Genomic DNA, 144,179 nt, shown 5'->3' with positions numbered 1-144,179 from the left:
TCAGCTGCCTTAAGCATAAAGAGAGGGTCTTTAGTAATTTGGATCCTCCAACTTGGGAAACAAGCCTTCACATTTTGCAGGACTAAAGGAGAGGATATATATACTACCTTCATAAAGTTTCAGCTCAAACGGAGAATTGGAAACGTTAGTCGAGCGACTTGGAAAATGATAACAGTCTCCAAGGCTCTTAATGAGGTCCTTTCTCTATTGCTAGTCTATGTATATTATGTCTTGTTTGGGTTTGTTTGCTGTATTACTGCAGGTGTTTGGAGTGATATAGCAGCACTCTTCAACAACAAATACATAGAGAAGAGCACAAATACATCCTCCAAACCCCCTGCAGCCTCTAAGCCTCAGCAGGGCAGCAGGTGCAGGGTGAGGGGTATCATGTGGGCCTGTCCAAAGGCTCCCAAAATTTGCAGGATTGTTGCTTATGTTTTTTTGACAAGGCCCAAGAAATTTCAGCCGAAACGGACAATTAGAAACGTTAGGCGAGCGAGCTTGAAACAATCAGCTGTCTTAAAGTTAAAAAGGAAGAATTTTGCTAAATTGAAGCTCCATCTTGGGAAACAAGCCTTCAAACTTTGCATGGATAAAGGAGAGAATATATATGCAAACTTCAGAAAGTTCCAGCTCAAACGGATAAGAGGAGACGTTAGTCGAGCGACATGGAAAATGCTAACAGGCTCCAAAACTCTCTTTGAGATCCTTTCTCTTCTATTAACCTGTACAGGTCCTTGCTTGTCTTTGGTTATTTGCTGTGTAATTGCAGGTTGTTGGAGATATACACCAGCATGCTCTAACAACAAATACATGGAGGACAACACTGCTACAGGACTCTCCATGACTGAAATAAAAGGAGTGTGCAGAAATGGAGCCCCTTATTGTTTTTGGTACTTGTTTGGTTGTATGTATTCCTTTGTTTGTTTTTGTTTAGGTGCAATAACTAATGGGGAGCCACACACAAGCAACTTGAACCAGATCACAAGAGAGGATCCTCTGTTCTGTGAAGCATGCTCCAACACAAAATTGGAGCTGCACACAAACCTTCAGCAGTTTCTCCACTCCATCCATGAACTCTCTAAAAGCTCAACACTTGCAGCAGCCCATTGTGCAACCCCTATCCTGCTGGCTCCTGGTTGTTGTGTAGCTGCAGGTACATCAACAACTGGAGAGCTATTCCATCAGAAATTGGAGAGCTATTCCAAGAAGTCTAACCACCTCAAAACAAAGACCAACAAGCAGCCTAGGGAACCTGCAGCCATCACTAAGAGTCCTACACAAGGACTGTGCAGAGCAGCAACTTCCTTCTGGATTTTGTGGTTGTTTGGTTGTTTGTATTTGGCTGTTAGTTTTTGCTTAGGGACATCAAAAACTGGGGAGCTATTCCATCAGAAATTGGAGTTGATCACCAGGAATTCACAGACACAATCCCATAACATCCAATCCAGTATTTGGCCTTGTTCTTCTCCATCTTTTTGGACATGGCCTTTGTCCACTTATGCAGGCCCTCTTTGGAACTTCTATGAGGGATGCAATGTCCTGGGGCTTCTATGGAGCAACACACTCAGCTGGTCAACCACACTCTCTATTATCAACACACCCCAGCAACAACTCCACCAACCTGCAGCAGACAAGGAACAAATACAACCTAATAGTACTACTATTGGTTACAGCAGCATGCAGATTTCTTGGGTTGTGTGGTTTGTTGGTTTTGATTGTCTGTGCAGGTACTCCAAGAATTTGAACCTGATCACAACAAAGGACATCCATTCTTGTGTAACTGACACCAACAAGCAACCTAATCACAAAGGAAGCAACAAGAAGATGCACACTTGTTTGAGATCTTTTCTATTAACCTCAGCTCCTTTCTTGCTGGTTCTTGTTTGTTGTGTAGATGCAGATGTCAGGATGGACTCATCAACATGTCTTCCCAACACCTACATAGAACACATCACAGCTACAACCACCAAAACAAATACCAAAACAACTACTAAGAGGCCTCCACAAGGACTATGCAGAAATGCAACTTCCTTCTGGTTTTTGTGTTTGTTTGGCTGTTTGTCTTTGGCTGATTGTTTTTTCTTAGGGACATCCACACTCTCTAACATCAACACACCACAGCAAATACTCTACCAACTGGCAACACACAAGGAACATGGGTACAGCAGCCTGCAGATCCCCTTGGTTGTGAGGTGCAGTCGTTTTGATTTATGCAGGTACCCCAGCTGCAGCTTCCTCCTTGAAGCTGCATTGAGCCCCAAGAGCAGTCACCCCAGCAACAACTCCATCCACCTGCAGCAGACAAGAAACATATACAAGTTTGTTTGTTTTTTTTTTCTGTACAGGTACTCCAAGAAGTCTAACCACCTCATAACAAAGACCAACAAGCAGCCTAGGGAGACTGCAGCCATCAGAACCTGCAGATTGGCAGCCTTGGGTTTGTTGTTTTTGTTGTTGTTTGTCTGTGCAGGTGCAGATCCTCATAATTGTAAACAACTGGATACTAAAGCATGGATCACCTCTCTATACATATCAGATGCATTCCATCAACAGCTGCAACAGCTACACCAACTTGAAGCAGACAAGGAACAAATACAAGCTAATGGTTGTTGGAGATACAGGCAACAGTGGAACCCAGAAGGAACTCCAACACCCTCAGAGACAACATCCAAGAACCAACAACAATATCATGAGTAGCTGTAGAATGATACACCTCCATCAACTCCATATACATACTGTGGAAACACAACACCAAACAACTACTCAGCCACACACCAAACAACAACTCAACCACAGAGCTGAAGCTGAAAGTGCAGAATTGAAAGATGAAGTTCAACAGCATCAGCAACAACAGAGGCCAAAACCAACACACCCACGTACAGCAACCTCCAGACTTGGTTGCTTGTGCATGTTTCTGGTTTTGTCTGTCTGTGCAGGTGCACAGCTACACTTTCTTCCACAACAAATCAAAGGCTGTTGGCTACTATAGTTCCATATATTTCCTATCCTTTCAGCCTCCTTAGCTGGTAATCATGATACTGATACAAAGGCATATTTCACCTGGATTTTCTTGGTACGACAAGACTAAAAAGAGCAAAGATGAAAAGAATTTCCCATCCCATGCGAGATAGAAGTTTCGTATACTTGTTCTTCTTCAATGTAGCTATGTCTGGTACGTAGCATAGTTGGAATAGGACTAGTGTAGGTTACTTTTCTTTTTTCTCATGGAAGGGGAGAGTCTCCCTCATTTATGCTTTCATAGTTGAATTGTACCGGGAGGAGTCCTCTCACAGGTTTACTGCTTTCTAGTTATAGTTAGTCTCTTTTTGTATCGGGGATGAGTTAGCCGACCTTAATAGGTTAGCCGACTTATGAACCACCATAAGATCGGAGGTAAGGTTTATGTCCCCCTCCTTGTATTTTTATTTTGATTATTTATGTTAAGGCTTGGGGGTGTTGCTTAACCCCTGACTGTGCACGAGAGGTGGGAGCCTCGTGTAGGGTCTGTTCCCATAAAAAAAAAAAAAAAAAAAAAAAAAGAAATGAAAGATCGTCTTACTACCACTCCTATTTTGACCTTACCGAAAAGGTACGATGTTTTTTTTGTGTGTATTGTGATGCCTCAAGGGTTAGTATTTGTTGTGTCTTGATGCAATATGGTAAGGTGATAGCCTATGCTTCTAGGCAACTTAAGGTGCATAAAAGGAATTGTCTGACTCATGATTTGAAACTAGAGGAGGTTGTGTTTGATTTTAATATTTGGAGACACTATCTTTATTGTGTCCATATGGATATGTTACCGACCATAATAGTCTACAATATGTGTTCATGAAAAAGGACTTAAACCTTCGATAAAGTATGTGGCTTCAATTGTTGAAAGACTATGACATTAGTGTATTATACCATCTGGTAAGGTTAATATGGTTGCCGATGCACTTAGTATATTAATTGTGATTAGTTCTTCCCATGTTAAAGAGGGTAAGAAGCAGTTGGTTAAAGATGTGCATAGTTGTGCTTGATTTTGTGTCTAGTTAGTTGATTCCAAGGATAGTGTTACACCCCACCCTTTTTAAACTCGGAATGTCTCATAAGTTCCTTGGACATTATCATGTGAGCCGGATATGCTACGACACTATCAAATGACTCTAAGGAAGGGAGAGTGTGATACCCCATTGTAGAGAAGGTTGGAGACGAAGTCATAACAATCCGGAAGGAATTGGAGGCCAAGTAATGGGTCGTAGGACTTGATTCACCTACATAAGCTACTAAGTCAAAAGTCTTATACACTTGAGCTACTTAAGGATATATCAAGCTTATTTAGTATGGATTACATCGACTCTTAAAACAAGATGAGATTACGAACCCACAGGGGAGAGGAGAAGGCGACACGTGGCAGCAAAAGGAGGTACCACGTGGCAGCCTAGGGAAGTACCACGTGGCAGTAGGTGACCCACCTTCTTGGGGTTAAGTAGGTGACCCACCTGCTTGGGGGAGGTGGACCCCACTGCCACGTGGAAGCACCCCATTGGCCGTATGGTTGAGGTGGCCCAATAAGAGCCTGACATGTGTCACCCTTATGGGCTGACATGTGTCACCTCATATATATATGTATTATGTGACTACTCTTTTGTTCATTATCCAAAAATCAGTCTAAAAGAATAGAGAGAAAACGTGAGAAGAAGGGGCAGCCATGGTTGAAGAAGTTTAAGGTATGTTTTCCAACTTTCTTCCGTGAATTAATTATCTACGGTGTTCCTCAATTACGTGAAGGTGTATATATGTATATTAAGATGCCTACGGAACCATATTTTCAGTTCTTCACTTGGAAAACTAAGAGAAACTTAAAGAGAAAACGCTAGGGCATAAACCCATTTTTGGAGGGGACAGTTGTTAGTAATATTGGTATAACTTCTTGTATATAGCTTAGTTTCGGGTGATCCAATATGTTTTGTAAAGGTATTTCATAGGTATGTAACATTTATTTAGAATTTCAAATCCATTTTTTCTTTTAGCTTCACGAAAAAGGGTGATGAAGTGTAGAGGAGGTACTGCCCAGATTTGGTTTTGGAAATCCTACCCGGATAGCTGTGAGTATTTTGGTCATATATTTTCATACAAAATTGTTATAGGGGTAATTCAAAATTTTTACGACCTTGATACACATGTATATAAATTTCATTGAGGCCACAAATCTTGTTTCCTTCAATTACCCCTTCGAAACTAAGCGACAATACAAGACAGTAGGCTGTCCAGAATTCACGTTTTGATAGGTTTGGCGAGTTTTGGCCAATTTCGGGAAAGGTAAGGTTTTTCCTTTCAATTTGAAGTTTATGGTGTTCTTATATGGTGTATTACACCCCTTGTATGCTGATGAAAGTTTTAAAATATCATAGAAATGCTCGACGTTCGAAATAAACTAAATTGGAATTGCTATAGTTAAATTGTCATCAAAGGATAGTGTTGTTCGTGTGAGGTGCTGCTGCAGGGGTGTGATGTGTTGTTGCAGGGACTAAATATGTTCTAATGTAGGTTAGGGTGATTTTGGCTGAATCCACACGACCCCTCGTTGCGTATAATGAGAGGCATTACAAAATAAAGGCTAGACGCCCTATTGTGCTACCGTATTTTTGAATAAGTCACTTGGAGTTTATGTTGTATATTGTTGGTGTGAATTGCTGCAGGTTATTGTTGTTGGTTGGCTGTAGGTCTTAGGGACATAATTTTTAAATTTGGATAGGGCACATTATAGGGGAGGTGCTGCCCAATTTTCATCGACGCCTTAGCGAATAACAGAACCAGTCGGGAAAACGACTAAGGAAATAGATTCCATTAATACTAAGATGTAACCTAGGGTGCTGGAAAGTAAAAGGGGTTGATATTCATACTACTTTCATGTTGAATAGGTTCAAAGGACGGCGAGGCAAGCAGGATAAGGAGTAATTCAGACAACGTATGTAAAGCTTTCTCGTGGCATGTTTTGGTATAAGCACGTACAGTTATCTTTCTTTACTTTTGGCAAGTCTTAGACTTAAGTGAATTGTATGTGGAATGTGGGAATAATTCCATTCCCAGAACTCCAAGTACGCCCCATAATCCCTAAATACAGTTAAGTGTTGACACCCCTACAAGGATTGAGTATTGCCTGTTAAGGCTTCTACGTGCTAAAGAGTAGTGTATGGGAAACTATCTTTCCCTTCTCTGGATATGTATTTGGTATGAAAGTGAAATTTGAATGCCATAATGGTTCACCGAGCCCCATAATGGGCCGAATATGAAATATGTGTATGAAGGTCATCTGAAAGAAAGTACAGACTACATAGAGCTTATTCTCTTTCTTCTCTTGGGCATGTCTCTGTTTAGCTGTAAGTTATGTATAATCTAAACTCCGGGGTAACTCCATTCTTAAATATTTCTTATTTACTTTTGAACATCAAACTTTGATAGTGGTTGAATTATTTCCCGGGAAACTTGTATATATTAAAGAGGGACCAAATGTACAGGCTCCAAGTCTTAAAGACTATAAGAGATTAAGTGGTTTTGATCCCATAAATAATTTGGCCCTAGGTTAATACATGTCTAGGGTCCCCGAGATCATTTTTGAGACAGCCCATAATGGTATTTAGAGGACACTCAAAATGACTACACCGTTACTCGGGTCCTCAAACAAAAGCGTAACTTTCTTATTTGGTCGAGTTTCTGATAATGATTTAAATTACATATAGTTACTCATGACTCTACTCGTGTATACTATAACACTTCTTTCACCGAGTCCCGGGCCAGGTACGTTGTCGTGCATAATTCACTACATTGGTCACCGAGCCCCTCACTAGAGGGCCGAGTACGTATGTATATATATGATGATGTGTTGTAATATGGTGGTGATGGCACCGGGCCTATGATGGTCCTACAGATGTGATACACCGGACCCCTAAAAGGGCCGGCTATATTGTATAAATTGAGCATGCATGCTTTTGTGATTCATAGAGTATAGGTACATGACTTGGATTTAATAATTTGTTCCCCTGCTTTTCTATTTCAAATATACCTCCAGTGTATTATGTTACATTTTACATACTCAGTACATATTTCGTACTGACCCCCTTTCTCGGGGGGCTGCGTTCATGCCCGCAGGTACAGATACAGAGTTTGGGAGTCTGTCAGCTTAGGATTCCATGCAGCTCAGCTGGAAGAGGCTCCATTGTATCGGGGCCTAGTTTTTAATACTGTCCACGAATGTATAAAAATTATTTTATCCATTCAGGGGTACGGCGGGGGCCTTGTCCCGACATATGTTGTTATTTATATATTTAGAGGTCTGCAGACGAGTATATGTGGGTTGTATATGTCAGTTTGATTCAGCTGGGTCTAAAATATATATGATATATGTTATTATGTTATGGCAGCCTTATCAGCTTGCGTGCCCTGTCATGTTGTAATACAAATAAAAAGGGCTACAGGTTTATGAAAATGTTATCGCCCAGTAGGGCTCTGTTACATGATATTATCTTATTTACGATTCAATATGACCGCAGCTAATAGATATATATACGGGGGGTTAAGGTCGGACCCCAATCGCGGCCTACGGGGTTGGGTCATGACAGATAGAGGTATTCTTGTTCAAAATAGCTTGGAATCATCTCCTATGGTGGATGTCAAGGCTAAGAAGGATAGTGATCCGGTGTTGGTTGACTAGAAGAAGTCAGTCGCTGAAAAAGCCTTCAAGGCTTTCTCCCAAGGGAGAGATAGGGTACTTCATTAACGAGGTCTGTCGTGTGTGCCTAATGTTAATGGTTTGAGAGAATTTATATTATATGAGGCCCATTGTTTTTTGTATTTTATATATCCGGGATCCACTATGATGTATCTCAATTTGAGGGACGTGTATTGGTCGAATGGCATAAAAAGGGAAATAGAGGAATATGTGGCAAGGTGTCCTAATTGCTAACAAATTAAAGTTTAGCATCAAAACTCAGGAGGTTTAGCTTAGGACATTGATATTCCAACATGGATGTTGGAGAATGTGAGCATGGACTTTGTGATAGATTTTCCCCATAATAAGAAACAATATGATTCAATTTGGGTTGTTGTCAACTGAATGACTAGTTCGACATATATTTAACTAGTTAAGACTTCTTCTTTTGCCAAGACTATGCTGAATTGTATGTCAAGACTGCATGGTGTTCCCTTGTCAATTATATCCGATTAAAGTGCTGAATTCTCTATGTTTTTTAGAATTTGTTTCAAAATGGTCTTGGTACAAAAGTAAAGTTAAGTACCATTTTCAATCCTCAAACCGATAGTCATGCCGAAAGAACGATTCAAACTTTAGAAGATATGTTGAGAGAAGGTTTGATTGATTTCAAAGTAAGTTGGGATGTGCATTTCCCATTGATTGAGTTTGCCTACTACAATACTTATCACTCTAGCATCCAAATAGCTCCTTTTGAAGTATTATAAGGGTAAAGATGTATGTCTCTGGTGGGCTGGTTTGAAGTAGGTGAAATGGGCTTGATTGGTCCTGATTTGGCGATAGAGACTATGGAAAAGGTGAGACTCATAAGGGAGTAATGGAAGAAGTCTCAAGTTCGTCAAAAGTCCTATTCAAATATAAAGAAAAAAGGAACTTGAATTTGAGGTGGATGATTGAGTCTATTTGAGGATCTCACCAATGAAGGGTTTAATGCATTTTGTTATGAAAAGGGAAATTAATTCCTGGATATGTTAGAACTTAGAAGATATTGAAGCATATTAGAAAGGTGGCTTATGAGTTAGATTTTACATTTGAGTTGGCTATGGTTCACTGAGTGATTCATGTATCTATGTTGAGAAAGTTTGTGGGTGATCCAAATTAATTTGACTTATGGGGTGGTTCTGGTTGAAATATTAGACCAGCAAGTGAAGAATCTAGGAAACATAGAGTTTGTGTTCATTAACGTTTTGTGGAGACATCAACAAGTAGAGAATTTTACATGGGAAGAAGAAGTGGACAAGATATAGCATTATTTGAATCCCTATACCTCTATTAAAGCTTAAGGTAGTAAGTTGTTCTTATTCAAATTAATTGAACTACTACCTATTCAATCCCTCCTATGTAATTCATATATAAGCATGTTCGTGAAGATTGATTCAAGGTCATGTTATATGTTATATTTGAAAATCACATGTTCTATGCATTTTAAAGTGTTATTGTATTCATGTTGGGTTGCTAGTCCTCTTTTTGTGCCTTTTCTATGCAAGCTAAAGTTTATTTGAGGACGAATGTTCCTAAGGGAAGATATTGTAAGATCCCAAAAGTCAAAAAGTTGGATCAAAAAGGAAAACTTATGAAAGTGTAGGCTGACCTCAAGTGTACGAGTCCTTCTACGACTCATACCTATTCCTACTACTCATCACACGAGTGGTAAAGTGAACTCTTGAGCTTGCTCAAGAATATTCTCAAAAGAATTCCTAGTAAGAAAACTTCAAAGACTCCTAAATTGCAGATTTTCAAAACCTGTAAGACAAGTTAGGCCTATTACCCATAACCATATGAAAAGTCATAATCACGACTCGTAGAAAAATCTTCACAGACGCAAGTCTACGGGTCTTCTCAGACCTGCAGCCCAACTCAAGTCTATAATTCATTGACTTGAGGATGAGTCGTAAAAGTCAATCCATAAGTCCAAAGTTCAGTTTTAATGAAGGAAATTCATGTCTTTTCTCAAGTTCGGTTCAATGAATCTAGAAAGTATTATGTCCAAGTTCCAGCCTATAACTATCCAACCCTTCCAAATTCCCCCTATTCTAATTCATTCTAATAAATATATCTAAGGTAAGATCAATCAAATTCCCTCAAGGTTCTATAAAGCTCTCCTACAAATTTTAAGCTAGGGTTCAAGATCATCAAGGTTCTTCCTCAATTTTTAGTTTTTTTCATCAAGTTATGTGGAGATTGATCCATGGGTTCCTTCAACCCATGGAGTCACAATTTTTACTTTAAATATCTCCTTAAATTTCATTGGTTTCTAATGCTAGTTTTGATGAATTGCATTGGGTTGTTTCAATTTCATTTGAATTGTTATTAGTGATCATTCTAGGCATAGTTTTACATGAATTATATGATTTCAAGTTGAATTATGAATTCTCATTCATTAAGATACTTCAATCATGATTATGAAGTTCGAAGCTAAGTTACATGAATTTTGATTATGAATGTCTATAATTTTCAAAGAAAAGCTTTTATGAATTAAATTAATATTTATGAGTGACTGATGATAGTTATGATGATAATCAATGTTGATCCAAAGAAATTATTATGGTGTGATAAGTAGGAATCTCACACAATTATATTTAGATGGGGAGAAGGACAAGTCTCACCAAAGTTGTGGATTCCCATTAATCACAAAAGTTAATGATCTACTCATATAATTATTTTCATGATGAAGTTAATGATGATGTTTTGATGTTTTTAGTAAATTCTAGTAGGATACTGACAAAGCACTGCTTCTTGATGGGAATCAGTCTGGTATTGTAGTTAGGTACCCAAGGAAATTCTAGTAGAAACCTAAAATCCAAAAATACGTTACCCCTGTAGGTTGCCTTTATGGACTAGCTAGTGGAACCACATATGGCTCAAAAAGTTAAAGTTCTTCTCACAAAGTCTACCTTGGCAAGTAACCTCTCTCTTCTCAATGTTCGAATGAATAATATTCCATATTATAGCTCGGATAGTCTTATGATGTCAGTTAAAGGTCTTATCCCATATTCCAGTTATATGCAATGATGAAAAGTTTACTATGAAGTCTTATGACGCTTTGACCATAGATTACATGATATTTCAAATGCTTTTAAGTCTATTTCATGCTCATTATGTTGGTCATGCATCTTATATTATATTGCTCACATTCCATTACTTGTTCATCCATAATTCACATACTTAGTACCTTGTATGTACTAACACATATTTTACCTAAGTTGTCTCATTATGTAGGGGCAGACGACATTCATCCTATTCATGGCTAGAGTTGACATAGCATTCACAAGTTGTCATTGGTGAGTCCGTATTTACCGAGGACAGGACTTCTTTTATATTGATAACTTTGACTTTTGTTTTATAAGTCAGGTGATCTAGGAGCTTGTCCTAATGTCCGTATTTACTATAGACTTAGAGGTATGTTTAGACATTTCAAGCGATGTAGTTCATTTTGGACATTGATTTGAGTATTACTCCTTCCTTAAAATTTAGTTGTTGAGTTGATTCTTGCGGTCCATTTTATTATGTCTTTTACCTTATGTATGCGATGTATGCTAGGATGGCTTGGTTGTAATCCTTCAGGTTCTCAATCAGTGTGTCATATCTAGGACCTAGGCTTGGATACTGACATAGGTAAATCCCATAACGAGGGTTGTAGAAATCATGATGGAATAATTAAGTAGGCAAACAAATAGGTGATTTTCGATTAATGTTTAACCATGCATTGTTGCTATCTTCATCTTATTCTCATTTTAATAAGTAAATGCATTAAGACTCATTGTATTTATTAGTTAGTTACGAGAGGGGTAGTGATTAGGAAAATATAACTACAACAGAGATTCAAAGATACAAAGAATTGCCTAAGAACTTGAGCCCAAGAGGAAATGGTTTTTTGAGGTCAAACGTAAGGGTTATTTAGACATATATTCTGGATAGGAAGGTAAAAGGTAAAGTTCATCTAACAAATTCAGAAGGGGTTCAGTTGTCTTTAACTTTCTAGATTTTTAATGTGATGCATTGAAACAAATCACTAATATGAGACATCTACTAAGTTATGGGTCATGGGAAACCCAATCATTGCTAACATGTCATATTGTTCAACACTTAAAGTCTATTTTACATTGTTACTGCAAACATTATTGTTCATTAATAAATCAAACAAACAAACCCCAATTTACTTTATCCAGTTTTTACTTTAGAGAAATAGTGACTATAACCGAATGAAACTACTAGAAGACTTATTTCCTCTGCATTCCCTGTGGGTTTGACCCTAACCTCATTGATTTCTATATTTGAAAGTGTCCTCTTTATTTTTCTTAGTGTTAGTTTAGGACTATCAAAGTTTTGCGACGTTGGCAGGGAATATGGCTTATAAATACTACATTAGTATTTATTTTGATTTGTAGTGTTATTTTCTAATTTTACTTTAAATTCTTATTGTTTGTTTGTGTAGTGTACTAGTTTGTACATACCCAATACCTGAAGAAAGGTTGAACCATTGATCTCTTATGATCGTGAGCTATAAAAGTCAATTCAAAAGATGAATGCACAAAGAATGAAGTGCAAATGGTGAATGAACTTGTTGAGGCCCAAGATAGAGCCAATGATGGTAAATATGATAATTTGGGGGATGATCAGGATGAACTGGAAGATGGGTTGGAACCTTAGCATCATCAGTAAGTGCCAAGTCGTAGGGGGAAATAACTGCCCATTTTGTTTTCTTTAGATCATGCTAATCCATACATGGATGGAGTCAGAGTCACTAGGCCTCTAGTTTTTCGACCACTACTACCAATCATGAAGCTAACCATAACTAGCACTAAGATTGTTGTTTTGAACCTGGAAAGGCTGTTTAAAGGAGCAACTAAAGATGATGCAAACAATATTTAATGAACTTTATTGCCATATAAAGGTCTTCTAAGATCACTGGAGTTAACCAAACAGTAATTCGATTGAGATTATTTCTATTTTCTCAGTCTGGAGAGACAATCAAGTGGGTAAATAAGCTTTTGAATAATTCAAACAACAATTGTGGAGAACTGAGATAAGAATTTTTAGAGAAATTATTCCAACCTTCGAAGAAGTTTCATATCAAACATAAGATAAATGGTCACAAATAGATTCCTCATGAAGCACTACATAGCTCTTCGTTGAGGTTTAGATAGAAGTTGAACCAATGTTCGTATCATAATCTCACAGATAATCAGTTGATAAAGCTATTCTAGAGATCTTGCAATTTCTGCCCAAGCCGCTTGTGGATTATATTTGGGGTGAATATTTTATGTCGAAGACCTTAGCAAAAGTATTGGATATCTTAGACAAGGTTTCAAGGAGAATTATGTCCTGGCACATGAGAGATTCTAAGATAAGAGGTCTGGGTTACAAATTTTAGATGTCGTAGAGAAGATAAGGAGATAATAACAACGATACTAGGACATGGCCCACACCAAAACCTAAATAAATTTACTTACCAAGCCTTACTATCTGGGGTGATGAGAAGGTAAATGCAATTAGGGGTGCAAATCGGTATGATGAACCAAAACATGACTATCATAAGAAAGCAAAGTAAATGAATAAATGGGGGGTTTCAAAATTTACAAATTTAGAAATCAAGGTTGGAACTTTCAGAAAGATGGATACTATGACTGAAAAAGCAAAAAAACGATCAAACAAGTTGGAAAAATAAGGAAAACTTTAAAAATGATCGAAGAGGCATGTATGTGACTCCTGGTAATAAAGATCGAGTTGCGAATGGGCCCGGTAGCTCAGCAATGGAAGATATTTTGTCTAAGGTACTGCAGATTGTGGAGTTTACTGAGGATGGGATTAAAGATTGTAAAGGTGATATGTTCAATATGAGTTATTTGGTTGATTCATACTTCATTTCTATAAAAAATTTGGAGCATCAGATGGGGCTATAATCACCGGCATGAAATTGGAGAAAGAATTGCACACTTTTGAGAAATATTGTACAAAACTCGAGGAAAGATAGAAAATGTATGGAGATGACTATAAGGATTGGTAAGATGTTTTCGAGACTAGGACCTATAAGTATTGAGCAGGAAAATAATCTTAAATACAACACTGATAAGTATGCTAAGACTGGTGTCAATGATATTGTTCTTGTTGAATATGATGAGATTGAGGAGCTAGTAGTAGAACCAAAGCTAACTGGAAAAGTTAAAGGAAAAGACAAATATTATGTAGAGGTAGTATAAGTATTGCCACAAATTTGCTAACAGCCTTCTCTGTTACACCCCGTACTTTGGTACCTTGGGACGCTTCTTACGTTTCTTGGAAGGCTCTTAAGTTTCTTAGAAGTCGTCATATGAGTCGGATAGTCGATAACGCTATCAAAAAACTCTAAGGAGGGTAGAATGAGATACCCCAATAATAGGGAATATTGGAAATAGAGTTAATAAAATTCAAAAGGAGTTGGAGGCCGAGAAATGAGTCCTAGGGCTCGATTGACTCGCGTAATCTACCAACTGGGAGGTCTTACGTACTTAAGCTACTCGAGTGCATGTTGAGATTAAGTAGCAAGAAATACAAGGGCTCTTAAAATATGATGAGATTACAAACCCACGGAAGAGAAATAAGGAAATGACGCACCTACTTGAAGAAAGTAGGTGACTCACCTACTTGACACATGGCAGCAAGTGATAGGTACATGTGGCAGCACATGAAAGTGACACGTGGCAGCATATGATTGGCTACATGGCATGAGGTGGTGCCCTAGGGGGCTGCCTTATGTCACCCCTAGGGGATGCCATGTGTCACCTTTAAAGGGACTATATATATATATGTATATTGATGACTAGCCTTTCATTTTTCAGCATCATACACTTAGAAATTAAAAGATAAGTTGAGAGAAAAACCTAGAAGAAGAGAGAAGAGAGCTACGGGTTCCCTCCAAAGCAAGGTGAGGTTTCGATTTCGCTCTGTGAATAAACTTTTTAAGTTATCGTACGGTGATATGAAGGTGTTTAAAAACAAAAAAATTATCGTTAGGACAAAGAGGAGGTTTTTGTTCTTGTTAACAGACCCATTTTTGAATTATACTGCTATTAGTAATACGAGTATAACTCCTTGTGTAATGCTTCATTTCAAGTGATTCAAGATGTTTTGGAAAGATATTTCATAGGGATATAACTTTCCTTTATACTCTAAAACCCAGTTATGCTTTTATCTACTCAAAAAAGGGTGATAAAGTATGGGGGAGGTGCTGCCCAGATGTTTTCTTGAAAGTCCTACACGGACTGCTGTTGGTATTTTGGGCTTATCATTTTGCACAAAATTGCTGTAGGAGTGATTCGAAATTGTATGCGACCCTAAGACACTGTATATAACTTTCATTAAGGACACAAATCCTGTTTCCCTCAATTACCCCTTCGAAACTAAGAGACAATACAAGACAGTAGGCTGTCCAGAATTTGTAGGTTATAGTGTTGGTATGAAGTGTAATATATATTGTTTAAGTGGTTGAAAATGTGAAAATATTATAGAAATGCTTGACGTTGGAAACAATCAAAAATGGAAGTCGTTATAGTTAAATTGTAGTCGAAATGAGGCGTTGTGCATGTGGGGTGATGATGCAGGTGTGTGGTGGTGTGTTGTAGGGACTAAAAGTATTCTAAAAGACGTTTTGGAGCTGATTGTTGCAGCCACACGACCCTCCGCTTCGTACGGTTAAAGGTTTTACAAAATAGAGACTAGAAACCCTATTTTGGATATTGTAACTTTGAGCGAGTCGTTTGAAGTTTGTATTGTGTAATGTTGATATGAATTGTTTGTATATATGCTGCAGGGTGTTATTGATGGTTGGCTGTAGTGATTAGGGATGTAATTGTAAATTCGAATAGGGCATGTTATAGAGGAGATGCTGCCCAAATTCCGTTAACTTCTTAACTAACTAATAGACTAGTCGAGGAAGGCGAATAAGTAATTGGTTTCTATGGATAGTTGGTGACAGAATTAAAATAGGTTTCTCTTGGTTACAAAGATTATATATACTAGTATTACCTTCGTGTTAAATAGGTTAAGAGGACGACGAGATAAGCCGGGTTGAAAACAATCGATAAGGGTATGTAAAGCTTTCTCTTGGCATGTTTCTGGCATAAGTATGTAAAGTTATTCTTCTTTCTTTCTGGAATGTCTTAGATATAAGTTACAAATGTTTTGTATATGAGACATGGGGATAATTCCATTCGTAAATCTCCATGTACAGATCATAATTTTTATCCATTTCGTGATGGTAGAACTCTTGTAATAGTTGAGCTATTACCTTTTAACGTTGTTATATGATAAAATATAATATAGGTAAAGGGTCTCTTTCCTTTATTTTGGCATGTCGTAGTTTTAGGTGTGATGTGTATATAAAATGTGAGGATACACCTACTCATAAAGCTTTGAATATGACTCACGTCTCCTACCTACCAATTGAGGTGAGAGCTCCTATGGTAATTAAGTTGCCTCCCACTATCTCCTAGATGATGAAACATAGAGGGTATATAAAGTTATCTCCTTCTTCTTGGCATATCCTTAATAGAAGTGCAATATGTATATATTGGTGTTCAAGTTGGGGATGATCCAATGCATAAATCCCTGAGCATACTTCCTTACTCTTATCAACCTCCGTATACTAAAACTCCCACAATAGTTGAGTTATTTTCTCTCAAACTCCTATAGGGTGGAAAGTGATAAATATGTCAAGCCTATCCCTTCTTCCTTTCGACCTGGCTCAAGGATAGATGATATATGAAAGAGCTCTTGAGTAATTCTATTCTTTAGCTCTGAATGTGATTTATGTCTCTTACTCACTTCTGGGTGACAAACTCTTAAAGTAGTTGAGCTACCTTCCCTGAACCCTCTATATGTCGATTAGTAGTGGGATGTAAAGTGTTACACCCCACAATCTTAAGCTTGAAATGTCTCATAATCTTCTTAAAAGGTACTATGTGAGCTGGATAGCCTACAACGCTATTAAACAACTCCAAGGAAGGGAGAATGTGATACCCCATAGTAGGGAAGGTTGGAAATAGGGTTATGAGAAGTCGGAAGGAGTTAGAGGCCAAGTAAGGAGTCTTAGGACTCGACTTACCTACATAAGCTACTAACTTAGAAGTCCTACACACTTAAGCTACTTGAGTACACATCGAGCTTAGGTAGCAAGGAGTGCATAGGCTTGTGAAGTAAGACCAGATTACGAGCTCACAAAAGATAAATAAGGAAACGACGCGCCTACTTGAAGCAAGTAGGTGATGGACCTGCTTGAAAAAGTAGGTGATGCACCTACTTAGGGTCAAGTAGGTGATGCAGCAGCTTGTGGTGGACGCCACTGCCACATGGCAGCATGTGATTGGCCGAATAAGTTGAGGTGGCACCCTTAGTCATATTTCTTATCCGAATCTTCATCCAAAAGAAAGGAAAAAAACGTGAAGAACAAAAGGAGAGAAAACGTTGGAAGAAAAAGAAGGGCAGCCATGGTTTTGAGAAATTAAAGGTATGTACTTCAATTTTTCTCCATGAATTAATTGTCTACGGTGTTCCTCAACCACATGTAGATTTATATATGTATCTTACGATGTCTACGGAACTATTTCTTCAGATTTACACCTAGAAAATTAAGAAAGAAGAAGAGAAAAAACGTTAGAGGGCAAGGGGAGGAGCTATGGGTTTGGGGGCTTCCAAGGTAACCCTTCGAGTTTCGTTCCATGAATTAATTATTTTAAGTGTTATAAGTTTATATAATAGTTCTTGATAACCAAAAATTTCAATTTGGGGCAGCGGATAAGGGACATAAACAACCCGATTAATTTCAACACGTTTGGAGAAGTTCTGAGTTGCAATTTGGCAGTTTTGGCCAATTTCGGGTAAGGTAAGGTTTCTCTTAATTTGGAGTTTATGGTATTTTTAAGAAGTGTATTATGTGTTGTTTAAGTGGATGTAAGTGTGAAAACATCATAGATATGCTTGACGTTCAAAATAAACTAAGTTGGAGTAGTTATTGTTGAATTGTCGTCGAAGTAAAGGGTTGTGCTTGTGGCGTACTACTAAAGGTGTGTGGAGTATGTTGCATGGCCTAAATTTATTCTAAAAGGGGTGTGGGTGATTCTGGTTTCAGCCACCTGGCCCCTAGGTTCGTATAATTAAAGGTGTTACAAATTAATGGCTAAACACCCTATTTTGATATAGTAATTCTGAGCAAGTCGATTGGAGTTTATGTTGTATATTGTTAGTGTGAATTGCTTAAACGTATGATGCAGGTTGTTGTTGTTGGTTGGCTGTAGTGTTTAGGGATCTAATTGGAAATTTGGATAGGGCACGTTATAGGGGAGGTGGTGCCCAATTTTTGTTAACACCTTAACTAATTAAAGAACTAGTTGAGGAAACGAACAAGGAAATACATTCCATGAATACTAAGGTGCAACTGAGGGTGATGGAAAGTCAAGAGTGGTTGATATTCGTATTACTTCCATGTTGTATAGGTTCAAAGGACAATGAGGCGAACATGACAAAGAGTGACTCGTACGAGGTATGTGAAGCTTTCTCTTGGCATGTTTTTGGCATAGTGCATGAAGCTATCTTTCGTTCCTATTGGCATGTCTTACACATAGGTGGATTGTGGATGAAATTTGGGGATAATTCCATCCCCAAAACTCCAAGTATGCCTCATAATCCCTGTCCACTGCTTAGTATTGGAACCCGTGCAAGAATTGAGTATTGCCTATTAAGGCTTCTACATGTTAGAATTTAGTGTGTGGAAAACTATCTCTTCCTTCTCATGATATGTACTTGGCATGAAAATGAGGTAAATCCATTCTTCGCATCTCTTATTTACTTTTGAATATCGAACTCCTATAATAGTTGAACTATTTCCCTAGAAACTTCTATATGTTAAAAAGGTACCAAATGTACTGGCTCCAAGTCTTAAAGACTGTATGATACTAAGTCTTTTGAGTCCATAAATGATTTCTCCCTATGTTAATACATGTCTAGGGTCCCCGAGATTACAATAGAGATAGCCCATAATAACGTTTAGAGGACACTAGAGATGAGAACACCACTACTCGGGTCCTCAAGGAAAATCTTAACTTTCTTATTCTATTGAGTCTCCAATAATGATTTAAACTGCATATAGTTGCTCACTACTCTACTCATGTATACTGTAGCACTTCTTTCATCGAGTCCCGAGTCAGGAATAGTAATCGTGCAGAATTCATTGCATTGTCCACTGATCCCCTCACTAGAGGGCTGTGATACATATGTATATATATGATGATGTGTTTAATAAGGTGGTGATGGCACTGGGTTGTGATGATCTTACAGGTGTATCCACCGGACCCCTGATAGGGCCAGCTATATGATATAATTTGAACATGCATGTTTTTATAATTTCTATGAATATTTTGTGAGAATTGGAGGTGTGAGTTGTTTGGAAAAATTGAGGGAATGATTTGGCAATCAGAAATTCTTAGAGGAACTGAGAATACTTTAGGAGTATTTTAGAAATGACCCAATTCTATCAAATTTTGGTAAAAACCCACTTATATTTTTTAAATTTGGAGTTGGCTCAAACTGGGTCGGTTTAAGTTAATGGTTGACTGATTGGGGTTTCACGGTCTGTGAATATGATTGTGAAGACCAATAATTTGAACATGCATGTTTTTATAATTGCTATGAATATTTTGTGAGAATTGGAGGTGTGAGATGTTTGGAAAAATTGAGGGAATGATTTGGCAATCAGAAATTCTTAGAGGAACTGAGAATACTTTAGGAGTATTTTAGAAATGACCCAATTCTATCAAATTTTGGTAAAAACCCACTTATATTTTTTAAATTTGGAGTTGGCTCAAACTGGGTCGGTTTAAGTTAATGGTTGACTGATTGGGGTTTCACAGTCTCTGAACATGATTGTGAAGACCAGTACTTACCTAGGATTCATGGGAGGCTGATGGCCAATAAAAAGAAAAAATACCTAGGATTCATGGGAGGCTGATGGCCAGTAAAAATCTTCACAGTTTGTAAACCCTTTAGTGAGCCTGAAGATTGAAATTCCTACTGCCTTTATGTCATGACCCAACCCCGTAGGCCACGACAAGGGTCCGACTTGAACCCCTTTGTGCATATCTATGAGCTACACTTAAGTTGAACCGTGTGTGATGTGATACTATACACAAACTCTAATAGGTCAAAAAGTTTTTTCATAAACCTATAGCCTCATTCACCTGTATCATAACAAGAAAGGGCACGCGTGCCAATGAGGCTGCCATACCACGAAAACATTTGCAATACTTCATATGAGAATAGCTAAAACAAACTTACAAATAACTCATATACACATGTATACAGATCTCTAAGAGTAATAACTGCATCATATGGCGGGATAGGGCCCCCGCCGTACCCCTGAATAAATAAATATGTACATCAAATGACCAGTATCTAAAATTAGGCTCCAGAAAAGTGGAGCACTTCCAACATAGCTGAGAGGAAATCCTAATCTGATGGATCTCCAAAATAAACATATGTACCTATGGGCATGAAATGTAGCCCTCTAAGAAAGGAGGGTCAGTACGATATATGTAATGAGTATATAAAGCATAACATATCATAATTGAGACCATAAATGAAATAAGGATACAGGGGAAAAGTATAATAATTAACAAATTACTGTACCTACACCTTAGGACACGTAATTATACACATCATCATATACTATGCCCAGCCTTCTAGTGAACTCGGTGTCACAATCATTTCATCATATTCACATGTCATCGTATCATAATGTATTTTACTTAGTCATATCATCGTATACAGCATCATATCATCATATACAATATAATCTTATCGTGTATGTCATCATATTACATACGGTTCATTACGGGGCTCGGGGTCACAAATGTATCACTATAATCTCATATGCATGCTTACATAAAGTATCCGTCCCTTTAGTAAGGGACTCGGTAAATGGAGTAGTGTACGTCTATAGCGTACCATCATAATATACATACCGTACCCAACCATCTAGGGAGGTACTCGGTGTTCCTTCCTTATTTCGCCATAAATACTATCATATTACAGTTGGCCCGGGACTCGGTGAATAATCGTATCATCATAATGTATATCACACCTCACATACAGAATCATCTCCTCGTGCGTGGAACTGTACACCTCCGGCCCAGGACGTGGTGAAAGAAGTAGTAAAGCTGCGCCTGACATAATATCTGGCCTATTGTGGGATGTGAAGAAAGAAGGATTACAACATGCACGAGTAGAGTAGTGAGAAACTATATGCAACTAAGTCACCCTCTGAGACTCAATAAAACAGTCAAGTGAACTGTCACCTGAAGACCAGAAAGGTAATTATCCGAAGTGCCCTTTAGATGTCATTAGGGATTACATCAATTGGGGCCTCAGGAATCTAGACATGCATCAAGACAATACCACGTAGTTCATGCAAACAAAGACCCAACTTATGCAATTAGAAGCAATTATCACCGTAGAGCCGTTAGGAAGACGAGCTAGCATCTCCACTTACCATTCACTATATAGAAGGCTCGAGAATAGTAGTTTGACTACTTTCAGACTCTTAATGTTCAAAAGTGACTATAAGTCATGAGTTATACTCAGAGCTCATAATTGGAATTACCTCTAAGCCCATTTTATATATCATTTCACTTAAAATTAATCCATTCCAAAGGAAAGAAGAGATAGGATTTACATGTACTACTTTTCATCACATAGAAGACTTAAAGGCAACAACTCAGCTATTGCAGGAGTTCTAACATCAAGAAGTGGACAAGACTTATGAATCATACTTGGAGTTTTATGAGTGGAATTATCCCCACATTTCATATACAAATCATTCATAACTTATACCTAAGACATGCCAAACGAAAAGAAGGATAGCTCTACATACCTGTTATGGGTTAGTCGCATCCACACTCACTTCGGTACTTCTTTAACCTATTTAACATGAAAGTAATACTAAAGTTAGTGAATTTTGACTTTCCCATTTATAAATCCACAACTAAGCACCCATAGGAATCAATTCCTTAGTCGCCGTCTTTGAGTAGTCTCGACTATTCTTTTAGTTAGTTATGAAATTAATGAAAATCGGGCAGCACCTCCCTATAACGTACCCTATCTGAATTTCTAATTAGATACCTAATTACTACAACCAACCAAAAAAAACCTGTATCTCATATACAAATAAAACATGGCAACATTACACCACGTAAGCTCAACACAACTTGCTTAACATTACGATACCAAAATAGAGTTTTAGTCGCTATTTCGTAAAACCTTTAACAATACGAAATGAGGGATCTTGTGGATGAAACCAACAGCTCCCACACCTCTTTTAGAATTCCTTTAGACCCTGCAACACACCACTACACACCTGCACCAGCCCCCACATGCACAACGCCTCATTTCGACTACAATTTAACTATAGTGATTCCAATTTAGTTCATTTCGAACGTCGAACATTTGTACGACATCATTATACTTACAGAAGCATAAAAGGTGTGTAATAAACCCTATAAAAACACCATCAACTTCAAATTGAAAGGAATGACCTTACCTTTCCCCAAATTGGCCAAAACTCGCCAAAACCAGCCTCGGAAAACCTCTTGATGTGCTGAAACAGAGTAGACTATTTGTTATCCATTTGGTACTGCTACAAACCTTAAATTTACATTATTAACACCCTCATAACATTTACAAACCCTTAAAAAAACATGGGAGAATAGAATCAATCCATAGCTTATCAAATGGCTTCCCAAACTTGTTGAAAATTAACTTTGAAACCTCCTTGACGCGGCTGAAATGTTGTGGCTGCTTGTTACTCATTTTTGCTGCCCCAAATAGGTAATTTACATTATTAAACACCTCCAATTTATAGAAGAATACCTTATATAATAAATTTACAGAGCAAAATTGGGATGTACCTTTTTTTTCTCCCTAAGCCGTCACTCTTTTCCTTTAGCTTTTAGGGTTTCTTTTCCTTTGCTTTTTCTGTAGATATTTGGATAGGAACTGAAGTATAAGTCCCTATATATATATATATAGACACATGTCATCCCCATAGATTGATACGTGTCCAACCCCTATTGGGCCACGGATCCATGCCATCAAGGAAGGGCTGCCACATGTCCTTGGTGGGGCCCACCCCCAAGTAGGTGGGTCACCTACTTGACCCTAAGTAGGTAGGTCACCTGCTTGATTGAGGTGCTGCCACGTGTCACTCCTCCATTGGCTGCCATGTGTCATCTTCTCCTCTTCCTCGTGGGTTTATAATCTCATCCTATTTTAAGAGCCCATGTAATCCTTGCTATGCAAGCTTGGTGTGTACTCAACTAGTTTAAGTATGTAAGACTTCTAAATTAATAGCTTACGTAGGTAAATTAAGTCCTATGACTCATTACTTGTCCTCCAACTTCTTTCGACTTCTCTTGACCCTATTTTCAACTTTTCCTACTATGAGGTATCCCGTTCTCCCTTGCTTAGATTTGTTTGATAGTGTCGTAGCTTATGCGGCTCACATGATAACTTCTAAGAACTTAAGGGACATTCCGATCTAAAAAGTGTAGGGTGTAACATCCTTCCCCCTTTAGAATATTCATCCTCGAATGTTAATTAATCTTATGAGGTCTTACCAGGACTTTGGGAATTCTCTATACTAGTTGTCATCCATAGGCCTCTTACTCGCCGACACCATTTATTTAGGAGTTTAGATTACCCATTGACGTAGGGAACCCATACGGATATTTCTTTTCCATCTTTATCTCATTACCTGCTTTGAGGGGATCCACGTCCTTAGTTTGCAACCTTCTAATTGCCGACCCATGATGGAGATAGGTTTCTCCTCATAGGATCACTCCCTGTTACGTGGACCTCCTCCATGGGAAATATTCTAGGAGGGTCATTTATATACTTACGGAGTATTGACCCATGAAAAATTGGATATATTACTTCCAAATCTATCGGTAGGTCCAACTCATAGGTAGTTCTGGTTATCTTACAACTAATTTGATAAGGTACAATGTATCTTGGGCTAAGTTTCCCTTTTTGGCCGCATCTCATTACTCCTTTCATTGGTGAGGCTTTTAAGAACTCCCACTCACCTACTTCAAACTCTACGGGTCGACGTCAATTATCTGCGTATGACTTTTGTCAACTCTAGGCTGTTAATAGGTTTTCCTGAATAAGGTTTACTTTATCGATAATTTAGTGGATCACATCTAGGCCTGTCCATTTCCAAGTCGGAATTTCTATCTCCTATAATTAATCATTCAACTTCTGATATCCAATCTTGTTCAAGCTGTTTCATAATTTCTCTTATGCCAACTTGTAATACTCTAGGTATATTCTACTATGCCTTTACTCAGATTTTCTTTCTAATTCTCTTACCCCACATCATATCGCAATCCTTACATGAGTATGTGTAGGTGCTTAGTCAGTTTCGAAGATGCCATAGCACCGCTATACTAGTCTCTTACCTTCTTCAATCGAGGTTAGGGATCCACTATGGCTTTTGTCCTTAATACCGATTATATCTTAATAGTTCTGCCTCGAACCATCTTACACTTTTCTTTAATAGATTCTAATTAAATCACTCACATTGCTATTACCGACTTCTTTTTATCGATTAATCACTTGATCTTAATCTTAGTATGCCAATGTTCATAAGCCGCACAACTATTCTTGTGCAATTAGCATGAAGTGCATTCCATTTTAGTCATAGTCTTTCCTACTCTTGGCTTACTCTGTTCTACATGTGTTATTGTACTAGCACACACTTACAATCTCTTTTGTCATATTTGTTTTGCTTCCTTCACTTACTCTTAAGTCCTCTCGTATTCCAATATAAGAGAGATTTCTTATCCTTTCTCTTTTGCTACTTGTATATCACAATGTCAGTAGCCAGTAACTCTGTTACGAACATTCTAACCTTTAGTCAAGTGTAGCCTTGCTATCCCTTATAATATCTTAAAGTTCTCATAGTGATTCTTTTGTCGTATTCATCCCTTTTGTATGCACTCATCCTTTGATATCATACTATTCAAGGTCCTTACTAATAATTCTCAACACTGTCTCCGGTATCATGGCTTCTATCCATTTATTGTTGGCTTTTAGATCTTGGTAACTCGTGCCAGTATGGGATCTCACCTGAAACCACTTCCCCCCTTTAGGGTGTACCCATGTCACAATCTGTTTGTGTTCTACCTTATGCCCCTATTTCAAATTTTCAAATGTGTATGATTCTTTCCCAACACATTTAGTATACTGCACCATATCTATGACTTCCTTTATATCATCCATACCTTTGGCTGCCCATGTACGATATCTCAACATAATCGTGAGGTGTTGTTCCTGTCTAATTATTGGTATTCGAGTCATGTAGCAATTTATTCAAAGCAACCTCCTATTTGTCCCCACAAGTGACTAGCTAGCGGTCATAATCAATTCGACTTCTCCATTTGAAAGTACTTGTACTCCAGTGACCCATGCTCCTAGCTCTGCTATGACACTATCTTCACTCCAATTGGTACCACTTATTCCTCTCAATAGACTCGCAACGCATCAGCGATTTTGTAGGGCCACCTCCCTCATCCTTGAGGGGTCTTTATATTTTCTATGGCGGAACCACATATCCACAATACTTCTTTACGCTAACAATGCCATAAAAGGCTAATGTATATATATATCCACATCATCTCATATCACAACCACAATGCTTCACAGGCCCAATATATATATAAATATATATTCACAGCATCTCATATCCCATCAGCACAGGGCTTTCCAGGAGGTCACCCATCCTGGTGCTATTCTCGCCCAAGCATGCTTAACTTTGGAGTTCTGATGGGATTTGGTGCGTTAGTGCTGATATGATTGCATCCTGCCCCATAGGGCGCAAAGCTACAAACAGAGATGATGACCCAGCAGTTGATCCTATAGGCTAAGCTGCACCGCCCAAGTTACCCTTATATTCTTATTACACGGACCACATCCCATCTTTAGCCACTTTCTCACTAGGCTTTACTTATTTTCATAACGATCCTCGTGATATTCACATCATATCCTATTCGTATTCTACCTCATCGTATAATATTTCTCAACCTTTTTCACGATTCTTGGTTACTTACCCTTCTTAGTTAGTCTTATCCTTAATGTCTCACTAGCTGTCTTATTAATACTTCATATCCGTCACAATTTTATTTCCCTTGTACCCTTGTCTTAATCATATTGTTACTTTTCTTAATTATAGCTCTTCAGAGTTTATCCCTGTGTATCAATTCCGTCGATGCCTTAATATATCGTTCTATTCAGATCTGTCAGTCTTTTTTAATTCATTTTCTTAGGGTCATAAGTTTTTTCCAAATTCGTTCTACCATACCAGTATTGACCTCCTAGTTTATATTGCCAACAATTCAGCAATTAACTCATTTTTCGGGGTCAGCCACACTCGTAGTTTAATCAAATCTCATTATTGTTGTGGGAACAACCTTTCAAGACATACTACAGCCCTGTATGTCATTCTCTTCTTATTTCTAGGAAAATTTGGACAGAGTTTCCTCTGTATTTCTTACTACCTCAATACTTGCATGCAGAAAATGCCAACATTGCCTCACAGGGCACGTATATATATATTCAGATCATATCGTATAGCACCCACACGGTGCACACACAATTAACAATATGGAAATGGACTTACCTCATATGTCCACTCAAACTGTACCTGTTATAATTTCCTTTATACTTTTCCTTTCACTTTTTATCTTTATATATCGATCGCATTTCAACACCTTACCTAACATATGTCTTTCATGACTTTGCTTACCTACGTACTTTGCAACTTCTGATATCGTCAGTTACTTGCTTCTATCGATATGGTCCTCCTGCTAAAATCACATGTTAGTATGAGGAATTTCACTCCCTATGACTCGGCTCTATTTTACAATCTTAGATCTGAAAGAAAGTAACATCCTAAATGTCCTGTAGTCTCCTGTCTATAGATGTGGTGCACAACACACCAATAGATAAGACTCTTCTAGACATGGTCTGTAGATACTCCAAGGACGAACTCCTCTGATACTACTTCTCTACACTTCTGAGCTCGGAATGTCCCTTAAGTTGTTAGAAGTTATCATGTGATTCGCATAATCTACGAAAATATCAAACAAATCTAAGAAAGGGAGAACGAGATACCCCATAGTAGGAAAGGTTGGAAATAGGGTCAAGAGAAGTCGAAAGGAGTTGGAGGTCAAGTAATGAGTCGTAGGAATCAATTTACCTACGTAAGCTACTAATTTAGAAGTCTTATATACTTAAACTAGTTGAGTACATACCAAGCTTGCGTAGCAAGGATTACATGGGCTCTTAAAATAGGATGAGATTACAAACCCACGAGGAAGAGGAGAAGACGACACATGGAAGCCAATGGAGGAGTGACACATGGCAGCACTTCAATCAAGTAGGTGACCTACCTATTGAGGGGTGGGCCCCACCAAGGACATGTGGCAGCCCTTCCTTGATGGCATGGATTTGTGGCCCAATAGGGGCTGGATACGTGTTACCCTATAGGGATGACACATGTAACTTCCTAAGACCACTTATATATATATATATATATATATATATATATATATAGGGATTTATACTTCAGTTCCTATCCAAAAATCTAGAGCAAAAGCAAAGGAAAAGAAACCCTAAAAGCTAAAGGTGAAGGGTGACGGCTTAGGGAGAAAAAAAAGGTATATCTCGATTTCGCTCCGTAAATTAATTATATAAGGTATTGTTATATCAATTGGAGGTGTTTAGTAACGTAACTTACCTATTTGGGGCATCAAACATGAGTAAAAAGCAGCCACAACATTTCAGCCGCATTAAGGAGGTTTCGAAGTTAATTTTCAGCAAGTTTGGGAAGCTGTTTGATAAGCTATGGCTTGATTATCTTCTCTCACATTTTGTTAAGGGTTCAGAAATGTTATGAGGGTGTTAATAATGTAAATTTATGGTTTGGAATAGTACCAAAAGGACAACAAACAGTCCACTCCATTTCAGCACATCAAGAGGTTTTTCGAGGCGGGTTTTGGCGAGTTTTGGCCAATTTCAGGAAAGGTAAGGTCTTTCCTTTCAATTTAAAGTTTATAGTGTTTTTATAGGTTTATTAACCACCTTGTATGCTTTTGGAATGTAATAATTTCATACAAATGCTTGATGTTCGAAATGAAATAAATTGGAATCACTATAGTTAAATTGTAGTCAAAATAAGGCGTTGTGCATGTGGGGGATGATGCAGGTGTGTGGTGGTGTGTTTCATGGTCTAAAGGAATTCTAAAATAGGTGTGGGAGCTTCTGGTTTCAGCCACACAATCCCCCTCTTTGTATTGTTAAAGGTTTTACGAAATAGCGACTAAAAACCCTATTTTGGTACCGTAATGTTAAGCAAGTTATGTGGAGCTTATGTGGTGTAATGTTGCCATGTTTTATTTTTATATGAGCTGCATGTTGTTGTTGTTTGTTGTATGTAGTAATTAGGGATCTAATTGTAAATTCATATAGGGCACATTATAGGGGAGGTGCTGCCCAATTTTCATTAACTCCGTAACTAACTAAAAGAATAGTCGAGACTAATCGAGGAAGGCGAGTAAGGATTTGATTCCTATGGGTTCTTAGCTGTCGATTTAGAAATGGGAAAGTAGAAATTCGCTAACCTTAGTATTACTTTCATGTTAAATAGGTTAAAGGAGTACCAAAGCGAGTGTGGATGCGACTAACCCATAACAGGTATGCAGAGCTATCCTTCTTTTCTTTTGGCATGTCTTAAGTATAAGTTATGAATGATTTTTATATGAAATATGGAGATAATTCCACTCATAAAAATCCAAGTATGATTCATAAATCCAAGTACCTCGACATTATTATACGATATACGGATGGGGTCGTTATTCCTTGGCATTATTATATGATATGTGGATCGGGCCGTCATTCCTTGGCGTATACTTGCTATATACAAGGATCGGGCTGTACGTTCCACAATGCTAATGGTTCATATATGCATATGATGAAAAAATAATGTAGTTGTTACACCGAGTCCCCGAACGGGCTGGATACAGTATGTGATGATAGTCTATATGCCTTTATTTTATAAGATGCAGGTACGATAGATGGTTAAATGTTATACTTTCCCCCTGTATCCCTATTTAAGTTGTTGTCTCAGTTATGATGTTTTGTACTTTACATACTCAGTACATATATCGTACTAACCACCTTTTCTTCAGGGGGCTGCATTTTATGCCCACATGTATGGACACACATTTCAGGGATCTACCAGCTAAGGATTCTGCTCAACCAGTTTGGAAGAAGCTCTATTGTATCAGAGCTGAGTTTGGAGGTACTGAACCTATGATGTATATGTTTGTTTATTCAGGGGTACGGCGGGGGCCCTGTCCTACCATATGTTGTTGTTACAATTCTTAGAGGTCTGCAGTCCCTTATATGTGGGTTAAGAGTAAGTTGTCTCAATTGTGCCTATACGATATGTTGTGAATGTTTTTATGTTATGACATCCTTATTGGCTTGTGTTCCCTTTCATGATATGGTACGAATGAAAGAGGCTACATAAAAATGAAAAAGTTTTGATCCATTGGGGGTTTTGGGTATAGTATCATATTACGCATAGTTCAATTTGGCTATATTTGACAGTTACGTATATGAGGGTCTAGGTCGGACCCCAATCGCGGCCTACGGGGTAGTTCATCTTTGGAGTGTCTATAGACCGTGTCTACTAGAGTCTTGATTATTGATGTGTTGCGTGCCACATCTATAAACAGGAGGCTATAGGACATTTAGAATGTTACCTTTCTTTCAAATCTGAGATCGTGCTATAGATACGAGTTATAGAAAACCTCCTTATACTAACCTTGGATCTTAACAGAAGGATGACATCAATAGAAGGAAGTGACTGACGATATTGGAATTTACAAAGTATGCAGGTAATCAAAGGCACGAAAGATATTTGTTGGGTAAGGTATTGAAGTAATATTGAAATGTAAAGTCGAAAACTGAAGGGAAAAGTAGACAGGGAAGTGCAACAGATGTAGTTCAAAGTTGTACATACGAGGTAAGTCTATTATTTTTATATTATTATTGGTATTAAAAGCCATGTATGTCTATGATAGAAGATGATATTGACAGCCATGTGTGGCTGTGATATGATATACCATGTGAGGCATTGTTGATATTTTCTGTGTGGAGGTTTTGGGATAGTAAGGAGTATAGAGGAAACTCTCCTAAACTTTTTTGACAAAATAAAAAAAGAATGAGCTACAGGGTTGTAATATGTCTTGAAAGGTCCTGTCCACCGTAACGATAAGATTAGACTAACCTACAAGTATGGCTAACCTTGAGAAATAACTTAATTGCGAAATTGATACACAGGGATAAAATGTAACAAGTTATGGTTAAAAGAAGTAATGGTGTGAGTAAGACAAAAGTACAAGGGGAAGAGAATTGTGATGGATATGAAGTATCAATAAGACAGCTTGTTAGATATTAAGGATAAAATTGACTAAGAAGGGAAAAAGGGTAAGCACGCTTATTTCACAGAGTATAATCAACCCATAGTAAGAATCGTGAAACAAGTTAAGCAATGTTATATGGTGAAGTGGATGTCATGACCCAACTCTGTAGGTTGTGAATGGTTCCCAATTTGGGAACCCAGATGTACCCTTAGCCCCACTGAGTATGTTAGTAGAATAAGCAAATAAGGAAATCAAAATAGATAGCTAAAGAGCGCACGAAAATAGATGTGGCACACGAAGGACGTTAAGTCCGCCACTGAACACAAGCCTAAAACACCTATACAGAACCCACAACACAAGTATACAAACCTTTATAGAATGATAGCATAATCATATGATGGGATAGGGCCCCATCGTACCCTTAAATAATATGTACAAATGTACAACAGAAAATTTAGTACCAAAATAGGGCTCCGAACAAAGGAGAACTGCCAACCAACCGGGTGGATGTCCTTAGAGAGCAGATCAGCAAACCGAGCATCTGTACCTGCGGGCATGTAAAGCAGCCTCCCGAAGAAAAGGGGGCTAGTAAGGAAAATGTACTACATATGTAAAGCACAGACTGTAATAAGTAAAGTCATTACTAGAATAGAATGTGCAAAAATGAGTGAAATATCCAGAATATCATAATGTTTATCTTAAATAAAGATAGTGCATGCAGAAAAACATATGCCATATCCGGCCCTATTACGAGACTCGGTGAATAAAACATGGTCGCCACCCAATCACTGGCACTACAGCACATCATACATCTAGAGTAGGAAATATCTCCATAATAAATCATATCATATCCGGTGGTCATATCAGATCATATATGTACATGGCACATCATAACTCCACAAATCCCATGTACTAGTCATACCTTCCCCCTCACGTCGGGGCACGATGAACAATGCAGAGAGGTATGCATGATAACAAACCTGGCTTGGACTAAGTAAAAGAAGCATTGAGGCATCCACGAGTGGAGTAGTGAGAAAGTATATGCAATTTAAATCATATTTGAGACTCGATGGAATAATAAAAATGAGCTATCAATCAAAATCAAGACAAAAGTCATATCAAGTACCGTTTGAAAGTCACTATGGATTATATAAAAATAGAACTTCTGGAATCATATACTCGTATCCAAGCATAATAAAATATCTTTTGGAAATCAAGAAATTGGCTATCCTAGTGGCTGTAGGAACAGAAACTTCCTTGGAATCATATAAAATTCATATATTTGTTTCATAAAGACCATGCCAAAAGAAAGATTAGCTTTTCATAATTATGTCAAAACATGCCAATAGAAGGAATAAGATTTACATACTTATGCCAAAAACATGCCAAAAGAAGGAAACGTTAGCTTTACATACCTCTTACGGATTACTAGTAACACGTTCGCCTCGTAGTTTCTTGAACCTATTTAACATGAAAGTAATTCTAAGGTTAGTGACCTTCGACTTTTCAGCTAGTAATTCTACTACCAATTACCCATACCAACTGTTAGACCCCACACTTTAAAGCTCGGAATATCCCTTAAGTTCTTAGAAGTTATCAAGTGAGTCGGATAATCTACCACACTATCAAACGACTCCAATGAAGGGAGAATGCGATACCTCATAGTAGGGAAAGTTGGAAATAGGGTCAAGAGAAGTCGGAAGGAGTTGGAGGCCAAGTAAGGAGTCGTAGGACTCAACTTACCTACGTAAGCTATTAATTTAGAAGTCTTACATACCTAAGCTATTTGAGTACGTACCAAGCTTACATAGTATGGATTACTGCCATGTGGCATCCCCTAAGAGGCTGCATAGATGTTGTGGTCCACTCACGGCTGGACACATGTCACCCTAAGAGGATGACACGTGCCACATTTAAGAAAGCCCATATATACATGATAAATGACTATTAACTTCAGTCTTTAGCCAAAAAAAATCAGCAGCAACATGAAATAAGAACCCTAAGTCTAGAGAGAAAAAGAGGATGACTAGGAGAGAAAAATAGGTACGTTCTGATTTTGCTCTAAAAATTAATTATTTAAGGTATCCTACAGAGGTATAGAGTTTTTTAATAATATAAAAACCCATTTTGGGGCAGCAAGAATGAGCTACGAACAGTCCGCAACTTTCAGCATGCTAAAGAGGTTTCCGAAGCGCAATTTTGGCTAGTTTTGGCCAATTTAGGGTAAGGTAAGATTTCTCCTTTCAATTTGGACTTTATGATGTTGTTAGGGAGTTTATTATGTACCTTTTATACTGCTGTAAGTATAAACAAATCCAGGATATTCTCAGCGAAAGAAACTATCTAAATTGAATTCGTCGTCGGTAAATTGTAGTCGGAATGAGGCATTGTATGTGTTGAGGCTTCTGCTGGTTGTGTGGTGTGTGTTGCAGGGTATAAATGTTTCCTAAAAGAGTTGGGGGAGATGCTGGTGTCAGCCACACGACCCCCTCTTCGTATGGTTAAAGGTTTTGCAAAATGGAAATAGAAACCTTATTTTGGCGTCGTAGTTTCAAGAGAGTCGTTTAGAGTTTATATTGTGTAATGTTGCCATGTTATACATATATATGAGCTTATGGTTATGTTTTTAGTTGGCTGTAGGTATTAGGGAAGTAATTGAGAATTTGTATAGGGCACATTATAGAGGAGGTGCTGCCTGATTTTCGTTAACGCCTTAACTAGCTGAAGAACTAGTTGGGTAGACGAGCGAGGGGTTGTGTTCTATGAATACTCATATGTAACCTAAGATTCTAGAAAGCCAAGGGTTATTAATATTATTGTTTCTTTTATATTACTTATGTTCAGAGGAAGACAAGACGAACTAGATAAAGAGTAACCCGTAAGAGGTATGTAAAGCTTTCTCTCGGCATATTCTTGGCATAAGTAGGTAAAGCATGTCTCTCTTTTCTTCTGGGCACGTCTTAGAAATACATTATGAATGTTTTGTATACGAAACATGGGAATAATTCCATTCGTAAAGCTCTGAGTACAGTTCATAATTCTTATCCACTTCGTGATGGTAGAACTCCTATAATAGTTGAGTTATTGCCTTTTTAAGGCTTCTATAGGATAAAAGGTAATATATATAGAGCCTATTGACTCGTGTTCACTTCTAAATGCTAAGGAGCGTAACGTAGCTGAGCTATCACCCCCGAGCCTTCTATACATGAAATAGTAATTGGATGCATGGGAAGCATGAACTATAACTCCTATTCATTTATTAATATCAAAGTTCTTAAAGTAGTTGAACTACTACCCTCGAGTCCCTATATGATGAATACTAATTGAATGTATGAGCTCCTGGTCCTAAGGACTCTATAATGACAAGTGTCTCTAATTGTATAAGTCGTTTGGTATTACCTTAATAAAAGTCTAGGACTCTTGAGACTCCGTTGATATGGCCCCTAATGGAATTTAGAGGATACTTGAGATGATGATCATTTTGATCCTCAAATGATAGTCCATGATGATTGTTATACCGAGTCTCAGATGATGAGCTAATTGCACATGGTTCCTCGTTACTCTACTCGTACAGGCTGTTAATACGTCACTCACCGTGTCCTATGAAGGGTCGAGCAGGATAAACTCACTGCATCCCATGAAGGTCCAGGCAGGATAAACTCACCGCATCCCATAAAGGGCCGGGCATGATAAATTCACCGCGTACCATGAAGGGACGGGCATGATAAATGATAAAATGTTGATTCACCGCATCCCTTAAAGGGCCAGGCATGATATATGATGAAATAATTATTCCCCGCATCCCATGAAGGGCCAGAAATGATATATGATAAAATGATTATTCACCGCATTCCATAAAGGGCCGGGCATGATACACAATGAAATGACAGCTTCACTGAGTCCCTCACTGAAGGGCCAGATATAGTCTGTAGGCATGCATGTGGAAATATAGTGACACACTTGTAGCACCAAGTCCCATAGCAGTCCAGGTATGGTATGTAAGGAAGGTATACATGCCCTCATGTCCCAAAATATAGGTAGAGAAATTCGTTAACTGTTATATTCATTTCCAGCATCCCTACTTTAGTTATTAGCTCAGTTATGTGTTGTTATGCTTTATATACTTAGTACATATATCGTACTGACCCCCCATTCTTCGGGGGGCTGCATTTCACGCCCGCAGGTACAGATGTTCATTTTGGAGATCCGCCAGCTAAGGGCTTTCACTCAGCAATATTAGAAGAGCTCCACTATTACGGAGCCTAACTTTTGATAGTAGTCATGTAATATGTATGTATTTAATTGTCCAGGGGTATGACGGGGGCCCTGTCCCGCCATATGTTACTGTTACTATTCTTAAAGGTCTATAGACATATGTAGATATGGGTTGTTTATAAGTTAGTTTTGACTGTGCCTATACGACATGTTGTAACTCTTTTTATGTTATGGCAGCCTCGTCGGCTCGTATGCCCTTTCATGATATGATACGGATGAAAGAGGCTACATGTACGTCAAAAAGTTTTAAACTATTGAGGTTTTTGTGTATATTGTCACATCACACATGGTTCAACTTAAGTATAGCTGATAGATAAGCATAAGGGGGTCCAGGTCAGACCCTAGTCACGGCCTACGGGGTTGGGTCATGAAACGAACCAATTCCTTATTCACCTTTCTCGACTAGTCTATTAGTTAGTAAGAAGTTAACAGAATTCAGGCAGCATCTCCCCTATAACTTGCCCTATCCAAATTATAAACTTAACAACCATATTAACCACACTAAAGAGAAGCTAATACATGATCAGACCACTGCAACATTACCCAAAGCAAGTCCCAAATAGCCCGCTCAAAACTATGATATCAAAAGAGGGTTTTTAATCTATATTTCATAAAACCTTTAACCATACATAACGGGGGGTCGTGTGTCTGAAACTAGAAGCTCGCACACCCTTTTTTGAACACTTTCCATCACTGCAACACATAATCAAACCACCTGCAAGCGCAGCAAAACAACTATAACACACTATTCGACTTCGATTTAACTATAACGACCTTAGCTTAGTTTATTTCTAACATCAAGCATACTTGTGCAATTTTTATTCTTACAGACACATAAAAGACGTGTAATACAATCCATCACAACACCATAAACTCTAAATTGAAATAAAAACCCTTACCTTACCCGAAATTGGCCAAAGCTTGCCAAAATGCGCCTCAAAAGTTCCTTAATTGCTGCTGAAACTTTGTGGCTGTTTGCTATCCATTTTTTGCTGCTTCAAACCATAAATTTACATTATTAACACCTTTATATCATCATGGTATACCCTAAATAATTAATTCATAGAAATAAAATGGGGCTTACCTTTCACTTTGGCCAAGCCGTCGCCTTTCTCTCTTAGCCTCCTAGGGTTTCCTTTTATTTTCCTTTAAGAGTAAGGCTATTTTGTGAGAATTTCACCCTTAAGACACATGTATGTACATGTCCTTAGGAGGTGACATATGGCATCCCCGTAGGGCACCACCTCATCCATACATCCAATCCAAAGCCACCACGTAGCAGGGTGGGACCCACCTCAAGTAGGTGTGTCACCTACTTGGTCAAAGTAGGTGCATCACCTACTTAGTCCAAGTAGGTACATCAGCTACTTGTTTCAAGTAGGTGCTACATCTCCTTATTTCTCTTCCATGGGTTCGTAATCTCGTCTCACTTTAAGAGCCTATGTATCCCTTGTTACTTAAGCTTGATGTGCACTCAAGTAGCTTAGTTATGTAAGACATCCAAGTCGGTCGCGTACGCGAGTATGTCGAGTCCTACAACCCATTACTTGGCCTCCAACTCCTTCCGTATTCTTATAACCCTATTTCCAATCTTCCCTATTATTAGGGTATCTCATTCTACCCTCCTTAGAGTCGTGTAATAGAGCTATAGATTATCCGACTCACATAATGACTTCTAAGAAACTTAAGAGACCCCCAAAAACATAAGAAGCTTAAGAAGCATTCCATGGTACAAAAGTATGGGGTGTAACAGTGGAATACAAATAGGATATACAAAGGAAGATAATGAGGATCTTTATTAAAATAAGTAAAGTGGAAAAGTAGCCAAAGATATGACGGCAAAGCAAACTATAGGACCCATAAGAGAGACTTATCAAGTTCTAAAGGAAAGTTTTAAGCAAGGTTATACAATAAAGGATATGATGATGAGCACAAGGAAAGAGAGAATGACTGAAAGCATTAAACAAGAAGAAAGCAAGATAATAGTGGAGTAACAAGACATAACATGTGGAGTTGAGGATATGAATTCTAAAAGTGATGGAACTATGGAAGACCAAGCGGTAAAAAGCTGAGCAACAAAGTAGAATAGGTGCTAGGAGAGGACTGGTATAATACAAATAAAGATGGATGAATAGAATACATTGTGGAAATGAGAAAAAGGCTTATGCGAAAATAATATATTCCAAATGATATCGAAGTAGTATTAGATCCCCTATTTATAGAACATAAGATAGACACAGATGGGAGAGATAATAAGGAAATTTTACCAGAAGCACCCAAGATAGACATAACTAATTGAATACGACAGTGGAACGAAAGAAGAACATATGGGTATAAACTTAAAGGCATAGTACGACGACAGGATAGTGAGGTAAAACCATTATTAAGGTAGACTTGGTATGTTGTTGAACAAATTGGAAGCTTGTGTTGGGTACACAATAAGTGTAGATGAGCCAAAGGAAGATACGAATATGGTACAATATACCAAATATGTTGGAAAAGAAGCATATGCATTTGAAAAGTTAAAAATAAACAAGCAATATCATGGATACACCCTAAAGAGGGTAAGTGGATATGAGAAATACAAGCTTGAGATGAAATCAATTGACATTATAGCATGTTAATGTGAATACTTAAACTTTAAGTGAGGCCCATACTAGCACGACCCAATGAGATCTAAAAGCTAGCAATAAATGGATAGAAGATAATATGATATCTGAGAGAGTGCTGGGAAATTACTGGTAAAGACCTCGAACGGTCTAACATCATAAAATGGGTGTATACAAAAGAGATGAATACAACAAAAGAATAAGACTGAATAACTTACAGGTAATTTAAAGAGTAGCAAGGCTATACCTAACTAAAGGTCAAGATTTTGGTAACAGAGTTATTGACTATTGAAATTGCGACATATAAGTAGCACAAGAGGAAGGATACGAAGTCTCTCCTAAGGTAGAATATAAGAGAACTTAAGAGTAAGTAAAGGAAGTGAAACAAATATGACAAAATAGACTGCAACTACGTGTCAGTACAATGAAATATGTGGAGCGGAATAAGTCAAGAGAAGAAAAGGTTATGAATAGAATTGAATGCACTTTGTACAAAAGTGTAAAAAAAGAGTTATGCAACCTACGAATATTAGTATGCTAATGATAAGATCAAGTGACTACTTGATAAAAATAATAAGAAGTCAGTAATGTCAATATGATGTTGGGAAAGAGAACTAGAAATAAAATCTGAGTAAAGGCACAGTAGAATTTGCTTAGAGTATTACAAGTTGGGATAAGAAAACCTGTTAAATAACTTAAACAAGATCGAGCATCAGAAGCCTAGTGGACTATTACGGGAGATGGAAATCCCAACTTGGAAATAGGAAGAAATGAATATGGAGTACACTAGAATCTTACTTTGCACTCTACAGAAGAGTGATTCTATATGGGTTATCGTGAGTAGACTGATCAAATCAGCCTATTTCCTTTCAGCTGGGATGACATACTCAGCTGAGGACTATGCGAGGTTGTATATCAAGGAAATGATAAGACTTCATGGGGTCCCCACATAAATTATATTGGATAGAGGAACTCTCGTATGAGGAACACCCTATAGCCATACTTGATCGCCAAGTCAGAAGGTTGCGCACCAAAGATGTGCCTTACGTCAAGGGTTTATGACAAAATAAAATAGAGAAGAGGTCCCTTTGGAAGCTATGGAGGAGATGAAGAATAAATATACATACTTGGTCCCCTTGTCTGTAGGTAATCTCAGCTCCTAACTTGGGTAATAAAGGCCTGTATATGACAACTATTACAAAAATTTCCTGAAATCCTTTTAGACCTTATGAGAGTTAACATTCGAGGATGAATGTTCTAAAGGGGAAAGATGTTATGCCCCATACTTTTGCACCTTGGGACACTGTCTTAAGTCTCTTGAAAAGTGTCGTGTGATCTAGATTATCCACCACGTATCAAATAAATGTAAGGAAAGGAGAATGAGATACCCCATAATAGGAAAGATTGGAAATAGGGTTATAAGAATCCGAAAGGAGTTGGAGGCCAAGTAATGGGTCTTAGGACTCAACTTGCTTGCATAAGCTACTGATTTGGACGTCTTACATAACTAAGCTACTTGAATACACGTCGAGCTTAAGTAGCAAGGAATATATAAGCCCTTAGAGTGAGATGAGATTACGAACCCATGGAAGAGAAATAAGGAGACAACGTGCCTACTCAAAGGAAGTAGGTGATGCACCTACATAGGGTCAAGTATGTCATGCAGCAGCTTGGGTGGACCCCATGCTGCCACGTGGCAGCCAAGGATTGGAGGCATGATTGAGGTGGCGCACTAGGAGGATTCTATGTGGTGCTTTCTAAGGATGCATATATATAGGTGTTACATGATGTATACACCTTAAACTTCAGCAAACTTGAACAAAAGAAAAAGAAAGAAGAGAAAACCTAGGGAGCAAGAAAGAGGGGGGTCGTCCATGGCTACTTTAAGGTAATCCCTCCGATTTTTCTCCTTGAATTTTTTATCTAAGGTATTCATAAACTAATTGGGGGTGTTTAAAAATGGAAATTAATAGTTGGGGAAGCAAGTTAGGGCTGGAAACAGCCACCAAAGTTCAGCCGTATCAAGGAGTTTCCGAAGTTAATTTTCAGCAAGTTTGGGAAGCCGTTTGTTAAGGTATGGCTTGATTTGCGTCTCCCACGTTTTGATAAAGGTTTAAGAATGTTATGGGTGTGTAAAAATGAGTTGGAGAAGTGAAAATATGGACATTATGGATGAAGGAAGGAGCAGGTCGTTTAGGAACCTTGTTGACGTATTCTAGTGGCTTAAAATATAAATAGTATCGTATTGGAAATTATTTTGTAGTGTTGAAGGGATGGAAAAATTTCTAAATATGGGTATAATTTCTGCTTGTTGCAGCCACATGACACCCCATTTCGTGTGGTGAAGATTTTATAAAATAAAGATTAAAACCGTATTTTGGGGTCATAGTTTTCAACGGGATGTTTGGGACTTGTTTTGTGTAATGTTGAAGTGGTATAATTGTGTATTGGCTGATGATTGTTGTAGTTGGTTTGTTGTAATAATAGAAGATGTAATTAGAAGTTTGGATAGGGTAAGTTATAGAGGAGTTGCTGCTCGAATTCCGTTAACTTCTTAACTAACTAATAGACTAGTCGAACCTAGTAGAGAAAGGCAAATAAGTAATTAATGCCTATGGGTGCTTGGTTGTGGATTTAGAAGTTGGAAAGTTAAAGGTTATTAATATGAGTATTATTTTCATGTTTAATAGGTTCAGAAGACGACGATGTAAATGTGGTTATGAGTATCCCGTAAGAGGTATGTAAAGCCTATCCTTTCTTCAGAAATTCGGGTCGTCTTTGTTACACCCCGCACTCTTGAGATCGGAACGTCTTCTTGAGTTCCTTAGACACTATCATGTGAGTCGGATAAGCTACAACACTATCAAACAACTCTAAGGAAAGAAGATTGTGATACCTCGCGAGAACGGAGGTTGGAGATAGAGTCATAAGAATCCGGAAAGAGTTGGAGGCTAAGAAATGAGTCGTAGGACTCGATTTACCTACGGAAGACACAAAGTTAAGAGTCTTATACACTTAATTTGCTTAAGGATATATCAAGCTTACGTAGTACGGATTACATAGGCTCTTAAAGTGAGACGAAATTACGAACCCGCGAGGAAGGGAAAAAGACGACGCGTGGCAGCCAATGGAGGAGCGACACGTGGCAGCACCTCAAGCAAGCAGGTGATGCACCTACTTAGGGTCAAGTAGGTGATGCAGCTGCTTGGGGGAGGTGGACCCCGCTGCCACGTGGTAGCCCCTAATTGGCAGCATGACATGGTGGCCAATCATGGCTTGACACGTGTCATCCTTAGGGGCTGACATGTGTCACCCCTTGGGACCACCCATATAAGTTATATGTATCTCAAACTTCAGCTTGTTCATCAAAATTTCCAGCAGCAACGTGAACAAAAAACCCTAAAGCTAAGGAGAGAAAATTGCGACGGCTTTGGGAGAAAAATAGGTAAGTCCCATTTTCATTCCGTAAATTAATTAATTAGCGTATACTACGATTATATGGAAGTATTAGTAGTACAAAATTATGATTTGGTGCAGCAAAAATCGGACGGCAAGCTGCCACAACGATTCAGCACGTGAAAACAATTCCGAGGCACGATTTTGGCGAGTTCTAGCCAATTTCGGGAAAGGTAAGTTCTTCCCCTATAATTTGAAGTTTATGATGTTAAATTATGGTGTATTACACACCTTAGGAGCTGATGGAAGTTGGGGAAAAGGTTTGAAAAGTTCAGTGTTCGAAATAAACGAATTTAGAATCGCTATAGTTATGTTGTGGTCGAAATAAGGTGTTATGCGCGTCCGGGCTGCTGCTGGTTGTGTTGTGGCGTGTTGCAGGGTCTAAAATTTCTCTAAACGAAGTGGGGGAGCTTCTGGTTGGATTCATACGACCCTCCTCTTTGAAATTAAAGGATTCGCGAAAGAAAGATTAAAAACTCTAGTTTTGGTATCTTAGTTTCGAGTGAATTGTTGGGGGTTTATATTGTGTAATTTTGGTCATAATATGTACATGTATGGGCTGCTGGTTGCATTTTTGGTTTGCTTCAGGTTCTAAGGACATGGTTGGGAATTCGGATAGGGCATATTATAGGGGAGGTGCTACCCGATTTTTGTTAACGCCTTAACTAGTTAAGGAACTAGTCAAGAAGGCGAGCAAAGGGATGAATGTTATGAATACTCGTGGATAGTCTAAGTATCTGAAAAATCCAAGGTTGTTAATACTTACATTACTTCCATGTTAAATAGGTTTCGAGGACAACTATGTGGACGTGATTAAGAGAAGTCCATACAAGGTATGTGAAGCTTTCCTTTGGCGTGTTTTTGGAATAGATATGTAGAACTATTCTTCTTTTCTTTTGGTATGTCTTAGATATAAGTTATGAATGATATGTATACGATATTTGGGATTCAATCCATTCGTAAAGCCCTGAGTATGAGTCGAGACTCTCGTTTACTTCTCGATAGTAGAACTCCTGCAATAGCTGAGTCGTTGCCTTTAAATATTCTATGTGATGAAAACCATTACATGTAAAGCCTATATCTTCTTTCCTTTGGAATGGCCTAATTTTAAGTAAAATGATATATGATATGGGTTTAGAGGTAATTCCATTTATGAACTCTGAGTGTAACTCATGACTTGTAGTCACTTCTGAACATTGAGAGTCTGAAAGTAATCAAATGACTATTCTCGAGCCTGCTATATAATGAATAGTAAGTGGAAGTACCAGCTCCTCTTTTTAAGGGCTCTGAAATGATAAACGTGTCTGATTGCATAAGTTGAGTCTTTGCCTAGATAAATTGTGTTTCTGGTTGCAAAGACTATGTTTCTGATTGCATAAATTGGGTGGCATTATCTTGATGCATATTCGTGATCCCTGAAGCCCCAACTGATGTAAGCTTTAATGACATCTAAAGGGATACCTCGTATAATTACTCCCCCAGTCTTCAGGTGATGGTTCACTTGACTGTTTCATCGAGTCTTAGATAATGACTTAGTTGCATATGGTTTCTCACTACTCTACTCGTGCATACTGTAACCCATCCTTCCTCGAGTCCCATGATGGGCCGGGATATGTTATCGTGCACAGTGTTACTGCTTCTTTCACCGCATCCCAGGCCGGATGTGTATAGTTCCACGCACGAGGAGATGATGCCATACGTGAGGTGTGATATATGTTATATGTTATGATGATACGATTATTCACCGAGTCCCGGGCCGGCTATAATATGATAGTATATGTGGTGAAATAAGGAAGGAACACCGAGTCCCTCCTTAGAGGGCCGAGTACATATGTATATTATGATGGTACGCTATAGACGTACACCACTCCATTCACCGAGTCCCTCACTAAAGGGCCGGATACTTTATGTAGGCATGCATATGAGATTAAAGCAATACATTGTGACCCTGAGCCCCGTAGTGAACCGCGTATAATACGATGATATACATGATAAGATGATATCGTATACGATGGTATGATACCGTATACGATTATATGATGAAATGAAATGCATTATGACATGATGATATGTGATTATGAAGTAATGATTATGACACCGAGTTCACTAGAGAGCCGGGCACAGTATATGATGATGTATAGGATTACGTGTCCTAAAGTTCAGGTACAGTAATTTGTTAATTGTTATACTTGCCCCCTACATCCCTATTTCAGTTATGATCTGAGTTACTATGTGTTATGCTTTACATACTCAGTACATATATCGTACTGACCCCCCTTTTCTCGGGGGGCTGCATTTCATGCCCGCAGGTACAAATGTTCATTCTGGAGATCCGTCAGCTTAGGAGTTCCTCTCAGCTGTGTCGGAAGTGCTTCACTGTTCTGGAGCCTAATTTTTGATACTGGTCACTAAATGTATATATAGTTGTACAATCAGGGGTACGGCGGGGGCCTTGTCCCGCCATATGTTACTATTACTATTCTTAGAGGTCTGTAGACATATGGATGTGGGTTGTTTATAAGTTTGTTTCGACTGTGCCTATATGTCATGTTGTAAATGTTTTTATATTATAGCAGCCTCGTCGGCGCGTGCCCTTTCATGATATGATATGAATGGAAGAGGCTACAGGAACATGAAAAAGTTTTAACTCATTGGGGTTTTTTTGAGTAGTATCCCCTTGTTCATAGTTCAGTATGACTATAACAGATAGATAGGTATACGGGGGTCCAGGTCGGACCCCAGTCGCGGCCTACGGGGTTGGGTCGTGACAGAAGTGGTATCAGAGCAGTTTATCCTTGGAATGTCTACAGACCGTGTCTAGTAGAGTCTTCTTTATCGGTGTGTTGTGTACCACATCTATAGACAAGAGGCTGCAGGATATTTAGGATGTTACTTTCTTTCATATCTAAGATCGTGCGATAGAGCCGAGCTATAGGAAATGAAATTCCTCATACTAACCTGCGATTTTAGCAGGAAGACAATGCCGATAGAAGAAAGTAACTGATAATATTGGATGTTACGAAGCACGCAGGTAAGCAAAGGCACGAAAGCCCTATGTCAGGTAAGGTATTGAAATGCGATTGACAGATACAATTGAAAAGTGAAAGGAAAGGTAAACAGGAAAGTATAACAGGTGCAGCTCGAGTGGATATAACAGGTAAGTTCATTTCCATACTATTAATTATGGGCGCCTTGTGCGGCTGTGATATGAGATGATATGACTATATATGTGTGCCCTGTGTGGCTGCGATATAATACGATAGGAATATATATGATGTTGGCCCTGTGAGGCATTGTTGGTATTTTCTGCATGTAGGTGTTGAGATAGTAAGAAATACAGAGGAAACTCTGCCCAAATTTTCGTAGAAATAAAAAGAGAATGAGCTGCAGGGCTATAGTATGTCTTGAAACGTGGTTCTCGCAACAATGATAAGATTTGACTAAGCAAGTATGGCTGACCTCGAGAAATGAGTTAATTGCTGAATTAATGGCAATAGAAACTAGGAAATCGATATTGATATAGTAGAAAGAAGTTGGGAAAAATCTATAAGCCAAGGAAGATGACTTATAGAAGACTGATAGATCGGGATAAAACGATATGGCGAGACTTCTCCTTAATTGATACATAGGGATAAACTATGACAAGTTATGGTTGAAGGAAGTAACAGTATGACTAAGACAAGACTATGAGGGATAAAGAATTGTGACGGATATTAAGTGTTAAGAAGACAGCTACGAATTGAGAGTATAGTATGATGAAAAAGTAATAAGATAAGGCCCCTACTACAACGAAGTTAATATGGTTTTAAGGAGGATTAGAGGAGAGCCTGAAGAACATGACAAAGGTAAAAGCTCAGAAGGCATAACGAGGTTAAGATACGTGACTCCACCTTGATGATTAGTGAGATCCTGCAAGGAGAGGGTATGTCGATTTGCAGAACAACTGCTGAATTACGAGATTATTAGAAGAATAAGCGGTGTCCACTGGAGTAAAGTTAGTATAATGATGAAGCTTGAAACATGAGCCATTAAAGTATAAGTACACTAGAGTGGGGAATTTGCACCAATTATGAGCCCTCGCTAAGTACTGATTGGGATGAATGGAATATGGCTTTGAATGTACTGCTACATTACGGATATTACTCGAGTATCAATTGTTAGATGAGATTTTATACGATATATTGTGAGTACTAAAGCACCCTACGGTTATGCTAGGGTTTACTATAAAGGCAACCTAATATATGAAAGATTTAACAGAACATGTAGATATGGTGTAGCACGTTAAATATGTTGGAGTAGAATCATTCGCGTGTGAGTAGCTGAAAATAAACGGAGGATGACATGGGTACACCCTAAAAGGGGGGGAAGTGGACAGGAGAAGTACAAGCGTAAGAGAAAGTCAACTGACTCTATCGTATGTAAGTGGAAACGCTTAAACGTCAAACAAGACCCCATAAGGGATGGACGTAATCATACCCAAACTGATGCACCGGATTCCGTCAAAACTCTGAAGTTAAGCGTGCTCGAATGAGAGTAGCACTGGGATGGGTGACCCCCTGGGAAGTGAGAAAGAGAACAAAACAAGTATGACAAAAAGAGATTATAAAGGCGTGTTGGTACAATGACACATATAGAACAGAGTAAGCCAAGACCAGAAAAGATTATGACTGAAATACAATGCACCTCGTGAAAATGGCACAAGAATAGTTGTGCAAACTATGAATATTGGCATACTAAGAGCGAGGTCAAATGATTACTCGATAAAAGAAAGTCAGTAATAATAATGTGATTGCCATATTTAGAATCTATTCAGGAAAAGTGTAAGATGGTTCGAGGCAAAACTATTCAGATATAATCAGTATTAAGGACAAGAGCCATAGTGGAGCCCTGACCTCGACTAAAGGAGGTAAGCCACTAGTATCGCAATGCTAATGAATTTTCTGGACTGCTCTATGTCCGTACCCACGTTTATGTAAGGATTATAATATGATGTATGGTAAGAAAACTGGAGAAAAGATCTGAGTAAAAGAGAAAGATAGCATACCTAAGGTATTACAAGTTAGATTAAGAGGAGTTGTACAATAGCTTAAGTTAAAACAAGCATCAGCAGTCTGATAGCCTATCTCAGGGAATGGAAACCCCGAATCAGAGGTAGAAAGCAGTTAATATGTATTATAGTACGAGCTGACCTCGCATTCTAAGGAACTGGGAGTTCATACGGGCTATGGTAGATGGGCTGACAGAATCAACCTATTCCCCTCCAGTTAGAAAGGCATATTCAGCTGAGGGTTCTGCAAAATGACATAGTAGGGAAATAATAAGATTTCACGGAGTCCCCACATATATTATCTCAGATAGAAAAGTTCAATTTACAGCTAACTGCTGGAAATCATTTCGAAAGGGATTGAGGAACCCAGATGAATCTTAGTATGAGATTTTGCCCTTCGATTAAGGGACAGGCCCAGATGTGATCCACTAAATTATTGATGAAGTAAAGCTTATTCCGGGACAAGATATCAATTAGCAGCCTAAAGTCAGCAAGAAGGGGATACATTGATCCTTCGCAGGGCATTTTTAGAATAGATAAAGCTGCCTATGACTAAGACCTACCGTCTGATTTGAAACAATACATTCAGTTTTCACAGATCAACGCTCCGTAAGAATGGGAACGACGCTCCCAGAATATTTCCCGTGGAGGAGGTCCACGTAATAGGGAGTTATCCTACTAGGGGCAACCTATCTCCATCCGCAATCAGCAGATTAAACGGGTTGCGAACTAAGGACATAGCTTCCATCAAGGTACTGTGGCGGAATAAGAATCATGAAGACATAAACTGGGAGGTTGAAAAGGATATGAAACACAAGTGTCCGTACCTATTCCCGATGTCTATGGATAGCCCCAGTCTTGGAAATCGTATATTAATTTTTTTGGACGAAAATGTATGCCATTCCAGTAGAAAGGAATCTCCCTATGATCCGTATAAAGTCTTAAGGAAAGTTTTATTCAACATTCGGGGACGAATGTGCTAAAAGGGGGGAAGGATGTTACACCCCGCACTCTTAAGCTCGGAACGTCTTCTTGAGTTCCTTAGACACTATCATGTGAGCCGGATAAGCTACGACACGATCAAACAACTCTAAGGAAAGAAGATTGTGATACCTCGCGAGAACGGAGGTTGGAGATAGAGTCATAAGAATCCGGAAAGAGTTGGAGGCTAAGAAATGAGTCGTAGGACTCGATTTACCTACGGAAGACACTAAGGTAAGAGTCTTACACACTTAATTTGCTTAAGGATATATCAAGCTTACGTAGTACGGATTACATAGGCTCTTAAAGTGAGATGAAATTACGAACCCGCGAGGAAGGGAAAAAGACGACGCGTGGTAGCCAATGGAGGAGCGACATGTGGCAGCACCTCAAGCAAGCAGGTGATGCACCTACTTAGAATCGCTATAGTTAAGTTGTTGTCGAAATAAGGTGTTATGCGCGTGGGGGCTGCTGCTGGTTGTGTTGTGGCGTGTTGCAGGGTCTAAAAGTTCTCTAAACGAAGTGGGGGAGCTTCTGGTTGCATCCACACGACCCTCCTCTTTGCAATTAAAGGATTCGCGAAAGAAAGATTAAAAACTCTAGTTTTGGTATCTTAGTTTCGAGTGAATTGTTGGGGGTTTATATTGTGTAATTTTGGTCGTAATATGTACATGTATGGGCTGCTGGTTGCATTGTTGGTTTGCTTCAGGTTCTAAGGACATGGTTGGGAATTCGGATAGGGCACATTATAGGGGAGGTGCTGCCCGATTTTTGTTAACGCCTTAACTAGTTAAGGAACTAGTCAAGAAGGCGAGCAAAGGGATGAATGTTATGAATACTCGTGGATAGTCTAAGTATCTAAAAAATCCAAGGTTGTTAATACTTGCATTACTTCCATGTTAAATAGGTTTCGAGGACAACGATGTGGACGTGATTAAGAGAAGTCCATACAAGGTATGTGAAGCTTTCCTTTGGCGTATTTTTGGAATAGATATGTAGAACTATTCTTCTTTTCTTTTGGCATGTCTTAGATATAAGTTATGAATGATATGTATACGATATTTGGGATTCAATCCATTCGTAAAGCCCTGAGTATGAGTCGAGACTCTCGTTTACTTCTCGATAGTAGAACTCCTGCAATAGCTGAGTCGTTGCCTTTAAATATTCTATGTGATGAAAACCATTACATGTAAAGCCTATATCTTCTTTCCTTTGGAATGGCTTAATTTTAAGTAAAATGATATATGATATGGGTTTAGAGGTAATTCCATTTATGAACTCTGAGTGTAACTCATGACTTGTAGTCACTTCTGAACATTGAGAGTCTGAAAGTAATCAAATGACTATTCTCGAGCCTGCTATATAATGAATAGTAAGTGGAAGTACCAGCTCCTCTTTTTAAGGGCTCTGAAATGATAAACGTGTCTGATTGCATAAGTTGAGTCTTTGCCTAGATAAATTGTGTTTCTAGTTGCATAGACTATGTTTCTAATTGCATAAATTATGTGCCATTATCTTGATGCATATCTGTGATCCCTGAAGCCCCAACTAATGTAAGCTTTAATGACATCTAAAGGGATACCTCGGATAATTACTCCCCCAGTCTTCAGGTGACGGTTCACTTGACTGTTTCATCGAGTCTTAGATAATGACTTAGTTGCATATGGTTTCTCACTACTCTACTCATTCATACTGTAACCCATCCTTCCTCGAGTCCCATGATGGGCCGGGATATTGTATTGTGCACAGTATTACTGCTTCTTTCACCGCGTTTTGGGCCGGATGTGTATAGTTCCACGCACGAGGAAATGATGCCGTACGTGAGGTGTGATATATGTTATATGTTATGACGATACGATTATTCACCGAGTCCCGGGTCGGCTGTAATATGATAGTATATGTGGTGAAATAAGGAAAGAACACCGAGTCCCTCCTTAGAGGGCCAGGTACATATGTATATTATGATGGTACGCTATAGACGTACACCACTCCATTCACCGAGTCCCTCACTAAAGGGCCGGATACTTTATGTAGGCATGCATATGAGATTAAAGTAATACATTATGACCCTGAGCCCCGTAGTGAACCGGGTATAATACGATGATATACATGATAAGATGATATCGTATACGATGGTATGATACCATATATGATGATATGATGAAATGAATTGTATTATGACACGATGATATGTGATTATGAAGTAATGATTATGACACCGAGTTTACTAGAGGGCCGGGCATAGTATATGATGATGTATAGGATTACGTGTCCTAAAGTGCAGGTACAGTAATTTGTTAATTATTATACTTTCCCCCTGCATCCCTATTTCAGTTATGATCTCAGTTACGATGTGTTATGCTTTACATACTCAGTACATATATCGTACTGACCCCCCTTTTCTCGGGGGGTTGCGTTTCATGCCCGCAGGTACAAATGTTCATTCTGGAGATCCGTCAGCTTAGGACTTCCTCTCAGCTGTGTCGGAAGTGCTTCACTGTTCTGGAGCCTAATTTTTGATACTGGTCACTAAATGTATATATAGTTGTACAATCAGGGGTACGGCGGGGGCCTTATCCCGCCATATGTTACTATTACTATTCCTAGAGGTCTGTAGACATATGGATGTGGGTTGTTTATAAGTTTGTTTCGACTGTGCCTATATGTCATGTTGTAAATGTTTTTATATTAAAGCAGCCTCGTCGGCGGGTGCCCTTTCATGATATGATATGATATGAAAGGAAGAGGCTACAGGAACATGAAAAAGTTTTAACTCATTGAGGTTTTTTTGAGTAGTATCCCCTTGTTCATAGTTCAGTATGACTATAAAAGATAGATAGGTATACGGGGGTCCAGGTCGGACCCCAGTCTACGGGGTTGGGTCGTGACAGTCTTTCCTTGGAATTATTATACGATATAAGGATTGGGCCGTCGTACCTCAGCATTATTATATGATATATGGATCGGGCCATCTTTCCTTGGCAATATTATATGATATGTGGATTGGGCCATCATTCCTCGGTGTGTACTTGCTATATACATGGATCGGGCTATACGTTCTGCAACGCTAATGGTACATATGTGCTTATTATGAAAAAATCATGTATTTTTTACACTGAGTCCCCGAATGGGCCGAATACAATACGTGATGATAGTCTACATGCCTTTATTTTATAAGATACAGGTATGATAGATGGATAAATGTTCTACTTGCCCCGTGCATCACTATTTCAACTATTGTCTCAGTTATGATGTATTGTACTTTACATACTCAGTACATATATCGTACTGACTCCTCTTTCTTTGGGGGCTGCATTTCATGCCCATAGGTACGGATGCACATTTCGAGGATCCACCAGCTTAGGATTCTACTCAGCCAGTTTGGAAAGAAGCTCCATTGTATCGGAGCTGAGTTTGGTGGTACTGAATCTACGATGTATATGTTGGTTTATTCAGTGGTACGACAGGGGTCCTGTCCTGCCATATGTTGCTGTTACTATTCTTAGAGGTCTGTAGTCATGTGTATGTGGGTTAAGTGTAAGTTGTCTCATTTATGCCTATAAAATGTGTTGTGAATATTTTTATGTTATGGAAGCCTTGTTGGCTCGTGTGCCCTTTCATGATATAGTACGAATGAAAGAGGCTACATGTACATGAAAATTTTTTGACCCATTGAGGTTTTTGGGTGTAGTATCATATTACGCATAGGTCAATTTAGCTATATTTGACAATTACGTATACGAGGGTCCAGGTCGAACATCAGTCATGTCCTATGAGATTGGGTCATGACAGTCTCATAATATAGGGGTTGAGATTAAGGATCGTATTCATCCACGTGGCTAATTGAACTTTATTATCAAAGGAATTATGGTTAATACTCTTGTATCGAGGGCTAGTTTTGAGTAATTATTTTCTTACTTCCAAGGACATTTATTTCTTTACTATGTAACATTCCTCAATATGCTCATAAATGCCTTATGACTGCCATGGTAATACGACGCTCGTGTAATGCACTATCCTTATTCATTTTAAAAAATCCAAATCCAAAATGTCAATCAGGGGGTCAAAACCTATTGGATAATGGTCTCGGTGAATTTTTAGGACTCGTGTATCGAAAAATGAGTTTTTGTAAAGAATTGCACAAAACAGTAAGGTGCGCCGCTGCTCTGCGTCTCCCACTTTGTCTTATTAAGTGTAAGTTTTCCTCGGGTCAAAATCTGGCTAAAATCTAATTCACTAAAAAGGCCTATTCGGGAGCCTCTCCATGTCGTGGACTTGGGCAAGAATTTTTGTCCAAATTCAGTTTTTAAGTAAGGGCACTTTAGACATTTTCCAAATTGTTAGTTAATGAACCTGGACATTTTTAAAGCCTAATTATACTCTCTAAACTACCTAAAATCCTTAATTCCATTCATTCTTCTTTAATTCACCTACTCAAATATTTCTCTTTCTACAAGAGCCCTCAAGTACTCCATTGAATACTTCAAAGAAATTCACTCAAAGTTGTCCATCAAAACTCTCAAATTCTTCCAAATTCTTTTGTCTTCCCACTCAATGTTTGTGGGTATTGATTCCTGGATTCTTTCATCTATAAGCCCAATCAATTTCTCAAGTTTTCTATTAAATTCAAGTATGGGATTTTATGGGTTTTATTTCCCATTGCATGAATTATGATTATCTATTTATTTTGATATAAATTAATGGTTAGTGTATTGAATTGTAGATTTTTTCCATTAATTTTTCTATATTGATCTTTAGGGTTATTGTTATGAATTATGAGTATTTTTACTTATACTTTCAATGATATTATGTTTATGAATTATGTATGGGCTGATAGAAAGTATATGATCATGCATGTTTTCAAATCAATTTATCATGCATTCATGTTTTACCCTAATATCCAAGTATGAATTATGATTATGTATTTAAACTATGATCATGAATTGTAAGTATGTTTTAAATCATGATTTTCATGCAAATTATGGAAAAAATAACAAATAGAAAAATACAAGGAGGAGGACATAAACCTTACCTCCGCTCCTAGGTTGGTTCATAAGTCGGCTAACCTACTAAGGTCAGCTGACTCATCCCCAAATACAAAAAAGGACTATCTAGAAACTAGAAAGCAATAAACCTATGGGAGGACTCCTCTCGGTACAAGTCGACTAAGAAAGCATAAATGAGGGAGACTCTCCCCTTACATGAGAAAAAAAGAAAGTAACCTACACTAGTCCTATTCAACTACGCTACGTATCATACATAGCTAAATTGAAGAAGAACAAGTATACGAAACTTCTATGTCGCATGGGGTGAGAAAATTCTTTTCATCTTTGCCCTTTTTAGTCTTGTCGTACTAAGTAATTTCAAATGGAAGGATGTATCAACATCAATATCATGATTATAAGAGCTAAGTAGGATGAAAAAAGGGAAAACAATATAGAGTTGTAGCAGGCCACAGCTAGAGTTGTTGTTGAGGATGATGTAGGGTTGAATTGTTGTAAGTTGCAGCTTGTATGTGATGTAGTTGTGGCTTGAACTGCTGCTTGAAGGTTTAACTGATGGTGCTTTGCACCTTGGAGGGTGTTTATGTTCCTGCACACAAACAAATAAGCAAGTAAATAGCTCCAAGTAGCTTGGATGCAGGAGGGCAGCTTCAGGTGTTGTAGCATGGTAGCTTAAATGGATGAAATATTGGCTGCCCATCCAAGTGCAACCATGCACTTTGTAATCCCTACAGCTGCAATAAAATAAACAAGAACCCTGCACAATGAGGCACAAAGGCTGAAGATCTGGGGCTTATTGGCAGCTGCTTGAGTAGCAATGTTACAAGAGGCTCAGCAGTGTGCATAATCTTGAAAGCTTCCAGGTTGGTGCACTCCAGTGTTGCTGTGATTGAAGTAGCCAGCAGGAAAGTAATGGAGCTCTAGATGGTTTCTTTGATACTTGTTTGCATTATAGGAAGTCTAAAGGAGGCTTCAACTTCAAAAAGATGTTGCCTTTTATTAGTGTGCCTTCATATAACAACTTAACAAGAAACAAATAAACAATAAAGATGATCCAAGAGTGCTTAAAAGTGTTACAGCTATGTAGTATATCATGCTTGTGCAAGCTGTAGTATCCTACAATAGAGAGGCTTGCTAATTTATGCTGCAGTTCTGTAAGCTCTTCAGAAAAAGAAGATAATAAGGGACTGGTGGTTGGTTTTTGTAGGTCTCTGATGTTCCTACACAAGATGCAACAACCAATCGAGGGGAGGGGCTGCAGCTCCTTTATTATACCTGCAGGGCAGAAAACAAAGGGAGGGGAGCTTATTCTAATGTAGATGTAAGATCAGAGTTTATAAGACTAGAGGAGCAAGAACTAAGGGAGACTCTCCCTTTTACAGTATCCCTAACTATGAATTCTTCAAAGACAATATAACTATGAAGTAGATACATTCAGGTTGAAGTATAAGTTAGTGAACTAGGAAGTACTGCAAGGGAGAAGTCAGGGTGGCTTCGTGATCCTCTTGGTTCTTCTACTCTTGAAGTTAGCCATGCCCAGTTGGTCCATTTCCATATGAGCTCTGGCTTCTTTAGGGAGGTCTTGCTTGGTGAAGAAGAGTTCAGGAGAAGTTCATTTGTGTCTACGTTTAGATAAGGAATCAGCTGTATGTTGGCTTCTCTAAAGATGTGGTTGCAGCTGAAATCTTGGAATTGGCTGATGATGTTCTTTAAGCTGTTCAGCTGCTCCTTGATGGGCCAAGGGGGTTTTACTTCTTATCGCAGCCACTTGGTAAGAAGCTGAGAATCCACCTCCAAGTTTACCTGTGAGTAAGCAAGATGAAGGCACCAAGAGAGACCAAAGATGATAGCCTTGATCTCTGCTTGATTGTTAGTTCCTACACCCAGGGGGGTTGCATAGGCAAAAATGAGATCACCATGAGTATTCCTAAGGAGGCCCCCTCTACCAATGTTTCCAGGGTTGCCAAGGGCACTGCCATCAGTGTTAAGCTTTACCTTGGGAGCAACTTGTTTAAGCCAACATGTAGGGGTTACTTTGGTATCATGAAAGTACTGCTCAACCAAAAGGACCAGTTCCTTCCAGTTATTAGGCCAGACCATATAAGGAAAAGCTATGGTGAGAAGGTTGTAGATGTGTTTGAAGATGGAGAACTTGACTCTAGTGAGATTAGACTGCTTCCTACCATATTTGGAAGCACATCTATTCTTCCATAGATTCCAACAAATGAAGATAGGAGTTGCATGGAGAATGAGTTTGTGGGCCTCATTCTTATTCTTTGAAGTCCACTATCTCATTAGCAGGTTTCTAAGGGGAGTGTAATCAGTATTAATGCCCAAAGAGTCAGAAAATAATCTTTATACATTATGAGCAAAGGCTCCTACAACAAAGGTGTGATCAATTGTATCCTGTCAAGGTTTATAACAACAATAGCATTGAGAAGGAGCTCTTCCAAACTGATCAGCTTCTAATTGGTAGGTAATTTCCCTCTAATAGCTCTCCAGACCAAGAAGGAGCATTTGAAAGGAATACACTTATGCCAAGTACATGAGTTCAGCATAGTCTTTGTCCTATTATCTCTGATGATCTCCCATGTAGAGGAGCAACTGAACTCCTAATTGGCACTAGGGATCTAGCAAGGCAGGTCCTGATGGAGGGGGTGGTAGCTGAACTGAGTTGCATAAATATTAGGGACAAATTGAGGAGGGGCTTCTTGGATGATGAGATCTACATTCCATTGGCCATTGGTTAGGAAACCTAAAACTTGGGTGTTGTTAAGCCTACAACAATTAGTAGAAAAGTGTGCTAAGGGGACAACACCTAGCTAATTGTCCCACCAGAAAAGGCAAGAGCCAGACTTGATTTTCCACTAAATGTGAGGCTCAATGTTGTGCTTGTTGTTCATTAGATGCTTCCAAGTTAGGACTGACCAGTATGCCATTTTTTGGAGATGATGTTGGCCCTCTAACAGTATTTAGCCTTAAGAAACTCTCCCCATAAAGTGTTCTTAGTTCTGAGGGTCCACCACTGCTTGTACTGAAAGGATTTAGTAACATCATTGATTTGTCTAACTCCTATACCCCCTTCATCACAAAGATAGCTAAGATTCTTCCTTGAGGAACAGTGGTACTTTCTCTTATCATTTTTCCACCCTAGAAGAAGTTAGCAGTGATGCTTTGTATCTGCTTGATGATGGTATAGGGAAGGGTGCTGGCTGATAACAAGTGTATTGGCATGGATTGAATAACATGCTTGACAAGAATAGCTCTTCCCCAATAGCTCAATATTTTTGCATGCCATCCAGTGATCCTTTTAACAACCTTTGCAATAAGATCAAGGTAATAGATAATTCTTTGCCTGCCAATGTAAATAGGACACCCCAAGTAGGTTATGGGACTACTCTTTTGGCTAAATCCAGTGATGCTCTTGATTCTCAAGACAATAGACTTGAAGGCATTGGATAGAACCATAAAGTGACTCTTTTGTTTGTTGATCAATTGTCCAAATACCTTTTCATAAGCATCTAATGTCTACATGATGAGAGTCAAGGTCTGCTTCTTTATAGAGGCAAAAATAATGATATCATCAGCAAAGCTAAGGTGGTTGATTTGAGGGCCCTTTTGAGCTATGAAGAAACCATGAAACTGAGGGTGGTGATGAAGATTGTTCAAGAGCCTAGAGAAAACTTCAGCTCCAAGGATTAATAAGGCTGGGGATAGAGGATCACCCTGCTTGAGACACCTTGTAGAATGAAAAAAACCATGCCTAGATCCATTAACTATAACAAAGTAGCAATTGTCTGACATGATTCTCCAAGACATGTCAATAAATTTTTCACCAAATCCCATTCTTCTCAGAACTAGGTAGGTGTAAGACCATGATACCCTATCATAAGCTTTGGCCATGTCAAGCTTGATCACAACATAGCCCCCTATGTTAGGCCTTTTGATCTGGTGGATGATTTCCTATGCCAACATGATATTCTCACATATGCTCATATTCTTAACAAAGCCAGATTGGTTAAGAGAGATGAGCTTAGGAAGGATAGGTGCAAGTCTAAGATAAAGTAGTTTGGAAATGATTTTTTTGGTGAAATTACTCAAACTTATGGGCCTGAATTATGAGATTTTGGTGGGGTGGTTTACCTTAGGGAAAAGAACCAAACAGGCATGAGAGAAATACTTAGGCATAGTCTGACCACAGAAGAAGGAAATGACTACACTAAGGAGGTCTTCTTTGATGATGTCCTAGCATACTTAGAAGAATTTTCCATTCATCCCATCAGGATCAGCTGCTGAGTTGGGATTCATGGCAAACACCATAGTTTTCAGCTCTTCCATAGAAGGTGTGGCTTGGAGGGCCTTATTTTGCTGATTAGTAACCATAGGAGTAATGCACTAAAGGTCCTGTTGTTGAATATAATTCTCTTCTCTAGTAAATATTTGTTGAAAATGGTTACAAGCTGCTTCAGCTATCTCAGTATCACTTTGCACCCAAGAGCCTTCATCATTTTGGATCCTATGAATGTACAGCTTCCTTCTCCTTCCTCTAATTAAAGCATGGAAATAGCTAGAATTCATATCACCCTCTTTGAACCAGTGCAGTTGAGATTTCTTCCTTAGAATGGAATCTTTCATCTTCATGTATCTAATATATTCAGCATTGATAGCATGAAGCTTGGACCTGTTATCATTGGAATTCATGTTGATCAGGTTTTCTTCAGCTTGTCTAACAACTTCCTCATACTCTTTGACTTTAGCATAAATATCACCAAACTGATTCCTAGACCAATCACTAAGAGTGATAGCAAGTCTCTTCATCTTTTTATGGACGATCCACATAGGATTACCCTCTATGTGTCTGCTCCAACAGTTTTTAACAGCTCCATAAAAGAAGGATGTATAGGCCAACAATTAAGAAACTTGAAATACTTGATGGGGTTGTGATGTTGATCAACCATTTCCTAATGTGGTGCCTTAAGGAATGATATGAATTATGTATGAACTACTACTATGTAGGTATGTTACGTAATGTGGAAACAAAATACTCACATTGCAGCTACGTTATGAAAATAAGCTACTCTATGATTATGAACATATGATCATGACTATGATATATGTTGATTATGATTTCTATGCTATGTATGTATTCCGTGGGATTTGACTTAGTACTGAGTGGACTTGAGGTGGAGGCCCTACCAAAATCCCTAGTAGTAATCTCATGTCTCTTAAAATGCGTGCCTCCATAGGTTACCTTCATGGCCAAGTTATTGGATGCACATATAGTGTACGTTATTATCTTCCTTGCGGGGTAAAGTCTACCTTGGCAAGTAGATTTCCCTTTTTCTTGTGTAGGGGAAAATATCTAGATTCCATGCTATATCTCAAATGGTCTTATTATCGGTTATGGTTCCTATCCCAATCATCTCTTATGTATTTTCATGATCTCAAGTATGTTTTTCAAATGCTTTGGTCACTATGATTTTCTCATGTTTTACTTATCTCATTTTATCCTGTACTTTACTAGACCATTGCATTCCATTAATTACATTGCATGTCATGCCCTTATACTTAGTAAATTCAAATGTACTAATGCATAATTTTTCCCTACATTATCTAATAATGTAGGGGTTGAGGTTGAGATCATATCCATCCATGTGACTAGCTAAGCTATCTGATACAGAGAAATTATGGTGAATCCTTATTTTTTGGAGACTAGTTCTAGAGTTGGTTACTATTTCCAAATACTTTTGTTATATCTTATTTTGAGGGTGAGCTAGGGGCATGTCTTAGCTCCCTCCCATGTTCATGAGTATAGGCATCTAGTTAGACAAATGTTTTGAGTCAACATTTTTATGTTATATTCTTCATTTAATATACATGGTTTAGACTTTTTTTATAATATTTCCACTTTTACTTTACCTTATGTATGCTTATGACATGGACAAGAGGCTTGGTTTGATCCCTTCTAGGTTTCTATCATCGTGATATTCAATTAGGGTGACCTTGGGACATGTCTTAGCACCCGCCCATATTCATGAGTAGAGGCATCTCAAATGTTTTAAGACTATGTTGTCAATTGAAATTCTTTGTTATGTTCCATATCCTAGACTATCTTATGATCTTCCCGCATTTACTTTACCTTATGAATGATTTTTGATATGATAAAAGGATTGGTTGAATCCGTTCGGGGTTTTGATCGCCGTGTTACGACTTGGCCCTAGGTTGAGTCATAACTAACTTGGTATCAGAGCATAAGTTTTAAGATGTCTTAGGGTATCCAATATGCCATGTCAAGTAAAGTCTTATTCTTTGTTTTAAAGTGCGCCACACGTATGAATAGGAGGCTATGAGACATTTTAGGACTTCTCACTTCTTTAATGGTCTAGGTCGTGCCGTAGAGTATGTTCTAAGAATTCCTTTCCCTAATGATTTTTCTTTGCGATTTTCAGAAATATGCCTCTAAGAATACCATCATTTCCAAGAGAAAACAATGCTAATATAGCCCAAGCTCCCCAGGCTCCTCAAGACATTGGTCCCTTACCCGACCAGGTGACTAATATAAAGTCCTAAACCTCCATTACTATTCTATCCCAAGTGGTAGCCAACTAAAGGGTGGCAACTCCTTCTAATGTTTCTACTCCGGCCTCAGGAGTGAGGGACTTTGCACAAATGAACCCTCATGTGTTTTATGGAGGTTGATGAGGACCCTCAAAAATTTATAAATAAGGTCTACAAGATAGTGAGAATTATGGCGGTGTCGTCCAAAAAAATATGGAGTTAGCGAGTTAGCGTCCTATCAACTTTAGAGTGTTGCACAAGTATGGTATACCCAATGGAAGATAGAGAGGATACATGAAGGTCCTATTGAATGGGAAACCTTCAACTTTTTCCCTCTTGAACTAAGGGAAGCTAAGGTGTTGGAGTTCATAAATCATCTACAAGGCAATATAGGCCCTCAAGTTTACTAAGCTCAACAAGTATTCCCCTTCATTTATTGCCGATCCATGTGCCTGAATGAGTCAATTCATATCAAGGGTTCTGACTTGGTTGCTAAGGAATGTCATACTTCCAAGCTTATGAAAAAGATGGACATATCTCAAGTTATGACTTTCACCGAACAAATTATTGTAGAAAAGCTCAAGGAAATGAGTATAAGGGATTCTAAGAGGGCTCGGTATAAAGGTGGGTTCTCCAATGCTAGGAATGGTGGTGGTATTAGTGGCCTCTCTCAACAAGGCCAAGGTTTGGGAAGAATTTTTCTAAAGATAGGGTGCCATACCCTAAAGCTCAAGAAGGATGAGGTGTGAATACTAGTATCGTTTCTTTTCCTAAGTGTGCAAAGTGTGGAAAGAATCATGGAGGTAGAGACTTTATAGGAATGGGTGCTTGCAATGGATTTGGCAAGATGGTTCATAAGCAGTTCGAGTACCCTCATATTGCGAACAAAGGTGGAAAAGGTCATCCTCAAGGAGGCCAAGTCCAACAAAGCGCCCAAGCTCATCCTAAAGGTGGTTAACATAAAAACCAATTCTATGATTTTTATGCTAGGCAATATGTGGATGAGACTCCCGATGTGGTTATGGGTATGTTTCTGGTCTTTACCTTTTATTTTTATTCATTGCTTGATTAGGGTGCCAACATGTCTTTTTTTATTTATTACCTTTGTATGAGAATTTATGTGTGCCCCGAGCTGTTATTAGAACATTTTTTGGTGTATACTCCCATTGGTGATTCGGTATTAGCAAATAAAGCTTATAAAAATTATCTTGTGTTGGTCTTGCACATAGTTATTCCATGTTATCTTATTGAAATTGACATAACAGATTTTGATGTTAGTCTCGAGACATTATTAGAGCCTTTCTCCTCTTAAACTCCCATAGGTGAGTTGGTTATGGCTAAAAGAGTCTATAGAAGTTGTCCAGTTATGATTTTCCATAAAATTACCTTATGTGATCTAGTTCAGTTTGAGATGACCTATTTTGATATCATTCTTGGGATAGATTGGATATATGCATGTTCTACTTTTATTGATTGTAGAACCCGAGTGGTTAATTTCCAATTCCCAAATGAGACGGTCCTAGAATTGAAGTGTAGCAACTCTTTGTTTAAGGGTCAATTCATTTCGTGCCTTATAGCTTGGGAAATAATTTCCAAGGGTTGTATTTATATTCTTGTGAGGGTTAGGGATGAGAATTCTGAAGCCCCTATCTTAGAGTCGGTCCCTATTGTAAATGAGTTTATAGATGTGTTTTCCAATAATTTACATGCTTTCCTCCCGAAAGAGAGACTAATTTTTGTATAGACCTTCTTTCGGATACTCAACCTATTTTTATTCCTCCTTTCTGGATGGATCTGGTGGAATTAAAGGATTTAAAGGATCAATTGAAGGATTTATTAAACAATGGGTTGATTAGGCCAAGTATTTTTCCATGGGGTACTCGTGTATTATTTGTTAGGAAAAAGGATGGTTCACTACGTATGTGCACTAATTACCGGTAATTGAATAAGGTAACCATCAAGAATAAGTACCTAATTCCGAGAATAGATGAATTATTTGATCAATTGCAAGGGGCAAGCTACTTTTCCAAATTAGATCTTCGTTCAGGTTATCACCAATTGAGGGTGAGGAAGTGTGATATTCCCAAGACGGCTTTTCATACAAGGTATGGACATTATGAGTTTCTAGTCATGTCGTTTGGTTTAACCAATGCTCCCACGACTTTCATGGACTTAATGAATAGGGTGTTCAAGAAATACCTTGATATGTTTCTCATTGTATTCATTGATAAAATTTTGATTTACTCTCGTAATGAGGAGGAGAATGCCAAGCACATGAGAATTGCGTTGCAAAGTCTAAGAGACAAACTATTATTTGCAAAGTTCAACAAATGTATGATTTGGTTACGGAAGATGGCTTTCCTTCATCATATTGTGTTCGATGAAGGAATTATGGTTTATCCTAAGAAAACCAAAGCGGTTAAGAATTAGCCTAGACCATTATCTTCTTCGTATATTAGGAGTTTCTTTGGCCAAGACGGATACGATAGGAGATTTGTGGAAGGATTTTCATCGATCTCATCACCTTTGACCAAGTTGACTCAAAAAAAGGTGAAGTTCCAATGATCGGAAGAATGTGGAAAGAGTTTCCAAGAGTTGAAGGATCATCTCACTATAGATCCTCTCTTGACCTTGCCAAATGGGTCTGATGATTTCACTAGGCAACTTAAGGTGCATGAATAAAACTATCCAACACATGATGTTGAACTAGTAGCGGTTGTATTTTCCTTAAATATTTGTAGACACTAGGTTTTGGTGTCCATATGAACGTGTTCACCAACCACAAGAGTCTACGATAAATGGTTTAGCAAAAAGATTTGAACCTTCGGCAAAGGAGATGGCTTGAGTTGTTGAAGGATTATGACTTGAGTATGTTGTATCATCCCGGAAAGGCTAATATGGTTACCGATGCACTAAATAGATTGTCCATGAGTAGTGTGGCATAAGTTGAACAAGATAAGAAAGAATTGATTAAATATGTTCATAGAGTGGCACGCTTAGATATGCCTTTGGTTGATTCTAATGACAGAGGTGTTCTTGTTCATAACTGTTGGGAATCATCTCTTGGAGCAGATGTTAAGGCCAAGCAAAACCAAGGTCAAATGTTGGTTGAGTTAGAGAAGTAGGTATCCGAAAAAACCATTGAGTCTTTCTCTCAAGTGGGAGATGGTGCACTACGTTACCAAGGTTGTTTGTGTGTACCTAATGTTGATGGTCTAAGAGAATTGATATTGAATGAGGCCCATAGTTCCCAATACTCAATTCATCAAGATTCCACCAAGACGTATTTTAACTTGAGAAAAGTTTATTGGTGGAATGGAATGAACAAGGACATAGAGGATTTGTAGCTATGTATCCAAATTTCCAACAAGTTACAATTGTGCATCAAAGACCGGGAGGTCTAGCCCAAGACATCAAGATTTCTACTTTGAAGTGGGAAGATGTGAATATGGATTTTGTAATAGTTTTGCCTCGTACTAAGAAGAAACATGATTTTTTTGGGTCGTTATAGAGCGGATGACCATGTTGGATCATTTTCTACCGGTCAAGACTTCCTATGGTTTTGAAGATTATGCTAAGTTGTATGTTCGGGAGTTGGTAAGGCTTTATGGTGTGTATTTTTCCATCATAGGGGATCGAGGTACATAATTCACTTTACACTTTTGGAAGTCATTTCAAAAGGATCTTGGTATAAAGGTTAAGTTAAGTACTACCTTTCATCATCAAATCGACGATCAAGCCGAAAGAACGATTCAAACTTTAGAGAATATGTTAAGGGAATGTATTATTGACTTTAAAGGAAGTTGGGATGAAAATTTGCCATTTATTAAGTTTGCCTACCATAATAGTTATCACTCTAGCATCCAAATGGCTCCTTTTAAAGAATTGTATGAGAGGAGATGTAGATCCCCGGTGGGATGGTTTGAAGTGGGTAAGATGGCCTTGATTAGTCCAGATTTCATTATCAATGTTATGTAAAAGGTAAAACTCATAAGCGAGAGGTTGAAGATGGCTCGAAGTCGCCAAAAGTCCTATTCCGATTTGAGGAAAATAGACCTTAAATTTGAGGTGGATGATTGGGTCTATTTGAGAGTTTCACCCATGAAGGGTGTAATGTGTTTCTGCAAGAAAGGGAAGTTGAGTCCTTTATATGTAGGACCTTACAAGATATTGAGACGTGTTGGCAAGGTGGCTTATGAGTTAGATTTGCCACTTGAGTTAGCTATGGTTTACCTGGTATTTCATGTGTCAATGTTGAGGAAGTTCGTGGTTGATCCAAAATCCATTTTTCCATTGAAGAATTTTAGTGTTGAGGAAGATTTGACTTAAGAAGAAGTCTGGTGGAAATTTTAGACCGGCAAGTCAAGAAGTTAATGAATAAGGAGGTTGTTTCCGTCAAAGTGTTATGGAGGAATTAACAAGCAGAAAGTGCTACTTGGGAGGTAGTGGCAGATATGATGAAATGATACTCGTACCTCTTTCCCTCTACTAAAGCCTAGAGTAGTAAGTTATTCTTATTCAAACCAGTTAGACTCTTAAGTATTTAGTTCCTCCTATGTCATTCATAAGAATGCATTTTCATGAAAAAGTTGATTTCAAAGTTATGATTTTATGTTAATTTAAAGTTGTCATGTTCCATGCATTTTAAGATTTCATCATGTTCATGTAGGGTTTCTAGTCCTCTTCCCGTGTCCTTCGAGATTTGAGGATGAATATTTCCAAGGAGGAGATATTGTAAGACCCCGTAGTCTGAAAGTTGGAACCAAGGAGAAAAGTCTCAAAATTTCAAACCAACCCATATGAACGACTACCTCTACAGCTCGTAGATCTTTCCATTACTTGTAAGGTTGGGTCGTAGAGTGACCTTTTGAATAAAATTTGAAGTTTCCTCAGGAGATGTTCTATGACCTTCTAGGATCAGTCGTCCTCAAGAATACTAGTCATAGAAACCCCTTGTCAACTAGAGTTTAGAGGATTTTTTCAAAGTTTCCCTAAGGAAAAGATGACGACTTGATTGGATGGCTCATAGAAGCAATGACGAGTCATAAGAATCACCCATCCTAAAACTTTAGAGACTAGCGTATTTGTAAGTTTTTAGATTGCAACATGAGCCTTAAGAACAGACTGTTCCATAGATGGTGGGTCGTAAACAATGGTCGTTTAGAAAATTTTAGAGACTTTATTTTTAGGCTCTTTTCACGTCCTGCAGGACGGGTCATTTGGACGACTCATATATACGTCAACGACCCATAGAAGGGTGTCCGTAGGGCTAATTTTCTAGATTTAATGAAGTCAAATTGTGCCTTTTCAAAAGTTTGGTTCAATCAACCTAGTCACTTTTATGACCAAGTTCAAAGTCTATAAATACTCTTCTGTTCAAAACTCCTTCCTATTAAATTCATTCTCTCAAAAGTTTCAAGACAAGAACTCACAAGGTCCATCAAGGTTTCTCTCTAAATTCAGGCTAGGGTTTCCAAATTTCTCCAAGATTCTTATTCAATTCATGGTGAATTCAAGCAAGGTATGAGGGAATTGATTCATGGGTTCCTTTCAACCAGGAAGTCCCAAGATTTTTTCAAAGTTTGTTTTAATTTCAATTGATTATGAACCCTAGTTTTGGTGAATTGCATCAGGCTGATTTAATTCAATTTTTAGATGTTATGAATGATCAATATATGTATGATTTCATATGTATTGCATGATTTTAATTTGAATTATGGATGCTCATGCATGGATCTATTTACAAGTTAAAATTATGAAGTTAAAGATCATTTTCATGAATAGATTATGAGTTCAATGATCTTCAAGTAAAGTTTCATGGTTTAAAGTTGAGATTATGATTCTATGATGAAAGTTATAGTGATGATCAAAGTTAAAGATCATTTTATGAGATAACCATGAGTTAAATGATTTATAAAGATAGTTTTCTATGAGTTACAACTAATATTATTATTTTTGAAGTTAGGTTTGAGATAATGATCAGAGTTAAGATCATTAGATTATTAAAGATGGTGATAAGGACAATTCTCACCAAAGTTATAGATTCTTATGAATCACAAAGTTAGATGAGCTAATCCTAAATGTTTTAAAGATGGATTGATGGGCAGTTATTATCTTCCCCTACTATGTTATCAGTATGTTTTATGAGTTTTTATTGGGATATTGACTAAGCACCGAGAAGACTTCTAGGTGGGATTTTGTCGGATAACGCAGTTGGTTATCCAAGGGATTCCTAATAGCAACCTAAAGTCCCAAACTATGTTTCTCACGTAGGTTGACTTCATGGCCTAGCTAATGGATATATGTAACCCAGTTGAGTTGAGCTATCTTTAGAGTATGCCATGGCAAGGTAGCCTCTGCTGATTCGATGCAGGAGTCATCGACCTGTCTCAATGCAAGAGTCATTGGATTACATGTAGTAGCTCATATGGTCTTAGATGTTGGTTTATGGTCTTATCACACACAAGGTCAAGTTAAGCTTTAAGATATCAAGTTCTGAGTTAATGTTGTAGTTTTATGACATGCTTTAACCAAGAATTGCTTATGTTTCAAAATTGCTTTTAAGCTATACTCATGCTCATTATAATTGGTCATGCATTGTATGGCATATTGATTATGTTATCTTACTTGACATGCATACCTCACATTCTTAGTACATTCAAACGTACTAAAGCATATTTTGCCTACATTTTCTTAAAATATAGGGACGAACGACACTCACAACTATCCCACTCATGGCTAGCATTTTCATTAGATCTCCAAGGAGTTGGTGAGTCCTCATTCTACCTATCATAAAAGATTATTTGATGTTTCTATTTCTTAGACATTTATTCTATTACTAGGGTGAGCTAGGAGATTGTCCTAAGCCCCCATCGAAGGTTAAACTAGAGGCATGTTTAGACGATGTATTGGTGTAGTCCGGTTTGGACGTTTATAGAGTTGGCTTTTCCTAAGCCCCATACCCCAATTATGATTACTTATGCTTGTATTTATATTGTTTTTTACCTTATATATGCAATCAATGCTAATATGAATTAGGGTTGGAATCCATTGCATACTAATTTTAATGTTACAACTAGGCCCTAGGTCAAGTTGGGACATATAGATAGTCAATTTAAATAAAAACCATGATAATCCCTTGAAATCTTTGAATTCATAATAATACTTCATAATACCCTCATTGAAAATAGCTTTATGCATCGGCATCAAAAATTCAACTTAAAATCATTAATAATAATTAAAAATGTAATTAAAAAACCCAAAACAATTTATCAAAATTGAAGTCTAAAACTAATGAGATTTCATGAGATTTATGAAGTATACCTTGGACTCTATAGGTTAAAGGGTCCCATGGATCAATCCACACATACCTTGATTGAAATTATTCTTAAATTTGAGAAAAGGGGTTTGATCTTGAAGAAACCCTAACCAAAGCTTGTTGAACTCTTGAGGAACCATAGAAGAGAAATCTAGAATTTTTTTGTGAAATAATGAGGGAATAAAAGAGTTTAGGAGTGTTTAGGACATAATAATTAATCAATCTAGTCCTTAAAAACATCCACATAAATTATTAGAATATAGAAAAAATACCAAATTACCCCTCATTAAATTTCGAATCGAGCAACTCTACTACTACGTTCTACGATTCATAAAAGCAGACACAATTCGTAGGAACGACTCGGACTGTAAGCCCTTGAAAGGCTTGAGAACAAGTCCCAGAATTTACTTCTATGAGTCATGTTGATGAATCATCGTTGGGTTATGAGTTGTCAAAGTGACTCATCTTGCAGGTGTAAAACCTTGCAAGTTTATATAGTCTCTGAAGTTTCCATTCCACTCACTTCTACGAGTCATAATATTTTCAATAACTCATCCTGTTGAATCATAGATGAAATCCTAAGGCTCAATAGTTTTTAGGGTTTAAGGTCTGCACTACGAATCCTTATTATAAGTCATAAACTCTTTCGTGAGCTGTAATACGATTAGTAGCTTTTATTTTTCCTTAGCCAATTTTCCAACCCTCAAGACAAAAGTGTTTTAAAATAGAAAGAGAAAGGATGGAATGAAGTATCTAGCCTAGACAGAGAGGAACAAAGCACTCTTATGTATACAACTCATTTCTATGACCCATACAAGTCCCTACGAGTCGTAGACCAACTCGTAGACTTGGGGTCAGTTGAGTTTTCTTGTGATTTTCCTTTTGTTTGACTTTTAATCTTATGGGGCCTCACAATAGTTGTTGTCGAAGTTGTAATGGCCTATCCTATTGGAGTTGTTGTTATTTCAACCTTGATTTTTTTTACTTTGGCGCCAAGAATCTTTATTGAAAACATATGTGTTAGTTCGTAAACCCTTTGATTACTTATTCACATAGTACGCATCTTATTCATACCTATACTCATAATTAGTTAGCGCCCTTCCCCGTTGATCTATTGCATTAACTTTTTCTAATACCAAGTTGTTGAATCTGAATTTGAATTCAGTCATTAATTACACTATATCTTTCAGAACTTCTTCGTTTACTAATGTTGAGGTCTGGTTAGTGAAAACTTCAAAGGTGCTCCTCAAAGTCTCGATATCCTTTGTGACTCATGTTCTGCTGGTTTTTGCAACACGATCAAGTTTCTTAGAGGATTTATTAAAAGTGTTGGCAATGAATATTCCTCTAGTAATGGTGTCGACCACATCTTTTCCATTGTCATCAAGTACCTAATAAATTTTCTCAATAACGTTTTTATCCTGAATTTTGTGATTTGGCACACTTCTTAGATATTTGATGAATCATTCAAACGCAACACTCATCGACTCTCAAGACAACTATTAGAAGTTGTTGATCCTATCCTTTACCTTTAGTTTCTTTGACAACGGGAAGTATTTCTCAATGAAATCTCCATGTATCTTCTCCCAGGTACTGGTTGAATTATATGGTAGATTAGTAGACTACGTAGTTGTATTATTAGTGAGTGATAGTACAAACACTCGCAGTCTAATGACATCCATGTTCATTTTCGAATTACCAAGACTGCTCTTGGAAATGTACTCCTCACTATTGAGATGGATATATGGATCCTCAGACGGCAGGCCACTAAACAGTCCTTGACTATGAATCATTTGAATCAGGCTACTAGAAATGTTGAACATCGCTCGAGAAGGCAATGGTTATAAAATAGTGGCACCAATAATTCAGACGGAGTCATAGTTAACCCTATAGTTATTCCATATGCCGAATTTATGTCACTTTTTGGGTGAAGAATGTTGTTTCACTATTGGTTGGTTGTTGATCACAACATATGGTGGATGTTGAGGAGGGTTTTGATGTGCATTCCCTAATTGCATTTTAAGCCATTATGTGACTTCATCTTCAATTTTTTAACCACTGTTGTTGGCCATTCGTCTTAGTCTATCTGAATTTTGGGTTAAATAAAATCATGGGAATGCCTTGACTCCAGTATTTGGCATGCACTAAAAATTCAAACTTTTGTCAACACAAACAAAAATAGAAAAAAACAATAAATTGGGAAATAGTGACTACAAGTCAAATAATATGAATTAATTTAATCTAAAGCCTTATTCCCTAGTAACAGCGCCAAAATTTTATATGCTGAAATTATACCTCCCTAAAGAAGTATTAATTGATCCTTGATTAAATATATAACCTAACAAAATTCAGGGTCAATCCCACGAGGAATATGGTTTAAACATAGGTTAATGGCTTATTATTTGTGTTCGTAATCAGATTATTTCTTTATGTGGGTATTTGTATAAAACAATATGTTGATTCGATCGAAAGTATAAAGTAATGAAGTAATAGTTTAATATGATTTACTTAAATAAGTGATCAAATTAGGGTTTATGTGTTCCCTACAAAATCTTAACTATGTAGAACATATTATTAGTAATTCTTTTCTAGTCTGTTACATGGATAATCAGTAAGTTCATTTCACCTAGCTCCTTAATCTGGCGAATATGGTAAGTTCATTTCACCTAGGTCCTTGATCCGGTAAATAAGTAAATATTACCATGCAACTTGTTGCATTTACAGGTGTATGCTTTATAAACCCTTGACCAGTATCATAAATTAGTTCTCCCTTTAACTGTTAAAGATATTAGATTGGGTTGATAGCCTCAAATCTCATTGTAAATCCTTTTTCCATTTGTTGCCTCCTTTATCCATAAAGTATATATAAGGTAATTTATAACACGTGCCCTCATTAAAAATTAATTAAAACTAAAGGAAAAATAATACATGCATGCACACTATTCAAGATTTACGTTTTATTAGTTCTATATCGTTAATTTTTCATGGTTTCTACTACACTAGTTGTGGTTTTATCTACTCATAATCTAGTATTCACAATTCATAACAATATAGTTCAAATAATTCATGTAGTTACAATAAAGAGTAAGAAACTCTATAGTCTTCTATTGAATAGGATAAAAAACGTCAATAACAAAAATCCACAAATTCAAGAATTAAAACCAAAAGTAGTTTATGCTTAATTAATAAACCCAAAAATATGCATAATATGATAAAAAAAACCAAGAAATCTATATATAGACAACTAATCCTAAATAAACTAAATCTAGAAAAAATAAGAAAACTAGGTTTGTTAGCTTCTACGACCCATGACCTACAATTCATAGATACTTGAATGGTTTGTGTGATGAGCTCATCTAAAGTAGTGGATAGAGTCTTCAGGACTTTTTCTATGAATGGGACCTACGGATCATAGGTCCATATACAACTCGTCCTGCCAACTCATCGTCTGACTGTTTACTTTTCACCTTTCTTATTCTCAATGGACGAACATAGTCTACAACTCGTGGACACTTCAATGGCTCATCCTGCCAACTTGTAGCTTTAGACTTGTTACCAAGACCTATTTTCCTTCAGATCAAGAACAAAAAACATCAAATCTACTAACATATGCTTAAAATTCATGCAAGTTTTTAATTTTAAAGCATTACAAGTACCATAAATTCATGGTAGATTAGGATCTAGCAACGTGAGTAATATGCTGTATCATCATTGTTATGCCCCATACTTTTATACTTAGAAAAGGTTTCTTAAACTTCTTAAAGGTTGCCACGTGACCAAGATTATCTATAATGTTATCAAACAACTCTAAGGAAGGGAGGATGTGATGCGCCATAAGTGGGTAGGTTGGAGATAGGATTATAAGGATTTGAAACAAGTTGGGGGCCAAAATAACAAGTCGTGGGACTCGACTTACTTGCGTAAGCTACCAACTTCTATATCTTATGTATTTAATCTACTAAAGTACATGTTGATCTTACGTAGCAAGGATTACATAGGTTCTTAAAGTGAGACGAGATTACAAACCCACGGAAGAGGAAGAAGTAGGCATAACACCTACTTGGAAGAAAGTAGGTGATGCACCTACTTGGACTAAGTAGGTGACTCACCAACTTTAGTGGACCCCACGCTGCCACCTGGCAGCCAAGGATTGGAGGCATGGCGTGAGGTGGCGCCCTAGGGGCTGCCACATGTCATCCCTACGGGGATGCCATATTTCACCTCCTAAGGAGGTGTATATATTTACATTATTCTTAAATATAATTCATTTTAAGCATGTTTATCCTTGGAAAAAGAAGAGAAAAACGTTGAGGAACAAGAGAGGGCAACCATGGATTTGGCCAATTTGAGGTAATCCTCCAACTTTCATTCCATGAATTAATTATTTAGGATATATCATGATGAAATGAAGGTGTTAGTAATGCAAATTTATGGTTTGGAGAAGCACCAAAAGGATACAAACAGTCCGCTAAAGTTTCAGCACATTAAGAAACTTCGGAAGCCAATTTTCAGTAAGTTTGGGAAGTCATTTGTTAAGGTATGTCTTTAATATCTTCTCCCATGTTTTGGTAAAGGTTTAAACATGTTATGGGTATGTAAACATGAGTTTAGACGTGAAAATATGGACGTTACGTCTGAAGGAAGTTGCAGGTCGTGTAGGGACTGTTTTGACGTATTCTAGTGGCTTAAAATATAACTAGTGTCGTTGTTATTTTAGTGTCATATTGGGAATTGTTTTGTAGTGTTGAAGGGATGGAAACATTTCTAAATATGGGTATAATGTCTTCTAGTTACATCCACATGACACCCCATTTCATGTGGTTAAGATTTTACGAAATAAAGATTGAAAACTGTATTTTGGAGTCGTAGTTTTGAGCGGGCTGTTTGGGACTTGTTTGGTGTGATGTTGAGGTGGTAAAATTTTGTATTAGCTGATGGTTTTTTTTGTATTTACTAATTGAAAATGTACCTGGAAGTTTGGATAGGGCAAGTTATAGAGGAGATGCCGCCCGAATTCCGTTAACTTCTTAACTAACTAGAAAGGCGAATAAGGAATTGATTCCTATAGGTGCTTAGTTGTGGATTTAGAAGATGGAAAGTTAAAGGCTATTAATATTGGTATTACCTTCATGTTAAATTGGTCTAGTGGACGACGAGACAAGGTGGGGTAAAAGCAATCGCTAAGAGGTATGTGAAGCTACTCTTTCTTTTCTTTTGGCATGTCTTCAAGTTAAGTAATGAATGATATGATCTTGAGGGTAAATCTACTGATAAATGCCAAGCGTAATTTATGGTCCTCATTTACTTCTTAATGAAAGCACTCTTACAGTAATTGAACTAGGGCTTCTCAAGCCTTGCATACGTTAGGAAGTGATGAGTATGTAAAGCTATCCTTCTTTTTTTCTTGGCGTGTCTTAGTCGAAAGTATGATGTGTATATGAAATATGGGGAGAAATATACTCATAAAGCTCTTAATAAGATTCATAATTCTTATCCAGTGCTTGATATGAAAACTCCTACAATATTTGAGTAGTTGCCTTTCAAGTCTTCTACATGTTGACAAGCAGTATGTAAAGCTTATCTCCTTCTTTTCTCTTGACATGTCTTAGCCATAAGTGGTTTGTATATTAAATATGGTGATAATACCATTCATAAAATATTACACCCACACTCTTGAGCTCGTAATGTCTCTTAAGCTTCTTAGAAGTTGTCATGTGAGCCGGATAATCTACGATACTATCAAACAACTCTAAGGAAGGAAGAATGTGATGCCCCATAGTAGGGAAGGTTGGAAATAGTGTCATGAGACATCGGAAGGAGTTGGAGGCCAAGTAGTGAGTTGTAGGACTCGACTTACCTACGTAAGCTACTAAGTTAGAAGTTTTGCATACTTAAGTTGCTTGAGTACGTACCAAGATTACGTAGCACGGATTACATAGATTTTTAAAATAAGATGATATTACGAACCCAAGTGGAGGAGGAGAAAATGACACATGGAAGCAAGGAAGGAGTGACACGTGGAAGCAGCTAAAGCAAGCAGCTGACTCACCTGCCTGCTTGGGGGGTGGACCTCATTGCCACATGGCAGCCCCTCATAGGGCGCATGGATGCAGTGGTTCAATAAGGTATGAATACGTGTCACCCTTAGGTACTGACACATGTCACCTCCTAAGGGAACCTATATATGTATTATGTGACTAAGAGACTGTTCTTTATCAAAAAATATCATCCAAAGCTAAGGAACAAAAAACCTAAACCTAAAGAGAAAAGGGCGACGGCTTAAGGGAAAAAAGGGTAAGTCCCAATTTTGTTCCATAAATTAATTATATAGAGTATACCACCATGATATGGAGGTATTAATAGTATAAAAAGCATGTCTTGGAGAAGCACCAAATGGATAGCAAACAGCCACGACATTTTAATCACGTTAGAAGAGTTTCTGAGGCGGGTTTGGGGTAATGTAATGTTTCACCTTTCAATTTGGACTTTATGATGTGATTATAGAGTGTATTTCACGCCTTTTATATGGCTGGAAGTATAAAAATTTCATAGAGATTCTTGACGTTCAAAACAAACAAAATTGGAGTGCGGCTGCAGGTGTGTGGTGGTGTGTTGCAGGGTTGGAACATGGTATGAATGGGGTGTATAGTTAATGGTTTTATGAAATAAAGATTAAAAACCCTTTTTTGGTATCATAGTTTTAGGCGAATTGGTTAGAACTTATATTGCGTCGTATTGTGGTATTTCTATGTTGTATAGCTGCTGGTTGTTGTGGTTTTCTTTTACGCTAAGGTTTGGGGGTATAACGGAATTGTTGATATGGCAAATTATAGGGGAGGTGTTTCCCGATTTCCATTAACCCCTTAATTAACTAAGGAACTAGTCGAGAAGGCGAGTGAGGAAACGGGTTCTATTAATACTCGTAGGTAATCTAAGACGCTGAAAAGTCTAAGTTTGTTAATACTTGCATTGCTTTCATGTTACCTAGGTTCAAAGGACGATGAGGAAAATGGGATAAAGAGTAACCCGTTAGTGGTATGTAAAGCCTATCCTTTCTCTTCTTTGGCATATCCTAGATATAGGTAAGAGATGATACGATTGCTGAGGTTATTCCATTCCTAAGTGTATCTTATTCTCTTCTGGAGGTTGAGCTTTTATCATAGTTGAGCTACTTTCCTTGAACCTTCTATACGCTAAGGAATTAATGAATATACAGGCTTCTAATTGTAAGGACTATATTAAAACAAGTGCTCTAGAGTCCTTAAGTGATTACCATTACTTTAGTACGTGTATAGGGACCCTGAGATGCTAATTAATATAGCTCCAAATGGCATTTAGAGGGCAGCCAAGATGACGACACTAGTACTCGGGTCCTCAGACGATAGCTTAATCCTTTTATACTATCAGGTCTCTGATAATGTTTTAAATTGCATATGGTTACTCACTACTCTCCTCGTGTATAGTGTAACCCTTCTATCATCGAGTCCTAAGATAGGTACCTAAACGTGCGCAGTTTACTACATTATCCATCGACTCCCTTACTAAAGGGCCGAGTATACTATACGAGGACATAATAATATAATGACATAAAAAACTCACTAAGCCCCTCACTAGAGGTCCAGGTACGTATGTATATATATAATGATGTGGTGTAATATGGTTGTGATGGCGTCGATCTTATGATGGTCCTATAGGTATGATTCACCGGATCCCTGAAAGGGCCAGTTATATTATTTAATTTAAGCATGCATGTTTTATGATTCATAGGGTACAGGTACAGGTTTCTTATATGATATTTTATCCCCTGCTTCTCTATTTCAGATATGCTACTAGTTATGCCATATTATGTTTTAGATACTCAATACATATGTCGTATTGACCCCCCTTTATTCGGGGGGGCTTTATTCATACCTGCATGTATAGATACACAGTTTGGGGATCCGCTAGCATAGGATTCCCACTCAGCGGTCTAGAGGTGCTCCTTTATGATGGAGACTCGATTTTGGTACGAAACACTGATGTATATATTTTTGTTCACGGGTACGGCAGGGGCCCTATCTCACCTTATGTTACTTTTCTTACTCTTAGAGGTTTATGGATATGTGTGTAGGTGGTATATCAGTTGTATATGTATGTATGTACAATTTTGCTTATCTGACTTTTAGTTTGGGGCATTTCCGGTGTTGTGTCAGCCTTGTCGGCTCACGTGTATGTGTATTATGGAATGACACTATATGTTATGACAGCCTTGTTGGCTTATATATTTTCTTATTTGTTGGTACACTATGAGTCGAACAGGACATAGTTTTACTTATAGTTGGTAGGGGTGCATGCATGTGCCTAGTCTGGGCACCCATCAGGGCCTACGGGGTTGGGTCATGACAAAATTGGTATCAGAGCAGTTTGTCCATGGAATTTCCACAAACCGTGTCTAGTAGAGGCTTGTTTATCAGTGTGTTGTGCACCGCATCTATAAATAAAAGGCTACAGGACATTTAGGATGTTACTTTCTTTCATATCATAGATCATGCGATAGAGCTATGTTTTTAGGATAACCACTCACTAACCTACCTATATGTTTACAGTGATACCTATAAGATAGGCAATCACTGCCCAGAAGGGCAACTCAGCAGTGGGGGAAACCAGTTAGACCCCAAGAGTTACCAGGACCCATGCCTAGTCTACCGATGATTGTACTTAAGTTAGCAAGCTCTACTTCACTGCCACCCCTAGAGGAGGTTAGGGCAGCAATATCTGTAGATCTTGAATCTCCAGTATGGGAGCCTCCATCCCTATAACATAGGGAAGATGATAGAGCTATGAGGGACGCAGTATAGTTGCTGACTGGACTGATGGTAGGACAGGCTTGGAGGCGTGACCCAGATGATGCAAATAGACAAGATAGCTTGAGGGTCCGTTACTTCCTAGCTTGTAATCCCCTAGAATTTCATGGGTCGAGACCTACAGAGGACCCACAGGATTTCACTTGACAGATACAGCATACACTGCGAATCATTAGGGCCTCGGAGACTGAGTAAGTTGAATTGGCCTCTTATCAGCTGCGTGACATGGCTGCTAACTAGTATGAGTCATGGAAATTATCGAGAGAGGAGGGTTCTCCTCTAGCTGAATGGGATGAAGTTATAGAAGCCATTCTTGGCCACTTTCTGTCTCCAAAAATGAGATGAACCAAGGTTTATAAATCCTTATAGTTGATGCAAAATGGTAGGAGTGTTCGAGACTACAACCTTGAGTTTGACTCATTGTCAAGGCATGCCCCCACAGTTGTAGCCAATATGGCAGATAGGGTGCATCGTTACGTGATGGGCTTGGTCCTTTATTTGGTTGATAGTTGCATGGCCATGGCTTTTCAGCCAAGCATGGATATTGCCTGGTACAGGGATACACCCAAGGGGAAGAAGAGCGATATAGAGGGCGTCAGTCCGATAAAAGGTTTGATAGAGGTCAGCCTAAGAGGGATAGGTCGGTTGGTTATCTGGGGGAATTTCAAAGCGGGCGGTTCTAGTAGTCTAGTAGCTATGCCTCCGAGCCAGCTCGGAGTTCACCTCTACAGTTTCCAGGTGGAAGATTTGAGAGCACAAAGTATTCAGGGGTTGGTCAAAGCTCCAAAGTTTCAGGTACATAGGTGAACCAGAGTTCTCGACAGTCAAGACCACTAGCACCCAGTGTCCTCATTATAATAGACTACATTTTGGGGAATGTCGCTGGACTACAGGTGCCTATTTTTCTTGTGGCCGCCAAGTCCATGTTGTGAGAGAATGTCCACTTAAGGGTACTCCAGGTGGTGCGACTCAGCCAACTAGGTCAGTTGCAGGTTCTTCCTCTTCTGTGGCTATGCACCCGATGGGGCAGGGTATGTAGGTTCTAGAAGGCTGTGGTAGAGGCCGTGGTGGAGCTTCCATTTCTAGAGGCCCTTCTAATTGCATATATTCCCTATCCATTAGACAGGACCAAGAGGCATCGCCAAACGTGGTCACAGGTACATTATCAATTTCCTCTCGGGACGTATATGCGTTGATGGATCCAAGCTCTACTTTATTATATATATATCTCCTTTTGTTCCTAGTAAAATTGTAATTAAGCCTGAGTTAATAGAATCATTTGAGGTGGCTACACCAGTAGGGGACTCTATTGTGGTAAAGTAAGTATATAAACATTGCCCGGTAAACGTGTATAGTCATCATACCTTGGCTGATTTGATAGAGTTAGATATGATAGATTTTGATGTTATTATGGGTATGGACTAGTTAGCTGCTTATCATGCCAATGTAGACTGTAGAAACAAAGTGGTTCGGGTCCATTTCCCTTATGAACCAGTTGTTGAATGGTTAGGGAAAACAGTATCGCCAAAGGGTAGATTCATTTCATACCTTACGCCAAGGAAAATGGTCAAGGCGTATATTTTTCATTTAGTCCGCGTACATGATTTGGAAGCCAAGGTGCCCACTCTTCAATCGGTGCCCGTGGTTAAAAAATATCCAGATGTGTTCCCAGATAAACACCCATGTCTTCCTCCTGAAAGGGAGATAGAATTCACAGTAGACGTGCTACCGGATACTCAGTCGATTTCTATCCCCCATATAGAATGTCACCCGCAGTGTTAAAGGAACTAAAGGAGAAGCTGAGAGACTTGCTGGAAAAGGGCCTTATTAGGCCCAGCACATCACCATGGGGAGCACTTGTACTGTTTGTTAAAAAGAAAGATGGATCGCTGCAAATGTGCATTGACTACAGGCAGCTGAACAAGGTGACAATTAAGAACAGATATCCCCTCCCCAAGATTGAGGATTTGTTTGACCAGTTATAGTGTTATACCCCATACTTTCGTACCTTGGGACATTGTATTAAGTCTCGTAGAAAGTGCCATATGATCTAGATTATCTACCATGCTATCAAATAACTCTAAGAAAGGGAGGACATGACGCCCCATAAGAGTGAAGATTGGAAATAGGGTTAAAAGAATCCGGAAGAAGTTGGAGGCTAAGTAATGAGTCGTAGGACTCAATGTACTTACGTAAGCTACCGACTTGGATGTCTCACATAACTAAGCTACTGGAGTACATGTCGAGCTTACATATCAAGGATTACATAGGCTCTTAAAGTGAGATGAGATTACGAACCCACGGAATAGGCAAAAGGAGGCGTAGCACCTACTCGGAAGCAAGTAGGTAATGACTAAGTCATCTTATATTCATTTTACACTTAGAAAAAATAGAGAGAGTTGAGAGAAAAACTAGAGAAGTCAAGGGAGGGAGCTACGGGTTGGACAAAACAAAAAGGTAAAGCCCAATTTCGTTCTCTGAATTAATTATTTAATGTATCCTATGGGGATATATCAGTGTTTAATAATGAAAAATATCAATTTGGGGCAATGAGGAGGTTTTTGTTCTTGTTAACAAACCCGTTTATGAATGATACTGTTGTTAGTAAAATGAGTATAACTCCTTGTATAAGGCTTCGTTTCAAGTGATTCAAGATGTTTTGGAAAGATATTTCATAGGGATATAACTTTTATTTATACTCTAAAACCCAGTTCTACTTTTATCTTCTCGAAAAAGGATGAGTAAGTATAGGTGAGGTGCTACCCAAGGTTCGTTTTAAAAATTCTACAAGGACTGCTGTTGGTATTTGGGGCATATCATTTTGTACAAAATTAATGTAGGGGTGATTCAAAATTTTTTGTGACCCTTATACACATGTCTATAACTTTCATTGAGGACACAAATCCTTTTTGCCTCAATTACCCCTTCGAAACGAAGCGACAATACAAGACACTAGGCTGTTGAGAAACCACGTTTTGATAATGTTGGTGAGTTTGACGAGTTTAGGTTAAAGTAAGGGTTTTCCTTTCAATTTGGGGTTTATGGTGTTGTTATGAAGTGTATTATATGTTGTTTAAGTGGCTGGAAATGTGAAAACATCATATAAATGCTTGACGTTCGAAACAAATTAAATTGAAGTCGCTATAGTTGAATTGTCGTCGAAGTAAAGTGTTGTGCTTGTGGTGTACTGCTGCAGGTGTGTGGGGGATTGTTTTAGGGCCTAAAGGTGTTCTAAAAGGGGTGTAGGTGATGCTGGTATCAGACACACGACCCCTCATTTCATATAAATAATGGCTTGCGAAATAAAGACTAGAAACCCTATTTTGGTGTCGTAATTTTCATCAGGTTGTTTGGAGCTTGTGTTGTGTGATGTCGCCATGTTTTAGGTATATATATGCTGTAGGATATTGTTTTTGGTTGTCTATAGTGATTAGGGATGTAATTGGAAATTCGGATAGGGCACTTTATAGGGGAGGTGTTGCCCAATTTTTGTTAACGCCTTAACAAATTAAAGAACTAGTCGAGGAGACGAATAGGGAAATAGGTTCCATGAATACTAAGGTGCAACTGAGGGCACTGAAAAGTTAAGGTTGTTGATACTCGCATTTCTTCCATGTTAAATAGGTTTCAAGGATGATGACGTGGACATGATTGAGAGAAATCCATACGAGGTATGTAAAGCTTATCTTCTTTTTTTTTGGCATGTCTTAGCCATAAGTGGTTGGTATATGCAATGTGGAGATAGTCCCATTCTTATAACCCCGAGCATGATTCATTAATCTTATTCACTTCTTGATGTTAGAACTCTCGCGATGGTTGAGTTATGGTCTTATAAGCCTTTTACGTGATAAAAAGTAATACACGTGACGCCTATCTCTTCCTTTTCTTGAAATGGCTTAATGTAAGTGAAACGATGTATGATATGAGTTAGAGACAGTTCCATGTATGGTCTTTGGATGTGACTCATGACTTGTACTCACTCTTGAATAATCAGGGTCTTAAAAGTTGAACTACGACCCTCGAGCCTTCTATAGGCTGAATAGTGATGGAATGTGTAAGCTCCTATAACTAGGGGCTCTGGAACATGTTTTATGGGGATACCTGAGGGATGTTTGACATGTTGCCAAGTCTTACAGGCACGTATATGCATTGTTAGGTGATATGTGGATCAGGTCATAGTTCCTTGGCATTATTATATAATATGCATATATACGGATAGGGCCGTCGTTCCTCGGCACTAATATATGAGATATGGATCGGGCCGTCATACCTCGGCAAGATTATGCGATATATGGATCAGGTCGTCATTCCTCGGCATTATTACACAATATATGGATCAGGCCATCGTTCCTCGGCATGTACTTGCTATATATATGGATCAGGTTGTACGTTCCACAATGCTAACAATGTGCATATGCCTATCATGATAGATGATATATTTGTGATACTAAGTCCCCGAGCGGCATGGATACATTATGTGATAATAGTATACAGGACTTTATTTTGTGGGGTGTAGGTACAGTACCCTATTAAATGTTGTACTTGGTTTCCTGCATCCCTGTTTCAGTTGTTATCTCAGTTACGTTATGTTTATATACTTAGTACATGTATCGTACAGACCCTCCTTTCTTCAGGGGGCTGCGTTTCATGCCCGCAGGTACAGATGTTTAGTTCAAAGATCTGTCAGCTCAAGATTTCCGCTAACCTATGATTGGAGATTCTCCACTATTCCAGAACCTAGTTTTTTTATACTAGTCCTATGGTATATATATGTATTTGTTTATTCAGGGGTACGGCGGGGGCCCTGTCTCACCATATGTTACCGTACTATTCTTAGAGGTCTATAGACATGTATGTGTGAGTTGTTCATGAGGTTATTTCCGTTCTGCCTATACGGCACGTTGTGAATGTTTTTGTTATGGAAGCCTTGTTGGATTGCATTGTCTTTCATGATACGATACGAATGAAGGAGGCTACATGAACATGAAAAAGTTTTGACCTATTGGGGTTTTGGTTATATCTGAAAGTTACGTAAATGGGGGTCCAGGTTGGACCCCAGTCATGGCCTATGGGGTAGGGTCATGACATATAGGGTGCTAAGTACTTTTCGAAGATAGACCTATGTTTACGCTATCATCAGGTATGAGTAAGAGAGGAAGATATACCGAATACCACATTCATAACCCAATACGGCCATTATGAGTTCAAAGTGATGTCTTTTGGGCTGACAAATTCTCAGCAGTGTTTATGGATCTGATGAACCGAATGTTAAAACCATTTCTAGATTTCTTCGTGATTGTATTTATTGATGATATTCTGGTTTATTCACGATCAACAAAGGAACACGCGAATCATTTGCGGGTGGTACTAGGAGTACTCCAACACTAGAAATTGTACTCTAAGTTCGCTAAATGTGAATTCTAGTTGACTTCAGTGCCATTTCTAGGGCATGCTATTGGGACTGATGGTATTCGTGTAGATACGTAAAAAGATTGAGGTCGTGAAGGCGTGGCCAAGAACTACAACCCCTTTGGAGGTACGTAGATTTTTGGGGTTAGCAGGATACTACCAAAGGTTCATGCAAAAGTTTGATTCAATTTTGGCGCCTTTAACAAAGCTGACTCAAAAAGTGGCTAAGTTCCAGTGGACTGATGCTTGCGAACGAAGCTTCCAGTTGTTAAACAATACATTGACTACGGCTCCTGTTCTCACTCTTCCTGACGGACCAAGTGGCTACGTTATCTATTGCGATGCTTCCAATATTGGGCTAGCATGTGTTTTGATGCAGCATGGTAGGTTTATAACTTACGCCTCCTAACAGCTCAGGAAGCACGAAAGGAACTATCTAACGTATGATTTGGAATTAGCAGTGGTGATTCATGCCTTAGAAATATGGAGGGATTAATTATATGGCATACATGTTGATATTTATATGGACCACAAAAGCCTCCAGTATATTTTTAAATAGAAAAAGCTAAATCTATGGCAAAGAAGGTGGCTGGAGTTGCTGAAGGACTATGACATCGACATATTATACCACCAAAGGAAGGAAAATATGGTAGCAAATGCACTCAGCCATAAATCGATGAGTTGCTTGGCAGATGTACAACCAGAGTTAAAAGAGATATCCCGTGAGATTTGTCAGCTCGCTAGCCTCATAGTCTACTTAGCTGATTCAGATGATGACGAGGTTTCTGTTCGAGGAATTGCTGAATCCTTGATCATGGAAGAATTAAAATAATGCCAGTACCAGGACCCTGTTTTGACCCAGTATAGGAATGTAGCTCTCAAAAAGGAAAAGACTCTATTTGAGATCACGGCTGATAGAGTACTATGATATCGGAGCAGAGTCTGTGTACCGGAAGTTGCAGGACTATGGCAGCAAGTACTGGGAGAGGCACACCATGCTCGTTATTCTGTTCACCCAAGGTCAACCAAGATATATCATGACCCTAAGGGTTTATATTGGTGGGATGGTATAAAGAAATATATAGCCGAATTCGTAGCCCAACTCCCAAACTACCAATAATTTAAAGTAGAACATCAGAAACCGGGTGGGCTACTATCAGAGATGGAGATTCCAACTTGTAAATGGGAAGCAATTAACATGGACTTCATTATCGTCTTACCTCGCACTCTCTGAAAGCAGGATTCTATATGTGTTATTGTGGATAGGCTGACAAAATCGGCCTACTTCCTCCCAGTAAGGACCATATACTTAGTTAAGGACTATGCGAAAATGTACATCAAAGAGATAGTATGACTTCACGGAGTTCCCACATCTATTATTTCGGACAAGGGAGCTTAGTTTACAGTCCACTTTTGGCGGTCATTTCAAGAAGGCTTGGGAACACAAGTTAACCTTAGCACGACATTTTATCCTCAGACTGATAGACAGGCCGAGCACACTATTCAAATGCTAGAGGATATGTTACGGGCCTGCATAATTAACTTCAAAGGTAGCTGGGATAAGCATATACCAGTTATTGAGTTTGCCTACAATAACAACTATCACTCTAGCATCGAAATGGCGCCATATGAGGCTTTATATGGCAGGAAGTACAGGTCACCTATTGGTTGGTTTGATGTTGGCAAAACACAACTAATAGGCCCAAATATGGTCCAACAGGCGGTGGAAAAGGTAAAGCTTATTCAAGAGAGATTATTAGCTACCCAAAGTCGACAGAAGTCATACGCAGATAATCGACATTGACCTTTAGAATTTCAAGTGGGCGATTGGGTGTTTTTGAAAGTGTCTCCTATGAAAGGAGTAATGAGGTTCGAAAAGAAAGGGAAGATGAGTTTGAGATTTATTGGCCCTTACTTGATCCTCCGCCAAATAGGCAAGGTTGCCTACGAGCTAGACTTACCAGCAGACCTGGAAGCAGTACATCCAGTCTTCTATGTATCAATGATTCGCAAGTGTATGGGTGATCCATCTCGATATACCTTGTAGATGATATCTAGGTCATAAAAGAGTTAGCCTATGAAGAACAACCGATCGCCATCCTAGATCAACAAATTAGAAGATTATGGAGTAAGGACGTAGCTTCTGTGAAGGTGCTATGGCGGAATAGAAATCATGAAGAAATAACCTAGGAAGTTGAAGAGGACATCAAACAAAAATATCCATACCTATTCCCAATGTCTACTGGTAATCCCAACTCATGAAACTCATATATTAATTACTTGGATAAAAATGTGTGTTACCGCAATAGAAATGAATCTCCCTGCAATCTGTATAAAGTCTTAAGGGAAAGTTTTAGTTAATATTTGGGGAAGAATGTTCTAAAGGGTGGGAGGATGTTACTATAATATCATGCGAGACGAATAATCTATGATACTATCAAACAACTCTAAGGAAGGGAGAATGTGATGCTCATTAGTAGGGAAGGTTGGAAATAGGGTCATGAGATGTTGAAAAGAGTTGTAGGCCAAGTAGTGAGTCATAGGACTCGACTTACCTATGTAAGCTACTAACTTAGATGTTTTGCATATTTAAACTACTTGAGTACGTACCAAGCTTACGTAGTACGGATTACATAAATTTTTAAAATAAGACAAGATTATGAGCCCACGCAGAGGAGGAGAAAATTACACGTGGAAGCAAAGACGGAGTAGCACGTGGCAGCAGCTGAAGCAAGCAGTTGACTCACCTGCCTACTTGGGAGGGTGGAACCCACTGCCATGTGGCAGCCAATCAATAGGGGCTGGACAAGTGTCACCCTTAGGGACTGATATGTGTCACCTCCTAAGGGAAACTATATATATGTATTATGTGACTAAGAGTCTGTTATTTATACAAAAATATCAGCCAAATCTAAGGAATAAAAACCTAAAACTAAAGAGGAAAGGGCGACGACTTAGGGGAAAAAAAGGGTAAGTCCCGATTTCATTCCGTAAATTAATTATCTAGAGTATACCACAATGATATGGAGGTATTAATATTATAAAAATCATTTCTTGGAGCAGCACCAAATGGATAGCAAGCATCCACGATGTTTTAATCGCGTTAGAAGAGTTTCCGAGGTGGGTTTTTGCAGGTTTTTGCCAATTTTAGGTAAGGTAAGGTTTCTACTTTCAATTTGGACTTTATGGTGTGGTTATGGAGTGTATTAAACGGCTTGTATGTGGATGGAAGTACAAAAATTTCATATATATGCTTGACGTTCAAAACAAACTAAATTGGAGTCGCTATAGTTAAATTGTAGTCGAAACAAAGTATTGTGCTCATGGTGTATGGTTGCAGGTGTGTGGTGGTGTGTTTCAAGGTTGGAACCTGGTATAAATGGGGTATGGGTTCTTCTAGTTTCATCCACACGACCCTCCCCTTTGTATAGTTAAAGGTTTTACGAAATAAAGATTAAAAACCCTCTTTTGGTATCGTAGTATTAGGCGAATTGGTTGGAACTTATATTGCATTGTATTGTGGTATTTCTATGTTGTATAGATTCTTTTTGTTGTGTTTGTTGTGTCTGCGAAGGTTTTGGGATAAAACAAAATTGTTAATAGGGCAAGTTAAAGGGGAGGTGTTGCTCGATTTTCGTTAACCCCTTAACTAACTAACGAACTAGTCGAGAAGGCGAGTGAGGAAATGATTTCTATGAATACTCATAGGTAATCTAAGACGCTGAAAAGTCTAAGGTTGTTAATACTTGCATTGCTTTCATGTTACCTAGGTTCAAAGGACGATGAGGCGAATGGGATAAAGAATAACTCATAAGAGGTATGTAAAGCCTATCTTTTCTCTTCATTGGCATGTCTTAGATATAAGTAAGAGATGATATGATTGCTGAGGTGATTCCATTCCTAAGTGTATCTTATTCACTTTAGGAGGTTGAGCTTTTATCATAGTTGAGCTACTTTCCTTGAACATTTTATACGCTAAGGAATTAATGAATATACGGGCTCCTAGTTATAAAGAATATATGAAAACAACTGATATGGAGTCCTTAAGTAGTTAGCATTACTTTAGTACGTATCTAGGGACCCTGAGATGCTAATTAATATAGCCTCTAATGCCATTTAGAGGGCAGTCAAATGATGACACTACTACTCGAGTCCTTAGATGATAACTTAATCCTCTTATACTATTGGGTCTCTGATAATGACTTAAATTGTATATGGTAATTCACTACTCTCCTCGTGCATACTGTAACCCTTGTATCACCGAGTCCTGGGCCGGGTACATAAACGTGCGCAATTCACAGCATTATCTACCGAGTCTCTCACTAAAGGGTCGGTACACTATAGGAGGACATGATAATGCAGTGAGATGAAAAAAAGCACCGAGCCCCTCACTAGAGAGAAGGGTACGTATGTATATATATAATGATGTGGTGTAATAAGGTGGTGATGGCACCGGGCCTATGATGGTCCTACAGGTATGATTCACTGGATCCCTGAAAAGGCCAGCTATATTGTATAATTTGAGCATGCATGTTTTATGATTCACATGATACAGGTATAGGTTTCTTATATAATATTTTATCCCCTGCTTCTCTATTTTAGATATGCTACTAGTTATGCTATATTATGCTTAACATAGTTAGTACATATGTCGTACTGACCCCCCCTTTCTTCGGGGGGCTACGTTCATATACATGGGTACAGATACACAGTTTGGTGATTCGCCAGCATAGGAGTTCCACTTAGCAGTCCAGGGGTGCTTCTTTGTGATGGAGCCTAGATTTTGGTACTAAACCCTAATGTATATATTTTTGTTCACGGGTACGGTGGGAGCCCTGTCCCTTCTTATGTTACTGTTCTTACTCTTAGAGGTCTGTGGATATGTACGTGGGTTGTATATGAGTCATATATGTATATATGTACAGTTATGCTTATCTGACTTGTGGTTGGGGGTGTTCTCGGTGTTGTGACAGCCTTGTTGGCTCACGTGTATGTGTATTATAAAACGACTCTATAAGTTATGATAGCCTTGTCGGCTTGTATGTTTTCTTATCCACTGGTACACTATAAGTCGAACAAGACATGAATTTACTTATAGTTGGCAGGGGTACACATGTGTGCCCAGTTCGGGTGCCTATCATGACCTATGAGGTTGGGTTGTGATATAAAACTCCAATAGTGACTCGTAATTCTTACCCACTTCTTGGTATTAGAACTCCTGTAATAGTTGAGTCATTGCCTTTTAAGGTTTCTTTATGATGAAGGGTATTATACCTAAAGCCTATCTCTCCTTTATTTTGGAATGTCTTAAATATAAGTGAATTGATATATGATATGAGTTTGGAGGGAGTTCCATTCATAAGTTTCGGACAAAGGTCATGACCCGTGTTCGTTCCTGAATGCTAGAAGTCCTAAAGTAGTTGAACTACTACCCTCGAGCCTTCTATATGTTGAGTAGTGACTGAGTACGTAATCTCCTATTTCTAAGACTCTGTGATGATAAATCTCTCTGATAGCATAAGCTGTGTAGCATTATCTTGATGCAAGTCTATGATTCGTAAAACTTCGTTTGATACAAGCTCTGATGGCACTTAGAGGATGCTTGAGATGTTGATCATTTTGATCCTCAAGTGATAGTTCATGACGATTGTTATACCTATTCTCAGATGATGAACTAATTGCATATGGTGACTCACTACTCTACTCGTGCATGCTGTTAATATATCTTCCACCGAGTCCCATGAAGGGCCGGGTATGACTGAGTCCCATAAAGGGCCAAGTATGATATATGATGACATGATTATTCATCGAGTCTCCTGAAAGGTCGGGTATGACCGATTCCTATAAAGGGATGGGTCTGATATATCATAATATGAGCATTCACCGAGTCCCATAAAGGGCCGGGTACGAATGAGTCCCATAAAGGGCCGAGTACGATATATGATGTTATGATTATTATTATAGTATAATTGTCGAGTACGACACATATATGCATATGATGATCTAATGAATCATTTGTGAAACCAAGTCCCATGATGGGCCAGATACAGTATACTTGTATGCTATATGTACACTACTCTCTTCACTAAGTCCCTCACTAAAGGGCCGAATACAATATATAGGAATAAATAAGAAAACATGATAATGTATTTGAAACATACAAGATGACGCCGTATACGATGGTATGATGTTGTATATAATGATATGATAACACCGAGTCCCACAGAAGGTTGGGTACGGTATGGGAGGATGACATACATGCCCTCATTTTATAAGATACAGGTTTAGTGATTTGCTAAATGTTATACTTGTATCCTGTACCCCTAATTCTATTCTAATCTCACTTATACTGTGTTATGCTTTATATACTTAGTACATGTATCGTACTGACCCCCTTTCTTAGAGGGGCTGCATTTCATGCCTGCAGGTACAGATGCTCATTTCGTAGATCCGCCAACTTAGAATTTCCACTCAGATATGTTGGAAGTGATCCACTATTTCGGAGCCTAGCTTTGGGTACTGGTCCTTCTATGTATATATTTGTTTACTCAGGGGTATGGCGGGGCCCTGTTACACCCCGTACTTTCGTACCTTGGAATGCTTCTTAAGTTTCTTAAGTTTCTTAGAAATCATCATGTTAGTCGGATAATCTATAACGCTATAAAATAATCCTAAGGAATGGAGAAGGAGATACTCCATAATAGAGAAGATTGGAAATAGGGTTATAAGAATTCGGAAGAAGATGGAGGTCAAGTAATGAGTTGTAGGACTTGACTTACTTGTGAAAGCTATTACTTGGGATATTTTACATACTAAGATACTTGAACATATACCAATCTTGCGAAGCAAGGATTACATAGGCTCTTGAAATGAGATGAGATAACGAACCTACGAAAGTGAGCGAAAACTAGTTTCCAAACTTATGAAAGTCAAGCAAGCAGGTGACAAGCAAGCAGCTGAAAAACAAAGCAGGTGACTCACCTACTTAAGGTGGACCCCCCCCCCCACATGCCACGTGGCAGTACGTGAGTGGCCGCATGGTGGGAGATGGCACCCTAGGGGGCTGCCACGTGTCACCCCTAGGAGATGCCATGTTTCAACCTGTTAAAAAGGGTATATATACATGTAAAGATGACTAATCTCCCATCTTTGCTTCATTTTAGACTTGGAAAAAGTTAGGAGCAAATTTGAAATAAATAGAGAGAGCTACGGCAGCAACCAAATAAGGTAAGCCCTCCATTTTCGATTCGGAAATTAATTATTTAAGATATCCTACGATTAAATAACGGTGTTTGACCATATAAAAAATTTATCATTGGGGCAACGAGGAGGTTTTTATTCTTGTTAAGAAACCCATTTCTGAATAGGACTGTTGTTAGTAATACTAGTATAACTTCTTGTGTAGAGCTTCATTTCGAGTGATATAAGATGTTTTGGAAATCTATTTAATAGGTCTATAACTTTCATTTTGCCTAAAAAATCCATTTTTGAATTTCTCCGCTCGAAAATGGGTGATGAAGTATGGGGGAGGTGCAACCCAGATTTTGTTTTGGAAATCCTACACGGACTACTGTTGGTATTTTGGGCATATCGTTTGGTAAACAATTGTTGTAGGGGTGATTCGAAATTTTATGATACCTTAAGACACATTTCTATAACTTTCCATGAGTCCACCAATCCTTTTTCCCTTCATTACCCCTTCAAAGGTAAGCGACAATACAACACAGTAGGTTGTCCAAAATTCATGTTTTGATAGTGTTTGCGAGTTCGACGTGTTTAACATAAGGTAAGGTCTTCCATTCCAATTTGAAGTTTATGGTTTTGTTATAGGGTGTATTACACACCTTGTATGCTGCTGGAAATGTGAAAATTTCATAGAAATTTTTAACGTTCGAAGCAAGCTAAATTGGAGTCGCTATATTTAAATTGTAGTCGAAGTAAGGTGTTTTACTTGTGGTGTGCTGTTGCAGGTGCGTGTTGGTGTGTTGAAGGGACTAAAAGTATTATAAAAGATGTGGGGGTTGCTGGTTGCAGCCACATGACCCCTTGTTTCATATAATTAAAGGATTTGCGAAATAAAGACTAGAAACTCTTTTTTGGTATTATAATTTTCAGCAATTTGTTTGGAGCTTATGTTGTGTAATGTTGCCATGTTTTAGTTTGTATATGGGATGCAGGTTGTTGTTGTTGGTTGTCTGTAGTGATTAGGGATCTAATTGGAAATTCGAATAGGGCATGTTATAGGGGAGGTGCTGCCCGATTATCGTTAACTCCTTAACTAACTAAGGAACTAGTCGAGAACGCGAGCGAGGAGATGAGTTCTATGAATACTCGTATGTAACTTAATATGCTGGAAAGTTGAGGGTTGTTGATGCTCGTATTGCTTTCATGTTAAATAGGTTCAAGAGACGACGAGGCGAACATGTTAAGAGTAATCCGTAAGAGGTATGTAAAGCTAATGTTTCCTCCTTTTGGCATGTTTTTGGCATAAGTATGAGCTTATTCTTTCTCTTGGAATGTTTTGACATAAGTAGGAAAAGCTAATCTTTCTTTTGGCATGGATTTATAAAATAAATATATGACTTTTGTTTGGTTCCAAGGAAGTTCCTATTCCTAGAGCCACTAGGATGGCCAATTTCTTGGTTTCCAAAGGACATTTTATTGCGCTTTGATACGAGTATATACTTCTAGAAGCTCCATTTTGATGTAATCCATACTGACTTTCAAAAGGTACTTAATAAGATTCTTTTCTTCACTTTGAATGATAGCTTATTTTAATTATTTCATTAAGCCCCATAATATATCTTGAAATATCGAAATAATTTCAGAAAGACTATTTTGACATAGACCATCGTGATATCTGAAAGACATGCACTGTGATTATCACTCAATTTCTCTTATATGACTTAGCATTGGAGTTACGTTATCGAGTCTCTAGAAATGTTTTGTATTTTATATTGTATATAGTTTCTCACTACTCCACTTGTGGATGCCTCAATGCTTCCTTCACTGAGTCTGGGTCAGGTTTTATTATCTGCGTACTTCTTTGCATTGTTCGTTGTTCCCCAACGTGAGGGGGTAGGTACAACCTGTACAAGGGTTTTATGGAGTAATGATATACCAAATACACATATGATATGATATGACCATCTGATATAATATGATCTATTACGGAGATATTCCATACTCTGGAATTATGATGTGCTGTGGCAAATTCTGACATCACCATAGAAAACTTGGTTCTTTTGCTCCTTGCTGGCGGAGCGGCATACCGGAAAAAAGAAAGAAATAGGAACGATGGCGGACGTGTTCTCATCTTTTGAAAGAAAAGATGGTAAGGTGTCGTGTCGGCACAAATATTCATAAAAAAGGTTTTCTTCTCCACCAACAACCAAGACGTATGAGAGCGGTTTCCAGCGCTACTGGGCAGAAAGACATGATGGCATGAAACTCGATTACGTACGTCGTGGCGAAGGTTAGACCTCATAAAGTCAGCAAAGCTAAGGTTTCGTATGTGTTATATCCTTTCGATAACCACGTTTTATATTTGTTCACCGAGTCCCGTAATGGGGCCGGATATGGTATATGTTTTTCTGCATACATTATCTATGGTTATGAAAAGCAGTTTGATATTCTAGATATTTTGCTCACTTTTGCACATTCTGCTTTGGTAATGACTTTACTTATTACAGTCCATTCTTTATATACTCGGTACATTTTCCGTACTGACCCTCCTTTCTTTGGGGGGCTGCATTTGATGCCCGCAGGTACAAATGTTAAGTTTGCTGATCTGCTCTCCTAGGACATCCACCCTTTGGGTTTGAAGTGCTCCTTGTCCAGAGCCCTATTTTGGTACTAGCATTTTGTTGTAAATTTGTACATATTGGTTAAGGGTACGATGGGGCCCTATCCCGCCATATGATATAGTTAATACTCCTAGAGGTATATAGACATGTATATGTGGGTTGTTGTGAGTTTGTTTAGTTGTAAATGTTTTTATGATATGGCAGCCTTATCGGCTTGCATTCCCTTTCATGATATGATATGAATGAAAGAGGCTACATGTAGATGAAAATTTTATTACCCACTGGAGTTCTTGTGTATAGTTCTTATATTTGACAATTATGTATACGGGGGTCCAGGTCGGACCCAGTCGCGGCCTACAGAGTTGGGTCGTGACAGGCCCTGTCCCGCCTTATGTTACCATTACTATTCTTAGAGGTCTTTAGACATATATATGTGGGTTGATTATAAGTTTGTTTCAGTTATGCCTATACATCGCGTTGTGAATGTCCATATGTATGACAACCTTGTTGGGTTACATGCCCTTTCATGATATGATGTAAATGCAAGGGGCTACATGTACATGAAAAGATTTTGACCCACTGGGGTTTTTCTATGTAGCATCACATTATTCAAAGTTCAACTTGACTATAGCTGATAGGTATGTATATGAGGGTCCATGTCGGACCCTAGTCGTGTCCTACAAGGTTGGGTCATGACAGTCATGAGGTTCATATCGATGGTTGATGATTAGAGAAACACCCCAAAAGGGAAAACATTAATTTATTATTGACATGCATTCATTTCGTATATTTTTGTAAATCTTTGAAACATTATTATACTTGTAGGGTTTCTCTCATTAGTACTTAGCTTTATGTTACTTATTTACTCAGCCATTTTACGTACCATACATTTCATGTACAGACATCATTCGATGTTGTATCATTTTATGATGTAGATACATGTGATAGATCCTCAACATGCGCATCATTGAAGATCATATCCTCATCTTTTTATGAGACCTCCTAGCCTTCAAAGGAACTGGTTTCTTGTTCATTGATTCATCATTATTAGTTCTTTTGAGGTAGCCATGGGTCTTTCCTAGTACCTATTTATAGTACTTTAGAGGCTAAATAGATGGAGTAGAGAGTTGATCCAGTATTTTATGAGATTGTGTTTTAAACTTTGCTTTCACATAATAAGAGTATTCTTCAGATTGTTTTTATGAGTTTAAGTTTTAAGAATTTAAAATGATCACTACCCTTATACTTTGTATGAATTCAAGTCTTTCGCTAACTACTAAGCAAAGACAAGATTCTCTTGGGACCAATAATGGTTTTCGAGTGCCGGCCACGCCAAGGTTGTAGATTCGGGGAGTAACACATAGATTCATGTTTTTACTATTAAGATCCTACTCATTCAAATTGCAACTTCTAGCAAACATATATTTATTAAGGGGAGCAGGAGTCATGTCCCAGCTAACTATATTTGTGTTAGAACAGTAATCATAGACAGGCAGTTAGAGTTGTTTTATTCAGTCTATTCTATTCCATATTCTTTTGAGTTTAGAGTTATGTCACGACCCTACCCCGTAGGCCACGATTGGGGTCCAACCTGAACCCCCTTATGCGTATATATCAGCTACACTTAAGTTGAACCATGTGCAATGTGATACTATATGCAAAAACCCCAATGGGTAAAAAACTTTTTCATCTACCTATAGCCTCTTTCACCTGTATCATAATATGAAAGGGCACTCAAGCCGACAAGGCCGCCATAACAAAAAAACATTTACAGTATGCCGTATGAGCACAACTGAAACAAACTTACAATCAACCCACATACACATGTCTGCAGACCTCTAAGAGTAATAACTGTATCATATGGCAGGACAGGGCCGCCGCCGTACCCCCGAATAAATAAATATGCACATCAAAATAACTAGTATCAAAATTTAGGCTCCGGAATAGTGGAGCACTTCCAACATATTTGAGAGGAAATCCTAAGATGACAGATTTCCAAAATGAACATCTATACCTGTGGGCATGAAACGCGGCCCCCCTGGGAACGGGGGGTCAGTACAACATATGTACTGAGAATATAAAGCATAACATATAATAACTGAAACAACAACTGAATGGGGATGCAGGAAACATGCATAACAATTAACAGATTACTGTACTTGCAGCTTAGGACGTGCAGTCATATACTTTATCATACCCTGTACCTGGCCCTCTAGTAAACTTTGTATTATAATTGTTTCATCATAATCGCATATCATCATATCAACATGTATATTATTTCATCATGTCATCGTATACGATATCATATCATCGTATAAGGCATAATCTCGTAAGTCATCATAGTATACCCGGTCTACTCTGAGGCTCGGGGTCACAAATGTATTCCTATATTTTCATATGCATGCCTACATAAAGTATCCATCCCATCATTGGACTCGATTTCAGAAATGTTTTGTAAGGTCATCATATGCATACATGTGTCATACCTATCCCTCTATGAGGGACTCAGTCAATAATCATACTAGCATAATAGCCATACCATCATATGTCATACCTGGCCCTTTATGGGACTCGGTCGTACCCGACCCTTTATGGGACTTAGTGAATGCTCATATCATCATATATCATACCCGAACCTTTATGGGACTCAATCAAACTCGGCCCTTTATGGAACTCGGTAAATATTCATGTCATCATATATAGTACCCGACCCTTTATGGGACTCAATCATATCCAACCCTTCACGGGACTCGGTAGATGATGTATTAACAGTATGCACGAGTAGAGTAGTGAGTCACCATATGCAATTAGCTCATCATCTAAAACTCGGTATAACAATCGTCATGAACTATCATTTGAGGATCAAAATGATCATCATCCTAAGTATCCTCTAAGTGCCATTAGAGGCCATATCAAATGGAGTCTTAGAAATCATAGACTTGTCTTAAGATAAATCGACACAGCTTATGCAATCAGAGACATTTATCATCACTGAGTCTTTAGAAATAGGAGCTTACGTACTCAGTCACTACTCAACATATAGAAGGCTCGAAGGTAGTAGATCAACTAGTTTAGGACTTCTAGCATTCAGGAGCGAGCACGAGTCATGAGTTATGTCAAAAACCTATGAATGGAACTCCCTCCAAACTCATATCATATCTCATTTCATTTACATTTAAAACATCCCAAAATAAAGTAGCAATAGGCTCTACATATATTACTTTTTATCATATAGAATCCTTAAAAAGGCAATAGCTAAACTATTATAGAAGTTTTACCATCACAAAGTGGATACGAATTATGAACTCTACTCGGAGCTTTATGAATGGAATTATCCCCATATTTCAAATACAAACCATTCCTAACTTATATCTAATACATGCCAAAAGAGAGTATAATAGCTTTACATACTTATGCCAAAAACATGCCAAGAGAAAGAAGGTGCATCACCTATTTGTCACCTACTTGCTTCTTTTTTTTAATTCGGAATCTAGTTTTTGCTCCTTTTCATAGGTTCCTAAGCTTGTCTCACTTCAAGAGCCTACGTATTCCTTGCTACTTAAGCTTGATGTGTACTCAAGTGGCTTAGTTATGTAAGACGTCCAAGTTGATAGCCTACGCAAGTATGTCGAGTCCTACAACTCATTACTTGGCCTCCAACTCCTTTCAAATTCCTATAACCCTATTTCCAATCTTATCTATTATGGGATATCACATCCTCCCTTCCTTAGAGTTATTTAGTAACGTTATAGATAATCTGGATCACATAATAGCTTTAGAGAAGCTAGATAGGTGTTCCCATGTACCAAAAATGTGAGGCATAACAAGTTATTGAATAAAAAATGTTCTTCAAAAATATATCGAACCAGTATTTCATAATTATGCTTCTGCACTGTTATTTTAATTCTTTTACATGTACATATTTATATTCAATTGACTTTGCCAGTATCAAAGGTTAGCTTGGAGTCACTTGTGACTCTATGTATTGTGTTATAACTAGGGGATAGTCACCCGTCCCTACATTATGAGACAATGTAGGCAAAAAATATGTTAATACGTTTGAATGTACTAAGTATGTAAGGTATGCAAGAACAATTAGTATGAACATGAACAATATGTCATAAGATACATGACCAATCATAATGAACTAGGATAATGCTTAAAAGCATTTGAAAACATATGTACTCATGGTCAATGCATATCATAAAATTTCATCATTAACTCATAACATGACATTTAACATATGTGGTATAGGACCTTTAACCGACATCTAAGACCATGCGATCTATTACATGGAATCCTATTAAACCCTCATCAAGAAGGGGAATGTTTCCTTGCTAAGGTATACTCTGTCACAGAAGGCATATCACTTGAACTCAATTGTGCTATATGTGGATCCACTAGCTAGGCCATGTCGGACACCTATGCACGCAATGTAGTTTGGTACTTAGGTATCTATTAGGGTTACCTTGGGTAACTAATTGTATTACCAATCCGAACCCCACCTAGAAGCCCTTTCGGTGCTTAGTCAATATCCTAACGGAAACTCATAAAAATATGATCATAACATAATAGGGAAAGATAGTAACTACATATCAATCCATATTTATCAACATATTAGGAATAGCTCATTAACTTTAGTGATTCATAAGAATCCATAACATCGATGAGAATTGTCCATATTCAACATAATTATTTAAGAATTATACTTATCATACCATAATAACATCTTTGATCTTAATTTTTATCATCATCATAAGTTCCGTAATAAAATCATAAATCTCAACTTTAAATCACAAAAACTTTCATTAAAAATTATTGAACTCATGATCAACTCATAAAATCATCTTTAACTTTCATAATCATAACTTGAAAGTAGCTTTATGCATGGACATTCATAATTCATCCCAAAATCATGCAATTCATATGAAAACATCCATATAATAATCCACCTCAACATAGATACATGAAACACTGGGTGAACCATAGCTAAATCAAGTGGCAAATCTAACTCATAAGCTACCTTGACAACATGCCTCAATATCTTGTAAGGTCCAACATACCTAGGACTAAAGTTCCCTTTATTTCAAAAATGCATTACACTTTTCTTGGGTGAAACCTTCAAATAGACCAAATCATCAACCTCAAATTCAAGGTCTCTTTTTCTAACATCGGAATAGGACTTTTGAAAACTTTAAGTTGTGTTCAATCTCTACCTTGTGAGTATTACCTTATCCATAACATTTATCACCAGACCTAGACCAATCAAGTCCATCTCGCGTACTTCAAACCATCCTACTGGGGACCTAATGCTTCAAAAGTAATGATTTGGATAATAGAGTGATAACTATAATTATAGGAAAACTTAATCAATGGAAAGTATTCATCCCAACATCTTTAAAATCAATAACATATTCCCTCAACATATTTTCTAAAGTTGGATCGTTCTTTAGGATTGACCATCGATTTGAGGATGGAAAGAGGTATTTAACTTAACCTTTGTAGTGAGACCCTTTCAAAACAACTTCCAAAAGTGTGAAGTGAATTGTGTACCTCGATCCGATATGATTGAAAAGGGAACACCATGAACTCTTACCAAATCATGAACATACAACTTAAAATAGTCTTGGCATTAAAAGAAGTCTAACTGGTAGAAAATGAGCCAACTTTGTCATCCGATCAACAACAACACAAATGAAATAATGTTGCTTCTTAGTACGAGGCAAACCCGTTATAAAGTCCATATTCAAATCATCCCACTTCCAAGTAGGAATTTCAATTTCTTGGGCAAGATGTTTCAATCTTTGATGCTCAACTTTAACTTGTTCCCAATTTGGACACCTAGCTACAAAGTCCGCTATGTCCTTCTTTATACCATTCCACCAATACACTTCCCTCAAGTCATGATACATATTGGTGGAATACGGATGAATCGAGTATTGGGAACTATGAGCCTTATTCAATATCAACTCTCTTAACCCATCCACATTATTACTAGTAACTCAAAGAAGTGGCATAGTTAGAGAAATTACAGAAGCATAGGAATTTGCATAAGTTTCTTAAGAGACAACTCTATTGAATGATCTAGAATATAAAAGAAGGGAATCATTTCCTAAATGCCATGTAGCCTCTCGAACAAATATATAAACGTCTCTATACCATTCCACAAGACCCTACTAGACACAATTTCGAAGATTCCCTAGGACACTTAAACCTTTTGGAATGATACTATATTTGTCGCATTATCAATCATCCTATTCATTGCTAGAGTTGCCATAGATTCTCAAAGAGTTGATGAGTCCTTATTATATCAAGAAATGAATTTTATTCTCATTGTTACATGACTTTCTTCTATTATTAGGGTGAGCTAGGATCTTGTCCTAAGCCCCCATCATAGACTAGACTAGAGGCATGTTTAGACATCTTATAATATAGTCCAGTGTGGACATCCACTGAGTTGATTTCCCTTAGTTCCATTCCCTTGTAATGATTACTTCCACTTAACTTTATCTTGATTCTTTACCTTATGTATGCGATGTATGCTAAGATAGATTATGTTTGGGGTCTCTCATATCCTTATCATCGTGTCCTATCTAGGCCCTAGTCTGGGTCATGATATAGTGTCAACAAGCCATCTCATTAGAAGAAAAATAGATTTTGTTTGCAGTCTGAGGTATATCCAAGGAAAGACTCACGTTATTGCTTGTGCACAATGTGGAAAAAGTCATTATGTGCTTGTAGGATAGCTTCTAGTGCATGTTTTAATTGTGGAAGCTCTGATAATAAAGTGAAGGATTGTCCTAATTCTAATAATGCTCCTCCCTTGCGCACGAAAGGCTTAGTTCAAAAGCCTTCTAATAATCCTCCTTAAACCAATAGAGGTGCAAGACCTAAAAATAACCAAGTAGTAGGGGTAAGTGGAGCAAATCAATCTAGCAAGTCAAGAGCTACTACACTAGCTTATTTGTGTTTACACTATTTAGTCCTGCTTCTATATATTTCTATATTTTTTCATCACTTGTTCTTCTTGAAAATGTGAAATTTGTGAGACTTAACTATGATTTTTTGGTTAAAATTCCTATTGGGTCACCAAGTTGTTTGTAATTGAATTTACAAAGCTTGTACCTTCATGATTTAAATCCTAGTCTTCCCTGCTGATTTGATTGAAATGTCTTTCCAGTATTTTGATATTATTATCGGGATGGATTGTCTTTATAAATATAATGCAGTAGTGGATTGTAGGTCCAAGGATATGCCTTTTAATGATCCTGCATTTTCACACATATTTGTACAAGGTGAAAGATCATTGACATCTATTATTATTTCTCTAGCCTTGACAAGAATGATGATTCGTCAAGGTTGTAGTGCATATATTGCTTATATAATTAATACATGTGTAGAGAGTCCTACTATTAAAGACATACCTACTATATGTGACTTTCCCGAAGTGTTCCAGGAAAATCATCTTGGGTTGCCACGAGAAAGAGAGTTTAAATTTCTGATCAAGCATATTCATAGATCTACCCTTATTTCTATCACTCCTTTCAGAATGGTTCTAGCAAAATTAAGTGAATTGAAAGCTCAATTGCAAGAAATTCTTTAGAAAGGTTTTGTTTGTCCAAGTGTTTTTCCTTGAGGAGCCCCTGTGTTGTTTGTGAAAAAAAATATGACACTCTTAGACTTTGTATTGACTATAGACAATTGAACAAAATAATAATCAAGAGTAGATATCCACTATAAAGGATTGATGATTTGTTTGACCAACAGAAGGGTGTTAATTTATTCTCAAATATTAATTTAAGGTCTTGGTATCACTAATTGCATGTTACAGAGAAAGATGTTCAGCAAATTGCTCTTAGAACTCATTTAGGTCATTGTGAATTCTTGGTAATGCCATTCGAATTGACTAATGCTCTTGCAATATTTATGGAATTAATTAATCAAGTAATTAAGCCTCAACTTGATCAATTTCTTGTGGTCTTTATGGATGATATTTTAATATATTCTAAGAGAAGTGAAGATCATGATAAACATCTTTGGATTGTTTTGCAAATTTTTGAGGAAGAACTTTATGCTAAACTTTCCAAGTGTGAATTCTGGCTTAATGAAGTCACTTTTCTGGGACATGTTGTATCAACCGAAGGTGTAAAGGTGGATCCTAGTAAAATTGAAGCGATTGTTGAATGGAAACTTCCCAAAAGTCCTACTGAGGTAAGAAGTTTCTTTGGCTTAGAAGGATACTATAGAAGGTTTATGAAAGGGTTCTCCATTATAGCCTCTCCTTTGAATAGACTCTTGAAGCAGGAAGTAAAGTTTACTTGGGATGAAAAATTCCAAGAGTGCTTTGAAACGCTGAAATCCTTATTGACACAAGCTCCTACACTTTCTCTACCAATGGAGAGAAAAGAGCACATGATATAAAGTGACGCTTCTCATAGTGATTTGGGATATGTTTTAATGCAAGAAGTGAAAGTTATTTCTTATTCCACTTTGAAATTAAAACTATATGAATTGAATTATCTTACTCATGATCTAGAACTTGCTGCTATAGTGTTTGCCTTAAAGATAAGGAGGCATTATTTATATACAGAAAATTGTCCTATATTCACTGATCATAATAGCTTAAAAGACTTGGCTACACAGAAAGAGCTGAACTTAAGACAATGCAAATATCTTGAACTCATCAAAGATTATGACTACACAATTGACTATCATCAAGGTAAAGCTAATGTGGTTGCAGACACCTTAAGTTGCAAATCCTTCACAAGCTTATATTTGAATCTTTTGTATTCTCTTCTAGAGGTCCGTTTTACACTTGATTCGTATGGTTCAATTTTTTCTAATTTGCAAGTCAAGCCAATATTACTTGAAAAGGTAAAAGTAGCGCAATGGTTAGATGACAAACTTATAAAATTGACTGAACAAGTTCAAAATGGTGAAAAGCAAGATTTTACATCAATGGAGGATAGTATCTTGTTTTACCAAAATAGGTTACGCGTTCCTAATGATGACAAATTGAGGAGAGAAATATTGAATGAAGAACATACTTCACCATATGCAGTGCAACCTAGAAGTATAAAGATGTATCGCACCATTAAAGAACACTATCAGTGGAATGGTATGAAGAAAGACATTGTGCATTTCTTTTCAGAATGTTTGGTTTTTCAACAAGTAAAGGCAGAACATCAAGTTCGTGTTGGGTTAATACAAACCTTATCAATACCGAAATGGAAATGGGAGAGAATAACTATGGACTTTGGTTCTAGACTTCATCGCACTTAAACAAATGATGAGCAATATGGGTGATAGTGGATAGACTAATAAAGAGTGCTAACTTCTTGCTATAAAAATGGATTACCCACTTGAGCGGTTAGCAAAATTGTACATTAATGGGATTATAACACTATATGGGATTCTATTTCTATTGTATCTGATCGAGATGCGAGGTTTACATCTAGATTTTGGGGTAGCTTGCAGGAAGCCTTGGGTACTAAGTTGAAAATTAGCACTTTTTTCCATCCCCAAATAGACAGACAGTTGGAAAGAGTGATACAAATTTTGGAGGGTATCCTTCTAGCTGACATTATTGAGTTTGAGGGTAGTTGGGACAAATACTTTTCTTTGATATAATGTTCTTATAATAATGGCTACTAAGGAAGTACTAGAATGCCTCCCTATGAAGCCTTATATGAAAGGAAATGTCGGAACCCTCTTTATTGGAATAAAGTTGGTGAAAGAAAATTTATTCATCCTGAAATTGTGCAACAGATAGAAGACAAGGTAAAAGTGATCAATAATTGTCTAAAGATTGCTTTTGATAGACAAAAGTCATATGCTGACCTAAAAAGGGGTGATATTAAGCATCAAGTTTGTGATAATTCTTTTTAAAGGTGTCTCCATGGAAAAAGATTATGAGATTTGGCCAAAAAGGAAAACTTAGTCCTAGATTTATCGGACCTTATGAGATACTTGAAAGAGAGGGACCAGTTACATATAAATTAGTTTTGCTTCCTAAGTTGGACAAGATCCACAATGTCTTCCAAGTTTTGATGCTCAAAAGATATCATTCTGATCCATCTCATATTCTTCTATTTGAATCTATTGAGGTTAATCTAGACTTGTGTATAATGAAGAAGTTGTCCTTATTCAAGCTCGTTAAATAAATAAACTTAGTAACAATAGCATCCCCTTACTAATGGTACTTTTTAGGAATCATTCTGGGAAAGAAGCCACCTGAGAGGGAGAAGAATATATGAGGACCCAATATCCACACTTGTTCCAGGACTAGCAGAAGGTAAATTTCAAGGAGAAATTTCTTAAGGGGGAGAGAGTTGTAACGTCCCTAATTCTTTAAGCTAATATTCGCATTTCAAGTGGATATTTCTTCATGATAGGATCAACTCCTACTTCACGATTCCTTGACTTGATTTTGTTACATGAGAAAAACTTAGTTTAATTAAATCATCAAGATATTATGAAGAATTGTCTTAAGATATTTAACGACCCAAGCCTAGGGCTTAGACATGACATGGCGAATGAAGCACCCGGAGGTACCTCATCCAAGCCTCTTAGTATTCATTAAGCTTTTCATTGGTAATGATAATTAAAAACTAATGGAAATGTAAGGAATAATGGTACTAAGGGATTCAAGATAGAATAAGAGTTAATTCATTTTAACATCATACATTTTTTCTAACCATAGCTTATACTTTAATGATTTGGCGAGGGATAAGTCATGCCCCAGGCTCAACCTGAAGATATAAGTCAAAAGTACCAAAAGTAACTGAATAGTCTATAAATAACACAAGCTCAAAAGATCTGAGTGTTGTTCCCGAAATATAGGAACTCACCAAAATAGTATTAGCCTTTAATGACCGAACACAGCCACGGGGAGGAAAGTGTGGAGCAACGCCGGTGATATTATGTAGGCAAAAGTATGTTTTAGTACTTTGAATGTACAAAGTATGTGAGCATGCTATACAATTACGAGCATTAAGACATCATAACCAATATGTATAAGTGAATTCATGGATGAGAAATCATCACATGAAACCTTAAAATATATATTTTAGGGTATTACGACCTTAACTGACATTTATGAATATGTGACCTATTACATGAAATTCAATATAATCCCCTTTGTTTGAACGGAGAGACTACTTGCCGGGTAGGACTCTGTCACCTTTAATCATTTCATTAACTTTAACTTTAATGGCTAATCGTGGATCTACTAGCTTAAATACCTATAAGGGCTCTTATTTGGAGCACAGTTAATGCAACATGAGACTTTACTTAAGGACCCCTTAGGTCAAGTGTCCATCTACATGCTACTTTTGATGCTAGGTCAATTCCACAGAATAACATTTAGATATCATAATAGCGTAAGCATTTATATAACTTTATACATAAAATCATCCTTTGGTGGAATTGCTCATTAAATTATTTCATTTGATTCAAATAAGTGAGAATTGTTCTTTCATATTGAATCCTTTCTTTGTCTAAGAAGCCATTTCATCATCATTTAATCATTTCATAATACTCCCTTAAACATAAACATTTTCTTCATAAACTAAGTGGGTTCATTTCATTTATCTCTCAAATAAATGTAAAACAATACTTACATGCATGAGAGTGATGGAAATATATCAATTTAAAACATCTCAACAATCAACCATTTACACTTTTAAGCTACTTTCAAGTCTTCACATAAAAACCTTGATAAAATCATTCTTTTCATGAAATTAGAAGTCAATACATATCAAAATAGGAAAGTAAACTTCAAATAAGCCATAATCTAGGCATTTAGAATCATCATGTAAAAGCCCATAAGAATTTATCATTTAGAATTTGAAATACTATGTTTAGACATAATTTGGGCTCCATGGGTGGAAGACCCCATGGATGAAACCAATATACCTTGGGGAAATAGAATCCCTAATGAAAGGTTGAGAAGGAAAAGATATTTATAGATGCCTTGCGATGAAACCCCAGCTTGGCTTGAAACTCTTCGGAGAATTGTAGAAAAGAGAAATTATGTGTATTGAGTCTAAGTGTATATAATGAGGCTTTGGATAGTTTTAGGGTCTTTTAGATGTGTGAATTCTTCCCTCAAAATGGCTCTACTTGGAACTAAATTACAGGAAAAAAACAAAAATATCCCTTTAAAAATATGGTCGGAACTGGTTTTACAAGGACCCTTCATGGTCAGTGGTGCTCACCATGGCCCTTGGTGGGGTCCCATGATGTTTTACTTGGGAAAAATGTTTTTGGGAGTATTTAGGGTAGGTCTCTGAAGTTTCTTCATGGAAGACCTTAATGGTCCGTTTAAAGTATCATGACCCGTGAAATGCGTATGTGGTACAAGTCATGTAGGAGACCTGTAGAGTGAGAACTACGAAAACACACAAAGGCCCCTGGAGTGCTACACAATCTGTGATGGTTGTCATTGGCCCTTGCCTTGGGAAAGTTTCCTCGGTCTTAGGGGAGGAGATACCATAGAAGACTTCAGAGCCCATGGTGTTCCCCACGGTCTATGGTCTTTCATCGTGATTCCTTCCCTGTAAGTATGACTCTCTGAATCTTTATCACGGTTCGTGGTTCTTACCACAACCCGTGATTGCTTCCGTGGTCAACTTGTGGTGCCAGTTCCTGCAACTTCCTAATATCTCCTTATTTGATCCTTAGTTTAGGATATTCCAAATCTTTTGTGTCTTATAATATCCCCCCCCTTAGGAAAATTCATCCTCGAACAAGAATCATTAGTATAGGAAAGAACATGACATGAGGATTAGCAGCCCAACATGATTACAATGATACTTGACATTCATCAACCATGAGATCTCTAAACCTTAGCATAAAACATAACATTAAAACTCAACTTCATGAACATGCACACATATGAAGACTTTACAAAATAGAAACATAAGAGTCTTAAACACTTGAACAATAATAACTTAATACCTTATGCTTGAGTAGAATGAAAGACATAAGGGTATCGTTTCATCATATCCTCTTCCGCTTCCCATATAGTACTTTCGACTTGTTAATTCCTCCAAAGGACTTTAATAGATGCAACTTATTTGTTCTTCGGTCTCTTGACATGCCAGACCAAAATTTCAATTGGAACCTCTTCATCGGATAAGGTTTCTTCAACATTCACTATTTCCAAAGGCATAATGGAACTAGGGCTCAATTTCCCCTTCTTACCAAATCGAACGAAGACCTTCATGGATGAAACATTCAAGTACACCTAATATTCAACATTAAACTCAAGATCCCTTTTCGTACTATCGGAATAGGACCTTTGACGACTTTGGTCTATCTCCAACCTTTATATAATGACTCTCACTTTTTCTAAAACATTAAGCACTAAATCAAGGCCTAACTATATGATAGATGCTACCTTTGGAAATTATTTTCTAAGGTTTATGAAATAATATGAATTGACCCTTAAACATAGAATTGCTACCTTTCCATTCTAGGACTGACTCATTCTGATACTAAAACTTAACCATGCAGGTTCTACAACATATGGAAGCATAACATGCATGAAATCAATCCATAGTGAGCATAACATCAAAATCGGTCATATTAATCTCTACAAGATCAACTAAGGTGATTATATGGAAAACTAAAACTAGAAAATTTCAGTAGACCCTTTTAGCTATAACTGAATCACCAACAAAAGTATAGACCAAAAAATACTCTAGAAAAATCTCAAAACTAACAATGAATCTCATAGAAAGGTAAGGACTAACAAATGATAGAGTAGAAGCCAAAAATAATAATGCATAAATATAAAAGTTAAAGACTTTTGACATACCAGTGACCACATGGGGAGACTCTTCAACCTCTTGCCTAGCTTTAAAGGCATATGACCTATTTTGATGCGGATCACCACCTTTTGGAGTTTGTCCACCTTGAGTAGTTTCACCTTGAGGATGACCTTCCTTCCCCTTTCTAGGGCATTCAGAGATCTTGTTCCCAATCTTTCCACATTCTAAGCATGCACCCGTACTAATCAAACGTTTACCTCTATGATTTCTCCCACACTTGGTGAAACCTAGGAAGAGTAGATCCACTAATACCATTTTGTGCCCTAGGATTGAAGATCCTATCCTTATCAAACCTTTGACTTGATGCTTCTGAAGAACTTGGGCCTTGAAACTTTTGGCCATATTGAAAATGACCATTTTCAGCTCCATATTTTGAATGAGAAAACCCACCTTCATACCAAGCCCTCTTAGTCTTTGTTACCTTCCTCTCTGTAAGCTTCTCCCCTTGAATTTGCTCGGAATAAGTCCTGATCCTAGAAATATCCATCTCCTTGATGAGTATAGTGGTTCGACATTCTTTCATTACCAAGTCTGATATACTCGAAATAAACTTACTCATTTGGGCATGAGAGTTGGCTACTAAAGAAGGATCATATTTAGACAACTTTGTGAACTTGAGGACATACTTCATCATACTAATGTTTCGTTTCTTGAGTTTGATAAATTCTAACAAATTCGTCTCCCTTAAGCCAAGTGGGAAAAAGTTATCAAGAAAGGCAACTTTGAAATATTCCTAACCTGTAGGACCGTTTTCAATTCTTTCGGTTATCCATTGGTTGTACCAAACTTGAGTGACACATTCAAGTTGATTGACCGTCAATTATGCCTTCTCATTCCAAGACACTCCCATTGATATAAACAAATTTATTCAATTCATCAATGAAGTATTAGGAATCTCATCATCCTTGGATCCATTATACTCGAAAGGTTTTATCCTTGTGAAATCTATAACCCCTGAAGCCGGTGTAGTAACATTTGGATGAGCATCTATGCGTCAGTTCACTTGAGTAGTAACGGCTTGGGATAGCATTTGAAAAGTGGCTCGGAATTCTGCATCAGACAGTTGATCATTAAAATGTTCAATTGGAGTAGTTCTACTCTTCAAAAATGTTTCTTCGGACGGGGTCTCTTTGTGGAGACATGATTCTGTAATCGGAAAAAGAAAGAGTTAGAGGACAGAAACCTTAGAGTTCAACTCTATATTACAATGAGATCATGAAAGAAGTGAATTACTTCCTGAGACGCCTTGATAGTATCATATTCATAGATGTGGAACACTTCACACCGATGAATAATTCTATACTTTATGCGGCATGTTAGGCTCCCTAGGACACTTGAACCTTGTGCTCTAATACCAAGTTTGTCACGACCCAAAGTAGGTCTTAAGCATGACATGTAGAATAGAATCCCGAAAGTCCCCAACCATGACTCTTGGCATATCATTGTTAGCATGCATAAGGTAGATAGAGTAATGACAATCTAGACTCGACTCATACTATCTAAAATGCCTCTACTAACTAGATGGCAACATAATACATGTGTCTATCTCCCCATGACAGCATAAGAGAAGTGTGATAGTCAAATAACAGCATGAAAAAGAATAAAAAAAAATTTCCTAGAAATATAAAGACACCAATAGTACAATAATAACAAACTCTAGCCACAAGCACGTGGAGGATGAACGTGAATGGCGGACCCTGCATTATGATACAATGTAGGCAAAAAATATGTATTAGTACATCAAATTCACAAAGTATGTGAGAAAATGCATGAACAATAAACATAGGACATAATCAATATGATTCATGGGATGCAAGACCAAATTTTAAAATATGAGTAAAACCATGAAAAACCTTAAAAGATCTTAATCATTAGTCAATGCATCAAAATATCATCATCATAGGAAACATACATATATGGGAGATAACCTTAACTGACATTAAGACCATGTGAGTTATTACCTGGAATATGATGATACCCACAGCGAGAATGGGAGAGACTACTTACCAAGGTAGGATCCGTCCAATCATTATCATTATCATGTGCTATATATGGATCCACTATCTAGGGGATATTGGTAAACCTTCAGTGGCAACATAGTTTAAGGAACTAGAGGTTGCTACTAGGGCTTAGGTTGAACCCCCAGCTCAATGCCAAGGAATACATATCATATCATAATCATAATCTTACTTGTCATATATCATAAGTTCTTCATAATCATAATTAATAGAAACTTGTTCATAGGAGTAGTCCATTATCATGAAATTCATGTAATATGGGTGTAGGCCTACCAAAAGATATCTTTAGGGTCTTAAGTCACCTTCCTCATTAAGGATCTTAAGTCACACTTTCATGAACTTTGTTATCAATCATTGAATCATCATTTACCCATTTTCATAAGCCATTCATAAACCTTGAAACTCATTCATAAATTTCCATTGAAAGTAACTTGAAAATAATGATCATAGTTCATAAATCATATTTAAAACTAGCATATAGCATGGGTCATTGAATCTCAAATTGAAAACATGAAATATGGTGTGAATTATTCATAATCTAATCAATAAGAATATGATATAACATGAGTACAAAGACCCTATGCAATATGATAGAATTAGGGCTTATAGAAGAAGAAATCATAAGAGAATTGAGAAGAAATATTTGGGATTCCATGGGTGAAAGGTACCTATGGAAGAAGTCCCACTTACCTTGATCCTTAGACTGCCTAAATTGAAGAGAATGGAAGCTTGACCATGACGAAATCCCTAGAACTTGAATGATAAAGGAGAAGACTTGGAGAGCAAACTTATAGACAGAGGATTTTGGTGTAGGAGATTACGGTGAGAACGATAGAGTTAGAAGAGCTTAGGATAGTTAATAAATAGAAATGTAGTCCCAAAAACCGTCCACATTCATGAATAAAATTTAGGGAATGACCAAAATAACCCCAACTTAAGACTGAATTTGAGACCAGGCTGGACCCTTACCATGTCCCATGAATGTCAATACGAACCGTATTAGGGGTCGTAGTGAAAGACTTAACTTTTGAGAAAGGATATTTGAAAAATGATGCCACTATGAGACCCACCATGGTTTTGAAGGGAAATACGATCCATGGTGGTTGGAACGTGATCCCTAACTTAGAATGAATTATGAGGTTCTCAGGGGAGTGGGAGGGAGGGCACAACGTAGTCGCAACAACTCGTGATACTGACCATGACTTGTAGTCCCTATCATGGACCTATCCCTACAAAGTCTGAGACACTGAACTTCAGCCACGGTAGCACACCACAAACTGTGGTGGGGAACACGACCACTGATGTCATTCGTGGTCATCACTTGGTGCCAAAAACTGATTTTATTCTTCAAAACATCTTTTTAACCTTGTTTTATGACTTTTCCACATCCGGGGTCTTATAATTATTTATCATAATCCTAGAATGAGAAGTTTAACTCTATATAGACATGTATTAATTACAAAAATTATTCGAAGAAAATATGTAGAAATAAATACTATGAGAGAAGAAAATGTGAAACAAAAATTCTCTGGCCTCCACGGGGGATCCTAGATTTTTCTAGGTCAAAATTTATGTAAAAAGTAATTTTATGAAATATTATAGGTGTAGGTAAAACTCAAAGAAAATAATTGAGCCCAAAATAAATTGCGAAACCCAAAATTAAAAGAAACTAGGTTTGCATATATTGTAATGGCCTTCCAGGTCATTTTTGAATTAATGCATTAATTTCATTGTTTAGAGAGTTTCTATGGCAACCCGAAGTCATTTATGGCTTGTTGGCGCTACTTGTTTGGTCGACTGGTCGTTCATTTGGGTTTTAAGCCCATTTCCCTATTTTAGAGCTTTCAAAACATAAAAAGTTGATTTTTTTCATAACATCAGGTAAATGACCTCAAAACAAAATTCTAACTATTTTATCAACTCGGAAATTGCTAAATTAAGCAAGTAGCATGGTCGGCATGACTATCAAGGCATTCAGTGTGAATTTGGGGTCATTTGGTATTTTAGTCTTTCAAATTTTGCCTAAGGTTGACTTCAATCAACATTCTTGTAAAAGTATCGTCAATGCGGTTAGTTTCTAAATACCACGTTTGATCTAGAACGATCTTTTTTCACTTCTTGAGGCTTCAATTCTAATCTCGAGTCCCATATGGAAATTGGTAAAAATGACCACATATGGAAATTTCAAATGCACCATTTAGTTTAGAATGTTGAATTTAGTGGGGTAGCATATCTTGTTTGTGGGCACGAGGTTCTATATGAATCCTAAGAACGACGTTAAAATTTTGGACTTGGCAAAAAATTGTTGTTGTAGTCAGTGCTTATGCATGCCATGTTTGGCCTTCGCATTTATGAGCGATCATAGCCCCGTTTGTGAAGCACTAGCTTAGCAAGACTTTATGTTGGCAAACTAGAGGTCGCGATCACAGACCATTGGATCTTTATCTTTGAGATCGCGGGCCCCTTGCTACATTCTCCTTGGGTCCCTCAACTATGCCTTTGCGTTCACGAGCCACTCGAGCATCATTTATGAGGAAAAAATTCCTAGATATTTAATTAGGATGAAGGACGAACTCAGTCATTCTTCAAACTTTCAAAAGTTGATATCTCTCTCAATTCTAGTCAAACTTGGTGATTCAAATTCCCAAGTGTCCGAAATTGTTGTGGATACATGGATTAGTGATTGGAAAATATTGGAGGTTATTTTTTTGGTTCGGGCCTCGAATTTTGTTAACTTTTGGAACACAAGTTCGGGGAGGAGATAAGGACCTCTTTATAGAGTCAATTACAGAATTACCAGAGCGGGTTCCACATTCATATTTTTGACTAAAAAACTGGTCTATTTCTGATTTTGATAATCTGAGTGTTAAAATGACCGCATTAACATTGTGATCCTATTTTTGATAGAGTTGTAGCATTTTGATATCGTACGGAAGGGAAAACCTCTTGGAACGTGATATGGAGCGCATGTGATCGGCCTACAGGTAGACTACAAGTATTCTTTCCTTAGAATTTGTCATGACCCAATCCTAGGGCCTAGACATGACACAATGCTCGGGAACACGAAGGATCCAAATCAAGCCATCTTAGCAAATATCGTATACATGAGGTAAATAGACATAATAAAGATAAGGGGAAGAACAATTCAAAAGTGTAAGTCTAAGGAAGAGCAATACTCAATCAATGTACAAAAAGGACTTACATCAACTTGAAACCTCTAAACATGCATCTGTTCTAGACTCAATGGGGGATTGGAACGAGTTCCTAGCTCACCCAAATCATAAGAGAAAACTCAAGTAAACAACGTTAAAGAAAATTCATGTCATAAATAAATAAGGTCTCACAAACCTTTGAGAACTAAAGCAACTCTAGCCATAAATATGAGGAGCGTGAGTATTTTCCGTCCCTACATTATGAGACAATGTAGGTAAAATATACATTAGTACATAGAAGGTACAAAGTATATGAGATATGTATGAACAAGTAAAGGAATGTGAGCAATATTTCCTAAGATGCATGACCAACATAATGAATATGAATAAACCTTAAAAGCATTTGAAATCATATTAAAACTTATGGTCAATAAATCATAAAACTTCATAGTAAATTTCATATCATAGCATCATATTGTGTGGGATAAGAACTTTAACCGACATCTTACTACCATGCGAGCTATCACATGAAATCCGATTTAACTCCCACATTGAGAAAATACAAGCCACTTACCAAGGTAGACTCTGTGAGAAATAACTTTAACTCAATAGCTATTTTTGGTTCCACTAGCTAAGCCATGAAGAAAACCTAAGTGGGCAACGTAGTTTGGGACTTAAGGTTGCTACTAGAATTCCCTTGGGTAACTAACTATGTTACTGGATTGAACCCCACTTAGAAGTCCTCTCGGTGCTTAGTCAATATCCCAACAGAATTCATTAAAATATGATCATAAACATTATAGAGAAAGATAGTAACTACCATTCAATCCATCTTTACAAAACATAATAAGAGTGGCTATTGATTCTTAGGAATCCATAAACTTTGGTGAAAATTGTCCTTATCACCATCTTAATCACGATTGTGTGAGAATTCTACTTATCACACCATAATAACTATCTTGGATCATAATTGATCATCATCATAACTTTCATCATTAAATCATAATATTAACATCATTCATAAAAACTCTCCTTTAAAAATCATTTAACTCATAATCAACTCATGAAAATCATCTTTAACTTCATAATCATAATTGGAAATAGATTTATACATGGGCATTAATAATTCAACTTAAAATCATGCAATTCATATGAAAGAATTCTTATAATGATCATTGATAACATCTAAAATAAAATTGAAACAACACAATGCAATTCATAAAAATTAGGGATCACAGATAAATAAAAAATAAAGAAAAACTTTGGAGAATCCTTGTAACTCCTTGGTTGAAAGGAACCTATGGATCAATACCATATATCTTGGTGAAATAAACTCAAAATTGAAGAATAACCTTGGTGAAATTTGAAACCCTAGCATGAAATTTGGAGAAGATCTTGGAAGGATTTGTGATCTTTCCTTAGTAGAATTTAGGAGAATGAATTAGAATAGAGGGAATTTTGAAGGGATGTGTAGTTATATGCTTGAACTTAGCCATAATTGTGTCTAGGTTCATTGAATCAAACTTTTGTAAATGACAAGATTGCCCTTATTTAAACTATGATTTTGAACCTACGACTAAGGTTCTATGAGTCGTCCTAAAGTCTATGACTCGTAGACTTAAGTCATCATGCAGGCCAGATGAAATCTTCTAAGAATAGGTCCTCTGATGTGCATTTGTGAGTCATAGTTGCGATTCATAATTAATATTATGAGTTGTCAGCTTGAATCATCCTGCATGTGTAAGAAGACCCTAATTTTGAAGGACTCTGATGTTTTAATATACTTCATCCTTTTGACTCATCAACAGAACAACTAATCATCCTTTTCAATCTTAGGAACTCCTTCAGAGTTTTTTCCTGAACGGACTCCCTCTACAACTCGTAAGAACCACTACAATCCATGACAAGAGTAGTAGACCTGAAATTTATTCAACTTAGTCAAGGGTAATGAGATCGATGAAAATCCATCTACAAATGTACTATAATATTTGACTAGTCCCAAGAAATTTCTAATATCCGAAGGGGATAACGGTCTAGGACAATTATTAACTACCTCAATTTTCTTAGGATCAACCATAATCCCTTCACCAAACACAATGTGGCCAACAAAAGGCACCTCCCTTAACTAAGACTCACATTTATTGAACTTAGGAAATAATTCCTTATCCCTTAGAGTTTGCAATACAATCCTCAAGTGATTAGTATGCTACTGCTCATTCTGAGAGTAAACCAAAATATCATCAATAAATACAATGACAAACATGTCCAAAAATTGTTTGGACACCCTATTCACCAAGTCCATGAATGTTGTGGGGTGCATTAGTTAAACCAAATGACATAACTAAGAACTCTTAATGCCCATACCTTGTTTGAAATGTCATCTTGGAAACATCACACTCCCTTACCCTTAGTTGGTGATATCCAGAACGGAGATTAATCTTAGAGAAGTAACTTTCCCCTTGCAATTGGTCAAACAAATCATCTATCCTCGGAATTGGATATTTATTCTTGATGGTTACTATTATATCCCATACTTCTGTACCTTAAGATGTGTTCATAATCTTCTTGATTATTGCCATATGATCCCTATTATCTATCACGTTACCAAATAACTCTAAGAAAGGGAGGATGTGATGCCCCATGATAGTAAAGGTTAGAAATAGAGTTATAAGTATTTGAAAGGAGGTGGAGGACAACTAACAAATCATGGAACTCGACTTGCTTGCGTAAGATACTAAATTAGAAGTCCTACACACTTAAGCTACTTGAGTGTACGTCTATCTTAAGTAGCAAGGAGTGCATAAACTCTTAAAATATGATGAGATGATGAACCTATGAAAAGGAGCAAAAACTAGTTTTCGAACATACGAAAGTAAAGAAAGTAGGTGACAAGTAAGTAGGTGACAAGCAAGTAGGTGACAAGCAAGTAGGTAACAAGCAAGTTGGTGACAAGCAAGTTGGTGACAAGCAAGATGGTGACAAGCAAGGTGGTGACAAGCAAGTAGGTGACTCACCTACTTTGGATGAACCCCACGCTGCCACATGGCAGCTTTGGATTGGAAGCTTGGACGAGGTATCACCCTAGGAGGCTGCCACATGTCACCTCCTAAGGAGGTGTATATATACATGTTGGCTGACTCTTAATTCATTTTCCATCCAAAAACATTAGCCAAAGAAGAGGAAAAATGTGAAGAACCCAAAAAGAGCAAGGCAGACACGGTTTTGAAGAATTAAAGGTGAGTTCTTCGATTCTTCTCTGTGAACTAATTATCTATGGTGTTCCTCAAGTATGTCAAGGTGTATATATATATTTTATATACCTTCAGCTTTACGCTTGGAACAAATAAGAGGAAGTGTGAAAGAAGAAGAGAAAAACATTGAAGGGCAAGAAAAGGAGCTACGGGTTTGGGGCAGCCAAGGTAAGATTCAGAGTTTCGTTCCGTGAATTAATTATTTAAGGTATCCCTAAGTTATTTAATGGTGTTTTATAACATAAATATTCCAATTTGGGGCAGTGGAAAAGGGGCACAAACAGTCCGCCCCAATTCAGCATACCAAGAAGCTTCTGAGATGCGGTTTTGGCAAGCTTTGTCCAATTTTGGTAAGGTGAGACCTTTCCCTTCAAATTTGGGTTAGTGGTGTCATTATAAAGTGTATTATATGTTGTTTAAGTGTCTGGAAATGTGAAAACATCATAGAAATGCTTGACGTTCGAAACAAACTAGATTGGAATCGCTATAGTAGAATTGTCGTCAAAGTAAAGGGTTGTGCTTGTTATATTCTGCTGCAGGTGTGTGGGGGTTTGTTGCAGGGCCTAAATGTGTTATAAAAGGGGATTTTATTCTTCTGGTATCATCCACACGACCCCTCGTTTTGTATAAATAAAGGCTTTACGAAATAAAGACTAGAAACCCTATTTTGGTGTCGTAATTTTCAGCAACTTATTGGAGCTTGTGTTGCGTGATGTCGCCATGTTTTATATTTATATGCGGCAGGGTGTTGTTTTTGGTTGTCTGTAGTGATTAGGGATATAATTGGAAATTTGGATAGGGCACTTTATAGGGGAGGTGCTGCCCAATTTTCATTAACCCTTAACTAATTAAAGAACTAGTCGAGGAGACGAATAAGGAAATAGGTTTCATGAATGCTAAGGTGAAACTGAGGGCACTGAAATTTTAAGGTTGTTGATACTCGCATTTCTTCCATGTTAAATAGGTTCGGAGGACGACGACGTGGACGTGATTAAGAGAAGCCCATACGAGGTATGTGAAGCTTTCTTTTGGCATAAGTATGTACAGCTATTCTTCTCTTTTTGGCATGTCTTAGACGTAAGTAATGAATGATATGTATATGAGCTTGGGGTAATTCCATTCATAAATTCCAAGCATGAGCCATGAGTTTCATTGACTTCGTGATATTAGAACTCCTGTAGTAATTGAGTTGTTGCCTTTTAGGGCTTCTATATGACGAAAGGTGGTATGTATAAAGAATGTCTCTTCTTCCCTTTGGAATGTCTTAAATGTAAGTTAATTGAGGTATGATATGAGCGTAAAGGCAGTTCTAGTTGTAAGTCCCGAGTATAACTTGTGGCTCGATTTCACTCCTAAATACTAAGGGTCTTGAAATAGATAAACTACGACCCTCGGGCCTTCTATAGGCTGAATAGTGATTGCGTTTGTATATTCCTAAATTTGGGGTTTCTTAGGCATATTTATGAGAATGGTTGGGGGATGTCTGATGTGGTACCAAGTCTTACATGCACGTATACGCATTGTTGTGTGATATATAGATTGGGTCGTTGTTCCTCGGCATTATTATATGATATGCATGTATACGGATCGGGCCTTCATACCTCAGCATTATCATATGATATATGGATCAGGCCATCGTACCTCGGCATTATCATACGATATATGGATCAAGCCGTTATTCCTCAGCATTATTACACGATATGTAGATTGGGTCGTCAACCTCGGCATGTTCTTGCGATATACATGGATAGGGTTGTATGTTCCATAGCGCTAATAGCATATATATGCCTATCATGATAGATGATGTGTTTGTAACACCGAGTCCCCGAGCGGGCCAGATACGGTACATGATAATGATATACAGGACTTTATTTTTTGAGGTGCAGGTACAGTACCCTAGTAAATGCTATACTTGGTTTGTTGCATCCCTGTTTCAATTATTATCTTAGTTATGCTATGCTTATGTACTCAGTATATGTATTGTACTGGCCCTTCTTTCTCCGAGGGGCTGCGTTTAATGTCCGCATATAGAGACGATCATTTTACAGATCTGCCAGCTCAGGATTTCCGCTCACCTATGATTGGAGGTGCTCCACTATTCTGGAGCCTAGTTTTTTCATACTGGTCCTTCAGTGTATATATGTATTTGTTTATTCAGGGGTACGGTGGGGGCCCTATCCTGCCATATGTTACCGTACTATTCTTATAGGTCTGTAGATATGTATGTGTGGGTTGTTCATGAGTTTATTTCGGCTCTGCCTATACGGCACATTGTAAATATTTTTACGTTATGGTATCCTTATCAACTTGCATTCTTTTCCATGATACAATATTAATGAAGGAGGCTACATGAACATGAAAAAGTTTTAACCCATTGGGTTTTTGGGGATTTTATCACATTACCCATAGTTCAATTTGGTTATATTTGAAAGTTCCGTATACAACGGTCCAGGTTAGACACCAGTCACGGCCCATGGGGTTGGGTCATGAAAGTAGTGGTATTAAAGTAGTTCGTCCTTGGGTTGTCTGCAGACCATGTCTAGTAGAGTCTTGCTTATCGGTGTGTTGTACGCCACATCTATAAACAAGAGGCTACAGGAAATTTAGGATATTACTCTTCTTTCATATCTAAATATCGTGTAAAAGAGCCGAGTCATAGGACGTGAAATTCCTTATACTAACCTCTAATTTCAGCAGAAGGACAGCATTGATAGAAGAAAGTGACTGATGATATTAGAATTGACCAAGCACGCAGGTAAGCCAAGGCACGAAAGATATGTGCCAGGTAAGATATTGAAGTATGATTGAAATATAAAGTTGAAAACTGAAAGGAAAGTAGATAGGGATGTATAAAAGATGCAGTTCAAAGTTGGACATACGAGGTAAGTCCATTATTTTTATACTATTATTGATATTGAAAGCGCTGTGTGTCTGCGATATGAGGTGATATTGAAAGCCCTGTATGGCTGTGATGTGAGATGAATATATATGTTGGTCATGTGAGGCATTGTTGGTATTTCCTACGTGCAGGTTTTGGGGATAGTTACAAAATATAGAGGAAACTCTGCCGAAATTCTCCCAGAACAGGAAAAGGAAATAATAAGATTCAGCAAGAAAAGGAAACATAGCCCAAAATACATTAGAACTAATCAAGTTGCTCGTAAGATAGACAAAGTTACTTGTAAATTTAACTTACCACCTGATTTGGAAACCATACGCCCAGTCTATCACATATGGATGCTTCGCAAATGTACTGGTGATCCACCTAGAGTATGTCCCATAAATGAAGTCCATGAAATAGAAGAGTTATTCTACAAGGAGAAACTTATCTCCATCTTGGATTGGCAAATTAAAAGGTTGCGAACTGAGGAAGTGACTTCCATCAAACAAGTGTGGCAAAACAAAAACAAAGGGAGGAGATGACCGAAGAAGTCAAAAAAGAGATCAGGAAAGACACTCGTACTTGTTCCTTATATCCAAGGGTAATTTGAACTCCTAAATAGAGAGGATGGCGACTATTATAGAGAATGCCCAAAATCTCCCTGAAACCCTATAAGATAAGTTAACATTCGAGGAAGAATGTTCTCAAGGGGGGAAGGATGTTATATCCAGTACTTCTGTACCTTGAGACGTGTTCATAAGCTTCTTGAAAATTGCCATGTGATCCCTATTATCTATCACGTTACCAAATAACTCTAAGGAAGGGAAGATATGATGCCCCGTGATAGTGAAGTTTGGAAATAGAGTTATAAGTATTTGAAAGGAGTTGGAGGCCAACTAACAAATCGTGGAACTCGACTCGCTTGCATAAGATACTAACTTAGAAGTCCTACACACTTAAGCTACTTGAGTATATGTCGAGCTTAAGTAGCAAGGAGTGCATAGACTCATAAAATGAGATGAGATGACAAACCTATGAAAGAGAGCAAAAACTAGTTTCCGAACTTACAAAAGTAAAGCAAGTAGGTGACAAGAAAGCAGGTGACAAGAAAGCTGGTGATAAGCAAGCACGTGACTCACCTACTTGGGATGGACCCCACGCTTCCATGTGGCAGCTTTGGATTGGAAGCTTGGACAGGGTGGCACCCTAGGAGGCTGCCACATGTCACCCCTAGGGGGCTGTCACATGTCACCTCCTAAGGAGGTGTATATATACATGTTGGCTGACTCTTAATTTATTTTCCATCCAAAAACATTAGCCAAAGTAGAGGAAAAATGTGAAGAACCCAAAAAGAACAAGGTAGCCACGGTTTTGAAGAATTAAAGGTGAGTTCTTTGATTCTTCTCCGTGAATTAATTATCTATGGTGTTGCTAAAGTACGTCAAGGTGTATATATATATTTTATGATTCCTATGGAACCATACCTTCAGCTTTACGCTTGGAAAAAACAAAAGAAAGTGTGAAAGAAGAAGAGGAGAATGTTGGAGGGTAAGAAGAGGAGTTACAGGTTTAGGGCTGCCAAGGAAAGACTCGGAGTTTCGTTCTGTGAATTAATTATTTAGGGTATTCAACAATTATGTAATAGTGTTTTATAACATAAAATTCAAATTTGGGGCAGTAAAAAAGGGGTACAAATAGTCCGCCCCAATTCAGCATACCAAGAAGTTTCCAAGGGTTTATGGTGTTGTTATGAAGTTTATTATATGTTGTTTAAGTGGCTGGAAACGTGAAAACATCATAGAAATGCTTGACATTCGAAACAAACTCAATTGGAATCGCTATAGTTGAATTGTCGTCGAAGTAAAGTGTTGTGCTTGTGATGTACTGCTGCAAGGGTGTGGGGTTTTTTTGCAGGGCCTAAATGTGTTCTAAAAGGGGATTGGGTTCTTCTTGTATCATCCACACGACCCCTCGTTTTCTATAAATAAAGGCTTTACGAAATAAAGACTAGAAACCCTATTTTGGTGTCGTAATTTTCAGCAACTTGTTGGAGCTTGTGTTGCGTGATGTCGCCATGTTTTATATTTATATGCTGCAGGGTATTGTTTTTGGTTGTTTGTAGTGATTAGGGATATAATTCGAAATTTGGATAGGGCACTTTATAGGGGAGGTGCTGCCCAATTTTCATTAACCCTTAACTAATTAAAGAACTAGTCGAGGAGACGAATAAGGATATAGGTTTCATGAATGCTAAGGTGCAACTGAGGGCACTGAAAAGTTAACGTTGTTGATACTCGCATTTCTTCCATGTTAAATAGGTTCAGAGGATGACGACGTGGACGTGATTAAGAGAAGTCCATACGAGGTATATAAAGCTTTCTTTTGGCATGTTTTTGGCATAAGTATGTAAAGCTATTCTTCTCTTTTTTGGCATGTCTTTGACATAAGTAATGAATGATATGTATATGATCTTGGGGTAATTCCATTCATAAATTCCAAGAATGAGCCATGAGTTTCATTGACTTCGTGATATTAGAACTCCTGTAGTAATTGAGGTGTTTCCTTTTAGGGCTTCTATATGACGAAAGATGGTATGTGTAAAGCCTGTCTCTTCTTTTCTTTGGAATGTCTTAAATGTAAGTGAATTGAGGTATGATATGAGTGTAATGGAAGTTCCAGTTGTAAGTCTCGAGTATAACTTGTGGCTCGAGTTCACTCCTAAATGATAAGGGTCTTGAAGTAGTTAAACTACGACCCTCGAACCTTCTATAGGCTGAATAGTGATTGGGTGTGTAAATTTCTAAATCTGGGGTTTCTTAGGCATATTTATGATAATGGTTGGGGGATGTCTTATGTGTTACCAAGTCTTACATGCACGTATATGCATTATTGTGTAACATGTAGATCGGGTCGTCGTTCCTCGGCATTATTATATGATATGCATGTATATGGATCAGGCCGTCGTTCCTCGGCACTAATATATGAAATACGGATCGGTCCGTCGTACCTTGAAATTATCATACAATATATGGATCGATCAATTGTACCTCGGCATTATCATACAATATATGGATCGAGCCGTCGTTCCTCGGCATTATTACACGATATGTAGATCGGGACGTTATTCCTCAGCATGTGCTTTCTACATACATGGATAGGGATGTACGTTCCACAGCGCTAATAGTATATACATGCCTATAATGATAGATGATGTGAGTATATATATGCCTATCATGATAGATGATGTGTTTGTAACACCGAGTCCCTGAGCGGGCTGGATGCGGTATGTGATAATGGTATACAGGACTTTATTTTGTGAGGTGCAGGTACAGTACCCTAGTAAATGCTATACTTGGTTTCCTGCATCCCTATTTTAGTTGTTATCTCAGTTATGCTATGCTTATTTACTCAATACATGTATCGTACTGACCCCCCTTTCTTCGGGGGGCTGCGTTTCATGCCCGCAAGTACAGATATTCATTTCAGATATCCGCCAACTCAGGATTTCCGCTCACCTATGATTGGAGGTTCTCCACTATTCCGGAGCCTATTGTTTTTGTATTGGTCCTCCGGTGTATATATGTATTTGTTTATTCAGGGGTACGGTGGGGGCCCTGTCCCACTATATGTTACCGTACTATTTCTAGAGGTCTGTAGACATGTATGTATGGGTTGTTCATGAGTTTATTTTTGTTATGCCTATACGGCATGTTGTAAATGTTTTTACGTTATGGAAGCCTTGTCGTCTTGCATTCTCTTCCATGATACGATATGAATGAAAGAGGATACACGAACATGAATTTTTTTAACCTATTAGGGTTTTGGGGGGTTTTATCACATTACCCATAGTTTAATTTTGTTATATTTGAAAGTTACGTATACGGGGGTCCAAGTCGGACCTCAGTCACAGCCCACGAGATTGCCGGTAGTCAATGCACATACGAAGCGAACCATCCTTCTTTCTAACAAACAAATCAGGGGCAACCCATTGGGATATACTTGGTCCAATAAAAGATTTGTCTAACAAGTTTTCCAATTGATCCTTCAACTACTTTAATTCCACTAGAGCCATTTGTTAAGGAGGAATAGAAATTGTTTGAGTACTCGGAAGAAGGTCTATACCAAAGTCAATTTCCCTTTTGGGAGTAACACTGGGTAGATCATTGGGAAAGAGATTTGAAAACTTATTAACAATGGGGACTAACTCTAGGGTAGGGGATTTAGAATTTATATCCCTAATCCTCACAAGATTGTAGATACAACCCTTGGAAATGATTTTTTGAGCTTTAAGGCACGAAATGAATTTACCTTTAAATGCAGAATTACTATCCTTCAATTGTAGGACCGGCTCATTAGGAAATTAGAACTTAACCACTTGGTTTCTACAATCAATACAATCATAACATGTATAAAGCCAATTAATATAAAGAATAATATAAAAATCAGTCATCTCAAGCTCAACTAGATCACATAGAGTAATTTTATAGAAAACTAAAATCAGACAACTTCTATAGACTCTTCTAGCCATAACTGACTCACCTATGAGAGTATAAACAGAAAAAGGCTCTAACAATATTTTGGGGCTAACATCAAATCTCATGGCCATATAAGGAGTAACAGAAGACAAACTTGCACCTGTATCAAGTAAGGCATAAACACCATTGTGAAAGACCCATTACATACCAGTAAAAATATCAGGAGTATCCTCCACCTCTTGCCTACCATGAAGAGCATAAAATCTATTATTGCGTTGACCACACTTTTGTTGCACTTTAGCACCACATTGCACTTGGCCTCCATAAGTAACTTGGCCTTGAGGACGATCATCTTTAACCTTATACTCCTTAGTATGATGACCTGGATTATCGCATCGATATCACACATTCAAGCCCCTAGACACTCTGTTTGGTGGTTCTTGGAAAACTTCTTGCATGAGGGGGTAACATGGCCAATAAGAACACCTCTTTGAGGCTTAAGGTTGGTCACCTCTGATATCAAATTTTTCATGACCCAAGCCTAGGGCCTAGTTGTAACATGACAAATGGGAATTCGAAGGATCCAAATCAAGCCATCTTAGCATATACTGCATACATAAGGAACAGAAGCATAATCAAGATAAGCTCAAGAACAATTCAAAAGTGTAAGTCGAAGAATAGAACTACTCAATCAATGTCCAAAATGCACTTATATCAACTTAAAATGTCTAAAAATTCCTCTATTCTAGATGCAATGGGGACTTAGGACAAAATCTTTGCTCACCCAAACCATAAGAGAAAATTCAAGTAAACAATGTGAAAGAAAAGTCATGTGCTCGAGGAATAAGGACTCACCAACTTTTGAGAATTAAAGCCACTCTAGTCACAAATATGAGGAGTGTGAGTATCATTTGTCCCTACATTATGAAATAATATAGGAAAAATATGTAATAGTACATAGAAGGTCCTAAGTATGTGAAAGATACATGATCAAGTAAAAGAACATGAGCAACATCTCATAAGATGCATGACCAACATAATCAATACATATAAGGCTTAAAAGCATTTAAAAACATATTAAAGCTTATGGTCAATGCATCATAAAACTTCATAGTAAATCTTATATCATAGCATTCAACTTGTGTGGGATAAGACCTTCTAACAGATATCTTAAGACCCTGTGAGATATCACAAGGAATCAGATTTAACTCCCACATCGATAACAGACAGACTACTTGCGAAGGTAGACTCCAAAAGAAATAACTTTAACTCAATAGCTATTTGTGGATGCACTATCTAAACCATGAAGACAATCTAAGTGAGCAACGTAGTTTGGGAATTTAGGTTGCTACTAGGATTCTCTTGGTTAACTAACTATGTTATGGGACTGAACCCCACCTAGAAGTCCTCTCGGTGCTTAGTCAATATAAATACGAAATTCATTAAAATATGATCATAAATATTATAGGGAAAGATAGTAACTACCTATCAATCCATATTTATAAATTACAATAAGTGTAGCTCATTAACATTAGTTATTCTTAGAAATTCATAAACTTTGGTGAGAATTGTCCTTATCACCATCTTAATCATGATTGTGTGAGAATTATCGTTACCCCATAATAACTATGTTGGATCATAATTTATCATCATCAAAACATTCATCATTAAATCATAATCTTAATTTCATTGATAAAAAAATTCCTTTGAAAATCACTAAACTCATAATCAGCTCATGAAAATCATTAAACTCATAATCAACGTATGAAAATCATTATTAACTTCATAATATTAATTAGAAATGGCTTTATTCATGGTAATTCATAATATAAGTTAAAATAATTTAATTCATATGAAAACATGATTATAATGATTATTGATAACATCTAAAACCAAATTGAAATAGCCAGTGAAATTCGTCAAAACTAGGGTTCATAGATATTTGAAAAATTAAGAAAATCTTTGGAAAAATGTTTGGACTCCTTGGGTGAAAAGAACCCATGGATCAATTCCAACATACCGTTTTGAAATCAACTCAAAATTGAAGAACAACCTAGATTAAATTTGAAACCCTAGGTAGAAATTTGATAAGAGGTTGAGAGGATTTTTGAACTTAGCAAATAATTGTATAGAGGAAATTTTGAAGGGATGGGTAGTTATAGTCTTGAACTTAGCCATAATTTTATCTAGATTCATTGAACAAAACTTTGGGAAAAGACAAGATTGCCCTTCATTAAAGTCAAATTTTAAACCTACGACTAAGGTCATTGAACAAAACTTTGATGTTTTTATATGAGTCATCCTTATGACTCGTCAATCGTATGATGAATCATTGTTTTGAGTCGTACGAACTCCTATAGAGACTTGTCTTAAACAATCTCAAGGAATCACTCTATGATATTTCGACGAGTCTTATAAACCACTATGATCCATAACAAGAATCGTACACCTAAAATTTATTCCTTTCTTGAGATTTCCCTTCATTCTAACTTTTTGAATTTTGAGGTCTTACATATTTATGGTGATTTCTGTGAATTTTGGTTTAATTTATGGTTGAGCATGATAAGTTTCTAGATACCATCCTTTAGGCTCTATTTTTAGGTATTTCGGTTTATTGAAGCATGTCTATAGTATTTGTTGATAATGTATACCCTGCGGTGTGTATTTGTGTGGATTTGTTATATCATTAGAAGCCTGTTTCTTCTTAGTCTAGGCTTAGTCTAGTGATTTTGATCTACTTGCATACTTTTGATCTGTTAGGCCTTGAAGCTTTTCCGACATTGCCGCAAACACTTAGCTTCATGTATACTGATAGAACTAACTTGAGTCTGTAGTATGGGTCTTAGCTAGTTAATGACACCTCTTTCGTAAAAAATTATCCATAACTCCCATATTTTTGTTGATTTTTGCAAACTTGAAACCTGATTCAAAAAAATATTCATCGATCTTGGTTGGATATGGTTTGGGTTGGAGTGATATATTGATGGCACATAGTTTGGGGTATTTTCCCTGTGATACTTGATTATCCCCGATCCTAATCCTAACCGATTTGGCTCAATTCGTGGTTCAAGTCACCAATTCACTCCACCGTGTGTGGTTCAAGTTCTTGCTTTTGTATTATAGCCTTGGTTGAAGAACCTAGCTTTCTTTAGTCTTGGTTCCACGCCATTTGAATCCATGTTTCAAGTTCATAACAACCTTCATCTCAGTTCAAGTCCTTAGTAATAATTACATATGATCCAAGTCAACAATGACCGTTATGCTTTGTTGAAGTCCTTGGTTAATCCACATCTCAGTTCAAGTCCTTAATCCTTTCATTTTCATTCGGTTCAAGTCCTTCACTCTTTCTAGTTTTGGGTTAAAGTTTTAGGATCATATAATAGCTTGATTCAAGTCCCCAAAAAGTTGTAGCACAATTGGAACTTCATTGGATTCTCTAATTTAACTTCAATTCATCTTTGCTCTTGCCGTACATATGGGAGTCCAATCGCATTTTACTTTTAACTTGTGCATGAGAATACCCGATGGGTTTATGGTAGACTAGAGGATTTAGTTAGCTACTCTTTTTCTATTTATTTGTGAGTACACTCCTGTACATACCTATTTGATTTTCACATTCTTGTCTCTAGCAGTGTTTTAAATTATTTAATTTCATATTACATTCACTTTTCTAGCTCAGTTGGCTTATGATGGCTCCTGGGTACATGTTGTTTTAGTACCCATACTACACCCTGCATCTAATATTATGATGCAGTTTTGAGAACAAGCTATCAACGTTGATCTCTATCTAGCTACACTCTTGTTTGGAGATGAGGTTGAGCACATAGCATCCTTAACTTTCCCATGTCCTTCAGTATATATATATATAAGCCTATTGACTTGTGTTTTACTTTTTGAGACACTCTTGATTTTGTGTTTTACATTTTGGACTTGTACTAATTTTGTTAGTTGCTTTTTACATGTGAATTACAGCTTCTGGAAGAGATCTTTTATTTGTATTTAGTTTTGGTTTGCTTCCCCTCTTTTATTTGTGATTCCTATTATTTTATTTCTATTTTGAGCTAAATGTTGTTCTTCTGTGTTACATCCCGTTATTTGTGGTTCGGGGATATAGGTTTGGTTACCTACTAGGGGTCATAGTAGGCGCTATCATGACTCGAGGAATAGAATTGTGAGAAGTTTGTATTAGAGCCAGGTTCACCAGTCTCACTTGTATAGAACTAATGTCTAGTAGAGTCCTGTAGATAAGTGTAGAGATGTACATAACTAATCGTTGGGAGATTACAATATATCTTTAGGAACTTTTTCATTTTTGTATCACTACCATGATGTGTGTGTCTTACAAGTTTCATGCAATCTCGGTTGTTGCACTATTTTACAAAATGGCTCACATGCATGGTAGAGTAACTGGTGAGTGATGCAAACAATCACACTAATAAAGCCCTAGCTAGGGCTAGGAGCTGACTCTGATATCATTCCAGGGTTGTTGCCCCGGCTAAGGATCAAGAGCATACTACAGAGCCGGAGGTCAAGCCATAACTATCTCAAAGAAATCATCATTTGGTGGGCCCGAGACCAGCCTGCCATATCCCACACCAGCTGTAGCTCTAGACCTACAGGCTATTTTAAGCCTGTATACTTTCAATGATAGAGGTATGCAGCAGACCCCAACTCCAGCTGATCTAGCACCGCAGTGTCAACTTGCACCAATGGCATAAGTGATTCTACTACCACCAGCATCTACCACCACCCAACTGAATAACTTAGATGGCGTCATGTCATTACATGAGCACACAATGCTTGAGGTATTTCTCATATTATCACGGCTAAGGTTTTCCTTGCGTTACATGAGGATGCCTATGAATTTCTAGTTACTTTTTTTGAGGGGCTTCAAAACATTGGATTGGTGAAGTCTGAGGAGTGACTTCACGGTATATCAACTAGATGGCCCAGCAAGAAAATGGTGGTGTTTATATTTAGAGACTAGTCAGGCTGGGTCTCTACCGGTGTTATGGACATAGTTTCTGAGGCATTCTTTGCGAATTTTATTTCTTAGGAGCATTAGATATCAACTTCAAGATCAATTTTTGTGGTTATAGTACGGCTCTATGACCATGTCAGAGTATGAGGCCAGATTCCACAAGCACTCCAAATATGCCACTATGATATTACCTATCTAGGAGGAGAGAGTTTGGTGTTTCATTCGAGAATGGAGACTCAACCTGGGTATTGACACTCAATCTCTAGTATCGACAGACCACTCCTTTGTAGAAATGGTAGACCATGCCCACACACTTTAGCAAGTCCATCACGAGACCCAAGGAAGTAATGGTAAGAGAGCTAGATAGGTTGATAGCTAAGGTGGGCCCCATTTTTGGTCCAGGGACACATATGATTAGCCCTACCATAGGTTCTAGTATGGTTTGTCCAATCGCCTATTCCAGGCTTTACTACATGCTATAGAAGATGACCTACACCATCAAGTTTCCCTAGTATTAATTTTAGTCAAGGCCGAGGTGGTCCTGAGAGTGTCCTCTTTGTAGGTCAGCCACACCAGCTTCTTAGGAAGCTAGACCCACACTAGCAGCATGTCCATTTAAAGGTTGTGGCTTTGGTCAAGATCATAGGGATGGTCATTAGGATGCATGGGGATGTCCCCAAGGTGCAGGATAGGTGGTCATGTCGATGCATGAGGTATAGTAGCCCAGGGCCACATTTAGGAGTTGTGATCACAAGGTTGAGGAATCAGAAGTTGTGATCACAGGTATGATTCTTTTATGCTATCAGCCCACCTCAGCTTTATTTTATCCCGGCTCCACTTATTTATATCTTTCTATATATTTCCCCCCTCGATTGAGTATAAGTCAAAATCCCTTATTAGAGCCCTTGCGTGTTTCAACCCTGGTAGGTAATTATTTAATATTGAATTAGGTTTTTAGATCTATTGTGATGAATATTAAGGGGCGAGGTTCTAGGGTTGATATTATTTTACTTTATATTTTAGATTTCAACCTTATTCTGGCCATGGACTAGTTATCCCCTCACTGAGAGATTTTGGATTTTTATGCCAATCCTATTACCTTAAATATGCTTAGTATTCCACCGGTGGTGTGGAAGGATACGAAATATGTAGTCGCATGCTGGTTCGATTATTTATTTCATTCGGGCGGAGTATGCAGATGTGTCCTACCGACCTACCCTGCCTTTCTCGAGATCATGATATTGACTTTGCCATTAATTTAGATTTAGGCACTCATCTGTCACGACGCGACCTAGGGCCTAGTCGTAACATAGAGATCAAAACCCCAAAGGACTCCAACCAAACCTCCTATATATATCATAAGCATACACAAGGTAAAGTAAAAATGATAACATAATAAAAGAGTCTAAATGATGAATAGTAAATAAAAAATGTCGCATGATAACATAGACTCGAAACATTTGTCCAACTAGATGCCTTTACTCAAGAATATGGGCGGTATCTAAGACATGTCCTTAGCTCACTATCAAAATGAAATATAACGAAAGTCTTTGAAATAATAACCAACTTGATGACTAGTCCCTAATAAATAAGGACTCAACACAAACACCGCCGGATAGAAAAGCTTAACTAGCCACGTAGATGAGTATAATCTTCAACCTCAACCCCTATATTATGAGACAATGTAGGAAAAAAGTATGCATTAGTACGTTGGAATATACTAAGTATGAGGGCGTGACATGCAACGTAAATCATGGAATACAATGGTCAAGTAAAACACATGATAATATGAGATAAGTAAAGTCATGAGAAAATCATATTGACCAAAGTATTTGAAAAGCATAATTTAAAGTCATAGAATACTTAAGAGATCATACATATGTGGGATAGGAACCATAACCAACGATAAGACCATGGGAGCTATAACATGGAATCCTGTTGTCTCCCCATACAACACAGAAAAGGGGAATCTAGTTGCCAAGGTAGACTCTACCCCGCTAAGCAGGTCATGAATACGCTATATATGGATCCAATATCTAATCCATGAAAGAAACCTATGTTGGCATGTAGTATAAGGGACATGAGGCTTCTACTAAGGTTTTTTTGTAGGACCTCCACCTCACGTCCACTCGGTGCTAAGTAAAATCCCACGAAATACGCGTAGCATAGAAATCATAATTACATATATCAGAATCATGATCATAGGTTTGAAATTATAGAGTAGCTCATTTTCATAACGTACTTGTAATGTGAGAATTGTCCTTTCATCATTACAATCATATTTGCATAATTCATATTATTATGCCTTAAATCACCACACTGGGCCCTAAGTCACCTTTCCATAATTTGCATGAAAATCGTCATTCAAAACATATTTATAGTCCATGATCATAATTGAAATATATAATCATAATTCATACTTGGAAATTTATGATCATAGCTTATACTTGAAATTACGGTAAGACATGAATAAATAATCAATTGATTTGAAAATCATGAAATTAACTTAAAAACATGCATGATCATAAACTTTAAACCAGCCGATACATAATTCATATCGATAATATCATTAAGAAGTATAATTAAAAATACTCATATTTTACATCATGAACCCTAGAAATCAAAATAAGAGAATTAATGGGAAAATTCCTCAATTTAATGCAATAACCATCAATTTATATCAAAATAGACTAGAAATTACTTTAAATCATAATTCATGCAATGGTAATAGAGATCATAAAATCCATAAAATACCATATTTTAATTTTATTGAAATCCTTGAGAAATTAATTGGGCTTCACGGATGAAATGATTCATGAATCAATACCACATACCTTAAGTGAGTACACCAATTAATTTGAAAGAACTTGAAAGTTTTAATGGAAAGCTTGTGTGAATTTACTTGAAGTCTTCAATGGAGTCCTTGAGAGTCTTTTGTAGAGAGAGAAATATTTGAGTAGGTGAATTATAGAAGAATTAATAGAATTAGAGGTTTAGGTTAATTTATAGGTTGAATTATGTCGTAAAAATTTCTAGGTTCATTAGCTAACAATTTTGGAAATAGTCTAAAGTGCCCTTACTAAAAATCCAACTCGGCCAGAAAATCCTTGACAGGACCGCGATGCGGATGCAAGCAAGTCTGCTATGCAGACTTATCGCGGACCTTATTGGTTCACACAGTTCCTTGAGAAATCTATCGTTCGATCTACGGGTCATAAAAATACACCAAGACTATTTTCCTGCAGGTTTTGACCCCTGATCGATATTCCGTACTCACATTTTCCAAAAAATTAAGGACAATGTATTACTTGAGAGGTCTAATCCCAAGGCATTCTTAAGGCAGTTGTGAACATTTTTTTAGAGATGTTACAATATCTCCTCCTTGGGAACATTCGTCCATGAATAATATTCAACTAATATAGGAAAGACATGGAAAAAGGATTTAGAAACCTAACATGGACATGAGGACACTTTGAGAAATGCATAGAACATGAAAACTTCATACTTAACATAAAATGTAGTCTTTAAGAAAAATCATTTACATGAATAATGCATGTATATGAATGACATATGGAACTGGAACGTAGGAGTTTAATAGATTTGATCATTAACAACTTAGTACCTTTAGGCTTGAGTGGACGAAAAGAGATATGGATAACGCTTCATCATGTCCGATTCTGCTTCCCACATAGAACTCTTTACTTTTTGATTCCTCCATAACACTTTGACAGATACAACTCTTTATTCCCTAACCTCTTCACTTTCCAGTCTAAAATCTCAATTGGCACATCCTCATAAGTCAAATTCTCTTCAATACTCACATTCTCTATTGGTACAGTAGAATTTGGATCACCCACAAATTTCCTCAACATTAGCAGATAAAACACCAAATTATCCAAAGTCAACTCAAATGGAAAGTCTAACTCATATGCCATTTTGTCAATACACCTTAGGATCCTGCACCTCTATAGGAAAATTTATCCCACGAGTACTACCTCTTACTACCCATATTCAACAAACCTTGAAACCTAAAAAAAACACTACATCGTATATTCACCCATATGGCATCAACACTACATTCAAGCCTAGTTCTATAACAACTTCTAATACACTCACTTGAAACCCTTAACAAGAAGTCCTCAATAGACTACTATAATCATTCACATATATACCACCACACATTCAAGACTACTATTCTAACCGCTTTATGGTTCCCTTAAAGTCAACAACACTTAATAATTTCCCTGTCTAACCTAGAATCTTTATATCCTCATTGGTATTCATTCCTACTAAAGGTCCCACCAATATACTCTTACCTATCTATTGCCCACAATAGGGTCTTACCTAGCTCGTCCTCCATATCTATCACCTCAAATGGGCCAAGCATACCACAATTATCATAATACGGAACACCCAATCTTCCCCCAATCTTCCCTAACTCATCCATCAAGAGCTATGAACTTTACTCAATATTATTTCTCTTAGGCTATCAATATTGGGACACACAACCGACCTTGGTAATGAAATACTCCATCTCCTCCTTATGAGAGAACCTCTATCTTCTCATCAACCATCAATTTCTCATTCACTACCCATCATAATTCCTAACCATCTTAAATAAGAAATCCTCCATCATTAGCATCACTCAAACCTACCCCTAAATACTGAGTCACATAAGGGTATTAATCAAAAAGGGCTCTAGCAAGATTTCGGGACATACATCAAATCTTATAGAAAGGTAAGGAGTAGCAACAGATAATATGGTACCCGGATCAATTAAAACATAAACATCAAAGTCAAACACCCACAACTTACCTGTAACCATATCGGGAGACTCCTTAATATCTTGCCTAGCCTGAAGTGCATAGAACCTATTGTGGTACGGGCCGCCACCTCGTTCAGCTTTTCCACCTTGAGTAGCTTTCCTTTGAGGACGTCTTTCTCTCCTCTTTTTAGGGTATTTGTAGACCTTGTGCCCCATTTTACCACATCCAAACCAAGCATCCGTTCCCATCAAACACCTACCCTCATGAGTCTTTTACACTTAGTACAGGAAAGGAGAGTAGTACCACTAGCATTCACATCTCCACCTTGGCCCTTAGTGTATGGCACTTTATCCTTATCAAACTTTTGGCCGAAAGTTTGATAGGAACATTGACATTGGAATCTTTGGCCTTGTTGAAAATGTCTATTATCCTCACTGGTCTTAGCATTAGAAAATTTATCTTCAAACGAAGCCCTCTTGGACTCCCTCATACCTCTCTTTTCTAGCTTCTCTCCTACTATTTCTTCAGCATAGGTCATGAACTAATATATGTCAATTCTTTCACAAGCATAGTGGCTCGGTATTCTCTAGAAACTAGGTCGACCACCCCAAAACTGAACTTACTCATTCGGGCATAAGGGTTGGACACCAAAGTCAGAGCGTACTTGGAAAACTTCATGAAGTTGAGGGCATACTCCCTCACATTCATAATCCCTTGCTTTAAGTTGATAAATTCCATCACCTTCGCCTCCCCTAACTCTAAGGGAAAGAAATAATCAATAAATACATCTTTGAAATCCTCCCAACCTATAGGGCCTCATTCAATACTTTTGGCCTTTCATTGGTCAAACTACACTCGAGTGACACCCCTATGTTTTTAGGCCGCCATCTCTGCCTTCTTTTCTGAAGACATCCTCATAATATCCGTAATCTTATATGCCTCATAAGTAAAGTCTAGGGAATCCTCATCGCCTTTTGAAGCATGGAACTCGAGAGGGTTCATCCTTACGAAGTCTCTAACTCTTGAAGCCAGTTTGATCAAATTTGACGGAGCCATTACTCCTTGGTTGGCCACTATGCGAGCTAGCATAGTCATAGTGATCCAAAACTCCTTATTCGTTACTTGATCAAGAAAAGGACCATTAGCTTGATGGATTTGTCTTCTCAGAGGCATGTTCTGAAAAATCGTAAAGAGCAACCGTGAGGAGGGAAGGGCTGAGAGTACCACTCTATCACATAAAATAGATCATGAAAGAAGTGAGAATTTCTGAAGATTCCTTATAGACTCCTACTCATAAGTGTGGTCGCACTTCACACCCATGAATAAAATTCTACTTGACATGGCATGGCAGACACCCTAAGACACTTGAAAAACCTTGTGCTCTGATACCAAGTTTGTCATGACCCAACGTAGGTCCTAGTCATAACACAGCGATCAAAACCCTAATGGACTCCAAAAAAGCCTCTTGTACATATCATCAGCATACACGAGGTAAAATAAAAGTGGAAACATCATAAAAGAGTCTAAACCATAAATAGTAAATGAAGAATGTCACATAAAAACATATACTCGAAACATTTGTCCAACTGATACCTCTACTCATGAATATGGGCAGAGCTAAGACATTTCCCAATCTCACCCTCAAAATAAAACATAACTAAAGTTTTTAAAATAATAACCAACTCGATTACTAGTCCCCGATAAATGAGGACTCACCATAAACACCATTGGAGAGAAAAGCTTAACTAGCCACGTAGATGAGTATAATCTACAACCTCAACCCCTATATTATGAGACAATGTAGGTTAAAAGTATGCATTAGTACGTTGGAATATACTAAGTATGAGGGCGTTACATGCAATATAAATCATGGAATGTAATGGTCAAGTAAAACACATGATAAGATAAGATAAGTAAAGTCATGAGAAAATCATACTGATCAAAGCATTTGAAAAGCATAGTTTAAAATCATAGCATACATAAGAGATCATACATATGTGGTATAAGAACCATAATTGATAATCATACCATGCGAGCTATAACATGGAATCCTGTTATCTCCCCATACAATGCAGAAAAGAGGAATCTTCTTGCCATGGTAGACTCTACCCCACTAGGCGGGTCATACATAAACTATATATGGATCTAATAGCTAAGCCATGAAGTCAACCTACGGTGGCACGTAGTTTATGGGACATGAAGTAGCTACTAAGGCTTTTGGTAAGGCCCCCACCTCACTTCCACTCGGTGCTAAGTCAAATACTATGGAATACATGCATAGCATAGAAATCATAATTATATATATCATAGTCAAGATCATAGGTTTGAAATTATAGAGTACCTCATTCTCATAACATTTTGTAATGTGAGAATTGCCCTTTCATCATTATAATTATATTTGTATAATTCATATTGTTAGGCCTTAAGGCACCACATTGGGCCCTAAGTCACCTTTCCATAATTTGCATGAAAATCGTCATTCGAAACATACTTATAGTCCATGATCATAATTGAAATATATAATCATAATTCATACTTAAAAATTCATGATCATAGCTTATACTTGAAATTACGGTAAGACATGAATGCATAATCAATTGATTTTAAAATTATGAAATTAACTTAAACACATGCATGATCATAAACTTTGTATCAGCTAATACATAATTCATATAGATAATATCATTAGGAAGTATAATTGAAAATTCTCATATTTTACATCATGAACCTTAGAAATCTAAATAGGAGAATTCATGGGAAAACTCTTGAATTTAATGCAATAACCATCAATTTATATCAAAATAGATTAATGATAATACTTTAAATCATAATTAATGAAATAGGAATAGAGATCATAAAAACCATAAAATACCATACTTTAATTTGATAGAAAACCTTGAGAAATTGATTGGGCTTAATGGATGAAAGGATTCATGAATCAATACCCACAAACCTTAAGTGAGAACATCAATTAATTTGGAAGAACTTGAGAGTTTTGATGGATATCTTGAGGGAATTTACTTGAAGTCTTCAATGGAGTCCTTGAGAGTTTTTACAGAGAGAGAAATATTTGAGTAGGTGAATTGTAGAAGAATTAATAGAATTAGAGGTTTAGGTTAATTTATAGAGTTGAATTAGGTCCTAAAAACATCTAGTTTCATTAGCTAACAATTTAGGAAAAATTTTAAAGTGACCTTACTAAAAATCCAACTCGGCCAGAAAACCCTTGCCAAGTTAGCAATGCGGACTTGTCGCGGACCTTTTCGCGCAGTTCCTTGAGAAATCTATCTTTTGATCTACGGGTCATAAAAATCCATCGAGGCTATTTTCCTATAGGTTTTGACCCCCTAATTGATATTTTGAACTCGAATTTTTCCAAATAAGATTAAGGATAATGCATTACTTTAGTTGCCTAATCCCAAGGCATTCTTAAGGCACTTGTGAGTATATTTCAAGGGATGTTACATCATCCTATTTCCATCCCACTATACCCTATAGTCCCTGTAATGCTCAAGGAGATCAATGTTCAGCTTTTGAATCTTTTAGGTAAAGGATTGACTTAGCCTAGTGTATCTCCATGGTGTTCCCCATCCTATTTATAATGAAAAAAGAAGGTGTTAATCAGATGTATATTGATTACAGACGGCTTATCAAGGTGACTATGAAGAACCATTACCCCATGTTTTGTATAAGTGATCTATTTGACAAACTTTATGGTTCTGTGGTGTTTTTTAATATTTATCTGAGATCCAGCTACCACCAATTAAGGATTAGGGTAGAGTATATCCCTAAGACCGCATTTTGGTGACTTATTACGACCATTATGAATTTTTGGTGATGTCTTTTAGTTTGATTAATGCCCATGCTGCCTTCGTGAACTTAATGACTTATGTATTCAAGCCGTATTTAGAATCCTTTATCATATTCATCATCAATGATATATTGGTATACTCACATTGTTGGAGTGAGCATAAGCAGCATTCGAGGATAGTATTCTTTACTTTGAGAGATCAATGGTTTTATGCCAAGTTCTCAAAGTGTGGGTTTTGCCAGAATATGAAGCATTGTTAGGCACGTGCTGTCTAAGGATGGCATTATAGTGAATCCGACAAATATTGAGGCTATTCATGATTGTCTAGGCCCACCTTTGAGACTAAGATTGGTAGCCTTGTTAGATTGGCAAGTTAGAATAGTAGTTATGTTGAGGGCTATTCTCCTATTGGACAGGATTTGTTGTCGTCAGTTTGAGGATGAGGATTTGGTTTTTAGAAGGTGATAATGATCAAGATATCTTAGGTCTAGTTGGTGTTTTAATTTTTGGAGGTCATCTATATGTTTTGCAATTGTAGGTCATTTATCCATTCAGTCACCACTAAGATGTATCGTGACTTAAGACAAAGTTGCTAAAGAGTGGCACGAAGAGAGACATTGCAGATTAAGTGTCATTATTTGAGTTATAAGCAGGTGATGGTTGAGCATCTGAGGCCTATCGATGAGCTTCACATATTACCCATGGACTTCATTGTGGGGTTGCCATGCATTTCTAGATGTATTGATAGTATTTGGCTCATCTTTTATCGATTGACCAAGTGAGCACACTTTCTTCCTATTCATGCGTCCTATAATGTTGAGAGGTTGGCACCTATCTACATTTGGGAGGTGTTTCATCTTTATAGTGTGCTTGTTTCTATCATTTTATACTGGGCTCGCAGTTCACATCAATCTTTTGGAGTACTTTTTAGGAGTAGTTGGTTACTCGTGTTGATCTTAGCACAACTATACATCCATTTTTCCATGTTTTGATTTTGCACCAGTTTTTAGATGAGTTTTATATGCTCTGATATGATGCTATTGATTTAGATGATCGTCTAATTTATATTGAAGACCCAATTACTATTTTTCAAAAAGATGTTAGGTAGTTGCGATCTAGAACCATTAATATGGATAAGGTCTATTAGAGGCATCGTCCAGTTCAAGAGGCTATCTAAGAGACGAACAATAGATGTGAGAGCAGCGTCTCGACTTATTTGAGCCTTCAGGCATTTCTAGACTCTTACTTTTGTTGATAATAGCTCTTTTAGTAGTGGATGTTGTAATGACCCTCCAAGTCATTTTGATTTAATATATTCATTTCAATTTTTAAAGCATTCCTAAAGAGACCCCAATCCATTTATCACTTTTTTTCATTCACTAGTCAGTCGCCTGGTCGTTCATTTGGGTTTTGGGTTCGTTTCATTGTTTTTTTGCTTTTAAACTTGAGAAGCTGATTTTTGTCATAAAACTAGCAATACAACTTCAAAATAGAATTATAATGGTTTTATCACCTCCGAAATAGCAAAATTAGGCTAGTAGTATGGTCAGCATGACTATAGAGATACTCGGTGTGAGTTTGAGATTGACTTTGGTCAATATTTTAAAAAAACCCTATCAAATAAAAATTTCATCAGTGCGGTTAGTTTCTTAATGTCGAGTTTGGTCTAGAACGACCTTTTGTTGACTTCAAGACATCCAATCTAATATAGATGACTGTTGTGGTAATTGGCAAAATATCACTTGGGTGTGGGACAAACTTTTCATTAAAATGAATGCGTATGGAAATTTGAAATGCTCTATTGATTCTAAAATGTAAAATTTTATGGGGTAGTATACCTTGCTTGCACACATTTGTTTTAAAATAAATCCCAAGAACCCCATCAAAATTTTGGAGTTGGCAAAAAAATATTGTTGTAGCTGGTGCTGGTGCAGTCCAAGTTTGTCTTTCATGTTCGCGAGCCATCATGTCTACATTCGCAAAGAACTGGGTTGCCAAGCCATCGCATTAGTTAACCAGAGGTAGTAATCGTGGACCATAGGGTCCTTGGTCTTCGTTATGACGAGCCCCTAGCCGTGTTCGCAAAGGGTCTCTCCACTGGGACTTCACGTTCATAGGCTACTTGGGTCGTATTCGCGAAGAGAAAACTCATAGCCTTTTAATTAAGGAAGGTTTGTATAAGGGCTTTCATCTATTTCATTGACTTTTGACTAGGTTGACCCAAAAGAAATTAAAGTACCAATAGTCGGATGCACGTGAGAGAAGTTTCCAAATATTAAAGAATCATCTTACGTTGGCTCCTATTTTGATATTGAAAGAAGATTTGAATGGTTTTGTTTTATATTATGATGCCTCACAGGTTGGATTGGCTTATCTTTTTATGTGGAATGGCAAAGGGATAGCCTATGCCTCTAAACAATTAAAAGTGCATGAACAAAACTATCCAACCTATAAACTTGCGGCAGTTGTATTTGCATTGTAAATTTTGTGTCATTATATTTATGGGTAACATGTTGATATATTCATTGAGCACAAAAGCTTGCAATATGTGTTTAGCCAAAGGAATTTGAACTTTAGGAAAAAGAGGTGGCTTGAACTACAAAAGGACTGATATGAGCGTGTTGTACCATCCGAAAAATCTAATGTTATTGTTGATGCTCTAAGTTGATTGTCCATGAATAGTGTTGCCCATGCTAAAGAGGGTAAGAAAGAGTTGGTTGAGGATGTGCAAAGAATGGCCCGCTTAGGTGTCCAATTGGTTAATTCTATGGATGGTGGTTTTCTTGTTCATAATGGCTCGAAATCATCCCTTGTGAAGGATGTTAAGGCCAAACAAGATAATGATCCGGAATTGGTGGAATTGAAGAATTCAGTTGTCAAAAAAACCATTCAGGTGTTCTCCGAAGAGGGAGATGGTGTATTTTGTTTCCAAGTTCATATGTGTGTACCTTATATGTATGGTCTAAGAGAAATGACATTGTATGATGCTCATAGTTCTCGGTATTTGATTTATCTTGATCAAACAAAATATATTATTTTTTTAGGGAAGTGCATTGATAGAAATAGGATGAAAAAAGACAAATCGGAGTTCGTGGCTAAGTGTTCTAATTGTAAACAAGTGAAAGTTTAGCATCAAAGGCTAGGAGGTATAGCTGAAGACATTGAGATTCCTACTAGGAAGTGGGAAAAACTAAATATGCACATTGTGACAGGGCTGCCTCTTACAATAAAATAAAATGATTCTAATTAGGCTGTTGTGGATCAAATGACTAATTCAGCATATTTTCTATCGGTTAAAACTTCTTATAGTGTCAAGGATTATGCTACGTTGTATATTCATAAGTTGGTAAGACTTTATGGTATCCCGTTTCTATTATATTTGATATAGGTACTCAATTAACCTCATATTTTTGGAAGTCATTTCAAAAGGGGTCTTGGTACAAATGTTTAAGTACAATACCTCTTTCCACCCTCAAACCGATGATAAGCCGAAAGAATGATTCAAACTTTGGAGGATATGTTAAGGGCATGTGTTATTGATTTCAAAGGAAATTGGGATAAACATTTACAATTGATTGAGTTTGCCTACAACAATAGTTATCACTCAAGCATTGAAATGGCTTCTTTTGAAGCTTTATATGGAAGAAGATGTAGTTCCCTAGTGATTTTTTGAAGTGGGTGAGATGGCTTTGATTTGTCCTAATTTGGTGTTAGATGCTACGAGAGAATAAGGTTCATAAGATAAAGATTGACAATGGCTCAAAGTCAACAAAAGTAATATTCGGACATAAGAAGAGGAGACCTTGAATTTGATGTAGATGATTGGTCTATTTAAAGCTTTTTACCATGAAGTTTAATGCATTTTTTAAGAAAGGGAAATTGAATCCTAGGGATGTACAACCTTATAAGATCTTGAAGTGGGTTGGTAAAGTAGCATATGAGTTAGATTTTCCATTGGAGTTGGCTATGGTTCATTCAGTATTTCATGTATCAATGTTGAGGGAGTTTGTGCGTGATCCAAATTCTACTGTGCCAATGTAAAGAGTGAGTGTTGAAGAGAACTTGACTTATGAGGAGTTTCCAATTGAGAATTTTGACCGCCAAATTAAAAGGTTAAGGAACAAGGAAGTTGCATCCGTTAAATTCTTATGGAAGAATCAAGAAGTTGAGAGCACTACATGGGAAGCGGAAACGGGCATGAGGAAAAATATCCTTACCTCTTTCCTTCCAATCCAACCTAAGGTACTAAGTCATCTATACTCAAATACTCCAAGCTCCTATGTTTCGACTTATCTGTGTGATGATATCTGCATGCATACCCTGAAAATAATTTTGAAATGATGTTGATGTTTAGAAGTTGCATTGTTGCATTCATGTTGGGTTGTTGCATTATCACTCTATTGAACTCAAGCTAGCTACTATCTGATTTGAGAAACAATATTCCCAAGGGGGAGATATTGTAATATCCCGGGTATGTAAAATTTATAGCAAGATATAATATGGTTATTAATTAGTCTTGATGCATACCCTGAAAATAATTTTGAAATGATGTTGATGTTTAGAAGTTGCATTGTTGCATTCATGCTGGGTTGTTGCATTATCACTCTATTGAACTCAATCTAGCTACTATCTGATTTGAGAAACAATATTCCCAAGGGGGAGATATTGTAATATCCCGGGTATGTAAAATTTATAGCAAGATATAATATGGTTATTAATTAGTCTTGGTAGATTCATTAATGGGTCAAGGGTGATTTTAATTAAGGGCATTATAGAATTTTCCCTATTTTAAGTAAAGAATGAACGTAGACAGTTTTTGGGCTAGGTTCCTAATCTAATTAATCCCTAAAGCTCTAAATTGTCCTAATTCTCCATTAATCATCAAGTTTTCTTCAAGATTCTTCAAAATTCTTACTATAGGTAGGTGAGTTTCATCCATGGGTACCTTTTACCCATGGAGTTCAAAGAATTCCTTATTTCTTCCATGAATCCCAATTACATCCTTGGGTCCTCTGATTTTTAAATTACATTGCGTAAACTATGATGTCTTGTAAATTCAAATCTATTTTAGCATTAACTGATAAGTAATTGCATGGGATTGATAGATTATTCATGTATAATCACAATACTGGTATTTAGGGCATATCATCTCATTGTGGGTGATGAATACCCTTTGAAAAATGCTAAAAATCTAGAGATTCAATGGAGAAATGTTGGGGAAATGCGCCACCATCATGCCAGGAACAAACCCCAGTAGTTTAGGGGCTGGGGTGGTGCACTAGCAGTGCACTAGAACCTCGTTTCTAAAGTTTGAGGCTTGGGGTGGCTCACTAGCAGTGCGCCACTGCCCTAATTCTTCCCTACACAATTCCTTTTACATATTTAATCCTTACCTGTCAGCAACTACACTTTCAATTGCATGAATTATGTTTCATTTATAAATTAAATTTCTCATCTAAGCATTAGTTAGTACTAAATTGCGTGATGTCAACTGTGTTTACAAAGATTCATGCATGATGTTACTTTCAAGTATGATTTATAAAGAATTTGATTATGAATGAGGTATGAGATATGATGAGGTTGAACTATTATATTTCAAGAAGTTATTATGGTGTGATAAGGACAATTCTCACCGAAATTTATGAATTCTTATTAATCACTAAAGTTAATGAGTGTAACATTCTTCAAAATGTTCATAAGTGACTTCAAAATGTCTTGAGAATTGGTCTCTTGCGTAACGCATCATCCTTATATTTTTTGACAAATTTTAATTTAGAATATCGATCAAGGGAATAAATCCTACGGGAAAATGGTCTCGATGGATTTTTAAGACCCGTACATCAAAAGATAGATTTTTTTAAAAATTGCGCAAACCGGTGAGGTGAACAGCAACTCTGAGTTAGCCACATGTTCCCCCCAAGTGCAAATTTACCCGTAATCCAGCCAAAACCCTTTCTTGAAAAATAAGGCATAAAAGGCATGTAAGGAATGTGTTTCACCTTTTTGTACATAAAACACATTTGTCTAATGTGTTTTATATGTTTCTAAATTCAGATATTTGTTGGGGTACTATAGATATTTCCCAAATTGTTAATTAATGAATCTGGACATTTTTATAACTTAATTCATCTCTATAAACTAACCTACACCTCAATTTCATTCATTCCTTTATAATTCACCCACTCAAATATTTCTCTCTCCACAACAGGCTCTCAAGGACTCCATTGAAGACTTTCAAGAAATTCACTCAAGCTCTCCATCAAAACTCTCAAATTCTTCCAAATTCTTTTCTCTTCTTACTCAAAGTATGTGGGTAATTTATCCTGGGGTACTTTCACCCATGCTGCCCAACAAATTCCCTATTTTTTCAATCAATTTAAGTATATATTTTAATGGGTTTATTGATCTCTATTCCAATTGCATGAATTTTGATTCTAATTATGATTGTGAGTCTATTTTAATATAAATTGATGGTTATTACATTAAATTATAGAGTTTTTCAATAATTTTTCCTATAGTGATCTTTAGAGTTCATGATATGAATTATGGGTATTTTCAATTACACTCCCAAGGATATTATCTTTGTGATTTACATTTGGGCTAATAAAAAGTATATGATCATGCATGTTTTTAAACTTATTTTAATGGTTTTCAATCAAATTGAATATGTATATGAGTTTTACATTAAATTCAAGTATGAAATATGATCATCAATTATAAGTATGTTTAAGTTATGATTTTTCATGTAAGTTATGGAAAAGGTGACTTAGGGCCCTATGTGGTGACCTATGGTCTAATTATATGAATTATTCAAGTATGATCTGTAATGTGGAAGAATAATACTCGCATTGCACTAATCTTATGAAATGAGCTACTCTATGAATTTCATGTTTATGATATATGTTAACTATGATTACTATGTTATGATACGTATTCTATAGGATTTGATTTTGCACTGAGTGGACTTGAGGTGGGAGCCCTACCAAAAGCCTTAGTTGCAGCCCCATGTCACTTAAACTACATGCCACCGTAGGTTACCTTATAGCTTAGCTAGTGGATCCACATATAGCATATGTAGATCATCCACCTAGCAGGGTAGAGTCTACATTGGAAAGTAGATTCCCCTTTCTTCTTGTGTAGGGGTAACATATGGATTCCATGATATGCTTCGCATGGTTTTGTTGTCTGTTATGATTTTTTCCACATATGTATGACCTCTTTTGTAATTTTATTATTTCAACTATGCTTTTTAAATGCTTTGATCATTATGATTTTCCCATGAATGTACTTATCTCTTCTCACCATGTATCTTACCAAATGAAAAGGAAGTCGCAGGAGCAAGTTAAGAGTTAGAATTCCCTGACTGGAGAGTCGTCTTTACCCAAGTATGAACTATGGAAGACTAACTTTAGAAGTAGAACACGAACCTCTTTCCGCTATTCCGGGTTAGACTGGAAGCTTGAATGTCTAACTAATAAGGTAATCATAAGCTTGAAGAAAAGAGAACAGAATAATTCTGCCCCTAAAGCTAGCTCCTACTCTTCCTCCTTCTCCTTTAAGATAGGATCCTCGAAGATTCCTGATTGGCAGGCCTTGCCGCATGCAAATTATTGTCCTCTGGAGGATAAATAAGGCAATGACTTTATCTTGGATCTTGGGCGGATAACAGAAATCGAACCATACTTTGTCGCTTCCTTATCGACAGTATCATCCACTTTTAAGTCAAAATTACAAACAAAATTATATCATAAGGGGGTACTCTTCTACTAACAGCCTATGAATATGCGCTTGGTGGAAATCATCTTCAATCTTTGATTCCTAGTGAGCTAATTCGAGAACAAGTGTTGCATCTTATTATTTACATTGCATGTCATGCCCTCTTACTTAGTATATATAAATGTACTAGCTCTTATTATTGCCTATATTATCTCATAATGTAGAGGTTGGGGTTGAGGATCATATCGATCCATGTGTCTAGTTGAGCTTTTCTATCGAGCAAAGTTTTGGTGAAACATCACCTATTGTGGACTAGTTATCTGGATTCACGAAAAAATATACTAATGCATACTTTTTGCCTACATTATCTCATAATATAGGGGCTAAGTTTGAAGATTCTAATCATCCATGTAACTTGTAGGCATTCTCTATCTGACTGTGTTGTTGTGAGTCCTCATTGATTGGGGACAAATTTTCAAGTAGGTTACTATTTTCTTTTCAAAAGACTTTTGTTTATATTGTATATTAAGGGTGATCTAGGGACATGTCTTAGCAACCACCCATACTCATGTTTAGAGGCATCTAGTTGGACATATGTTTGAGTCTATATTGTTATAAGACATTTTTAGATTTATATTCATGTTTTAGACTCTCTTATGATGTTTCTGCTATTATATTTTACCTTATGTATGTACAAGAGTCTTGGTTGGAGCCCTTTGGGGTATCAATCAACGTATTATAACTAGGCCCTAGTATGGGTCGTGACAAACTTGGAATTAAAGCACAAGGTTTTTCAAGTGTCCTAGGGTGTTCATGTCGCATCAAGTAGAGTCTTATTCATGGGTGTGAAGTGCTCCACGCTTATGAGTAGTAGGCTATGAGGCGTTTAGGAATTCTCACTTCTTTCGTGATCCATGTCATTTTATAGAGTTTATGTTAAGAGTTCTTGTTCCCTAAACGTCTTTCTTTATGATTTTTCAGAAAGGTGGCTCCAAGAACACCACCATTTCCAAGGGGATATAATGTTAATGAAACCCAAGCTACCCTATCTCCTCAAGACAATGGTTCTCTATCGGACCACATAACTAATGTAGAGTTTCGAACCACTATTACTATGCTAGCCCGAGTGGTGACTAACCAAGGTGTCGTGGCTCCTCATAATGTTCCTACTCTATCCTCAAGAGTAAGGTACTTTGCATGAATGAATCCTCTAGAGTTTCATGGCTCAAAAGTCAATGAGGATCTTCAAGAGTTAATTGATGAGGTCTACAAGATAGTGAGTATTATATGGGTGAATTAGGAAGAAAAAGCAGAGTTGGAGGCTTACCAACTCAAGGGTGTTGCTCAAATATGCTACACTTAATGGAAGTTGGAAAGGGTGGATGAAGTTCCTATTGAATGGGAAGCTTTCAAACTTGCTTTCCTTGATCATTTTTTCCCTCTTGATTAAGGGAGGCTAAAGTGTTGAAGTTCATAAATATTCGACAAGGCAATATGGGGATGAGGGAATATGCCCTCAAGGTTAATAAGCTATCCAAGTATGCTCCTACAATGGTTGCTGATCCACATGCCCGAATGAGTAAATTCATATCGGGGGTGTCCAACTTGGTTGCTAAGGAATGTGGCACTGCTATGCTTGTTAGGATATGGACATATCTCGGCTCATGAATTTTGCCGAATAAATTGAATTAGAAAAGATTAAGAAAATAAGGATAGGGGATTGTAAGAGGGCCCGATATAAAGGTGGGTTCGCAAATGCAAAGACCGTTGGTAGCGGTGGACCCTCTCATCAAGGAAAAAACTCAGGGAAGAAGTTTGTTAAGGATAGGGTGTCATACCCTATAGCTCAAGGAGAAGGGGTATAAATGCTAGTAACCCTTCTTTTCCAAATTATGCAAAGTGTTGATGGAATCATGGACAAAAGTCCTTGATGGGAACAAATGCTTGCTATGGATGTGGAAAGATAGCCCATAAGCAATCGAGTGCCCCCTTATTTCCAACAAGAGTGTAGACGGTCGTCCTATAGGAGGCCAAGTGCAATAAGGCGCGCAAGCTCAACCTAAGGGTGGCCAACGCAACAACCGATTCTATGTTCTTCATGCTAGGAAAGAGGTTGATAAGGCTCCCAATGTGATCATGGGTATGTTACGAGTCTTTAACTTTAACATTTATGCATTGCTTGATCAGGTGTCAACTTTTTTTTTGTTACTCCTTATATCTCTATGAGATTTGATGTGCGCCCCGAAGTGTTAATAGAACCTTTCTTGGTTTATACTCCCATTGGTGGTTCGGTATTAGCCAAGAGAGCTTATAGAAATTTTCCCATATGGGTCTTGCATAAAGTTATTTCCTATGACATTGTTGAACTTGATATGACTGATTTCATTATCATTCTTTGTATGGATTGGTTACATTCCACTTACACCTCTATATGTTGTAGAAATCATGTGGTTAAGTTTCACTTCCCTAATGAGCCTATTTTTGAATGAAAGGGTAATGATTTAGTTGTTAAGGGTCGATTAATGTCATGTATTAAGGCCCGAAAAATAATTTCCAAAGGGTTCATTTATCATATGGTGCGAGTTAGGGACATTGATTCCAAAACTCGTACTCTTGAGTTGGCCCCTATAGTTCATGAGTTCTCCGATGTGTTTTCCGATGATTTTACCAGTATTCCTCCCGAAAGGGAGATTAACTTTGGCATATATCTCCTTTCCAATACCCAACCTATTTCTATTCTTCCTTACCGTATGGCGCCAGCAGAACTTAAAGAGTTGAAAGAACAATTGAAGGATTTGTTGGATAAGGATTTTATAAGACCAAGTATTTCACCCTAGGGTGCTCCCGTGTTATTTGTTAGGAAGAAAGATGGGCACTCTTAATGTGTATAGACTACCAACAATTGAATAAGGTCACCATAAAGAACAAATATCCAATCCCAAGGATAGATGACTTATTTGATCAATTACAAGGAGCAAGCTACTTTTCTATGATTGACCTCTGTTTCGGGTATCATAATTGAGGGTAAAGGAGTGTGATATTCCCAAGACGGATTTTTGGACAAGGTATGGTCATTTTAAATTTGTAGTAATATAGTTTGGGTTGACAAATGCTCCCACAATATTCATTGATTTGATGAATCGTATTTTCAAGCCATATTTTGATATGGTTCTAGTGGTGTTTATTGATGATATCTTGATTTACTCTCGAAAAGAAAAAGATCATATGGTTTACTTAAGGATTGTATTTCAAATATTGAGGAAAAAGAAATTATTCACTAAATTTGGTAAGTTCGAATTTTGGCTAAGAGAGGTTGCATTTCTTGGCCACGTGGTGTCCAGTGATGGGATTAAAGTAGATCCAAAAAAATGGAGACAGTTAAGAATTGGCCTAGACGATTATGTTCTTTAGACATTAGAAGTTTTTTGGGATTAGTCGGATACTACAGAAGGTTTGTTGAAGGGTTCTCATCTATTGCTTTGCTTTTAACTAATTTGACACGAAAGAAGGAAAAATTCTAATGGTCGGAATAATGGGAGAAAAGTTTCCAAATATTGAAAGATCGTCTTACATCAGCCCTTATTTTGACATTGCCCAAAGGTTCATTTAGGTTTGTTGGTTATTGTGATGCTTCACATGTTTGTTTGGGTTATGTATTGATGCAACATGGTAAGTTTATAGCCTATGCCTCAAGGTAACTTAAGGTACATGAAAGAAACTA

At 37.5% G+C, this 144,179-nt stretch overlaps 1 long non-coding RNA gene across 1 annotated transcript; it reads left to right on the top strand.

Moving 5' to 3' along the window:
* The first annotated feature begins 2,360 nt into the window (after positions 1-2,360).
* LOC129888290 (uncharacterized) lies at positions 2,361-3,407 on the top strand. The gene is made up of 2 exons (XR_008766618.1): positions 2,361-2,440; positions 2,540-3,407. It is a non-coding gene; the product is annotated as an uncharacterized LOC129888290 (long non-coding RNA).
* The last annotated feature ends 140,772 nt before the right edge of the window (positions 3,408-144,179 follow it).

Source organism: Solanum dulcamara, chromosome 5 (genome assembly GCF_947179165.1).
Source record: "Solanum dulcamara chromosome 5, daSolDulc1.2, whole genome shotgun sequence".
NCBI classification, from domain to species: Eukaryota; Viridiplantae; Streptophyta; class Magnoliopsida; order Solanales; family Solanaceae; genus Solanum; species Solanum dulcamara.
This window is presented reverse-complemented; position numbering and strand designations above follow the sequence as displayed.